The following is a 135,774-nucleotide window of genomic DNA, read 5'->3' on the forward strand; positions in this document are numbered from 1 at the left end:
ACATTAGAAAGATTTGTTGTTTACAAAGCCAAACACACCAAAATCAGGCATTAAGTCCTTTTGGAAAACAAACACTAATATTTTTGTAAGTAACCTCTGTGCATATAAGTACGCACATGAATATGCTCCCATCACAAGAAGCTCTGATCGTACCTGCTCTTTGAAAGCCAAGGTCTGTTGCTTCTGGACCACAAGGGAATTTTCTAAGGAGAAACACAGCTGGCTGCAGGAAAAGGGCATTCATGAGTCATATTAACCGCAAAATTGTTTCAGCTTGAGGGGGTTGGGGGCATGGAGGGGCCATTTCCTTGGGTGGGATATTAAAAAGAAAGATATTTGACCATTTTGTGGCAAGCATGGCTTGCCAGGGATGTTACCCAGTGAGGGCCTGAGGGCTGGTGTTCCTCTGACTGGCTCTCAGTCTCCCTGATTAAATGCTGCTCCCCACTGGCAGCTGCAACTGAAGCAATTATTTTCTCTTCATATTTTATCCTCAGACGTTGGCTTTTCAGTCTTACCATGTGTAGGCAACAGATGCTTCACTTTGCAGTGGAAAACATGTTTGGCAGATAGAGAGGTCAGCCTGGGAGAAAGAGCAGCTCCTTTTCCAGCCAGAGCCCTCAGGGAGCGTTTGGGGCAGGCTGGAGCCTTGGGTACCCGCCTTACGGGAAAGCCCGTGGACACTTGAACAGCAGAGCTGGATCTTGGTGGCACACACAAGTGAATGCCATCAGGCTGCCAGCGCAGCAGCTGTGGCCAGGGAGGCATGCTTTTGCCTCTCTGGTAGTAGTTGCGTGCTACAGTCCCCTCCCAACACATCCCCAGATACCTGGGTGTCCTGCGCTGTGCTTTTGCTGTCCCTCTCAGATCAGGAAGTGATGCAGATTCTGCTCCCTTCCTCTGCCAGGGGATTTCTGTTCATTTACATCAACTCCATAAACCATCTTTTGCTGATTCATTCCCACTGGAACCAAAGGGTTTAAGCCTCCCTCCTGCCTTTGCTTCCTCACCCGTCACCCTGTGGCAGCACGGCAATAATGAATGCACTGGAGACTGGGAGATGTTCCCACATTAGCAGAATGCAGGAGAAGGCTGGTGCAGGTTTATTTTGGCCAGCTGGGAAAGAAAAGCCTTGAGAACAACTTGGGGCTCAGTGTGTGCTTCCAGACAAGGGCATGTGCTGCACTATTGGCCCATCTTTGATATTCCACTTCCGTCATTGTCACAAAGAAGTAATCAATTAAAAATTAATACTCCAGCTCTGAGGTAGCAGTACTATTTCCTAGTAAGTTTCTTGCCAGCCACTGCAAGGCAGTAAATCTGATGTGACACGGTCATAAGAGGAAAAAAATTTAATTTCAACCTTTTTCTTACAAGGTCTATTCAAAATTCACCCCCATGCTTGCAGGAATTTCCGGGTGTAGGGAACCTTGCCCTTCCTTTTTAAGCAAGGTAAGGAGCAGTAGCAAGCAACAGCTAATTGTGATCTTTGGTGTGCTGAAGCCTTTTGCAGTGTTTGGCAACACTCTCATCATTAGAGACCCCTCTTTCCCCTGGGGTACCCAAACTTGTTCGTTACATCACCATCTACCCACCGCCTGACAAATACTTCTGTGTTAACTCCTGGCAGCCTTAGAAGGCTAAATCTGAAGTGAGAAAGGTCTCCTACCATGAGTTCCTTGTGGGACTTCCATTCAACCTCTCTCTAAAATTTCTTGCCCAGAACATTCATAACCCCTAACACAGAATTTCATTCCTTTATTTCTCCTCCCTAAGGTCTCATCCTTCCCACAGCAAAAGGATGCTGGATGCTGATATCTTCTTGCCCCAAAAACCTGGCATTAACAGCTAGAGTATGGTGTCTATTTCTCACTAACCCTGTACCTCCTCCAGCCTAGCCTTTGCAGTGCTCAGGCTGAGTTACTCACCTGCTGCCGCCCCGGTGACTCAATGCTCAGCATCCTTAGGCCATTTGCTAGGTACAAGTAGCCTGTTCAAAGTAGGGCAGCAGTCAAAAGAAACAAATACTGACTTGTCCATTGTGAGCTGGAAAGTGTAATAATAACCAATAAAGTCCCTCTGCTCCCTAGCCTAAAAATCTCTGCTTTTTGGATTAACTCCTAGCTACTCAGGCTCCTTGCCTTCATCCCTTTAATGTTTAACACAAAATATTAAAGCAGAAAACAATGCCCTCAGGTCTTTTTCAGGAAGCACTATGAAGTAAAGTATAGCATAATCTGCCTCTTTATCTTTTCTCCAAGGGAATCTTTTCTCTCCATCCCTCATAAACCTTCCTGGTAAACTGGTACTGTTGATTATCGCCTGCTCTCCCTTGGACTGGCTTTGCCATTTTCTTCCCTTTAATTCTGCTTTTGCCATGGCCTTTTTGCTCCGAGGTTCAGACCACAAACTCCTCACAACAAACAAAACACCTGCAGAGTGCTTCAGTTTTGGACTGGGCACACTGTGTGCAATCTGTCTCTGCAGAGAAGCGCTAGAGACCTTCACTCAGCTCCAACCTCCGGACAGAGGGTGAGACGAGAGAGGAGGAACCACAGGTGGGGAGAGACCTGACCCTTGTACAAGTGTGAACTCCCTCATCCAACAACAGCGTGGGCTCCTCGTGGTGTTGCTGGCCTCTGCCTGTGTCCGACAACCCCAGAAGAAACCAGTTCCCATTTTACACTGCAAAGCTGAAAGCAAAGACGACCAAGGGCACAGCGAGCATCCAGCCTCCCAAGCGACAGCTGGGCTGCGGCACGGCAGCACACGGAGCCCAGACCCCCCATCTCTCAGCCCTCTGCCTAAACCACAGGGCTATTAAGCTAATAGGCATTAGTGTATGATTTTTCCCACAGGAGCATTTATTTCCTTGTGTGGTTAACAGCTCTGTCTTGTATTTCTCGCTGCCATTGCTGTGTTGGCATTCTGCAAACCTCCTTATTTGCTGTTCTTTGCCCTTGTCTCTTGGGTTCCTGTCTGCACTGGATTGAGGTAGACTAAGGCATATTTCATGTTGCCTGCTGTAGTAATGATGTTTGCTATGAGAGAAAGGATTTGATCAAGGAGGAGGAGGGAGGGGGGATTTAGAAGGAGAAAAGCAGTGAAAGAAACATGAAGGAAAAGCAACTCAAGCAGAGACAACAGATTGAAAATGTTGATTTGACATCTGATGCTTCGGAGATATTCTTGGCCATGTCTACTAAACAGGAGCCTTTGTGCTCCCTTTCTAGCAGCAGCAGGAGCAGCAAAGCAGTGGAGACTCGTGCTGCAGACAGTTAACAGAATCTCTCATCGTCCAAAAAAGCAAGTGCTGTCCCTGCTCTGAGGGATAAAATGCCCTGTCTGTATTTTTAGAGTTCATAAATCCTAGAAAACTGCGTTTGGCTCCATTTTACACATTGCTACTTCTCCTTATTCTTTGTGCTTTGCCTTTTCTTATTTCAAGCCAAAGCATCTCCAAAGCCTTGGCAAAATATCACTGCTGTTTCATGCTTAGGGAAAGCGAGCACAGGAACAGGAAGCGAATTTTCTCTCCAATGGAGCTGTTTCCCCTTGGGCAACACTAAGTTTGACTCCACATAGCCATAGCGTTGCAGAAAACAGATCTGGAAACAAGTGGAGATGGTCATCTACCACCAGCTCTACCTGAGCACTGCTGACCCTCTGCTTTACAAGCAGGATGATTAACCCCCTTCTGGCTCAGGGTTATTACTTGACTGCACAAACAGCAGATCCAAAGCACAACAAGGGGTAAGGAAATTGCGAGGGAAGCCTCCGGCTGGACAAGGAGCAGAAGTCACGATTTAAAAGCCAGCTAACTGCCCCGGGCATTGCCAAAGCTCAGGGGAAGCCCCAGCGCTGCCTAGAACAAACTGAGACTCTTTTCTTCCCAAACCAACAAAGCTTCAAGGGTATTTCAGGCCTTAAATCTGCCACTGCACCAGGATGGGATGTTACCTCTGAGGCTGGAATAACCCTGAGCAATGCATTACAGCGAGGAAGCACACAGCTGTGTCTACGCACTCGCTTACACACCGTGCCACACGCGCGAGAGGACCCCTTCCTACCAGGGCTCCTGAAATTCCCCACCACAAAGTTGACAGGCACTGTAAATGGAGGGGACTTGGGATTTACAATTCATCTATAGATATATAAATGTATTTCTACATCTCTTAATACATCCTGAGGGCTGCCTTATTTCCATCTGGGAGCCTCTGGACAAATACATGTGCTGTTAAGCACATGGGCCACAGGCTCCACATAAAAAGCACAGAGCATGCACACAGCAGATCTGCTGTTCAGGGGAAAGGTAACTGCACAGCATAAGTACCTTAAGTCAGACTAAACTGGAAGTATAGGTAAAATAAGGGAAATTCTATGTGATGCCCCACTATCTTCATCTCTATTTGTACAACCTTATCTAATTAGGTAGGTACGTTATATTAGATAAATGGATTTCATAGACAGTAAATTGCACAGGCAAATAAATGAAACATATTGAGCATCCAGGATTTGCATCTGTAGATCAGTTGCTTGAAGTTTCTCAAACACATGAAACACTGTCTATTGCACCCAGGAGACAGGTCAGTGCCGAGAGCACACGTAGAATAGCAACCAGCACACCACAAGCTTGCGTCCGTACCAGAGACTTTGTGCCTCTGCTACCTCCCAGCCAGGTGACGTCAAGACAAAGTGCTGTCCTTCCAAGGCTACACTTTCCTTTGGGACTTAGCACTGTTACTGATCAATGGCGTGTCATTTTACATTGCTTCTTTCTGATGCTTCCTACAGAGGCTACACATTTTTTCCTTCTCACAGTTGTAGCAGAAATGTGTGTTTGGCACATGTAGTCACTCGAAACGCAGAGAACAGAAATAACCTTCTCTTCCTACAGGGCAGTGATTTAATACTGGCAGATGTGACCCCCAACCTAGCTTTGCCATAAAGCCACGTGAATTCCAACACAGCGTGACTGCAGAGGCCTTACTGAACAGGGACTTCTTCAGCGTGCCCTTAATTAAACCCGGCGTGGTGGGACACAGATTTCTGCAGTTTGTATCTGTGTGTTTTTTGTGTGAAGCCCCTGATGCTCACTCTGGGGATGCAACTCCCTGCGCGTAAGCAAGAAAAAGGAATCAGCCCAGAGAAGGGTTCAAATCACAAGGCAGCACTGCCACCCTGAGCTATTCCTGCAGATATGCAGACCAGCAAGGCAGAGCAAGAAGTTGAGCTGCATAAGGCAACAAGACGTTTGCATTGCCTGGTTTAGGCAGCAGCTCCTGTAGCCATGAAGAAAGCTCTCGAACTTCTGGCTTCAGCAAGTTCCTTTCCTCTCTGCATCACCTTTGGGTTACACCACAGAAGCCACAGATGGTGTGGGACCCCAGGAACGACACTCCAGTCCCTGTGTACTTGTAGCAGCATGATTGTACTCAATGCTCCCAGCCTGGCTACTCGCAATTTGCAGACTCTCAGACATCTGTGTTGGTGGAGTGGGTTGTTCTGGAGACCTGAGCAGGGGATCATGCCCCTCTACCTATACCCTACTCGTTCAAAGTCATCCCAACACCACACATCCAGCACCCACGCAGCTGATCTGCCTTCTGAGGGTACTTGTGTATGGCTGATATCTCCTGTGTGGGGACTTGCATGAGATTTCAGCTCAATATCAACTGTGTTGGTCTTATATCAGGTGGCTGAACCGGAGTGTAAACTGGAATATTAGAAGTCACCCTTCTCACATGATACCTACAGGGCTGAAGGGAAAATAGGTCTAAATTGGCTTAGATCTGGATGGTCCTGACATGCCTAACTTCTGCTTTGGTCATGTGTCCACAAAGTTAGTAGGACTGCTCTCCTGCCCTGTGTGAATGCATGTATTTGAAAAGAGTGTGGAAGTATCATCTGAACATGGGAAACTTCAATCTTCCTTTAGGCTCATGGGAAAACTCTAACCGTTTCTGTCCACACATGGTGCAGTTCAGGTCCCCACACTTAACCCAGTCCACCTTGCTGGTGCCATCTATGTCTGAGCTAGCTGTCCCAAAATTCACCTTCAGTCAACAGGGACAACTTTATCTGGTTAGGCATCTACCACCAGACAAAATGTATTGTAACCTATCAGTGGTTTTACTCTCGCCTCCTTGGCACTGGACTGCTAGCTTAGCTGTAGACATCTTCTACAACAAGTTACCAAAGTGGAATGGATGCATCTCCTTCCTAATGTCCAGGTAATCTGTCAACCAGACATCGCACCCATATCTACACTGTCTACATAAAAGCCCGTCAGGTGTCAGCTGTAACACCAGTCCATCAGTCCAGGCTCCCTGGCTGTTCTGCATAGACAGAAAGCCAAGAGGAAATTCGACAGAGCCATTGCTGAACCTCCCAGCCTTCCTCAAGGGGATCAACTCTGCAGTTCCCAAAAAAAAAAAAAAAAAAAAAAGCAACATGAAATGTTCAAGGGAAAGAGACTTTGCGGAACACCGTGACATAAAGGTCCTTATCCATACCTCGGCATTTATCTACAAGCTATGGCTGTGTCTCAGCCTTGACTGTAAGACCTCCTCTCCCTCCCCACAGCATGCTGTTCCTCTTCTGCCAGGGCCACCCTTCATGCACCTTTCCCTGCTCACAACCTGCCTCCTGCAACTTCCCCAGGGTTGAGAGGCCATGCTGCTCCCAGGACATCAGGCCACCTCCCGGGGACTATTTCGCATGCTTCCTCACAGGGCCTGAGCCTTTTCAAAGGAAGAAATACGCCCTTGCACCAGCGTGTCAGTAACACACACAGGTTCCCTGAAGGGTGGTTTATGGAGACACCCTGTCTGCAATCTCATGTGCAACACTCAGCACACTGGCTTTTAGGCTGAATTCAGGAGGAAAAAGAATTATATTCTTCATAATGCACAGGTCACTGCCATAAATCCATCCTTCTGTAAGTGCCTGGTGATCAGCTCCTTCGCTGCCTTTCAGCATGGCCATAACCAGTCCTCTGACATTCACTCACTGTGGGGTGTTGCAAATGGACTACTTTGGTCCAGCTGCCCAGGCACTTTACACCATCGAAATTTGTTTTGTCACAGAGTCCGTTCAGGGGAAACGGTGCCGTGCTGCAAAGCAACTCTTTTGTACCCCTGTAAAACCATATAAATCTACCAGTCTCACTGCCAGGAGCGACTACAAACAGGCTGAGGGACTTCTGTGGGAAGCCAGGGCTATTAAGCGCTACTGACTGGACTTTAAAACACAGGGCGCTTGCTGGTTCTTTTAAACTCCGTGCTAATGACTGTAATACACACTCCCCAGCTCCTCTTCTCTCTCCCCTTTTCATTTCAAAAGGTGGCCTCGTCTTTTACTTTTTGCTGAAAAACCCACCCAGCTGTCATTATCCCTCTGCCGTTCTCCATCTGACAACAGGACCACACTCCTGGGTGCAATCCAGCCTCAGACGAGAAAGCTTTTATCCTCTGAGGAGCAGGCAACACAACTCGCTTCCCCTTAGTAAGAAAGCAGAAAAGAAATTACAAAGGTGGCAGCTGCAGGACTTTACCCTCATTACAGAGCTCTTTTCCCCAGCTGAGACAAGGCCTGTTAGCATTCCTCCATCCCATCCCACCCCATCCAATGGACCGGTGATGCCTGTAAGACAATTTCCAGCCACAGTATGAGGCTGGATGTGGGGAGCATACCTCTTTCTGGGGCTCCACAGCCTCCCTCCTGCTCCTATTTCCACCCCCACCCCACACACAAAGCTGGGCTGAGACACTGCAGAGCTGAGATTTGTGTGAGATGTTTCTGCTGAAGGAAGGCAACTGCAACATGGTGGCGGCAGCAGCAGGATCATAGCACAAGCCCCAAATGCTTCAGCAGCAAGTCCTACGTGAGCTGCAGAGGAACTATTTGCAAGCAAGGACTCACCCCTGTCAAAGCCCAGCTCCCGAGCCAGCTGCAACCCTGACTGTAGCAGGAGGAGCCCAAGATCTGAGTGTCATAAGGAAGAATTAAGTCTGAAAGAAGCCAGAAGCAGAGGGCACTGCTTGTTCTCCATTTCTGACAGCCAAAGATGGCCTGTAACCTCATATCTGAAAACGCAAAGTCATACAGTGCTGTCTCTGGTAAGACTGAAAGGCATTTTAGCCCTTCTGCAATGGCATTTACAAGAAAGACATGTTTCTTCCAGACAGTCCCAGAAGGAGGATGAACCCCTAGGAGACACACATCAGCCTAGCATGATACTGGGCTTTTTGTGACAGGTTTCCTGCTGAGAAAACATGAAAAATATTACTGCTGAGGATGAGAAGCCCATCTCCTCCCATGTGAAGCCCATGACTACTGCCCAACACCAGCCAGCAGAGAGAGAACAACCATCGCCCTCAGCCCGCAACTGGCACCTACATGAGAAGGTGCCAGCACAGGGAACACCACGTCTGCTTTGATGTAAAACCCTGGAATGCCATGGTGAGAGATGCCACATGCAGCCACTCCCTATGCTGGGCTGAGGTGTGGGTACGTTGCCTTCAAGGGCAGGTTTTGCTCGGGTGAAACGGCTCCTTAGGCTGCTGCCTGCCCAGTCGGGCTGAGCCCAGGCATGGGGCTGGGCTTCACCCGCAGGCCAGGGGAACGGGGCAGACGTAAAATCTTCTGTAACAAAAACACATATTTTGTCCAAACATTTAAAGGAGACCAATGTGTTACTAACTCTTGATGAAAACTGGATACAGTGGCCATCAAAACCTTTTCAGGGACTAAGACCAGGGATGAGAGACCTCTAAACCAGCCTCAACTTCTGTGTTCTCAAGAGCTTGGGCCTCCATGACCTTCTGCAATCATACAGCAAGTCCAGGGCAGGGCAAAGACCAAAGACAGCTCTCCTGAAGCCTGCTCCAGATGAACCTGCTTTTCTAACCCGTCTATCCTTCATAAGACATGACCTCTAATATTCCAAAGGCTTCTAATCCAAATCCCTTTTCAATGGCAAGGACATCAAATTATACATTTATCTGGTTTACTCTACCTTGGCATTTGGTATTTCTGTAGCTGCCAGCTCTCCATGACACAGGGCATGCTACCAGCATTTCTTCTTCCAAATAGGACTTTCCAGAAGCGTCTCAGCAGCTCCGACACCAAAACGCCCCTGAATTCAGCAAGATTTCGGCACAGAGTCTTCTCAAGCATTGTCAGTCCCCGCAGGCACTTATCTGAATCTTTCAGCACCTTTGAAAATCCAGCCCAAACATCGCGCTGTAGCCTCCCACTAGGATGTCAGAATCGTTTCACAATCGGCACGAAAACCCAGCAGCCTCCGTGCAATTATCCAGCTGACAGCTGCTTCCACTACAGCAGCGCTAACATTTGTATGAGTGAGTATCAAAGTGGGACAGCTTTGGTACATCAGCACAGGAATGTTTGGCCAGACGACGACGAAGCAGCCTATCAAAGCTGGTGCACGTAACAGCACAGATAACAGAAGGTAGTTTCCAAGTACAACACAATGTGTTCATTCACTCTTTTTTCCCCTCCTGTTTTCTTTGCCTTTTTTTCTTCTTTTTTTCTTTTTTCCACCCAAGCAACTGCCTAGTGACTGTCTCGGACCTGAAGGCGGGCAAACAGGTGGTGCTCTAGGACTGCCATCACTGTGAGACACCCCATGGCTGTCAGCAGCCGTGGTGTGTGGCAAAGGCTGGCCCCGGCTCCCCTGCTGAAATTCGCTCTATTTGCAACTGTTGTGCCAATGTGTCCCTTCACCTTTAGCCACGGAGAGCATAATTTTGCTTTCTACAGGTCAAGATCTTTCTGCTCAGCAAGCGGGATGGCTGGCACCAGACCTGAACATAAAATCAACTCAGTTTTTAAAACTAGGCTGAGCTCTGTCCTTCCTCTAAGGCCAGCAATGGCTTGTTGAAGCACCCGTGTCCCTGGTCATACAGACCAAGATGTGAAAACTGCTTGGATGTAAAACAAACAGTACTATGCCAAGGCCTAGGGAGGGTAGAAGCAGGAATGACTTTAGTGCTTTATGTGCATGGTATATTACAGGGACACACACACAGAGAAAGCGTTTCAGTTGCTAAAGGCTCCACACAGAATGATGCAGCCATGACAGCTAATACCTTAGGAGGTTGTGTCTTCTTCAGACTACGCTCAGTCCCTTCAGTGGCAGCACCATTTATACATGCACGCACTCATTTTTATTAATTGGTGGTACTGGAAGAACCATTCCTCTCCTTGTGCAAGTGCTTTGATGGAACCTAAATGAGGCCTTGTAGGAGTTAAAGAGCACCAGAACAGCAGAAAGTTCAAGTGGGAATGAAGAAAGTCATTACAGATTTAACCAGCTGTGTAAAACCCCCAAAGCTTAGAATTAAAAGCTTTTAAAAAGCCTTGGCTGGACTCACTGAGTTGTCAAAATTTAAAGGCAGAATTATTCCAAAGGAGATGTTAACCAGACCTTTAACTCAATGATGGAGAAAAAAGTGGGGCAGTAGAGGATTTTAAAAAATAAGAGAAAAATCCAAAAATCCCTTCAAAGCCACTGATAGACTTGGGCTGGTCAAGCTACTGATAGCAGTACTTCTTAGTGGCTGTAAATCCCACGCTTCATCTGCAGTGGGGAGCATGAGGAAAATGCACAACTGGAAATTGTAGGGGAAGTTGCTGCGAAAGGCTGGAGTGTGCTGGGTCACTCACAGTCCCCATCTGAGCCGCTCACCTCCGTGGGCTTGCAGCCACCGCGCCCGACGCCACGGTCCTGTGAGATCTTTAATTCAGCGCCCCAAGGCAGCAGCGGACACTCCAGGCTGGGAAGGTCTGCCTGGGATTCGTGCTTCCTACGCTGCATCCACGGCAGGAGTCACAGCGACCAGCGGGACAGGTGCTGGTTGTGACTCTGAACAGTGGCTTTTGTCACTTTCCCCTGCTATTTCATGTTCTTTAACCTAATAGATATAAGGACTACTGCATTTCAAGGCTGGGTACTTCCTTCTCAAGATTCAGAAACAGGGGTCAGAGAGAAACAGAGGTACAGACAGCCCCACTTTTAACACCTGAAAATTCTCCATAGGAAACACTCTTTTGGGTATCCTGATTCATATTGAAAAGCTTGGAGTTTAGCCTTTTCTTTTTCTAGCTACTTTAATATGATCACATACAATTGAGCAGACAATTGCACTTTCTTTCCCCTTGGGTTTCTTAATGCACCCCAAGCCCCATAGGATTCCCTCCTGCTGATGAAGGTGAAAATGGTGCAAGCCTGGGGCTCTTCTGCTGAGGAGTGCTCCTTTCACCAGTCAAACAGAGCTGGCCCACACTCCTCCAGCTGCGCCACCTTATGTCAAAAATGTTGATTTAACAGAATCATAAAATTTTGTAGAACTTCACTATCTTTGCTGAGAATAGCTGCAGTAAAAATGTTATGGTCTAATGTTTTGGGTTTGATAGTACAGTTTTCGCTTCCACAATAGCATGACGTAATCAAAATCAGGAAACAGATGTTTATAATAAAAGGGAAAAGTTGAAACAGGAAAATACAGAACTTAAGAGTTTGGTGTTTGGCAGAATGATATTTTGCATCAGCTCATTGAAACTGAATTTTAACTTTTCACCTCAATTTGCTTTTAAGGCAAGTTTGGAATTCCCAGGCTAGCCCACAAGTAGCAAATCAAACTTTTGTGTCAACTCCAGTCCACGTTCATCCCTGCACCTTGATCATCCAGAATTTGATTAGGGCAATAATGGCAGAGGAAGACACTGTTTTTTGCTTTTGCCAAAACTTCCAGTGTTAACAGGCAATTTCAGTGCAATGAGAAAGCTGCGATTGCTGCAAAGGGACTTGGAAAACACACACCGAGCTCTCCGAGTCTGCTGCTATGGACTCTTCATGTAGCTCCATTTCTTTGGATTGTAACTAACCCTGTTGCAGTTCCCATGAGAAGCCCAGATAAGATAATACTGCTTATAAAGGGCTTAGGCGTCAAAATGAATCACGACCAAGTAACAGGCCACAGGAATGGCACCTGAAGGGAGCAAGCCAACAACACCATCTAGTTTCAGGCAGAGAAGACCTTCCTGGCTGTCTCTCACACGCATCAGGAAACCATTTGTTTATACATTATTATTATTTGTGATAAATGGAGTGTGCTGTAAACCCAAGGCCGGAAGAAGCTGTGCAGCTGGAATAAGATGCTCCTCAGATGGCTGCTCTGGGGAGGCTGAAATGTTTTTGCAGAGCTAATTGCCTCATAAATTGGTTTTATTCTCCCGGCTGAGGCTAATGTCTTCTTTTAAAGTTAATAAAAAGAACTCAATTTGCTGATTGTTCTGGACTGGCACTAGCAAAAGAGCTGCTCAGGGACTCCGGAGGGGCCCAGACAATTCCTCAAAGCCATTGCAGCTTGGATGCTAAGTGGTGACGAGCAAGGTGTTCCCTGCCTGCTATTTAATCCACTTTCCAGTGATGCTGTCATGCTGGGTGCCTTGGGTACCCCATAAATGTCTGAAGGGGAGCGATTACAGTTGACAGCCTCCTGCAGCAGACCCCAGGGCTTGGGGACTGAGAGAACAGGGCAGACGCTTATGCCAAAAAGAGCACTTCTTCAGCAGGCATGATATGAGCTAGTGTCACAGCAGTGCTCAGAACCCAGCCTAGCCTCACGCAGCTTGGTGCGCAGCATCATGGCCTGCACGTACCCACCCATGTCACAGGTCAGTGCCATCAGCTAACTAGCACAACACTTCAGTTAAAAGTGCATCCTTCCAGAGATCAAAGCATGAGCAACTCTGCAACGGTTTGTCAAATGGGGTCCGTAGAGTTACGTATAAAACTGATGCTCATTGACAAGACCCCTTGCACAGGCAGGTACTGTGGCCTGTCCCATCAGCCCCAGCTCTCACCCATGGCCAGAGCCTGCAAGCAAGAGAAAGAGCACCAGCACGTGCTTTTTCACCCTGGCCAGGTGAGCTACGAGCCATTTCCAGCTGCTGATCCTTACCCCGGCAACCCCTCACAACAAACTCCCTGCCTTTCTAGCCGGGAAGAAAATAAACCCTTTACCCAACACATACCTGAATGAAACTCCCAGTGACACAGCACGAACCAGATTTAACAGTCTGTGAACCTCCTTTTGACTTGTTTTCAATATCTCTTCTTTTCTGGTGAACAAACCTACCTTCACTGGGGGGGAAAACAGTGCCAAAAGCGTCTGTCACATTGGTGCTCTAAGCAATAGCATGAACTGGTTCAGGGTGAGGTCATCTTCTGAGGGGACACCGGGTCAATCACCAGCACGGCCACAGATTCACAAAGATTTCACCCAAATGCCAGTGTGGACAGTAAAGAACAGTGGTTAACTGTGAAGTTAACCTTAAGTTATCTTAAGTGGTTATGGTAGTACATTAACAGCAGGATAGATTGGTTCACTGATGGGACAGGAAAGCTTTCAACAGGCATCTGCCAGACTCCCAGCACTGCAAACTCTGGGTGCCTTTATGCAGGGATGCCATGCAGAGTCATTCGTATGACACTAAACTTGCCAGTGACCTGTTAGCAGAATGTCTATGGGGCCAGAAAGATCTGGAGGCAAAGGCAAGAGCATCAAACCCACCATGTGCTCTTGCCGGAGCAGTGGCTGGATGCTCCAAGCAATCAATGCAGCACTCGTACATCAGCTGCAACCACCACACACAGGGGAGCTCTTCGATAATCTGAGCTAATCAACAAGGTGTCAAACCTACAGCTTCTTATATGGACACAAATTTCGCTAGAGTTAAGCAGGGACTGACTCAGGGAAGAAAATCTGAGCAGACATCCAGTGAGACTGCTTAAAACCTGGGCCCCTCAGCCCCCCTGGGCATTGAAAGGATCAAGTCCTCTCCTAGTGCTGAGTACAGGGAATTTGGCTTTGATACTGAGCTTGATTAAACAGAAATATGAAGTAAGAAAGAAAGGCTAATTAGATAGAAATGCAGAGTTACAGGATACGAATGCTGATTAACCTAATAATAGACAATAATGCTGTTAAAGGGAGTTAAATGGTTTGTTTAACGGATGGAATGATCTATAGTACATAATATATAAAGTACTTAACAGTAAACATTTAATTACCAACTTCAGCTGCATTTTTCTTCACTGTGTGCAGGAAAAGTGTTTCATAAAAGAGTTACTGGATGGGCATAATTTACATTCCTGCAAAAACATCTGTCTCATATGGGAAAGAGCAACAATGATTCGCAGACACAGCAGAAAGCCTGAGACCCCATGAGCAACACTGGGAGCTGCCAGATAGGGGAGGCAAAAGCAAAATAAAATACCTGTCCTCCTGAAGTGGCACATCACTGCCTCTATGCAACGGGACGTACAGCCTTCTCATGGGACAGAGAGCTTGGGAGGCAGAAGATGAGCACAAGGCTTCACGAGACAGCTCCAGGAGCAACTTGTAGAGGATTTAGGAAGGCGGCCACTTGGCACAGGGGAGCAAAGCCAGCCTCTGGTGTGGGTTATGGGGAAAGGTCTTAGAGGGCTGAAAGCATCTCTGGCTAATGCGATCCTTCACATGAGCAGCAAGAGTGAATCCATGGCCTGGCCACTGTAACACCCTGCCCCCAGGATGGATGCTCTCAGCTTGAGCTTTTCCCAGGTTTCCTTACAGAGCACAGAAGTTTTGCATACAGAAGGCCTTTGTTAGAAACTTGGGATGTTTCGTACTGAGGTAAGGCACTTACAGATTTCACGAGTGCCTCCGTGTGGCTGCATCGCTGCACTCCCAACCACAGCATCACCTTCCACAGCAAATACAGCACATTCTGCTACATCACTAGCCAGCTCTCTCCTGGCAGCCTCCAGTAGAGATGTACAGTGGCAGTCCTGGACGTCAGAGAAGGGAAGTCACTCCAGGAGGCCTCATTCGATGCCAAAGGCTCACACAGGTTTCTGAATTGGAGATCGGAGAATTGGTGGTCTGCGGCACAGGGCTTTCCAAACACGCTTGACTTCTGCCATAATAGCCAATGCTGTGGCAGTCACAGAAGGTGCCCGAAAGGGGAACAAGATCCCCTTCAGAACACAGGACAGCATGCTTGCATTCCTCCTCTTACTGGCACAGCATCAGCCCCAGTCCCATCACATTCGTTTCACACCTTGGGCTGTGTCACGCTGACCAAATGATGCGAATGCGTTCAATTTAATTTTAATACCTTGCGCTGCTGCTAGAGCTCTCCTGTCTGCTGCCCTACCACAAAGGGGCAGCCGGGACCGCAGCAATGACCTGCACCCAGTGGAGCTCAGCCCTCTGCTTGGCAGGGTCACCCGTGGAGCAGATAATTTCATCCCACTTTTAGATTTCAAAACACAGTCTTGCCTCTGTGTCTTTGTTACTGCACAGCTCTGCCACCCCACCCCATGCCTGATGCAGCATAGGTAGCACCTGAATTTCTACGTATTAATTCACTACAAAATGCTGAGACAAGCAGAGTGCATGTGAAGAGGGCACACTCCCAAATGCAGGCAAGACACGGGATAACGCCACTGCTAGGAGAAGAAAAGCTGATATTAGACTTTCCCCCTGCCAGAGAGCTGGGTACCTGGCTCTGATAACTAGCAAGGCCCCTTACAGCTCTGTTCCCCCAGACTCTGAAAAAACAATCTCACCAAACACCCATCAGCAGTGCATCAAAACAGCTTGCAAATTCTGCCCATTGCTCCTGGCAGAGGGCTGCACCTTGCCCAGTGAGAAGAGATGCCTACTCCATTACCTGCACCACGGGGCCAAGGAGAGCAGGCTGGCCATTAACTGCCTGTGATGAGTTAATTAACCATGAGCACTTGCTGAATTCCTGTTCCTGCACCGTTATTAATGGCTCTGTGTATTGGGCCATGCGGCAGACGGGCAGCAGAGGCTCCTCCACCTGCTGAAGCAACAATCCTGCTCTGCAAAGGGCACCAGCTTCACCCAGCTGGTAAACAGGAGAAATTGCCGAGAGCTGCCCCAAACAACCATCTTCTCCTCCTTGGGGCTGCAGAGTGACTCCCAGCTCCACTCTGGGGCTCAAACCCCCTGCCACAGGGTCTTCCGGGCGGCTTGGGCTGCCCATCAAAGGACAGCCCTGGTGCCACCTTCTCCCTTCACACAGAGATGCTGTGGAGCGACTGACACCAGCCAGTTCCAGCCCCCTGCACCACGTAACACCCCGGCTGCCACCTTGCCCGCTCCCAGGCACCCCAGCCTTGCCTAGTGCCACATGTGCCCCCTCCATCTGCAGAGGCTTCCTTCTCCAGCTGTGGTCCCAGAGCAAAGCCCAGCTCTCCCCGCAGCACAGGGAAGGCTCTCAGGGCCAGACCCAGGGGCCCGTGAGCCTGTTTCTGCTCCAAATGCAATGCCAGGGCTCACGTGGCCACAGCCTGCACATGGCCAACGAGCCCAAGTGCCACTTGTTTGGAGCAAGAAGACATCACTGGGAATGAATTATGCAGCTGAGCAGAGGCGGCTGACAATGAATTATGCACACTGCTCCCCCCCCCCCCGGCCACCTTCTCCCCTCCTTTGTTTTCTTTATAATTCTGGGTGGCAAGAATGAAACCGCGTGAGGAACAGCAAGCAGAAGGCATGCACAGACCCACCACACCTAAAGGTTTCACTCCCGCCCTGCCAGCTCCCAGCCCCAGCTCAGCCTGGCAGGAGCCATCACGCTAAGCAGAGGCAGAGCCCAAATCACCAAGCGCAGCAATCGTTTCAGAGGCACAATCTGCCTCTCCCCCTCCCTCCACCGCAAGATTTCATCCAGGTCCATCCCAGTGCCACAGAGGTGAGAGGCTAAGAGGCACTAAACCCTCCGGGCCATCTGGAAACGGAGTAACCATTCAAGCAGAGCCTGGCCAGCTCCCCGCACAGGAGGCTTGCACACCCGCATGCTGAGTGAAGGACTCTGGCAGCCCATTCATCAAAGTGCTAATTGGCACCGATTTGCATCAGCTCATGTTCCAACCTTTGGCCAGCACTTGCTATTTACACACCGTGTCCGTCTGGAGCTGCGCCGAGCCTGTCTGGAATGAGGCATTTGAGGGAGCAGCCCCAAAATAGTCAGCTACGAACCATGCATTCCTCTAATCCTGTCCCTCACAGGTCCCAGGTCACTCTGGTTGAAGGGCAGAAACACCCCCTTTCTACAGGTGAAGAAAATGCCCTGTGAAAGAGCAGAACCCAAAGCCAGCCTGGAAACTACGAGCTCACCCAGGTGTGCCAACAGGCCAAAGGGACCTGGGAGATGTTTGGCCAGAGTGGGGTAGGGTGCCCATGCAGTGTCACACTCCCATCAACAACCTTGCCTTAGAGGATGAAGATCGCATCACCTGGGGGTTAGTAGCTGTTAAAAAGCAAAAGGTATCAAATCCTTCCATTCATTGCATACATTTGGTGTCAGGTCCTCACAATAGACCAGACCAGAGATGGCTGCTAGAAGAGCTTATTCTGCTGTTGTACTCATTCAGAGAAGGACCAGCATCGCCCTCTCCACCCCACGTGTTTGTAAGAACTCCCAGTGTTAATGGTGTCTAGACAAACCAAGCCTCTTTGAAGCCACTCACCTCTTTGAGGAGTCCTGAATTGTTTCAGCTTCTTAATATAAAGGCAAGAAAAAAAATACGAGCAAGAAAGAAAAACTGACACTGGATTTCGGATGACACAAATTATATTTCTGAACATCGCCAAGAAACAAAATGGGACAAATCCATCTAGTACTTGTCACTGAAACTGGGCGTCACAGCTCTGAATACAATGGGAATTGTTCAGCTTTGTTTAAACAAAAATTAAAATAATTAAAAAAACACTCAAAACCCAAACATTTTTCAGGTCATTGCAGTTAAACTCTAGAGTCTGAATTAACAGAAGCAAAAGAGATTGCCAATACATTGCCAAAGTCTTTGCCATTTGATTCAGTTAAAGAGAAGCAATAAGCCCAGGACCGCATCTGGCAAGTCTGAAGTAGGGACCATCTACATGAAAGGCAGACTAGCAACAGGATTAGCAGAAGACACTGTAAAAACAGGTGAAGGAGTTATAGCCATAAGACACATCAGAGTACAAGTTCATACGGACCAGTCTTCACAGGTGGAGCTTCTCCATTGAGTTTCATACACAAAATTTCTGAAATGGCCTTCTAATTGTCCGCCCCCACGTGTCAGCTACAGACCCCAGGCTTCGCAAGGGCTGGTGGCACAATCCAGCTCTGGGCACCACGCAGGACCCCTTTCCGTCAGGCGTTTGCTACCCAGAAACGTCTAAACCAGAGCACGCAAGCAGAGATGTGTCTGCATCAGTGCCAGGGGCGACAGTACCTGTGTGGCAAGGAACAGCTTCCCTCAGGCAGCTCAGAGAAGAAAAGCTGTTGCTTGTTTTCCTGATACTAGCATGATCAAGTTGCACTGTGTAGGATTTGCCAATGGACATGTTTGTGCACCTTCTAGCTTTGCATTTCAGGCTAGTGGGAAGTACCCTATGCTACCATCATCCCCAAGGAGCATGGGAGAGGCTGGGAAGGAGGAGGAGCTGGAGAGCAGGGCCAGATGCTGAAAGACACAGAGGCTACTGGAATCAGAGGCCGCTGTGTTAGAAGCACACAGGACTTGGCTGTGGAAGATCAGTGGCTCTTCCTACAAAGGGCTGAGACACTCTGAAGGTGTCCTTTGCAGGAAAGACACCTGTTATATTGACCATGCACATCTTGATCACTCGCATTTTATTTTCAGCCCTAAACAAAGAGGTTCTGGACCTCCTTGGAACCAAGCGGTGCAGCAGTCCTCGCATCAACCCAAAATGAAAAAGACACTGTATCCTCCCCCAGCATCTCCTCAGCCTTGGGCCTTTTCCTTTTAAGAGGCTGTCACAAAACTTAACTGAGCTGACATCCAATTCCAGGCAGAATATGTAGCCCTTGCACCCACTCCAGGTCATAAAAGAGACACCCCTTCAACTTGGGGGTGTTTGCTTTGGCCACGGTCTTTGGATGGTGGGACAGGAAAAGGTTCTGCAGCTGTGGACAAAGCTTCCAGGATTGTGGCAAACAGACCAAAGCAGGACTGGCTCTGAGCAGCTGGAATGAAGCCTGCACAACCCCTTTCCGTGCATCTCCTTCATGGCCAAAAAACACCAAGGTGGTAAAAGCAGAGAGCTGAGAAATGCCCACGGAAAGCAGCACAGAGGATGCAGGAGTCTCGCCTGGAACAACACATTCATCTCTACCCTAGGACCTCTCCCTAATTCTATTCAACAAAGATATATTACTGACATTGCTAAGACAGAAAAAAAAGGGAGAAAAACCAATGCCTTATTTCTTTCTTATCAGTTGGGCAAATGGTAATTCCCACTGCACAATGGGATTAGGCTCAAATTGGAGCAGCATCATAAATCTGTAGTCATAAATCTGTGACCAAACTGAGACCGATAGAGCAAGAATGTCTTTCTAAGCCAGGCTACAAAATCAGTCAATGGCACAGGATGAGAGATGCTTTTATTGTTCACCCAGTAAAACAATCAAGTGGAAGATTATTAGATGGGGAAACAGCAGCTTTGCCAGGCCCGATACCAGGTAACCCCTGAAATGGGTCCCGTGTACCTGTCAGTGGAGCAGAACTGGGCAACAGGCTTCTTTGGGCTCGCTTCAGTAGATAATGTTTAGGGTTAACTGAAACCAGTCATCAGATTAAGAGAAACAGGCAAAGGCAAAAAGTCTATTAACATTAAAACATTTTCTTTCGCCATTTTCAGTACAGAAGGTTTCACATTTTTGCTTCAAAGCGACTTGTTGCAGCCCAAGTCATAATGTTTTTTAAAAAGTGAAAAAGCAACCCTACAAATGAATGCTTCGTTTTGGTTTGAAAGGATATTTTTTAATATTTGACCTTTCCCTTTTTCATTCCACTAAGAAAATGAAGAAAAAAAATGGTCTTGGGTCACCCATACAACTTCAGGTCACCCTCACAACTTGTTTCCCCAGATTTTTCAGTTCAGCCCGCAAACTGAAAAACCACTGTGGGCACAGCCTACTAGGGAGTTTACTGCCCCTCTTTCTCTTGGAATCAGTCCTAAGCCAAAGGAAACGGGAAGCTCATTTCACCAGGTAATACCAGCCAGAACCAAGGTATTTAGCAGATGTAAAAATACTGAAAATGGGGGGAGTTCGGGCTGTTTACAATGGGCTGAACATGATCTCGGAGATAAAAGATCTCCTAGCTCCGAAACTCACTGCCACCTACAAGCTTCCTGCTATGCCATCCTACTCTCATATAAGGCAATTTATAAACTGTGGGTTCGATCCTGCATTTTCAGGATCTGGCCGAGATGTGCTGACACCACTTATTTGCAAGCAATGCAAGACGCAGGTAATTCACCCTGCCTGCAAGGGGGTCTGGGGGCGGGGGGGAAGCAAACGGAGAGAGAGGCGACATCCTCCCCACTAGCAATACTTGAGCATCACTCACGTGACCTGAAAACAACATCCCTTTTTTTGCAGAGCATTACCACTTCTGCAGGGACAATACAGTACTGGATAGTTGCTTTGCAAGCTCAATAAAAAGAAAAGGCCTTACGAGAATCTTTGTTGGGACAGTCATCTGGTTCAAACACAGCAGAAGACAACAACAGCAAAAAAACCCCACAATAAATTAGGTATCAGCACAGCTTTCTAAATGCTCTAGAACAATTACTTGCAAGACAAAAAAAATCACAGCTCTGGTATTTCGAATCTCGTCTTCCTTAAAAAAACAATAATCCACAGGTTTTGCATAAAAATAAACATTTTAAGCTGACAGCATTATGTTAATTGGATCAACCCGTTTTTAATATATATTTCTATGTATATTTAAATGTATATTTTTTCTATGAATATTCTTTAAAGCATTATGGGAGTCACAAATGCATAAAAATAGATATTTTGGAAAAAGAGTAATAATAAAGACAACCTTGGTGACAAAGAAAAAAAAAATCAACAGGGTAGTATTCTAAAGAAACAGCTCACCATACCATAACTTGCAGAGTCCAGTCCTTCTGTAGTGTGAGCAGTTACTCCTTAATACTATTGGGTTTTGTAACAGTGATGTAAAATATAAATTGCTGCATGTTTATTTAAAAAAAATAAAGGAGAAGGGATTTGGGTATATAGAACAGATTTTGATGTCTGTTACATCACTGTAAATAACTAGCACAGATCATCTCCCAAGTTGAAAGCAGGAGGTACGCCAGCAATTCCTGCATTTATTACAATACATTTCCTAATCAAAATCTGATCTGTCCCTCTGAATAAAAATTCCTAAAAAAAAAACCCAAGCAACACTTTTGCCCTACAATGTTTTTTCTGTTGTCCTAAAAATAATCAAAACAGATCGGAAAAGGTGGGATTTTCAGTAGTGTGTGTCAGCATCCCGTGCACCTTTGACAAAAGCCAGCTCCTAACAGTTAGTCCTGTTACAGCAGGAGGTGACCTCACTGTTAAAAATCCCTTCAAGGCCAAAAGATCGTGGCGGGGGGGAGCCAAAAAAACTGGTAATAGCCCGACCTGCTTGCCAGCTGCATCAGTATTCAACTAAAGTTTAAAGTACCTTTGTGGGACTTTAGAGTCTTGAAGGGTCAGACCGGTTTATTTTAACAAGTGTAACAGCCTTGTCATCTGCTTGTTCAAACTAAAAAACAAAACTCAAAAACAAGCAGAAGCAAATGAAAGGTATAGGAAAGGTCTGAGCATCGGTATTAGACTGCAGAGTGTCTTCTTGACACTGACACTTTGATATTCTTGCCCTCCTTTCTAATGTATTAAAATATCATGAAGTCATGCAGCCATTTTGAATGAGTATTTTAAGAGTCCAGTTTTCGTAGATGTTAACTTGATCACCAGCACAGCACTGGAGAAAGCTGATCTAACAATATTTCACTTACAGAACTCTTCAAAGGAAACTAAGAAATACAATTCCACAAATAACAATGCCAATTAAAAACACAGAAAGCAAATTAGTTTTCCTCAGTGTTCTTTCTTCACAAATTATTTCAGAAAAAATTCTTTCTTCCCTTACCTCTTTCTTTAAAAGCAAATTTTCTACCAGCCGAATTTTAGAACTATCTTCCACCTACATGAATTTAAGCTTTTCTGAAACTGCCTACAGGCTTTTGTGGGCAAAGGATTCCTTCTCCTAACTTGCAGAGCCATGCAAATGGCATCTGCTTGTTTTGTCTTGTTTCTCCCCTTGAATTTGTCCATTCCCCTTAGCACTTCACAGGCCAATACTACTGCAAGAATTTAGGTGTCTGCATTTGAAAGAACTTTGGACTGAGCACAGCTTCACACATTTCGTCTTCTCCATGCCCTTTCCATGTAGTTTCTTCTGTCTTTACAAGTAGAAAAATCACAGTTTGTGTAACATTGTTTTAAAGGAAAAAAGTACACACACACACACGTTGTATTGGTGAACACTATACACTAAATATTTTTTTCAACAGCATAACAGAAAGTTTGGCCTACTGTAGGTTGAACATGTAGGGAAGGCTGAATTTTTACGGTTGCCATGCAAGCCACCTTCAGGACAACACAGATGAACCCACCCAAGAGCAAATGCAGCTTCTACTCTCAAGCCCTGCCTTTCCAGGGATCAGACTGACATCTCGCCAATTCAGTTTATGCAGTATTTAGAGAACCACACTGAGTTGCTTCTGCATCAGTCCTCTAAATTCAAATGCTGTTAAAACCAAAGGGGGAAGAGGGTATTTGTCTTGCCTCATTATTATTAATACGCATATACTTTGATAACACTTTGAATTTCAATTTACTTCTGAAACCTTGCCCTTTGAGAAGAACACACCCTTTAAGTTGACTTTTTTTCAGGCTTCTGTTCCTTTCTCTTTTCTTTTCATTTTGCTGTTCTTTTTCAATTATCTACCAGAAAACTTGCTTTCTTCCAGCAGAAATGCGGCTGGTGGGCTTGGGCTTTCACTGCACTCGCTCTGTGAAATTCTCTGGGAAAACCCCTCGGCATTGGTCAAGTTCCTTATGCTGGATCCAGTCAGACTCCTTCACGCCCATCAGCCATCCTTCATCCTGGAGGAGAAGACAGAGATCAGATGCTGAGGGATAGATGTGACTGGGGATTTTTCTTACAAAGTGGAGGCCAAGGAGGTGTGTCAAGGCATTATCAAAGCCATGCTCGTATTTGGCTTGGAGACAATCCAGGAAGAGGATGGGGCAAACGAAGTGCTTTCATTGCTTTTTAAATAGGGAGAAGGCTACTTTCCACTGGAGTCAATACCAAAACTCCTATCTGACCCAGAGTGTCTAGAGACAGTGAAATTGTAAACAATTAGGAACTATAATAGAAGCATGTCATAATTTACACCCACCAAAGTCAGACAAATTATGCCAAAGAAAGTCTCTGGAGCTACAGGATGGGAATCACCTATCTCTCCTTTCACAGTCTAAACGCGAGGGGTCTAGCACCCTCCATAGTCATAAAAGAGACAGGCACCTCCACAGTGCAATTCATCCCATTTGCCTTGGGCACAGGTCTTTGGAAAGGATGAATAACTCCCCAGAGGTGCTCACCCCTGCTCCAGTCAGGACACCAGGAGCATTAGCATTTTAGAGAGGTGCTACAGGAAAAATGAGTCTTGTTTGCTATGCTGAAGTTCTTGGTCTGCGAGAACTGGGAGCCGAGAAGCTCAACCCGTCTTCCCAAAACCCAGCAGTTTGCTGGGCTTGATGCAAAGTGAGGCTGGCAAAAATCCCAAACTCTTGCTACACACGATGCAAGACAAGGTCTCTCACAAGGGTCCTCCCTAGCCACCAAACCTATACATCTATAAACAGGAATGGATTTTCACTGAGGCAAATGGAGTCCTGCCTGGTAGAACCTGCTCAGGAGGACAACAAGTCTTCCCACCCTCTGCCCACAGGGTGTCTAGCATCAGTATTTCTGCTCCATCCAAAGCACGGAGGGAGATGAGATATTCTAGGTGGGAAGGCTGCATGGCTTGCAGCCCAGGTGTGCAACAACCCTTTTCTCTGCATGCCTTGGCGCTGCTACCATGGAAGCACCCCTTCAGCATGCAAATATACTCACTCACGTGAGTCATTTGCAGTGGGACAGCCTATGGGTTAAGACTGCAGCATGAGGCAAGAGAGCTGCCTCCACACTCAACAGCCTGCTCTGCATCCACTCCTCCTGGCAAAGCATGCAGACTCACTTAGAGGCGTGTTATCACATTCAACTACATAACTTGCCAGGGCAGAAGAGCTCAGGAATCCACATGCTCTAAGCTGTGGGGAAACGGGGCATGCGTGTGTGTGGTTCACACAGCTGTTCTGACACTGCTGCTTTCCTGGAACTGGCAGGAGTTACCTGGGTATGTACCCAAGGCCAAGCAATGCTTCCCTTGAAACACGTTCTTTGAAACTGCACCTGCACAGTGCAGGAGTGATGCAGCCCTCGCTGGGGGTGATCACAGAATCACAGAATATTCGGGGTTGAAAGGGACCTCTGTGGGTCATCTAGTCCAACCCCCCTGCCGAAGCAGGGTCACCTACAGCAGGCTGCACAGGACCTTGTCCAGGCAGGTCTTGAATATCTCCAGAGAAGGAGACTCTACAACCTCCCTGGGCAACCTGTTCCAAGGGATGTCAGAAACAACAAGAAGGGCTTCAACTACATCAGTAGCAAAAGGAAGACTAGGGACAATGTGGGGCCGCTGCTGAATGAGATTGGTGTCTTGGTGACTGAGGATGCAGAGAAGGAAAAGGGTGATCCATGGAGCACATACCGCTTTCTGCTGCCATTTTGCAGCTTCTGCCCTCTGGTCCTGTTTTCTGAACATTTCATGTGGCAGTAGCTCAGACGAGCCATTGCATCCGAGTCCCCCGCTCCTCACAGGCTGTGCTGGGTGCCTGCGGGCTCAGCCAGCCCTCACCGCTGCCTGAGACTTGAGCATTCTGAGGACGTCATGGGAATGGCACGAGACGGGAGCCCATCTGCAGCAGCCAGCTGCAGGGGCTGTGGAAGGACTGACACGCCATAAATCAGGAAGACAAATGACTAGGCGGAAGACACTGGGCCCAAGTGTCTGGAAGGCAGCTTCCATGGAGCTCACAGCACGGCAAGCACAAAAGCTCATCCATTTGCACAAAGCGTCTGTGCCATACAGCATGCACCACCCCTGCTGCATCCTGCTACGAAGGGTCTCCTCAGCTGTAGGGATTAGACACGAGGACTCAGACTGACCCTTGCCAATTCTGAACTACGTCACTCGAAGTGCCAGCTTAGAAGTGCTACTGCCCTCAACGCCGCCTTCTGTCAAGATGATGAATCCAGGCCTGGCTGATGCACCTACAAACCGCCACCTAAGCTGCAAGATGGGGACATGGATTACAGTCTACTGTCCTAAGCTTCCTCCACTCACGTGCACCGTTCATGCACATGTTAACTGCCAGCATTTTCTGTCTGGGTATGGTCAAGGTTAGAGAAATGAGATGTAGCACAGGATACACTGTACGAGGGTTAGAGGGCTTCAGTGCAGCTACAGCATCATGTTAGCAACACTCAGAGCTCACCCTCTGCAGCTTGGAGAGTCTCGAGTTCATGGCTGTTGCACCCACATCCAGCTAGAGTGCAAACATAGGGCATTGAAAAACTCTGCTCCACAAATGCCATCTCCTACCACAGAAACTAGGGGAGCTGCCACTTCTTTCCCATCCAGAAAGCCTTCCAAGAAGAAATGCTCACAAATGCTTGTGCAAGGCAGTCCCACTCAGTGAAGAGTCTTGACTCCAGAAGGAATCACTGCCTCTTCCCCATACAACCCTTCCCCCAAGAGCACCTAGCTCTGCAGGAGCTGTCGGCACATTATAGCTCCCATTTCACAAGCAGCAGCAAGGTCTACCTCCGTAATTCACAAAGCCAACAGCTGAGCCACAAAGAGGATCCACATCTTCTGTGGCCAGTGAACTACATCACCTTCTCTTTACCCCTTGTGGAATCCAGATCTTGTCTGGGCTTGGCCAAAGCCAAAGCAGTGGTGACTACTGAATCAATTGGAGAACTCCCTTTTCCAAACAAAAACCTGGAGACATGAGCATGAATTTTATAAAATCACCACCTCTTTCAGCCAAAGTAGTAAAACTGCTGCAGACATTATGAGCTGGAAGCCCTCAAACACAGCAAGTGAGAAGAATTTACTCAAGGCTTCTAGAAATAGCTCAGATTAAAGAACACTGCCAATTAAATTCAGGTTGGAGATGGACAGTAAGACTGTTCTCTGAGGCTGAGCAACCTGCTCCAGCCTTTGGTTCCGCTGCCATCTCCCGACCAAACACTGTCTTTTGGAAACAGCCATTGCTATGCTGAAGCGCAAGATATCATCCACGGCAAACTGCTGTCTCAGAGCTCCAGCATTTCTCAGAGGGGGAGAACACACCATCATAAGCTGTGGGTCACTCGTGCCAGTGCCACAGTCTGCACTCCAGTGGTCACAGGGAATGTGCATCAAGTTTAGGAGCAGTGAAGAGGCGAAGTATGGGCTCTGTTGGGCTCCCTAATCAAGGAAGCCATTGTACTGGCTCAAATGCCCTGATAGGGATAGGAAGCCACTGCTATTTCACATGCTTTATGCAGGATAATGTCTCCACTTCCCAGTCACAAGCAGAGTCCTCCCCTCTGTTGCAGGAAGCCAATCTCAAGCTCAAGGACAACCGGCTGTCCCGCCAGCTCCCAGCCACAAATTGATGGCTCTGCATCCAGCCAGCCGACTGTTAGTGGAGGAAGAAGCAGCTCTGGAAATTCCCTTGGCTCCTCCCAGCCCAGGCTCACACCATCTTCCCCACTCACCTGCTCCTCAGGGTTCTCAAATGGAATCACAAGCACCACGTCCCCGGCTTTCAGCTGCAGCTCGTCGCTGTCAGTGGCCGTGTAATCATGCATGGCCTGGACCTATGGGGAGAGGCGAGGAGAGCTTGGGTGAGGCCAGCCTTCTCTCTCAGCTCTGTAATGGGTGACAAGGCTTTCTGCTTCATTGATCCGCTGGATGATTCAGGTTGGAAGGCACCTTTGAAGGCCATCTGATCCAATCTGCTGCTCGAGGCAGGGCAAGCTTGGATCACAAATGCCACATCTACAGGAATAACCATCTCCCTTAATCTACCAGCTACATGCTTGTTCATACAGCCTGGCACGCAGCTCACCCTTGCCACAGGGGCATCCTGGTGAGTCTCATTCAACTTGCTACGCACCAGCACCTCCCCATCCTTCCTTAGGAGGGCTGAATCCCCATGGAAAGAGCCTAAAAACCTCACAGGGCAGAAGTCACCTGTACTCACTCGAACAGTGCTCTGTACTGTTTCTGCAGCTGGACTGCCAGATTATTAGAGATTACAGCCTCCCATCTCTGTCACAGCAAGCAGGGAGAGGAAATGTAGGGAAGAGCATCAGTTTGGATCTTCAGGTGATTGTATCCTGCCATGTTTTCTCTTTGGTATTCAGCCTAATTCCAACCAACATCTGTGTTACAGCTTTTCTACTTCAAACCACAGCTCTCCACTTCGAGCACTACTGTCTACAATGCTGCCTGTAGCGAGTGTAAATGTGATGAGCCTCCTATTGTTCTTCATGGTTTTGTCATTCTTCTGCTTTTGTTAGAAGTCCCACGAGAAAAAAAAAAATGATGCATGGACATGACTAAAGCAGAAGAAAAGCATTCCTGTGGTAGGAGACTGTCATTTCTCACTTTCAGGGCATGATGCATCTGTGCTGTCTTGCTACCACATTCCATTATGCACTTTAAATTTGTGGCCTCGCCTAGCCCAGAATCACTCCTCCTCCCACACCTTTGAAACAAGCTGGGAGTGATCTTTGGTGTATTCAGACTACCCACTAGACTTCCTTGTCTAATCCTGTATTTTTCCCTGTTCATCCTGACTTTCCAATTTCCCCACAAAGTCCTCCATCCTTACTGGTGTTTCCAACTCTTCCTCATTTGCCACTTGCAACGTTTAACCTTTCCAGTTTGGAGCATAACTTCTTATTTACTATCCAGGATCTGTGACTGGCACTACCACACCACCAGAGATAGAAATAACTGCAGCAGAGAGAAGGAGGAGTTTCCCTGTACAGCACAGCCAAATGTTAAGACACCAATACTCTTACACAGCCCTGTGAAGCACCTGGAATTGCATGAAGCTGGGCTGCTGGAGATGAAGGTGTATCTCTCCTTCAACTTCCTTTCTCCCTTTCAATGTGGCATAGCCCATGGCCATGCTGAGCTGAAGTAGTTAGTTCATTATACAAAAAAGTCACCAGGAACTTGGTGCCCCGCCACCACACACTCACCTTGAACAGAAATCCTGGGGGCATATCAGCTCTTTCAGAAGAAGCCCCTCCTTCCACAGTGCCATTGACGGTAGCAGGGAAAGTTTCCACAACAACAGCAGGCAGAGAGCTCTGGTAGGCAGCAGCAGCCAGGGAAGGAGAAAAAGCCATTGAGAAAAGAGAATCCAAAACTGCAGCTCCAGGTCCACCCTGGAGGATCCACATCCCAACCCTACCCATGGCTTCAGCAGGTTTTCCCAGCACACCAGTGACAACACCACCCCAATGGACAGCAGCGGCAGCAGTGAGAAGGCAGGAGAGGCGACCGCTGTCATCCTTTGCTTAAGGCTACAGAAGGGCAGAGAAGATTGAGTTTTTCTGGGACCATAATGACTGGCATTTCCCATTCGTTGCGGTCATGACGCAGTTCTTGTAGAGCCATCATGGAACAGACAACTCAAATGCAACAGCCTATAGGAACCACGCAGCTATGAGATCGGACCTACTCCAGCCCCCTAAAAAAAGTTGCAGTGTCAGGGAAAAAAATAAGAACCATGGATATTCAGGAGACACGGGCAGAGCCCGAGCACAGGGCAGGTAAAGTGAACAACAAGCAAGGAGGAATCCAGCAGACAACGCAAGCTTAGTGCAGCTTGGGGCGTGGGCTGGCTTCACAACAAGGGTGATGGGACAGTTCTTTGTGTGGATCTTCCAGCAGAGCTTCTCCCTAAGCATTACACAGATAAAATGTAACAGAAGTCTGGCCTCCGATTCAGAGCATTGGAACCGCTGGGGTGGCAGGGACTGTTTTTTGCAAGCAGTTACACATCTCTTCCCAGCCCAGCCTCCCACATCTGCTGTATGACAAAGGGATGTGATGGAGAAAAGGGACTGCTGTCTCTCAAGGTGCTTACCGATCCTGAATCAGCATCGCTTTTAGATGCTTCAGCTCCACCTGCTGCTTCTGATCCAGCTGCTTCAGCTCCTGCATGGGCTGCTTCTGCAGGCTGCAATACAAAAGTCATCCAGGTCGAGAGTTATGCTCATTACAGCTACACATGTGTGCAGAAAAGTGCGGCTCAGCCTGTCCAAGTGCTCTATGCTGTTGACTGCTGCCATCTGCTGACAAATAGGTGAGAAGCCTCAGGGTCTTGCTAGGTTTGTGCCTCCCTCTTGCTCTGCAACCCAGTGCCATCACAGTAAAGCCTGCACTCCCTCACTCCAGCCACGCAGCAGGCAATACGCCAGAGGAAGTCAATGAAAAGCCAGAACTCCTGTGCGACTCTTTCTTTTCATGATCTAAATTGCAGACCTGCTTTACACACGCACAGTATCTATTATTACATACAGATCGCCCACTTGTATGTGAATACAAGTCTGCTGGCATGCCAAGGGACAAGGATCTCTCAGTAGGGTACTTCCAAGGGTCAACCATCAAGGAATATTTAAGCCTTTGCTTACTCCCAGAAAGAGAAGAGCGTGGTAATAATGTGTCCAGAAATGGAACTTAGTCTGGACCCAGCACCTACATGACATCAGCACTGAATCAAACTGAACTGAAAACTGTGCTAACTTCCATCCAATTTGATTTTGGATAGGCCCAAAGAGTCACGGATTTGGATCCTGTTGTGAATATTCTATTAGTAACAACTTGCTATGAATATTCCGCATGGTGCGTGCACACATTTGTGTTGGTGGAGATGGGAGTTTCTAATGCACAAAAGCTGCCACAACCACCAAGAATATTCCGCATCATCTACAAATCACTGCCTGGCAGAGACTGCTCCAGGAAGCCTGCAGACAGGAGGTTCTGTGCACAACAAAAGACCAACCAAACACCCAGCAGTTCAAGTTTTTATTCTCCCTTGCCTGAAGTCAGGCTACCTCTGTTTTAACACAAAATTAAAGATATTCATTTGCCCCCCCTGAAACTGCAGCAACACAGAGAGCAAGTTGGATCTGACAGCATCAATGCTGCAGATCAGCCCCTTGGGAGAATGACCAGGCAGCACCCAGGAAGACTCCTGGCAAGAACCTCAGGGATCTAATTTGTGGCCTGAGTGTCTAAATGGCCAGTCTATATCCATTTGTTCTCTATACCAGATAGCACATGGGTGTCTCTGCAGAATCTAACCAGATACCCACTTCATATTTCCACGATAGAGATTGCTGTACAGAGACTTTCCATTTTTAACATATGTAAATAACCCAGGTTTTGCATGCCTACATTCCTGATACCTTTGGTAAACACATGTACCTCTTAACACAACCACGTTCAAAACACGGCATTGTCCAGATTTCTCAATGTCACAGCTCTCATTAGCCCCAACCCTCCAAAAGCCCAGTGTAAAGCAGTGACCATGGTAACCCTCCACACCCGTGTAGCTACTAGCCATGCACTGGCACAATGCTCCAAGTCGTTCTTTAATAACAGCAGCAATAAAAAAGAAATAGATCCCTGATTTAATAAAAAGCCATTACTTCACCTTCAGCTGCTCCAATGCTGCCATTGAACAGAGGCTTTCCTCTCCTGTCACATCCTTCCTCATGTCTCCCCATCACCATGTCCACAGGCCTGTACTGCCAAAGGATATTACAAGCAGCAGAGCAGCTCCCATCCTGCAGAGGATTCCCACAGCAGCTTTCATAAATGTATGCATACAAAAGGCTTCAAAAGCTTCTCCTCTTTAACTAGATTTACTCCCAGGTTGCTTTTCATTTGGATTCAGTGAAACTGGAACAGATGCTAGCCCAACTCTACCTGGCCAAGCACAGTTTTTATGAGGACAAGTGAAAAGGAGCTCAACATGAGTTCCTTATTAAAAAGCAGCTAATTTTAAATACCAGTATTTAATAACCAGAGAAACTGAATCTAAATTAATCCCATGGATTTCAAAGGGCATTTTCATGTCAGCTACTTATTTTTCTATTTTATATACCTGTGGGCATCTCAAGGCCTATAAAAGCATTTACAGTCATGGAAAGATACTATAGTGAAAAATGGAAGACTTGCTCACTGCTGTTGCCATGTTTGAAAACTTTGCTTATTCCAACAGCAGCATCACACACACCGAATGCAAGAAGTTTCCTAGTCTGCAGAACAAAGCAAGTTCTGCTGCATCCAAGTTTCTGTGCAGTTGTTAACCTCACGGCATATAGGACTACATAACCACTCAACAAGTCTCCTCTCATCAATAGCCGAGAACAACATTAGAGCGAAAACACTTCAGAAGACCTGAAGAGCATACTGTGTATGGTGTGCCAAGGTGAGAATTGGCATGGTAAGAACATCTTGTCCAGCAGCATTCCCTGGTTGACTGAACTGTCCTTTGAATGAAATCAGTTTCCAGGATGAGAAAAATGGCCCAAAACACCTTTCACACCACAGACTGTAAGCACTGCTCTGACACAGTCATACCTCAACCCTGCCCGTCCACTTGAAAGGCACAAGATCTTCCCTTGCAAAAACACAGACTTGTCTTTCTTACTCAGACAGACAGACAATGCACATACAGGGGAACGACAGACGTTAAACACTGATGGCCGATAAAACACACAAAGGAAGCACCTTCTTCAACCTGACCCAAGCTCATGTGAAGGAGAGTACTGGCCACAGCGAGCCCTTGGGCCAGGCTCTCAGCAAGGGTTAAGTCATGTCCTCCCAAGCACTGACTCTACATGGTGATCTGTCCCTTGAGAATGGCACAGCTGGCAGGACTCAATTCCCTAGCATAAGCCAAGGACATTGCTTACATCTACACCATGGGATATAGCCAGCTCAAGCAACAGGCTTAAGTACCCAAACCAAGCGTTTTCTGTCCACACTATTGGCTGTTTGTCCAGAGGGGCTCAAAAGTAGTTGTGCTTGAAATATCTCCTAACAGGCTTATCTTCAGCAATGTGAGACCTTCCCAGGCCCAACATATCTAGAGGGCACAAATGAGGATCTGGCTTTGGTTCAGACGCAGAGCATGCATAAGCTGGTCTCCTTTGTCAGCAAGCTCCAAAGCTGAGGTTGAGGCAGACACCAGCTAAGTCTTGGGCCTACATTTAACTTTTAGTGTAGACACAGGCTAAGCTATTTCACACCAACCTTTCTGGCAACAATGGTCAAACAAACAGCAACACCACAGATAATTCCAAATGTGTATGTATACCCAATGGTACAGGCAGTAAGGACGAGGGGCAGCTGAGACATTAATGCATCGCACACAAGAATAAGACGATGTAGAGAGTTTACGAAATACTGGGGAGTGGAGGGTTAGGATGATGCCACAGCGGGACTAAGCTTGAGGAGAACATCACAGCATCATGTCAAAGGAAAGGTAAGTGAGTTAGCAGGGAATGGCAATAGGATAGTGTGCTGGTGGAAACATCAGTTTTAGAGTGCTAGACCTTGACTTGCAAACATGTGGCTGCCCCTGGGGCTTCACAGAAGGTGCTAAAGTGTGTTTAGCAGCGCACGGAGCAACTTTGTTTTGGGGTGTGCAGAAAGGAAAAGCAGCGAGGGAAAGCAGACAGGTATGCACATGGAGCTGGCACTGGCACATGCACAGTACATGATGAGAGACAAAAGCCATATGAAGTTCTTACCTCCCATAAATCCCAAGGTAAAGACTAAGCATGTCAAAGAGCAACAAAAATAAAACATGTTTATACGTGATTATTTCAGTGAGTACAAACGTCACAGACACTGATCAGACTGAAGCAGACACACACATTCAACACTGCTTATCTTTGCATGTTTTCAAAAATATTTTTTTACTACCTGAATTTATACACCACTCCCCACCACATAGCCAAATCTAAGTACCAAGGCATTTGAGTAAGGGTTTTTTCCACCTCTGGTATGAAGGGAGACAGCCAAGCCACATTCAGTTACTAGTGGCAGACCGCTTAGCCAGAAAAAACAAAACTCATGAGTTTGTGGTCCATCCGGGTTAAATATGCTCCCACATATCCACACCCAACAGAGTTAGCATGATTTCAGAACAAGACTTCAATTGGTGTCTTTAGATCAGTAGTGAAGTATCTTAATCTCTCTGTCATAGTGCCCGCTGTATAGGAAATAAATTTGACCGATTTGAAAACTGGGTGGTTTTGGCTAGGTTTTTTACTGTGCTATCATTAGAAAGTATTGATTTCAGACTCTTAACGACTTCTGAAGTTAATAAATTCATTAGAATATGAAATATGCTATTGCTGAGCAGTTTTGGAAAATCCACTCAATGTAATATTTGTTGCTTGCTGGAAGGGTAACAAATAATTCCATTTTAAGTCAAATTTATACTTGTATCTTATGTCAGTATATCAAATTATCCAAGTTATAACTGGTGATTCAGAAAAAAAAAATCCCAGTAAGTAATTAAAAAAAGTTTATCCTAGCATGCAGCTTGTTCCGCCAGGCAAGCAGACATGAAAGGCGTATCTGCCCACCTATAGTTCCATAAAGTGGTAGCTTGCCATACTGGTGTGTGTCAAACTATGATAATAATTAGCATTTTACAGATATAGTATTTTAATTTAGAAAAATCAAATGTGTAATGTTTGATCTCTCTTCTTAGAGAGGTCTTACCACTACAAAAATCTGCATCATACAGGCCTACTTGATATGATGATACTGGAGAATTACTGTAAACATCCCAGTTATGTTTATTACAAATTTTAATGGCAACCACAGGCAAAATATAACCATTTCATGCATATGAAATGGAAAGTCTGAGGACAACCATCAAATTCAGGATGCACTTCACAGCCTCCAGCCATTTAGACACAAAATGAAGTGCGTTCCACTGCCTCTGACAGTGGACAGGACCAGGTACAGACCAGAATCGGGCATCTTCCATTTCCATACCGCACTGCGCAGCACTATGCTCAGGGAGGAAGCTTCTCCTTAGCTATGAACAGAGGCTATGTTATACCTATAAAAAGATGGGCTTCTTATCACTTGAATAAATGTCTGCAGTTTTATTCACCTTAAGTAACTGCAGATTACCAGAGTGTCTGTTCATTAAAAACCCCTTTGAGAGCAACTTACAGCTGGAGCACAGAACTGAGGGTGAATCCCCATCCACAGAGTAACAGTTTAAACCCATATAGCATACAGCAGATGCTAGTCTAGGGAGGGACATACATCAAGTTGAACGAGTTGTCAATCAGTAGATCATCAGAGCAAAGCACAAGCATCCCACCAACACCGAGCGCCAGACTGTGGCTAGGCTAATAGCCACTTGATTCTCACTGGACTTACACATCCAGCAGAGAAGACTGAGGTACCCATCTGCAAGGCACAGGTCTGGGCACCCAGCCTCGCCACCCACAGCTCAGGTCCACACTGTCATTCACGTGGGTGCAGGTCGCACCACACTTGGCAACAAGTCAGTCATGAAGGGAGAAGGAATGGTGAACCAACCTGGGAGGCGGGTGTGGGGGTCTTCCCCACAGTGGCATCTGGTTTAATGGGATCAAAATCCAGATCCAACAGGCTGGCTCCCTCCTGGAAGGGCCCAGGGGCATCAAACTTGGCAGCAGTGAGGAAGAAAAGCAGTACGAGCATTAGACACACACATGTGCGCACACAGTAGAGGGACGGTATGTGCTAGCCAGGCTAAGGCTGCAAGCGCAGAAGATGTGGTGGCAATGCAAACATCTGATGTGACTCCGGACTGCTCGGTGCCCATAATCACAGGCAGTTCACATGGGTGCTACTGTAAACCAAACCTGGGCCTTCTCCACAGGACTCATTCATCTTTCCACCTGGCCAAATGAGCTGACATGGCTTAAGCACCTGACCTGCTATGGTCAAAAGGATCACTGCCACTGACAACTCAGGATTTCTTATCTATTTACCTCCATTCCCCATAGCTCACCCAGCTGCCTCTGTACTGACAGCCCAGAACAGACTCCCTCAGCCACATAAAGAGGAGCTGCCATCCATACAACTACTCTCAGGAACAGAGATCCAGGCAGAAAACCACCCAAACTGCTGGAAGGCAAGTCTGAGAAACCTCTGAGCTAACTCCCAAACCGCCTAATTCCACCATGCCTTCTGAGATGGAAACACCGAATATGGCAGCCCATCCTAGCGAAGGGATTTGACATTTCAAAAATGCTGTTTTCAATGGTGTCCGTTTCTGGACATCCCAGAAACACGCACATACTAGTCTTTAACAAAGCATAAATTTGAGAGGCTTTGCTACTCTCTTCAAAGTCAGCAGAATAACTCCCTTGACTAACACTCTAGCTAAAGACAGTGATGGCACATTCACTGCTCACCATTAGTAAAACAGCCACTACAATGGACATGAGTCATTAGCATTCAAAACTGAACTACCACTTTTGGTTTTTAGATTTAACCTAGCTGCTACAAGACACTCCTTTCTACTCAGCTTTAGAGAAAGCTGCTCTCTCCAGGAAGCCCAGGAAGGTTTGCCCCTTTCCACTGATCTCCCAGCTCACTGGCCCTACTGCTTCAGCTACCTTTCCAACACCACACAAAGTCTGGCAGGTTGGTCTCCACAGTTATATCATAGCCCCATAATGGAAAAACTCCTGGAAAATAGCAAGAGACTGTATTTAAGAGAAAATCCTCTGAATACAACCCACACCATTTTCACCTCCTCTAGTTTCCTCTTATTCCAATTCTCTTACAAATTTTTCTCCCCGCTGTGAACATCTCTTTTTGAGATCCACAGGGATGAGGACAAGGAACCAACCTCTCCCATCTTACAATAGTAAACCCTGACCAGTATGCAAAAAATCAGCCAACATTCTACTATGCTCCTCCAACACATTCAGGTCACCCATCAGAGAGGCTCCAATCCCAATCTTTAGTTTTGTTTGGTAGTGAGACAGCAATGGCTCCCGTCATGGAATAATCTTACCTGCCATTCACGACTTGCATGCAAGGGCTAGCATCCCTTGCCTTTAACCAGATCTCCCACAAGACAGCTCACTGGAGCTATGACATCTGACAGGGATGGCCTGGCAACACGCTGAACGCTAGTGGCTGGTGGGTGAAGGTTGTTCTGGCAATCAGAGTCCTCCCTCAAAACTCCCATCTGATTGAAAGTCACAGCAGATCCCATCCCGGGTCGGAGCACTTATCAGGTGCAGAAGAGTATCTCTGACTAAGGGCTGGTGGTCACATGGAAATACATGATACAAACCATGGGGCAGAGCTGTCCATTACGATACAGGAGAAGGAAGCACAGAAAATGATCGAGACTTGCTCAGCTGCCTGTGGTCCCCACCTTCCAACACTGCTGTCAAATCATCTCTCTGCTCTGCAAGATTTATCTATTGCAATGTAAAATCTGACATGGACCTCCTTCCCTCCCCACCCCACCTCTGCTCTTCAGCAGCTGGGTAGAAGGTGGAAAACCACAGGCAATGCAGCAGCATGATGCAAGGAAAAGTTAGGGAATGACTCACAGATGAGCACTGATAGAGACATTATTTGTGCTTTAACAAGCATTTAGGAAAAAAAATTTAAAAATGTATATATATCCATATATATATATAAAAAAAAAAAAGAGTAGATGCAGGTATCTCATGATACAGCCAGAAATCTGGTCAGGCTCCTATACACATAAGGACTGCCATCATCTAGATCCAACACAGAATTCCCCACCTGGGCATCCTCTCTTGCAGTAACATAAATCGAAAGGAAATTGAAGAGGAAAATATGTAATTTTAAAATGTTTTTCCTTTTTCAGGGCTTCAAAAAGTGCCACATGACAAGACAGAAATATTCTTATGTGAACTTCTGGCAGGTGAAGAGTGACAGACTGTGTCAGCAGTCCTGAATTCACAGCAGGTACAGTCCTGCCCATCTAAACTGGAGGCACCTATTCTCTGCAGAGAACTTCATGCAATTCCTGTTGGCCTTTCCTGCACAGGTGCTGGCTTCAAACCACAAAGCCCATGTGTGAAGGGCATAGAGAACATGAAACTGCCTCCTCCCAGAACCGGCACAGATGCCAGTGTCTGCACTTGGTGATGTACAAGCACAGGAAACACATGCTTCATCCACACCCACGATCAGTGGCTCTGGAGAGAGCACATCATGGGATACGAGGGGAACCATAATCCATGTGTACTGCTGCTGAACAAATACAGTGATTACTTTCTGGCATCTTCACCATTTGCATTTCTCCTGCTTCTTCCATGAATGAAAGCTCTCAAAGGGCAATATGTTAGTCAAAGCTGCCTTCTAGCCACCCTCCCCTCTAAGTTAGCCTCCTGTCTAACCCTTTGCCTTCTGCAGTCCAATGCTGAGGTTGCCTTCCTCCTCCACCTGACCAGGTTTCATGGCTTGACAACTCCAAAGAGAAGAAAAGTCAAAAGGAAAAGTTCAGAGGCAGACAAATATAAGGCAGGGCATAGCAGCTAACCTGCGAAGGGGTTGTCACACTTATCTCAGGGACAAAATTGTCATCAAACAGACTGATGATGTTCTCCTGCTTGATCTCCTTGGAGGGGGTGACTTTTGGAGGCGGAGGCACCGGAGGCCCTTTCCTCAACTGCATGCAAGTGAGCACACGGCCACAGCACAGACGGCGACACCCAAAAAAACCAGAGACAGGAATCAGGTTAGCCACAAAAACTGAAGGTGGGGAAAATCACAACCACAGGCACAGAGCAGGGTCCAATCAACTCCATCTGAAGAGAAAGGGAGGGAGGGTGAAGGTCCAAATTGAAACTAAAACAACTAACAACCACACGCCTCCACAGAAGGTTTGGCATCATTAGTTACACTTCAGCCGTGGGCAAGTTTCCCTCTGCAGAGGAGAAGCGTAACATAATTAATATGCATTGACAGGACATGCATACATCATTAAAGCATGTGCAACCTTCAAAAGAACCACTGGGAAGGGAGCAGATCAATTACTGAGAACACGATTCAACAGACCAGGCCAGCTCTGCCTCTCTGCCATACTTACCATACCTAAGGGAATGAGAGATCAGACTCAGTCTGTCCTGCTATGGGTAGGTGACCACGAGGACAGACTCTGATCTGCCCAGTACTGGTTCCCTGATGCAGTGGTTATCAGTGTACTGTAAGAAAGGTCTGAAGGAGCTCTTGATGGCGTCTTACTACCACTTAGCTTTAGGCAAGAACAATTCAAACTTCTGAGAAGCCGTGATTGCTGTGGGCCAAACCCTGCTCTCAATTCCACCACTGAACATTGACACTAACGGAAGTCCTGTTTCCCAAATGGAGAACTCAGAGAACGCATAACAAAGTCTGACCCTGTAACTCTAACCCATCCTAAGACCCACGATCCTGCTAGAAGACTCAGCCTGACACTGCATCCACAGCCCCATGGGAAGCTGTGGTAGACCCTCCCTAGATCAACCCATCCACATCCTTTTCACATTTTCCTGTGCCCAAGGCTCAATGATAATTTCTAGATCAAATCAGACTTTGAGGAGTTGCTGCTGTGTTGGAACAAAGCAGCCATACGAGCTCCCCACATTGCAGCAACGCTCAGTAATGACAATACTTTCCATTTACAGTGATGTTTTACAGTTACTTGATCATCCCATCATATCTAGCACCCCAAGGCAGCAACACTCAGAGACTGACTACAGGCACCCAATGTATCAGTGCCAGGCCCAGACCTGAAACACAGCAACCCCCGACTCCTAGTTCTGTGTTCACACTCCTCCAGCATATAACCGAGCTCTACAAGGCACTTCTCCAGATTGCTAAGGATATGCCTAGTTTTCTACTAGGTTAACCTACTTTAGAGAGTGTGAGCATGCAAACACACATTTTCCAATGAATAGCTGGCTAAGGGAAATAATGCAAGTAGTGTGCTCACTTCCGACTTTTCACTGTTTACAGAAAGTGGTGTGTCCATATCCCCTCAGAACAATCCTCTCCTGAAATTCCCCTGCTTGCCAGTTGCAAGAAGGGACCAGAAATTTCAGGGGAAAGCTATTCTCAGAACAGACCCACCATCTGCAGAAAAGGGAAGCTCCAATCACAAACTCTAAAGTCAAAAAGATCCCATCTCTTCTGCTATTTATTTCTCTGAAATAGTCAGTCTCCTTTCTTCCAATGTATTAGTGTCTTGGAGACCACCACTTCCAGTGTCCAGCACTACCTCCACCACCAGTCTGAAACTACATTTCAGAGACAACAGGATTGCATATTGATCTTGGTTTATACCTGGAAATTCATCAAGCACAAATAACTTTGCCACCTAGAATAAAATAAACCCTCTAAAATCCTTCCGCTGACTTGGATCCCACAAAGCTTCACCTGTCTAAATTCAACGTAGCTGCACTGATTCCAAAAGTGTCATTACAGTGTTTCAGTGGTGTAACTGAGAGCAAAAATCTGACCTTTGAAATTTCACAGACCCCTGAAGTCCTATGTCATCATCAAATTCTTCAGTGCAGAGAGCTGATAGCAGTCACTCCTTCCAAAAGACAGAAATAAGCTATTTTCAAGAATTAAAGGTTTCAAAAATTAAAGGACAGTAAAAGAGCTAATTTTTTGGCATAGGGGGCAGTTCAAAATTTAGTTCATATTTATTTGGTCTCTCTTGTTTTGCTGTCTTTCTCTCCACAGCCTTTGTTTATTATTTGCATTAATATTTCAGACAGGACGAGGCCAGGGAATTGTACTTGCTTGTTGCTTTTTGCTCCATCCTCAGCCCGAGGATGAGGCTCCCAGCCTCCCTACGAGGGCCCTAGCACAAATCACTTACCCATAGGTCAGAAGTAATGACACCTGTGAAGATTTCAGTATTAAAAGTCGAGCAGTGCTGAGCAGCAGACACTTGGGTTTTCCAGCAGGCTGGCAACCTGACACACGCTTAGTTTCTAGACTTCATCCCCACAGACACCCGGCTTGGCTCGGAGTACGAAACCCCTGTCCTTGCCTTCCCTCGCTCTGGAGCCAGCTCCGTCTCCACGTGCCTAGCGTGAATTTGGAGGGGAGCTCTTACTCTTCACTGTAGTGAGCCACGGGAGAATGAAATAAAGAGAGATTTGGAACAGGCTACCAGCCGGCGGCAGCATTGGCTGCAAATACCACCTCAGCAGTGCCTGGGGCCCATCTGAGGTTCCAGCCAGGGCTGCCACAGCATGCTCTGCTTGCTCGACAAGGGATGCCCCAGCCCCACTCCTGCGGGTGGAAAGGCAGCAAGTGAAGGAGAAAGCACTCGCAGGCTGGCAAAAACAAGGCTGATGTGTGCTATCTAAAGGAAAGGGAAGAAGTCAAATGCAGCAAGACAAGTGAACAGCTCAATAAGTCTATATGATTTGTTGTTCCAAATTTCAATCAAGTTCTGACAATCTCTGAAGAAAGAGGAAGGTAGTGCTGGATGCGCTGTCCTTCTCCCCGATACACATACCCTACTCAAGGTCCTGGCCAGGGTGGTGGCAAAGCCGCTCTAGGTTGTGCAGCGCTGAGCAATGCAGAGACCCTGGAGAAGTCCTGAAAAGGCACTGCTAGGCATACACACATCTTGCAGGGTTGGAAAATACCCTTTTGCCAATGTACAAACATCCTCTTTTTGTCCCTAGATAGCCCTGAAAATCAAAAATGCAGTGGAGGGAAAAATATTCTGAGAGGCTATCCAGAAACAGGAGACAGCCTACACCCCAGGCCTGGAGTTGGAATCACACTGCTACGTACGACAACAGCAAGGAAGTGCTGGGTTGCACCCCTATCCTTTCAGAAGCAATAGGTTTTCTCTTACCAGTTTGGCCAGAACCCCTCTCAGCTTTAGTTCTTCCTGGGAGACTCCTGCCTGGTGTCCCACTTACTGAAATGCAAGGATTGGCACCAGACATAAGTTTGGCCTAGTTACTACTTTTCTCTACTAAGCTTTTCCTCCACTCAGCAATAGAGGGATGGGAAAAGGAAGTAAATATTGTATTTTCCTTCAATCCCGATGTAAAACATATCATACAACATGCTGAGTAGCAGGAGCTACATCTGCTATTTTAAACTTGCCACTGGGTATCACCTGTGTAAGGAATGGACTACATATAATGGACAATCTTCTTCCTGGTACTGACCTAATTTTTTCATAGCAGAAGAATATAATGCCCTTACTTTTAGCATAATCTTTTATCTTGGGCTTGAAGTACAACATCATGCTAAGCACAGATGTTCTCCTTATCAATATTAAACTTTTCTTCTTTGAACCTTCCTCAGTTACAGAAGTTCTTGAGAAGAAACTGGACCACTGAATTCCACAGATAAATTCAAATGTAAAGAACAAAATTCCTCGCCTACCTACAACTCCATCCTCCCTGGATCTTCTCGGCCATCCTAGTGGATAGCAAAATGTATCACTGGCCTTCCCCCTGTAAAGTTATTCAGAGACAGCTTAGTTCTTCCCTATATGATATGGAGATCACCAATGAGCAACATGCATTCTCAGGAACCAGTGAAGGAGAACAACCACCATTTCATATTCTCTGTGCTCACTAGAACGAAGAGGTCCAAAAAAAGCAACAAATGGATGTCTGACTCACAGAACTTGTGCCATCAGCTGTCATACTGCAAAGACACGGTCAATGTCATGGGGACACTACCTGAGATGGTGACTTTGGGATGCTTGCCCCAGGCGCTTCCAAAGTGGACGGTTCCAGCTCATGGTTGACAGTCTTGGTCTCAGGGCTGGTGATGGGAGATCCATCTGGTGGAGGTGAGGGGCTTTTATTTGCTTTCGCTGGGGTGCTGTCACTGAAGAAGTGGAGAGAGAAAGGGAGAGAGAGGGAAAGAGAAAGAGAGAGAAGAGAAGTCTGAGCAAGGCCTAGAAGGAGTTGTGCTAACCAGCACAGATCAGTGGCCTTCGCTGCCCAGACATGTGAGGAAGACATATGAAGCCTCCACAAGCTTCCGAGAAGCATCTTTGCTGAGTGACTTGCAGTCCAACACACTGCAACAGCATTACTGTGCAGCAGGCTACTCACTATACTCCTACTGCATAGATATACCTTGCCTCAGACACAGAAAAACAAAACCAAAAACACAACCAGGAGTCCTTAGTTCTGCTAGATTCTAACATAAGTGTCTGACTAAGTCACAGTCTTTTAATACTTGGGAAACAGATTGGGGAAGGAGTTCTGTGTAGCTCATTTAGTTTTAATTTCTATAGATAAGAATTTTTCTGCATGGTAGTGTACTGACACCTGCATGGGTTATGACCAATACATTTGCAACACCTGAACTAAGGCTGTAATTATAGAATACATATTCCTCTACATGGTAAAAACTGGCTAAGCTGGAAGAGGGGCAGAATAGCCAGAGGTTTCACAGATCATTCCATACAGAAAAGAAACAGAGATTCTGGCTACTAATAAAAGAGTTCTCTATTATGGAAAGCCTCTCCAGCCTCGTTTTCAATGATGAACCCCTTCTGCCCTTGCCTTTCCAGTTGGTCCTTATTCCAGGACTGCTTCTGACACAGTCAAGAGGGAATTCAGGGAATTAAGATGCAAGAAATATGCCAATGGCATTTGTTTGTTCACCACTTGGCCAGATTTGGACAGATTTTTCAAAGGAATGGCAAGAGGCACACGCCTTTCCCTAAGACCATGCCCTGGCCAAGTGTCAAGTCTGTGCTTCAACGTACAGAATCACAAGAGATTTAGTAAAAAGCTGGTTACCAGAGAATTTCAACAGGGATAAAGGTAAAACCATTTTCCCAGCCTAATTCTCAGGAACAGCTGAATAATCTTGGCTGAAATTCAGCTCCCCAAAAAAGCAACTAATCAATTTATTTCAAGTCATGCCGAAGCACAGACACTGGTAGGGGATATTTTAGCAGAAGTAGTTACAGTCTGGCAAAGTTATACACAGCTGAAACCAGACTGTTACAGGATATTGCAAAAGGGCTGTGCAATCTCATCTACTGGGAGTGATATTTGTCTCCACTTACAAAGTTGCAGTTCTTGCAAAGTTAAAGGCCTTGGGAGAAGGCTGAAAGGAACAGATTTTTCTTACAACTTGAGACAATAAATCCTGGCAGAGCCAGGATTAGAGCAATGCAGACTTGATTCTGCAGGAACATCAACTCAATTATTTCTTAGCTCTGTCCCAAGAGAGCCCAGAGCTCCAGACATGTACGTCCACTCACACTTGGATGCCCAAGGCGTGGTGGTCATTGGCTAGCATGCAAGATGGCCTCATTCCTGAACGCTCTTGAGAGTAGGGACACAGCAAGAGGAGGCAGGGACAGCAGCACATTTCACTAGACCTCCCCTTCCAAGCAAGCATCTCCCCCTACTCAGCATTCCAGCTTTCAAGCTCCCCATCCCATTCTCTCTTCATTCACTTTGCCTTTACCTATTCCTCCCAGTTTCTCCCCAGCTCCACACCCCACACACGCATTTCCCCACGGAGCACTTGTTCGCAGGTCCACATGCAGGTCAGATGTTTCTGATGACACCAATGCCAGCAGAACACCAACACGATGCAACAAACCCAATGACATTCTCTGCCAGCAGCTCTCAGAGGCACACACGCCAAGGGAAAGAGAGGGAAAGGAAGAGGAAAAAGGGAAGACGAGGGACTAAAGAACATGTATGCCATCCCCTGCAGCTCTTCAATTTGACTGGACATGCCTACAGTGTCCTTCCTCAGAGGTCCTCAGAAATCACTTCAAAACAGCAAGTTGTGTGGAGGATTCTGCGAAATTGACAAGGCGTGCTACAGATTAAAAGTAGTAACAGAAGGTGAAGGCAAGGAAGTCCTGCGCCAAATGGGAGTCACCAGGGAACAGCAGATGACGACAGAAAATGTCCTCTGGTGCTAGAGTTTGGGGGAAAAAGCCATTAACATGATATCTTCCCCTACAGTTCAAAGCACTTTGGAGAAAGTGGGGGACACTGATCTACAGCCAGACTGCCCAGAGTCCTCAAACACCCAGACTGCACCGGGAATATGGGCACTACTGGCTATCAGCTGGCCCACCAACACAAGGGTAGGCTTTTCCTTCTAGAGACCTGAGAAGGCCATGTCTCCCATCGAGAAAGGAGTTCAGGCTTATTTTCTAATGGCCATGAAACAGCTTTTTAGTGCCTTATTTCTGGTGCTTGGCAGTGACTTAATTTGGGGATATACTGGCAAAAGGCTCCTACACGAGAAGCAGCCCAATTTCGTCCCTTGTCCTACAAGGGCCAAGAGGGCCCCGCACTAAAGCCTTCATTAAGTCACTACTATTTACAGCTTGTTTGGTGTGTTGGCTGATCCCCCTAGGAAAATGCCAGTGCTAATTTTGGCTGAACATCTCCCAGCCCCCAGAGTGGCACCTTCATTCCTGCCCTTGCTGCTTTGCACGCATTTAGCCAGTGCAACCGGCATCCAGCGAGCTTGTCACCAGGATCCTCTGTCCTTCGTGGGTCCCTAGGAGCACACAGAGCAAAGTCCTGTCTCCAGACTGACTGCTTGCTCCGGGAAACATAGGGAAAATCAAGAGCCTGGGGACCGTCCCCACTGACCAAATGCAAGTACCACAGCAAAAGTAAATTGAAACAAGGTCATTGCTCTCTCTTTTTCCTTCCCATGAGCAACTGGAAAGCGATGTCAAATCCAGGAATATCAGGCAGGGAAGTGAAGGGGGTGTCAACTTTCTCCTGCAAATAGAAAGCTGGGAATGGGGTCTAACGCAGTCACTGCAGCTGAAGGGAAAGCCAAAATCCCCCAGCCTCTTAGTGCTGCTGAGCTCCCAGACCCCTCATGGGGCTGCCTCCTCTGTTCTGGAAGAGCAGAGTAACATCTGCAGACAGGGTTCCCATGTGCTTGCAACAGTCCTTCGTTAGAGGATGAAACCTACTTTCCAATACGGTAAAAACAGACCAGCCACCTCCTGCCCAGTTTAAGTTCAAAAGAAAAAACGGGTGGCATCTCAGCTAAGGCTCAGACAGGGCCTCTTAGCCAAAACTAATTTATTTTTTAGCACCCAAGCAGGCTGAAGAATTATTTAAAAAAAAAAAAAAAGGGGCAGTAGAAAGGAGGAAGCAGTACCTACATATCCAAATATACAGCAGCACAAACGTGCATTCTTGTGCAGATCAAAGAGTAGCGGAGCCCCAGGCCCTCCTTCCCTGCACCAGGGGTGGCACATTTCTCTGACTCCAGCAGCTGCTCTGACAGCACAGCCCAGGTCAGGCACCTTAACTGCTGGGCCAGTTCGACTTTATCAGGGCAGAGCAGGAGGACATTGTGGCTAGAGCTCACTGAGATGAGATTTACTGCTTCTCCCTCTGTTGTAGCATCCCTCCATTCTCAGTGACTGGAAATACTAGACCTCCTGCCTGGTGCAGGTACAACGCTGGTCCAACCAAGGACAGAGATACATCCAGAGATGTATTCCTGGGAATCCTTCTCTTCCTACAGTAGGAAACCTCAGAATAGTAACAATACAAGACATTCCTTCACTACTTTTCATTTAAAGATATTAAAAACAAGATTTGCCAATCAGCTTCCCTTCTCTACCCTCTAACCTCCCACTTTGTAAAGGATGCACAGCAGAGAAAGAGAAGGGTTGTGTGACTTGCCCTAATCATTGGGAAGTCAAGATCAGAAAAAGCAAGGACCTCAGTCCACTTGCTTTTATTGCTAGCAGGACATCATCTTGATAATCATATTTTTTTCTTCCTATAAGGACCCCATGCAGGGAGTACCAACACAAAGACTAAGAAAAACAAAAAAAACTAAACGAAGTTTCCATGTCATTATGCAGCAATTCCAACTATGCTCCAGAGCACATTCTTGTCAGAGTCCTTGACCTTGGACACGGTAACTCTAGGCACTATAGCAACCCAGTTATTCAATGCCATCACTGTCTTGAAAGGCAAGATGCTGATATTAGTCTTTGTACAAGATAACAGGCTTCCTTTTCCTTCAGCCCTGCACAAAAATTTTATATGGATGCAGCAAGATAGTGAGGATCCTCAAGAACAGAGCAAGTAAGGAGCAAAGCTGGAAGTGTCCTTCTCCCACCTCATCATCCTCCCAACTGCAACAGGATGGGACTTCTGAGTGTGAAAAACCTGTCTCACGGTCGTCCCTGGCCAGGCAGGGAATGACTATGCAGCATTTCAGACCTGTTCAAAAGGGCAAGCCTCACTAGGTAAAACTAGCTGTCGTTAATAACCAAAATTGCCCATATTTCCCACAGAAAACCCAGCACTGCACTTTTAGTCACACAAAAACAACTGAACAGACAATGCCTGAGACTTCACACCGCCTTCTTTAACAGGAAAAGCAGCAAGGATTCAAACCAGGCACACAAGCAGTTAATGGGATTATCCAGACACAGAGATATCTCAGCAGGACCCAGCAGGCCATGAACACATCATATCATGCAAAGGACCCCTCTCCCATCACAGGGTTAACACGTGCCAGGCTGTTAAGAGTCCAGCAACAGCCTCTCCAATTTTAGGAACTAAATTAAACACTTATCGAAACACTGCTCTCCGTACCGGTACCTGCTCATCTTTTTCCTCAGCCTGGCGAACAGTTTAGTTTTCTTTCTGTTGAGGATGGCACGCAAATCATTTTCGTTACAGGATGGCACAGTCAAACCACGGAGGAAGAGTTAAGCACCCACTCACTTGGTGCCACAAAACCTCACTATAATCAAGACAAGATCTCTCCCCTCTCTCTCTCTCACACACACAGTCAGATACACATACACACAGACACAGTACATACTTCCCTTGGTTCCTAGAAAGCTGTGGCCTGCTTTGGAGAGGGCAGTAGAGGGCTTTTTGTGCCTGTCAAAGATCCACGTATGTGAGCAAATTACTGTTTTCCCTGCTCTTTGGAACATGGGGCCAGGGTGCACATGAAGAATAATGAAAAGGAAACTGTATAGACCTGCAGAGAACTGTAAGTGTCCTTTTTTCATGGGTAATCACAGCTTCTCACTCTCCTCTCTAAATACTGCTACATGAGAAATAAAGTCCCCATTCTCCTTTACTTACACTATCTGTGTGCAGCTTTACACGTGGAACCTCATCATCAGATTTCCTGCTTCAGTTTGCCCAATCACAGGATAATGTAGGATAATGCTACAGATCTCCCAGGTCTTCGAGGCATCTGAGCCCTGAATGTTCAAACCCTCTCAGAAACAAGTCCCAAACACATGTCTGAGGCTCCCAGAAACACGTCAGCTGCTCTGTGCACTACACGGCCAGCATCAGATTCATCAGCCACAGCAGAATTTCTGTAGGGCCTCGCACAAATGCTGTGATGATGTGCACAGATAATTGCCTCTCTTATCACCCCTCCTCATTCATTTCCTGCCATTGTATCCATCTCCAGTCCCCCTCCCAGAAGAGAAGGGTTAGGGAAGCATCTGCTCCTGCTGCAGACCACAGTAAGCAATCGGATCAGCGAGGGCTATTTCCCCCTGCACGCTCTCGCTCCACCCTGCGCCACAGTGAGAGGCCAGACGTGCAGGTGAGAGAAGTGCCTCACAGCATTTCCTGGTCACTGCAAAATGTATTTAACTCCCCCAACACGCAGCTGCTACGTCCTCCTATAACACCCTGCTCCACTGCGCTCAGGAGGAAGAGAGTCGCTCTGGAGCGGGTCTGGCATCCCAGCTGAGATGCAAGGACTCAGGGATGAAGCAGCAGCACTCCAATTGCTACGCTCTGTGTGAGCTCCTTTTCGGTTTTTAGGGCCATGTCGTCTCGTAGCCAGCTAAAGAGCACAGAACTGCAGCCGAGACACTGACACTCTTGCAGCCCCAGGTGAAGCCAGCAGTTTGTGGGGGCAGGAATCATGAGGACAGGTAATTTATTCACTGGAAGCTCTTTCAGGCCAGAAACTTCATGCCACAACAACAGCAAACATGTCTAGTCCAGGCTGTCACTACAGCCTGCTATCAATTCCTTGAGGAAGAACGGAATGAGGAGGAAGCAGCTGGACAAAGCAATGGCTACAACCTTTCTGTCCCATTACCTCATCCTCTTCCAAGGACCCTGGAGAATGCTACTATCAGAGATAGCACGGCACGTGGCAGCAAGAGGAGGGGCACCAGGGCCTCCTCACAATGCTTCAGGTCTCTTTGGGTTGTGATGATCAACAGACATGATGTGCTAACTTGGGAAGAAGATATTGTTTTCACAAGAAGCATTCCTACTAGCATCTTGGAAATTTGCTGTTAGCAATCCAATATTCAGAGGCCAAATTGAGCTCCAACATCCTCTTTCTTTAGAGCTGGCAAACACCAGACACACTGCTGGAACAAGACATACAAGCCATCTATGCATGACTGCAAGAGGAGGTTAAACTGGGAGGAGAGACAAGGGAGCACAGAGGTCTCAACAGCTGATCTAGCCCTTCCAGATCACACTCAGACCACAGCTCACCCTTACTTCATGCTGACTTCACCTCCCTCCATCAATACACCAGTTGAGGACTCAGGCTGTGCTCCTGCTCACCCGACACGTGGGATTAGCAGCAGCTGGAAGCCAGAGCCCATCCAGTGCCTCATCACTCACACATCTGGACGAGAGCCAAACAGTCCCATCCAGAGCCCGACCTCTCCCTCCCCTCTCAGTGCGAGAGAATGTGCAGACTTGCATTTAACCATAAAGGACTGGACCTAGCTGAGGAAAGAAAGCTAAAGGCCTGGAGGACACTCACTCCTTGCATACGTGCAGACTGGAAGTGCTCTGAGCTCTGGAGGCCTCATTAGTGAGGCTGCAACTATTTCCACAACACACACAGGAGAAATGCACCTCAGCTGCGTACACAGGAGGGGCACAAGACTTTGGCAAACGGGTGGTTCCAAGTTTGAGGGGACAAAAAGGAGGCTAGGGAAACAAGTGGGCTCTTGGTGCTCAAGCTCACAAGCTACAGGTACATGGTGGAAGCTTTTGAGGGAGAGAACAGAACAGGTGCTGGACAACTGGACCCAGAAGGAAGGGTAGCTCGGTATTACATGTCAGTGCATGGAATTCAACTTTAAAACAGCAGAGCTGAGAGTCATTTGCCTAAATATGAGCACCTAGTGAAAGTTTAGGCCTCCAGATAAGGTAAGAGGTATCACATTGCGTCACTCAGCCCCAACTGCAATCTTGGGCATGCTCTAGGGAGTCTCAGGAGGGCAATGGCTGGCTATACGCAGCTAGTCAAACCACCCCCCAACTGACAACACGGAGGTTTCAATACCCCTGGTAGAGACATCCCTTTCCCTCCTCCCCTGCTGATGGAAAGACACTACCCCGACAGTTACTGACCTGGGCTGTGCTTTAACGGGGAAGGCATTGCCTGAGTACTGCTTGTCTAGACCCAGCAGGACATCATGGAGGTTTTGGTTCAACTGCAAAATACAAAAACAAAAGAAAGAAAAAGAGTGAGAAAAGAGCCCAACTGCCAGAAGGGAGTCTGGGCTGGCCTGCACAGATGACCAAACCCAGGCTTGTGCCCAGACATGTGCACGTACTCAGCTATCCCAAGAGAGGATGGCCTTACATCTGTTTCCACTCTTCCATGCGGTACAAAATGCTAGAGCACTCAAACTATTGAAGAGCTGCTGGCACCTCGTGGGAATGCTCTGTCTCCCTTACACATCACCCTCTATGCTTCTCTATCACCTACCCCCACCGGCGTGTGGCCAGGTACCATTGCAGAAGCAGGCACAGTGTTTACTTCAGGGTCTATGTGCTAGAACTGAAGCTTCACTCTGGATTTGTAGCCAAAGCTGTTCCTCAGACCTACTTATGAAGCCTGGGAGATGGCATTTCAACTGTGGAGCCAAAGGCAGCTGGACTTCCAGTCAACAACAAGCCTTGACTTCACAGGCTGCCTGGGCCAACTAGGTTTGGGCAGGACCTGGGTATCTTTGCAGAAATGCACTACTAGGGGTTAAACTCTCCTAGGCACCAACTGAAGGCTGCAATATTCACTCCAGACACTCCTCTTCTGAAACAGCCAATTCATAAACAAGATGAAATGCCACATTTATCACTAGTAGGAGGAGGGATCCAATGAAATCAATGTTGGAAGCATCGTGCCGGCAACACCAGCAGTTAATTTGATGCTATAGCAGTAATAAGAAACAGATGGTTCTTAAGGAACAAAGCAAAAGCCCTGCTCTCATACAAGACTCCTCAGGAAAGAAAAATCCAATACGTGATACAAGAGAATTCCTGTCTAACAAGCATCTTTCCTATGTTTTGCTGAATGTAAGTTAACAGCAACGAACTGATAATTATAACTATCCTCCCTATTCTTAACAATCAGTTCATCCCTCGGTGGAGAGAAGCAGGCTATTAATTGGAAAGGTCCCCATGAAGTGTCAGCAGGGCTCAGAACTGATGCATTACACCAAGGCAGAGGGCCCCCGACTGCTGGGAATTGAAGGACTATAATGTTGCTTGTTGCTTAGCAGCTGTCTTGTTGTCAGGAAGACATTGGGGAGGGGAGGGAATACAAGAGTTTTCCAGCTGGGCTCTCAGTCACTCATCAAGATTAGTGCAACATTTATAGGGCATGCAGCACTGCAGAGCAGTATACAGAACTAAGGAATTCAAGACTTCTCTAGCTTTTAAATGAAAGAATAAGAACATGTTTGTAAACAAATGTGGCAATGGGGGGCTTTCCCACAGACTGAGATCTCTGATGGGTGCTGGCACTCAGTACCAGGATCCAGCCTGCCACCACCACCAGGTTACAACACCACTTACTGCTGCGATTCTCAACTCGTGGCCCATGCAAGGGCCACGCTAAGCACTCACACGCCTTCTGTTGGGTCACAGGGCAGGAAAGAAGCCAGAGCAGAGAGGTACTGTTGGGAAGTAGCAGCAAGAGATAGGCCTCAAAGTGGCTTCTCTTCCCTCTGTGGATCTGCAAATGAAGCCTGCCAAGTGACACAAACTCCCCACTGCTGCATGGCCCTGTGGTCTCTTTCCTGTGCTCCATCCCTTCACGTTACTATCTCAGACAGCCCTTCTCTCAAGTGGCTCAGAAAAACCTAACGGTTAACATTTTCCTCTGACGTGTGGCAAATGCTCTGTTTTCTCCAGTTCTTTTTAGTTTGTTTTTTGGGGAGATTGGTTCTGTTTTGTGTTGTTTTTTCATTTGTTTTGGCTTTTTTTGTTTGTGGGTTTTATTTTGTTGGTTTTTGTGGTGGTTTTTTTTTGGTTTTTTGGTTTTTTGTTTTTGTTTTTTTTTTTTAATAACAGCGAGGAAAGAGTGTATGAGTAGGATAGGCTGCTTAGTTGCCTTACCTTGCTCATTTCTTTATGGAAGTTCTCTTCTAGGCCTGCTATACTCTGGAACGTGTTGACGTAGAAACCAACACGACTGCCAAATGAAAAATAAGACAGAAGAACTTAATGGATACAATGTTTTCCCCAAAAGCTTTCAGTTCCATCCCTTCTGCTACCTCCCACCTACCACTCCCATTCAAACTCAACTATGTAGATCTGGCACATGCTGGAAGAGAAGGACAGCAGAGAAGTGTGAAGGGGGTGACAGAGCAAAGGCCAGGTATGGGGCAAACATGTCCAAGGTGAGGAGGTGGCCAGGTGGGAAAGGATCTGAATTTGTGCTGGTTAAAGGGAGAGCGAGGTGCAGGGTGGAGAGGGAAGAAAAAAAAGGGAAGAATGAAAGAGAGCCAGTGGTAGGATGACGGAAAGGAAAAGGATAGAGGCTGTGACAGGTGGAGTGTGGGGAGAGCTGGGGGAACTGGCAGGAGGACAGATATTAATTCACTCTGAAGTCCCTAAGCACCAGCACCAGGTGAAGCAAAAAAGCATGAACTGTTGGCTTCAGGTGCAGAAGAGTAAGACAGCACAGGCTAGGCACAGAGAGCAACAGGAAAGCAGAAAGATCAGCTGGATAGCAGGAGCCCGTGAAAAACCTGTGGCACCTCAAAATCCCAGCAGCTGCTGCCTCACCCCTTCCTCTAGCCAGCCTGCCTGCTGCCTCAGAGCACTGCACCAGCACCCAGCTGGAGGAGCAACAGCAGAAGGGAGATGCTCTCCAAGGCCAGCAGCATCACCCTTCTGCACATGGAACCACCCAGATGCCTGTGTCCCTCCCTCCCAGCTCCTTCCTCACCTGGGCCCACACACTGATTTGAGCAGAGCGTCCCAACCCAGGCTGGGAGGAAAGCGGAGTGATGGCAGACATCAGCACTTTCCTGCCCTGCTGCTGCCCACTCTTTCCATTCCCCACAGACCAGCACTGCCAACCCAGATATGATCACTGCATTTAAAAATAAGTAACTGGGACACTCCTAGACTCTTCTAGGAGGATTTTGCCTGCTTTCCGCTGTGCCCTCCCCATAGACCAGCTTCTACTGCCTTCCAGTTCATCCTCCAAGCTAACGTTGGTCTGTTTCTTCTTCTCCCTTTTCAACACCATATCACCACCGGTATGGCAAGTCCATGGCGTCTCAAACCTTCCTGTTCTCTCAGGCCATTTTCCCCTGCCCAGGCCATGTTTTGTTAAATGGCGCACAAGACATTTACAACCACTAGATCCTCACTGGGTCCTGTGTCGCATAGCCAGGAGCATATTTTGGGACAAGAGAAGGCAGCCACGCCAGGATCCTTCCCTCACCTTTGTTTACCCAACTGCCCAAACCTGAAAGTGGCATTCAAAGCAGAGCAACCTGCTCTCTCATTCTCCCTCTTGTCTTGTACCTGCTGCTTCACCACGTGATCATAACCTTGCATGGTGAGATGCAGCAATCAAGGCATCACCTCTTGGCTCTCTCCAACCCTGCTGACTGTGTAAACCCCTCCGACATCTCACCTTCTCTTAATCAGTCAGCTGACATACTCAGCTGCAGATGTTCCTCCCAGACAGCCAGCTCCATGCCCAAAATCCTAGTGACCCAGCCTGCTCTGTCTGCTGTCCACAGGCAAGCTGGGCAGAGTTGGTGGGGCAAAGGGATTAATTAGATAAAGCATAGAAACAGTTTCTCTTTGTGGTAAAATGGAGTTTTTCCATGAGGATCATGAAGCAAAGGACAGAAAGCCAAAGGTGAACCTGGCTGGAGGGAATCCCAGGACAGACTTTGAGATCATCCAGAGAACAAGAGCAAAAACCCAGCCCCAGCTACAGGGAACAGTGACACAAGAGCTTAGGTCTTCACTTACTTCCAACCAGCCCTTGGGAAAACTTCCAGCACTCACCTATTCCATAGAGAAGGCAGCTCTTCCTGCAGATCAACATTCATCTCTTCAAACACCTTCTGAGCCTTTACTAACTCTTCTTCAGCCTTAATAACAGAGAAGGGAGATTGTCAGTTCCAGTGCAGAGAAGTACTCTGGAAGGGCTGGGACAGCTCTGACTGACTTCCTTGGGAGACCAGCTAAAATTCTGGGATGGAGAATACCCCATCCCAAATGAGTCTCCCAAGAATCAGGGTTGCACCACAGGTGACCTGAAGTACCTTCAGCTTGCATGTAGTTACTCTCAGGTTTTCTTTCAATGTTTGGATACTCAGAAAGTAATTCAAACATCCACTAATGTGTTTTAAGTTCTACAAGTTTCTGTGGCTTCAAAAACCTAAATGGAGCTGGTCAGGCAGTTCAGCCTCCAGCTCAGATACAGATGAAGATAATATTGACCCCAGCCCCTTGTCAGGTCTCTGAAAAGACTTCAAATCCATCACAAATAGCCTTGAAGAGTCCTCCCTCGTGGGGACTCTCTCTGCTCAGGTAAGGTCATGCCAAAGCCCCATCTCTTCTGAGGAACAGAGGAGGTCTGCATCCATGGCTGATACAGTGCTCTCGCAGAGCTGACCGGAGAAGCAAGGAAGGGTATGCAAAGCATGAGTCGTGCCAGTGGCAGGTCAAGCTGGAGTGCTGGAGTAGCACCTCTCAGTTTCAGCAGTCTCACATACTCTCATCGGTGAGGATCCAACACAAGAGTGATCCCTGGCTGGCTGTTGGCCACCAACACCAAAGGAATTACGCTTTGTACAGGCCCTCTTTCTCCCAGTTGAGCCTTTAAATTTGATCAGTTCATGTGAATTGGACACTGACAGATCCCAACACTGATACATGAATTCTGCTGGGTTTCAGTGACAAAAAGGATGATCCTGGTTTCTGTTGCTGACAGCGGACACCAGCAACAAGCACATTCCCCTTCCCATATTTGTCCTAGGTCACTTCTTCCTTTTTTCAGTGCCCTAACTCAAAACTCAATGCTTGCTAATTAAAACATTTCTATTCTGTAATTTGCAACAGCACAGCATTTTCCCATAACCCCATGCAGTGGGATGCAGGATGGCAAATCCCTGCATGAGCAACTTGACACATTCTAACAGGAAGGTCAGCATCAGTGCCTGCTTACCTGTGTGACAGCAGCAGGAATGCCACACCACCACAGTGCTCTGCCAAGAGCCTGCAATTCACTGGGGAACTGGATCTCTCTATGAGCCTGTAGTCAGATTCCCAACCCTTGTACGACATGAAGTTTTTATCTTCTTTGTGCCAGATTAAAGAAATCCAGCCTACTGCTCCATAGTGATAGGTATATGCAAAGACAGGATTGATGGGAGAAAGGACTTAAAATATTTTTCGGTTCAGAGTCCTGTTCCTCAGTGTTGTGTAGAATTCTTACACTCTCCATTTCTCTCCTGACTTTTGAGCTAGCCACAGAAGCTCCTATTTTCCAGCTAGCTCCACCTTTCAGAGGGTTGCTCACAGCTGCCAAAGGCAAGGCCAAGATTTTGTACTCAAGATCAGGAGAGAAAGTTTCCCTCAAAGACACACCTGGGAGGTATTCAAAAAGTTAAGCAGACCTTGTAAGGAACAGGCAGGGGAAGAAGGGGCCATGATGCTTCCACCCAGAAACCCTTGTATTTTGCTGCTACACTCACTGAAAAACCCAACATTTCGAGAGAGTTAGTACAAAACAAACAAAAAGCCCATTTAAATAAGAGGCAGAGTTTATGCTGAATCACAGACAATGGTTAAAGACTCACTCTGCCTTAGAATCCCTCTGTGAATGAATGTTTCTAATGTAACCATTTTAAGGGGAGAAAAAAAAATCCCAGTCCATCCTTTGGCTTTAGCTTATTCTAATTTCCAAACTAGACTGGAAGCAGAGACAACCCAAGCGATGGGATAGCTGGGAGATGAGGCACCACTGAATGCTGTTAGTTTTTCAGATACAGTGAATATTAAACAACAGTCTTTCCCTCTCTTGTTTACCTGTTCAGAAGGTCAAAGAACCTAAAAAGCAACATATGAATATTGTGACATCCCGAGGCAAAGGCAACCTCAGCAACAGGCAACGTTCACTCTAGAGTAGCTGTAGGCATCAGGGATACATCCAGTGCCTGTGGCTCAGCCAGGGCTCTCAGTCCCAGGTACAGCATTGAATTAATTCTTCAGTCCTTTGACAGCCCAGGGATCTTCTCACCAGTCAGATTTATTTGGCTTGGAAGCAGGGCTCCTGACACTGAGTAGCCCTGACTGCTTCCAGCCGGAGCCGAAGGCAGACATCAACTTGGTCTTGAGCCCTGCTACAAGAAAAGCCGGCTCAGGTAGTACAGTGCAGAAAAGGGGGAAGACACAGGTTTCAGGGCAGAGCCCACTGCTACCATATCCATGCACTTTCTACTTAAGCAATCATCCTTGCCAACCTGACAGAGGACATAATGCCTAGGTCCATGAAATGTGATCACAGATAATTATTCCTCTCCTCTCCCTGCCTGAAAGGGGGAAGATTTGAGCAAGGAGCTAGACAACACAGATGCCTTCCCAACCTTCCCCCCAGCCAAGGCTCCGAGTGCCAGGCACAACCAGCTCAGCTGTGGGAGGGGAGCAGTTATTCCCCATGACGTTTCCTACCATCACACACCCCAGCACTCACAAACATCTGGCAACATCCAGCCTGGTGCTTTTGGGCAATCTGGTGACCACTTCTCTTCAAGCACTATGCTGTGAACTGTGGTAGCTACACACTGCTCAGTAAATGGTTTCAACATCCCTGAGGCAGGGGTGAGGAACTGAGCTAGGCAGCCCACCCAGCTCAAGCCCCAGCCCCTCTGAAGAGCAGCACGGCCCTGGACTCCACTCGCTGGCTTTCTCCTACAGACAGAGATATCGCTCTGTTATCCCTGCAGCGCCAAGGATGGTGCTTTTTAGTCTGCATTCGGCTTTTCAGGGGAGCTGATGAAAAAGGCAAGAATTTGTTGTTCTAAGCCATCTTCCCATTTGTTGCCAAAAGGGCAGTCACCAAAATTTGTAACTGAGAGTGTGTAATAGCAAACGCCCCAGGAGACTACACAGAACCCCCCACACCGTATTTTTTCTGTTGGTGTCTGCTAAAGGCCTAAAAAGCCAGCAGTTTGCACACTGGAGGGAGGGATTTGGTTTTACAGTAGAAATAATAGGTTTTGCTGACCCCATTTTTGCCTGGAGGTTGTAAAAATATCAGGCAAGAAGAGACAGCAACACAGCTGCTGGTAAAGTGAAGGAACTTTTTTTTTGTTAGGCTTAACATTCTGAAGCTCTTCAATAAATGCAGTGTCATCATCCTTCTTGCTTTTATCAAGAGCTTAATGAGATTAGGGTTGTCAGTAGCACCTTCAGCCTTGAAGTTATGTAAACAGAAAAACTTTTGTCCTGCCTGCTCGTGTTTGTGAAAAGCTGGAAAACCTACTGGTTCAGAATACAAACTAATCTTGAGGTGTTTTTTTTCATTAGTCCCCTATCAAAATAAAAATTTTAAAAAGCCCAAAGACTTGCATAAGTAGAAACAAAAAATTAAGGTTAGCAATAATATTATTTAGTTCAGGAATGGTTGAGGAAAATCTTCAAGGAAGACTTAGCTTGATTTGAAAACATCTGGGGTGACTGAAAATACTAAGGTCACTTACAGGAGGTTAACACCCCCAGGACACAGCGAGTGGAGAGATTACATATACACCCTTGTCACCTGCTGCTTTAGGGCAAAGCCACCCAGTACAGCAGAATGATCGCTCGACCCTGGGCAGACTGCCTAAGATCAGAGTGCAGTGGACGAGGGAGCACTCATAGGTACTGTTTCCCTCAGCAGTCTGCAGGCAGTGGTGTTACTCGCAGTCACCCAGCCTGTCTGAGAAGAAAAATGCCTGAGAGCTGATTTATTTATTTATGGCTTGAAAAACATCTCGTACCTGCTTTCTGGTCCTCCACAAATACCACCAGCCAGCCAGACCAGTCAAGGCCCACAGCCATGGAGGTGGTTCCCAGCCCACAGAGGCACAGGGAAAGCCCCCGGCAGCCAGCCAAATGTCCCTCTCCCTACTCTCCAGAATAAACACATATTTATGTTCACTCCCTTTACTACGCATCTGCAGCAGCACTGCTAACAGCTGTTCTCTCCCCAGGCTTTACTGACACTGTGATCTAGGCTTTTCCCTGATCCACAGCCGTAACCTGAGTGTGGAAAGCCCAGGTGCTTTATAAGGCAAGAGCAATTTAGTGTTTCTCAACTGCAATTCATTCACTGACAAGGAATGTGAAAATGTGGAGGAGGGTTTGAATGCGTACAGATGAGCTCACCAGGAACTGGTGAGCCAGTGACTGGCCCTCTCCCAGTCCGGGTAATGATTTACTATCCCTTGCCCACTGAAAGCATTTTGTTCTCACTGACTGTTTTCTGTCACCTCCCTCTTATCCCTTAAGGAGCTCCAAGGTAAGTACCATGGGAGATTTCATCAGGAAGTCATACTTCTCCTGTGCAAGCAGGACTGAAATTCTTAGTCTCTGCAGTTTCTCTGAGCTGCTCTCATGTCCCTCAAGATGCTGCAACCTAAATGTTCAGCCAAGTTCTGCCACATGACGCAACCATGACCTCAACCTGGAGCTGTTCAAATACATTACACTGGGTGCAAGTTCCCTGGTCTGGGCCCACCTCTTCTCCTGTGCAGACTGAACCTGTCTGTACACCTGGAAACAGCTCACTTAGACCACAAGAGCCAGGATAGTGCCCATTCTGGAAACTTGGATTTTATCATGGGAGAATGTTGCAGCTTAACTCATTAGCCACAGAAATTGCTTCTGAAGTGATGTGGTTTTTTCTGGCTTTCCTCAACAGCAGAAATGCAGAAGCCAATTTTTTTCAATGTTTCCTCTTTTTTTTTATTTTTTGAAACAGCAACAATAAAAATTGACTGCTTCTCTTAGAAGAAAAAGAAAGGAATAACTGAAGAAAATACACTACACCATCCTCTGCCTTGGCCTTATTCCATAGCCTTTCTTTAACCACATTTCATTTTAGGGGGAGAAAGCAATAGCCCAGTATTAACAGACCTGATTAGAAACCAATAGGGCAGGCGCAGATTCATTCATGGGTCAGCAATTTTCATGTGTCCATCGTAGCTCACGAACATCAAGGACACTTAGCAGAGGGGACTAGAGTGAACGTTGCCTAGACATTAGTTGCATGGTACAATCCAGAGCCCAAAATAGCGCATGCAGGGTTAGAGCCAGGTAGATCAGCAGTCACCTGATTTCGGAGCAGATTAGTTTGCGCAACGAGGTGAGCTTGTAGCTTCCCTTGACACCACTGAGGCGCGGCTTTCTCAAGCAGCGAAACAGGCTGGGGGGAGGGAGCATGTTTGAGTGAAAAAAAGAAAAAAAAGAAAGAACAAGAGAGACACAAACATATATCTTCTAGGACAAAAAAAAATAAAATTACAACAGACAGTGTATTTAGAAGCTGGACCAAACCAGTATCACCAAGGTGAGAGAAAAAACAAACATCTCGGGACGGATCAGTTATGAATCCTTTGAAGCATGCCAAGTTTAGCAGTAATTAACGCTCCAGTGTGGGCTGGGATACTGCAGACCAGCCAGGCAGCTGTAAAGAGCAACAGATATAGTTGTTAGTGACCCAGCACACAGACAACCCTACTCCAAGTCATGGCTGTGAAGCGAGAGCTCCTTAAAGAGAGGTCAGGATTAATTAACCACCATAATTATTTGCATGCAACAGCTGAAAGTCCACCGTGCTTTATTTTAATGGCAGGTTGTGAGTTTTGCAATAAGTGGAGGAGTCCTGAGCGTGAAGAGAACATCCATATGTTAGAGAAGAAAAAAAAGAAGAGACCACACAGCTCCAAAAAGTATTCACATCACTGTTCGTGCTACTACACTGTGAAACTTCAACTCCAGTCAGTTCCCATTTGCTGTGTCATAAACAAGATTTCTCTTTCCTAGGGGCCTGACATCATATTCCAAAGTACCTTACACTAGAACAACCCTACTTCAAAGGTCACATGAGTAAAGCTACAGTCACAGGAACGGCAAGATGAACGCCCTACACCAGCCTACTGCACGCTGAGCCCAGGCTGCTGCCCACAGCCCTGCAGAGATGTGAGACGGCTGGGCTGCGAAACCTGTCCGTCTGCCAAGGACATGCGCACAGAACTTTCGGGGACTCACTGCACCCATCTTAACAGGATCAGGACAGCGCGGTGTGTCCAGTATTATCCCGTGCATGAGCTTATGGCCTGAAGCACAGAGGGTGGAAAGATCTGATCCAGTGCACATTTTGGCTAAAGAGAAGAGTCCAATCAAGAGAGACTTGCACAGGCTGAATCAGGAACAGTGCACCAACTCCTAAATCTCAACGTTTCACTCTTCAAACTGTACTGTTCTTCATATTTGTAACAAAAGAGCAAGAAACTATCCCTTCTTAACTATGTCTTACATGAGTATTTGGGGCAACACAAGCACGTGCAGCAATGACAAAGAAGGGCAGCCTCTTTGGTGCAGATCACCAGGTACCAACCCAAGTAGATGAAAAACCGCTTCCACTGCAGCAAAGATCCCACAGGCACACACCAATAATCATACCATGCCCCAGGGATATTCTGCTCTTACCTCCAAACACAGAGAAGCACTGTTTTGAACAGAAGGCATGACCAGCTGGGCCTCATGCCTTGCATACAGAACCGAGACTTGCCTTGCCATGCAGCGACACCTGAGCCATCGATCTCTCCCTTGTCTGTCAAGGTTAATCATAGTGCATGCACTGGGCGAGCAGATGACTGATGACTTGCAGCTTAAAAATAGAAGTACTGTCAGTTGGCCATTAAATGCAGATCTTTCACCCAGAGGAGAGATGTATCTTAAATTTCTTCCATGCAGGAGACACTAGCATCTCTCACATAGCCTGTATTTCCCCCTACCAGAGACAACTCCAAGCAAAGGATGACAACTCTTCTCAGCCTGGAAAAGAGATACAGATCCAGGCTCTTTCTTTCCTGCACTGCTTCTAGCCTGAAGAGTCCTGATGTGCCATGACCAGCATTCAAGAGAATTAAAGATGTCTCCCCAGCCATAGACTATTCTGTTGTACCAAGTCATGTCCTATGGACTGAAGCACGGGGGTTCAAACCCACTCAGGGTACGGGAGTAATCCACAGCTTATTTTCTGGGCAGGTGTTCGAACCATGAGCCTCCTCTAGAGCAAGGTTAGCACTATCACATTTCTTCAGCTTCATTTAAAAGAAAATCTAAGTTTCATTTTTAATGATGTTCATTTTAATTAAAAAAAAATCCTGCACTTGCGTGTTGGGCATGCTCTGGAGTTAATCCCAGATCAAACTTTTCACAGACGTGAAAGAAACCAGACCCTGACAAGAGAAAACTCTTGTTTTCCTGATGTCAGCCATATTTATTGTCCAGTAATTGTGACCAACAGACAACAGAACACAGTCATCATGTGTGTATGAGGTGCATATCCACTAATGAACTTGTAATTCACATGTCTAAGGGTCTCTGTCTTCAAATATCAGAGGACTTCACAAACACAACCAAACTCAAGCAACACTCAAACACTTACTCTCACCACTGCTATAAGATGGGAGACAGAGTCCCAGGAAGCAGACAAACTGGCAGATTTTGCTGTGGCACTTGCAGGGCTTTGCTCCCCCCAGAAGCACAGTGGCATTCCTCACAGGGGTTACTGGTCCTGCAGTGTCTGAGGAAATGCATGCTCAGGCCTTGGCCACCAAGAGATGCTCACTAATGATGGTGAGTCTGAACCAACACAGAGACCATCCTGTTTTCTAGAACTAAACAAATACGAAGGAAACATCTAGCCAAGCTTCACCAGCTCACAACACCTCTTTGGAAAAAAAAAAAAAAACACACACAAAATAAAACACACCAAACATACCCAATGAAGAAGTAGAGGCACACCCAAAAACTGCTCAGTAGGCAAATGCAGACATCATGAAAGGACGGCTGCACATCCCTCTGCTTGCTTTACCTTTGCGATTTTGGTTTCGTCCTTCTTCTTTGCAGTTTGCAGGGCTTCAAAATGGTGTCTGGCACTGTCGTAATCCACAAGCTTCCTTCCTCGCTTCGCTATACGAGACTAAGAAAGATAGAGAAAAGAGATGTTACTATCTTCCCCAGCAGCCAAAACACCAAAGCCTCTCAAGCACACCCCTACTCCTCTTCACCCAGCTTCCAGAGCACCCCATGCTCTGCCCACACATGGACACCTGCTGGATGCTCCACACAGGCTGCCCAGAGAGGTGGCCCTGGGAGGAACTAGTGACAACCACCGTTCTCGAGGGAGCTCCTCATGAGGGGTGCAGACCCAGCCAGGGAAAGCAAAGGGATCCAACCAACAACAGGCCCCACCGCTGGATAACATTAATGTTTCCAGAACCATAGCCCTGGTGCTTCCTACGCCTCCACATGTGCCTGCATCCTACAGGCACCTGTTTCATCATCTTGAGGGCCCCCAGAGGGCTGCAGCCAGACTCTAACCAGCTCACAGACCTAGTTCGTGTGGAAGCTCAGAAGATTAAGTTCAACAAAAGAAGGCATTTCTGTTGCCAGCACAGCAAAAACAGCCATCCACATGCTCAGGATACGCCTAGGACAGCATTTTGGACCCTGCAACAGGAGATGCAGGCAGAGGTGACTGTAGCCACAGTCTATTGTAAACAGCTATTAAGCAAGAGAAGTGCGAGTGAAAACCTGTAGCACCATGTCACTAACAGGCAAGACATACTGAAGCTGTAACAAACATGAGGAAGGATCCAACTGTGTACCAGACTTGTGTTCAGGGACAGAGTCCCGACAGGTCCATGGGTGAGAATCCAGAATAGACTGAGTCCAGCCTGTGGCCTGATCCTCTATTCTTCCTCTTCATCCGAGGTGCCTCAGGCTCTCTCCCCCAGGAGAGATTCACCTTGGCAAGGCTCAGCCCCATGGGATTAGGAACCATCCAACCACCCCCTTAGACCCTCACCCCCATGCTCTCTGCAAACACCCCAGGCTATCTGAGTTGGAGCACAGGTCTTCCCAGGCTGACCTAGCACCACCCCAGCTTGGCGAGCCCAGTCCAGCACCAGTGATCATCAGTCTAGAGACAGGCTGGAGAACTGGAGTGACAAGGCACGGCAAGGAGCCAGGAGGGTTTCTAATTCACCACAGCACCTGGGGAAATCGAAAGTGCAAGATAAAGAATCAGCACTAGGATTTACTTGCAAAAGCAAAATCCCCCCTCCACTGCACTTGGCAGGGAGATGTGGTCTCCTCTCCCCAGACTCCTGCAGATAAGTTGCAAAACCACACTCAGGGCTGATGTTTCTGCCAGACCAGCTGGGACCAATTCACACATCTCCTACACATGCTCCTCTGCGCTTCCAGCAAACACTGGTGCAGCTTGTGTGAGTCACAGCAGATCTGCAGGATCTCAGCCACACGCACACCCAAGCTGATCTCAAAGTGCTCAGCTCACTCCAGGAGAGGAATCACGAAGAAGCAGAGCCACCTTACTGTTGGGGTCACCAGAAGACACCTCCCCAACATCACGCTGCCAGCCAGGCATGGAGGCAGGATGTCAGAGTTTGATTCAGTGTCCCCCATCTCTCAGCAAGGTCACTCCTGCCCTTTTTTGCAGCCCCCAATTTTCTGCATACACACACGTTTCTTCTAGAGCACATGGAAATGCTGCATTGTACAAATACAATGAGAGACCTCCTGGAGAAACCACCGATCACACAACTGCCTGTGACAGCAGTAATGGGACTTAGCCCAGCCCTGGAAGGCTGCAGGGTTGCTTCCTTGTACGACTCCAGGATAGCTGCAGCTACCCACCACTATCTGATGGCAAAAGCTGAACTCCAGAGTTTATTACTTTGCAAGAAATCCACCTTAACTTAAGCCTCCTTTAAAAACAAGCAAAACCCCAAACCACCACCAAACACACACACACCCCTCTTATAGATATTTGGTTTTAAATGTAGTAGAAACAGGGTACCTGTTTTCAGTACAAGACAGAACATTATCAATTCCACAGCTATTCAGAACTTGGGTTATGGTTTAGCTTCTCTGGGCTCACTGCAGAGACCTGTATTCTTTATTGCGCGCTCTGCAACCCCAACTGAAAACTCACTCAGAAATATTATAGATCATGCAAGAGTCCCCCCCCAAGAAGCTATAGATAGTGAACTGCAAAGAAAGGATAAAGTACTTTTTACACTTTTGTTTTTCAAGTCAGAGAAGACAGAGAGGCTTCATTCACCTCTCCCCACTCAACATTTAAAAATTATTCCCTTTAACTTATAAAAATTCCTTACTAATGAATGTGAACACATAGCATTCCTGCTGTGGATCCCATCTGAAGTTCAAAAAATTCAAGGGAATTTTTCCAGCCCCTCAAGTGAAGATTTCAGAATACGTTAGAATTTAACAAAAAATAATGCATGCATTATCTAACTCATCACACACTTGAATTACTGAGCCGTTTAAAAAAAACAAGCCTTCATATAACTAAATTAAAACCATCTTTTCCTCCATAAATCATCTTTTCATTATCATAGTAATGCCAGAATTCCAGGAAAAGCAGAAAATCTGCTTTTGTGGATAAGACAAACCAGAAAACTATTACTACAACAACCAAAAACAACCGAAACATTCTGTAAATTACGTAAGACTCTAGGTTTTTTTGCCTGCCATCCTCAGCAACTCTAATTCCTTATGTGAAGCCAAACTACACTTTTGCACAACCATAGTAAACTTCAACAACATTACTTGTAAGAGTATCTACCAGTCAAAGAAATCAGACTTGATCAGAGCACTTCTCAGTGCTCTGGGGTAAGGAGCATGAAACATTCAGCTGAACTACCAGTAACAACATATTGACCCTTTTAAATTCATACCACTGAAAGTCCATTTTAAACAAATAGCTAACTCTGTGAAATACATCCATATCTTATTGTAGGAACCAACAAAAATGAGTATTTGCCTTTCAGGAAGGGAATCGGAGGTGAGCAGTGCTCTCTTTAAAGCATTAAACTGTGCACAAAATTGCTTTAATTTCCCATTTTCTAGAGCACAACCCAAAGACTGAGAAAGGGACACTAGTAATAAGACACCTCAGTGGCCCATTTGGAAGACAGAAAGGATCCATGTGAGCTCAGTGCCTAGCACCTTGAGTTTTGGCAGAATTTGGTTGGTCCCAATCTCGTGCTCCTTTTAAAATCCCATTAAACCTCAGTTGGACCCCAGCAGAATTAAGAAATCCCACAGATACTATGCATGGAAGAAACGTGATACACTGAGGTGACCCAGTGCACAGCGACCAAGCTAGTGAAATGCTATTTGGACTGAAGCAGTGCAGAAGTCTGAGCCTACAGCAAGCCTGAAATAAAACCTTCTGCTTAGGAAGCCACGCAGGAGGCTCTGCACTGCTAACTGAGGCACATGGCATCACACCATGGGGAGTGATCAGCTCTGCAGCCTTGAGCGGGTGGAAAGCAACAGCAAGCCTTGCCGCCTTCCCCCACTTCAGACTTCCAGGGACAGAAGAGGCTGGAAAAAATGAAGCAAAACCAAGGAGCCCCAGAAGTTAAGGACACTGCTGTTCAGGGCTCATTCTACAAGCCTGTGACCTGCCCCCCTTCCACACAGCACGATCCTCCTGGAGCAACAAATATTGACAAACGCTTTAACAGACATGTGGTGGGGAAAGGGTTGTTTTCACTGGGAAGAAGCCAAGCTGATATTTCCCATATGGTGATATCATTACTAGCGCTTTCATATGGTGAAGACATTTCCTGCATAGCCTTCTCAAAACGAACAGAGAGTAGATAACACGGGGCGGGGAGGGAAAGGACATCATTCAAACCTAGGTCCTTGGGTATTATTTCCCCAAACAAGACACCTGTCCAGCATTCCCCTGCTCTGCAAAAAGCTGGTTATATGCACAGGAGGACTTCATGGAACTTGGGGAACAGAAATCTGCCTTCCGTTCCAGCCTCTACCTACAAAGCACATTCGCCACCTACTTGCTCAATACTTTGTACTTACAAGGAAGTTAAAAAACCTAAAGAACTGAAAAGAGACTGAGAGCTTGTGAGTTATTGCTGACACTGCCCTCCTGCACTGCGATACAGAAGCACATTATATGGACCCTCCTGTTTCACACTTACGTTCTCTCCAACGTCTTTCACCTGGATTCTTCACTCTCATTTCAAGCCCAAAAGAAGAACATAACATTTTCACATGACCCAGAGCTGCAAAGATCTTGGCTACTCTAAAAGAAGAGCTTGCAACAGCACAGCACACGCATCCTCTTAAAGATGGTGATGCAAGAAACTGATTCTTATGAGATTTCATCTTCTGTGACTCTCTAGATGAAAAGGTTTAAAGAGATTCTTACTTTAATATCTGGAAATTGGCCAAGGTACGTATCCATGGTCAGAAGTGCCTGATCCACCAGCTTCTGATGGAAATCCGTCCAGAGGAGATCATTGTTCTGAAAAACAAAAGCAATGAGCTAACTATTAAGAACACAGTGCTCTGCGTTTCTGTTTTTCTCCATGTGTGCTACAGTCAACAATTTCAGACCCCCAGAGCTCTTTAAGAGCTAGTCATTTCTCTGGAAAAAGCAAGGAGGAGAGAAATTAGTCGAAAAAGAGAGGTCACACCAGAAACGCAGAAACAGAGGAAAGCCTGATGCTGCTACATTCAGGTGACCTCTCCAAGGACACAGCGCCCTTCGTGAACCTTCCTGTGAGGGCCTGTCCTTCCCCGCACAGTGCTAGCCCAAGTCCATACAACGGCAGGGAAGATGAAGGTCCAGCTGGCTTTACCTCCCTCTCCCAGCAGCCACAAAAATGAGGCACCTGACACAGCCAGGCACCATTTTCTGCTTTTCATAATACAGCTTTCTGAAGGATAACAAACAATAACCGAAAGCTATTCTAGCAGTCTTCAGCCCTCACAGCACCCACCTCCACAGCCCAATGGAGGTCACATCCAAGGCTTGCACCCTAACCTCTGCACACTTTATCCTTGATATTATCTCACACACAGTAACTTCTCATCAACACCTTGACAAAAATTGCCCTCCCCCCGTGTTTTTCCACTTGAACAAAATGTTTGGGATAAAATATTTAGGAAAAACGCCCACTTTATGTGGGAATTTTTTTTTTTTTTTGGCAGGAATAGCACTTTTCTCCTGCCTGTGTTTTCCTGAAAGAGCGAAATATAAACAAAGGCATTAAAGCAGGTGGGGTAGAGGGCTGGAAATATTCCTGCAGACCCACAGAGTAGCTACAGTTAATTCTCAAGACTCATGCTCCTTTTGACCCTTCTGACAGGACAGTCTCCCAGGAGACACCGCAGTGGCTCTGGAACAAACAAGTCCAACAGAGAAGGTGAAGCCAAACCAGTTGAATTACAACTCCATTATCTACTGCAACAGCACTTCCTAATGGAAAGTTTCCATGTTAATGCAAGAATTGACCTTGAAATGTTCAGGATGCATTTGATTTATCTGCTTTGAAGTCAGTATTTCCTGGGCGAGATATAGATGTTATTTCAGGTGAGATTTTCTGCACGGGAAAGCAGAGGAAGGGAAGAATTCCCCTCCTGCTCGCCTCTCTACTCCTTCCCCACCGCTCCAGTGCCATAGACAGCGGCAGATAGGCCCAGTCCTGCAGCCTCGTGGCAGATGGATCCACAGAGCTGAACTGCCACAGCAGAAGGGCCGAGCCAGAGAGCACCTGCCTCCAGGTGGGCCCACTGCATGCACACACCAAGAGGGTTCCAAGCTGTCCAATGGCAGGCTGTGCCCCAAGCTCCACAGAAGACACCTGGGCAGGTTGGACAGGCATCGCCCCACCAAGGGATGAGAAGAACAGCAGACTGGGGTGACTCATGGTGTCACCATCACTGGTGGCAACCAATATACGACAGCTGGTGGTAGTGCTGTGAGTGGGAGGTTGTTGCAGCCACACAATGGCTGCCCTGACCATGCTTTGGCTACAGATTTAGCCTCCCCTTTCTCTTGCACAGAGCATAAGCAACACATCCAGTTGACCGTGCTGACTTCTCTTTTGGCATCCTCTGCCCCTGTTTGACCACTGTTGGGGAAACTAATTGCTTGTTGGCATAAGCATACAGCTCTGTGTAGCATTCAAGCATCTGGGGACAGCGTCGCAAATGAAATTCAGGCCACAGCCCTTCTGCTTTCCCTTCTTCCCAATGCTGAGTTTGTCTCTCCAGTTCTTCTGCAAAGTCTTATGCCTGTAGAAACGTGGTGCACTGACACAGCTTCCAAAGCTCATCTCCACTGACAGACCAAGCCAGGTGACCCCACATCTTGGACAAAGTCTTACCTCTGCTATTTTATTTGTATCATCTCTCCCAGGCCAATCTGGCTCATAAACTTCCTGCAAACACTCTGTCAGCTTCTTGGAGGCCTCGTGCATGGCTAGGAAAGAAGAGGGAGCTGCTTCAGAAAGAACGAAATAGTGTCTTCCTTACAGTTTAACCTTCATCGTGAGCAATGCAGACACAGGAGGGTTATAACAAATGCTAAGTTCTTCCTTACAGAACGTCTGACCCTTGATAACAAAGATGGAGAGTAACCAGGGGGAGAAAGGAACAGAGGATGCAGTCACGTCAGAACTTTTGTGTTCGTCCTCCTCTAGCAGAAAGTGTGAGAGTCTATCACTAAGACAGCACCACCTGCCTGGCATCAAAGCACAACCCCATTCCATCCCAGCTGGTCCTGAAGGATTCTGAAAGATCCCCCCACCCAGACAAGGCTGACCTTTCCTACAACTCACACCTGATGAAACACCAGGAAGGGGATGGGTGCAGAAACCTCACCATGAAGGTAAGCACTACAGGGGAAACAACCCTCTGCTTGCACAGACCTTACCTTTTACAGAAGCCAAGTAAGTTCGGAGGTCCTTCTGCAGCCTTGTGCCTTCAGACTGTGAACATAAGGAGAAGACCATCAGTTATTGTCTCAAATAAAAAGAGTGTAAGAAGGAGTCATCAGGCACTTCTAATTAAAGAAAAATGATCTTGCAGATGGGCTACATGCCAGCCCTGTGACCACATGAAACAAATTTTAACAGGGAGACCACACAGCCCTCTGACTTAGTAAACCCCCAGCCAGTGACCTGCAGGCATGTTTGCCCAACAATACCACCAAGGTACCAAGTAACTTCACATGCGTCAAGCTGTGATTTGCTCTTCCCAGCCGAACCAGCTTTAGTGTTTTGATTTCATACAAACAACTATAGAGGGCCCTAAGGGCAACAATTAGTTTACAAGCCTGGGGCTAGTGGGTCTACGCAACAAATGTAACTGAAGGGAGTCTGTATGATATAGAAGATAGATACAATTGATTTATTTTGTACTGGTTTGGAAGCAGTTCAGCTCACCACTTTTTCCTGCCACACTGCAAACCAAAACTCCAGCACAAAGTGGGTACAAGGGACCTCTGGCCTGCCCAAACATACTGTCTAAACTGTCCCTGCAAATACAGATTTTATGTTTTTCTTTATCTCCTCACCGTGGAGGTGGCCTGCCAGCAGCAGATCTCACTCACTAGGCAACAAAGGATTAAAACCAGAAGCTGGGCTGAGTTTTGCCAGTCTGAGCCTTCAGATGTGCTGCTTTCAGCTGTGTCAAGAACCCAGATTAGAAAGGGTCACTGATATTCTTATAACGAAGTTGGTTCAGACACACACACACATGCACCCCCCATACAACTGCTCTCCTGCACCAGGATAAGTATAGACTCAACCTCACCCACCCCCTCTACCTTGCCATGGGTCATTGACAGTAGGGCAAAGCAGACAGGGAAATACTCCCAAATCCAGACCGTGGCATTATACAGACAGCAACAAAAGAAAGAGCAAGGCTTGAGAAGTTGACCAGCACCACCACAGAGCACGTCAAAGCAAGAGAAGGAGTGAACACTGAGGACACCTGTGCAGTCAGCCTCTGGAGTATGCGAGAATCACTGAAAAAGTCTGAGGTGCAAAGTGACCTCAGTTACATACGGGTTTCCCTTACCTGTGGGATCTCACTGGATCCTCACTACCCCCTAAAGTAGCTGTAAAAGCAAGAATGCAGGAAAGCAACAACTACACCTCACACCTTCCTCATAGCCTGCTGCCATTTCTTCTCTTTTTTCCCAGGCTGTGTCTCATTTGGGGGGGGGGTGGGGGGGTGGGCCAGCATAATGAATTTTGACAGCTGAAGACAACTCCAGAGAAAGGGAGCTCACAGGACATCTGACAGCTGCCTCAGAGCTACCAGGTTCAAAAGCAGATGTTTCCCATCAGCCCTCCCGACCACTCAGGCATCTCTTGCCTCAACCCAGCTCCTGCTGTGATCCCTTGTGCTCTCAGCGCAGCTGTGCTCTCTAAGAAGAGGCTAAATCTGCCCAGCTGTTGAAGTGGCAGTGCTAGCATAGCTTTGTGGAGAAATCCATCTGCTTCCAACACCACAGCCCAATTTGTTTTCCTTGCCTGGAAAGTTCTGGGTGAGTTCACATTTGTTCTTATCCTACTGCCATCAACAAAGGAAACAAGGGATGGGAAAGAGCTGGCCACTTTTATAAAAGAAAGTCAGACTCCTAGTCTGGAGAAGCATTGGGAACTGCCCCAAAGAGTACAAGAGGAAAGGAATACTGACCACATCTGCTGCAAGAGTCCTAGGAGTTCTTAAAACACAGAGAAAACATGTGTAGAGCTTTTTGCTGGCTTAAGGTGAATGTCGAAACCTGAGCAGATACGACCTTCCTAGCAGTGCAATCAGAAACGACCAAGGGAGAGGTGCCAGAGTCAAAGCACACACAGAGAGAACCATCCAGAGGCCAAGCTGACAAGCAGCAGTTCAGTCAAGCTGTAATATGTCTTTGCTTGAGCCCGATGCAGGAAGCACGAAAGGCTTAGAGGAAAGCAGTGCTGTCTGCCTAGATTTGGTCCATGCTGGAAATTACAGACTGGAACTGGCAAGATCAGATGTCAGAATACAAGAGCAAATGGCACAGAAGTTACCATGCAAAATCTCTCAGATAAATACATTATCATTCTGCAGCTGTATCATTTTTAAAAATGCCTAAATTTGAACAGACGACTTTGAGGTTACCAGAAAATAATCAGCAAGGAAAGGTCCTCTGTAGACCTTACCCACCACACACTTGGGCACTGCAATGTCTAGAACTGTAACTCTCAAAATTATAGCATCTAAAAATCAGAAACCGCCTCTAAAATAGTGCCCATATTTGCCTGAGTCCTGTTAAAGCAGCACATGACCGAACCCACTCTCAAGAACTCAAAGCCTCAATACACAGTCCCAAAGTCACAAGGACAAAAGGATCCTCTGAGAAGCACACCAGCATCACAATTAAACCTCGGATCAAGATTTTCAGACAGACCATCTGAAAAAGTCAGGGCCCAAATACTGGAGTGTGCAATTGCAGCAATGCACAGCCAGCCTTCTGTGTTCTCTAGGCACCCTCAACACCACTGGTCTTGCCACGATGTGCAGTCAGCCAATACACAGTGCTGCATCCTGCAACTGGAGTGATCCTTCTTAGCCACCCCTTGCTGCTGTTTAGAAGTCAGAGTTACAGCTGATCTCCGTGACTACAGGGTTACCTAAGCCGCTCAAATGTACCAAGCCTGCCAGGGAGAGCAAGTGGACTTTCCAGCCTGTAAGATCTGCAGGCAGAAAGATTTTCAAAGAGGCCCAGGTTCAGAGTTTTGCGATGAATTCCATTTCCCCAGCTCCCCTGTGCACCTGGAGTTCCCATCCAAGTCCATCTGGCATTTCCATTGCTTTAACCTCCTGCCCACCAGTAAAGCAGCTCCCTCACTTGCTACAATGGTTTCTCATTATTATTTTAAGCATTAATGCTTTCCCAAGAAACTCTGGCAACTGCCTGCCCTCTGTGCATGCAGCACCTGCTGTCTTCCAGCAGGCTACAGCGAGCTGTCAAGTACAGCCACAGTTCTGCATAAACACCCCTCGCAACACAGTTTGACACTGTCAAATACTGGACAGAACAGAAGCTTTCAACACCCTTGTGTGCACATTTAGAAGATGCTTCCTAAACTCAAAGGTAAAAAAAGTAGGAAAGAGTTACACTAGAATCTGGAAAATTAATCCACTTCCCAGTTATCAAAGAGCAGTAGGTTTAAGGGTGTGCAGAGAGAAGTTAGAAGTACGACTGAATCCAAAGATGTTAAAAAAACATCTAATAGCATAGTAATTTTTAAAATGCAAGAACTTAAAAAAAAGAAATAGTGTATATGTAAGAGAGCGCAACAAAACTCTACAAAAGGAAAGTAAAACCAGGACAAAAATTGAAGATCAGTGCTGACCCTGAACCCCATATTCATTTCTCATCCCTGCACTAACAACTGACTTAAAACCTTTGCACAGGGACAATGCCACTGTGTCTTGACACAAGAGTGGCCAGAATAAGTTGCTCCACTCAAACACACAAGTGTCTCCTTGTTTGAGCAGATTTTGCCATAACTGCAATCACGGTGCAATTCAACCCCGTGAGCCTGTAACACACCCAGGTATAACATGAAGGACAGTATGTACAGAAAATGCATGTTTAAAAATAGAAGCGCTATGCTCGGGAGGCTGGAAGAGCACTTTCTCCAAAGATCTAATGAACCACCTATTACTTATAGCTCTGTTAAATTAACACAAAAGATTGGTGTGCTTTCTTTTTGTGCTTTCTTGTTTTCTTGGGCTGTTGTTGTTCACAACACCATTTACTGAGCACCAGTTAAGTATGTGATTTTCCATAGAGCTGTTGCTTGGTAGTAGACAAGTTTCCTAAAACCCTTTTTTCCCCAGTCTACAAAAGAAATCAGCAAGTTTGCTGATGACACAAAACTGGGAGGAGTAGTGGATACACTAGCAGGCTGTGCTGCCATTCAGCATGACCTGGACAGGCTGGAGAGTTGGGCACAGAGGAACCTGATGAAGTTCAACAAGGGCAAATGCAGGGTCCTGCACCTGGGGAGGAACAACCCCATGCATCAGTACAGGCTTGGGGCAGACCTGCTGGAGAGCAGCTCTGTGGAGAGGGACCTGGGTGTCCTGGTGGACAACAGGTTGACCATGAGCCAGCAGTGTGCCCTGGTTGCCAAGAAGGCCAATGGCATCCTGGGGTGTATCAAGAGGAGTGTGGCCAGTAGGTTGAGGGAGGTTCTCCTTCCCCTCTACACTGCCCTGGTGAGGCCTCATCTGGAGTACTCTGTCCAGTTTTGGCCTCCCCACTTCAAGAAAGATGAGGAACTACTGGAGAGAGTCCAGCAGAGGGCTACGAGGATGATGAGGGGACTGGAACATCTCTCCTATGAGGAGAGGCTGAGGGAGCTGGGCTTGTTCAGCCTGAAGAAGAGAAGGCTGCGAGGGGGCCTAATAAATCCTTATAAATATCAGGAAGATGGGGCCAGACTTTTCAGTGGTGCCCAGCGACAGGACAAGGGGCAACAGGCACAAATTGAAGCACAGGAAGTTCCATCTGAACATGAGGAAGAACTTCTTCCCTCTGAGGGTGACGGAGCCCTGGAACAGGTTGCCCAGGGAGGTTGTGGAGTCTCCTTCTCTGGAGATATTCAAGACCAGCCTGGACAAGGTCCTGTGCAGCCTGCTGTAGGTGATGCTGCTTCGGCAGGGGGTTTGGACTAGATGACCCACAGAGGTCCCTTCCAGTCCCAAACATTCTGCGATTCTGAAATTCTTTCACTCTAACATTAGGCTGTGACCCCTACTTTATCTAACCTCTTTGGTTTAGCAGTTCCCATGGGAAGGATTTTTATTATCAACAGGGATAATGATAATAAAACATAATAAAACCCCTCTACACCTGAGAGGGACAGGTGATGTCCTGTTCCAGACTTGATTAATATAGGGCTGGAAAAGCAGACTGTGGAGTCATAAAGGGGTGGGGGGAAAGCACTGAAACAACAGCACCCAGTAAGCTCCCACTCAGTAAAACTTCAGAGCTGTCAAGACACAGGCAAGCTATTAAAATTGGTTTTCTACATAGGTCTGAAATGGAAACCGCTGGGTGTAAAGGGTTCTTGCCCAGACAGAAAGCCTCTCTGAGCTACTGATAGTTACGGTCCGCAGCCAAACCTGCACTGCAAGAGCAAAGACGACTTAAGTCCACGCTGCCTGCCCTGCATGCTGAGCCTGTGCCGCACGCCATGGGGTACAGGCAGAGGTGGATGCAGCCCGCTCCAGCAGCAGCTTGTCTCACACATGTGGTGAGAAACATTGCAAACCAACCCAGAACCTCCACACGAGCGACAGCTCATGAATGGTATCGAAACCCAGCCGCTCTGCCAGGCGGAAGCGCAGCGTGGTGCCCGGCGTAAGGGCTGCCACCACCCTCCCACTCTGCCACCCCGGTAAGTGTCTCGCACGCAGGGGCAGGGAAGGCAAAGCCTAGCACCTCGCGGGCAGGGGCTCTGGTACACCCCTGTAGCCAGCCTCTCGCCCCCAGCTCTGCGAGGATAATTTCCAGGACAGACCTGTGTCCAGGGCCTGAACACAGGCAATATGGGGGGAAAAGGGAAGGAGGGGGGAGCCTCCAAGGGAACTTTTTGGGAGGTTAATCACCAAAGATGATCCATCTTGAGGGAGTAACATGGGGACCAGGTGTGCTGTTTGCCAGGCCTCCAGGAGACACAGGCAAGCCCTGTATCCCTGCAGAAGCATGTTCACATCCAGCTCATGGGTCATGCAGCAGATCCATCTGTTTGAGGTAAAAAGCTCCTACCATTTAGAGACTTCAGAGTGATGCTCTTCTACGAGCCCGAACAGACAGAGAGCTGGGAAGCACGAATGTCTTCCCTTATGTCCACTCAGCCACCATTTGAGAGCGCCACAGGATGCTTTGGTTGAAAATTACTAAGTGATTTTCAGACCTGCTCTGCATTCATCAACAGCCCATGCATGGGAACATGTGTCAGCATGGCCCAACAGTCATTAGAGTCAGAGGAGCCTCTAATCAAGCTGCAAACAAGGCCATTGCCTGGTCACACCCCAGCCAGTTTCACAGGAGAGGTGTTCTGTCACCAGCCTGTAGCAAAAGATCAGCTTTCCTCCAGATTTACATTTCCCACTGGAGCAGATTTCGTAAGGAAAGGCCATAGAAATCTCACATATAGGTATACTGCACACACATATAAAAATAAAAATGAGTGTGCATATATACATATGTAGTTGAAGTTTTTTCCCTAGTCTGGTTGGCATCATAACAACTCCTCAGCCTCGGATATACTAACAGTCCAGCTAACTCACATTTGTTGTTTACCCTGTAAAATGGGCAGTATTTACGCTTATTTTAGCAATACCAAAACTGAGGGCCAAAGCAAAACTAACAGACCCCAAGAAGCAAATGCAGAGCAGCCTCCAGCTCCTTTGATATTTGGATAACTTAGTTCACAGTCTGTCCCTGCAAGACAGGAAAAGAAATTCAGCTGCAAGGGGTACAGAGGCAGTGCTTCTTTAACAGGCTTCTCAGTGCACCACCGGAATTCATAGCTTTGGAAATTGAAAAGCCATCCCAGACAATCAAATGAAAAAGTTTAGATTTGTGTTTTTCGGTATTTCTCCTTTAAAATGTTATTTCCTGATTGCCTACACTTAAAAATGGTACAGAAAAGTCACACCTGGTAATGTCATGTCATCAGAAAGAAGCCAAACTGTATTCCTCTGTGTACAGGAGAATATCACTGGTGGACACGCTATAGAGATGTTGCATGAACTTCTGGAGCAACATCTACTACCACTGCCAAAAGAATGAGCATTAGTCTCCAGGAATCTGCAGTCAGCTCCAGTTAGACACAAGTCAAAGTCAGACTGAAAGATTTTCATTGTATTCAGCTGTGGCAAATCCCTCCTCAGCTGGTTTTGCAACACACAACCACATCTGCTGAGTCTTAACAGACACAATGCAGCTGTCACTAACAGCTCCAGAAAAAGGTCCTAAACATGTCAGGGCACAAAGGGGCTAAAAGGCTTCTTCAGCACCACCTGAGCTTTGGCATGGCCTGCACGTCCTGCCATGGACCAGAAACACCTCCTCTAACACCAAGCACCACGGTGCAAATCCCCTGGGGTAACTGATGTTCTCCCCTCCTCTGTGTGGCTGAAAGCTCCAGATAGAAAACCCACACCCAGTTCAAGAACTAACCCGGCTGCTGTTTAAATAGGAGGGTGAGGGGAAATTGCTGCACTGTTAAAATATTTTTGTGCGCTGAAATACAGGGATGAAGCAGACATGGGAAAGAATGACGACTCAGGCCTGACACAGTGATTTTGCAGGGATGGGGAGGAAGACAGACTGAGATCTGAGTCACAGAAGGATGTTCTCTTTTCACTATTCACTTTCTTTGTCTCTTTTCCCCTCTGCTGAGCTTAGGAAATGGAATCTCCCTCATTCGGTTTTATTTTTGATTTCTAATCTCTTTCCCACCCTATCACACAATGCTGTTCTTATGTCTCTGCTTCCAGCCCAGAAAGAAAAACCACACTACAAAGCAGCTACTAACTGAAAAAAGTGTTCTGGCTGAGCTATTTATTTTCCTAAACTTGAGTCTAGAATAAGTATTACTTTTCAGCATACGCTCTCACTGACTCTATGGTAGGGACACTGGAAGACACAGTGTAATTTCTCGTAAGTGAACAGCTATGAGTTGTGGGTCATTTCAACAGGCCTATGGCATCGTTTAATTTAACGGGCTTTAATTACATATTGCAGCAGATGACTGGAAGCTAATACTGAAACCCAGGGTGTAATTACATATCGCCAATTATCTTACCAGCTGTTTGTTGAAGTTCTGCACACACTGTTCAAACTGCTCATCTTTTGTTTCATCTGCTTTCCCAAGCTTCTGAAGAACCTGCAGAAAGAGAGGAGAAAGACAGGAGACTTCAAACACAGATACAGCAAAGCAAACAGTTGCAAGTTTCTGCTTGTGAGGCTGAGGGAAGCAAAGTCAAAAAGTCTCCATTACTCTTGCACTCAGAATTTCTGGAATATTTCTCAGCCCTGTCATAGTTTGAAAAACGACTTACAGACGAATCAGGATGAACTCAGACTTCTTATACTTCGCTGTACCAAAGAACACAACTGAGGTTTGTCCTTCACTGGTCTAATGCTTTTTGCAGGCACGGCAATAGCAACCCAGTCATTTATCTCCTGGATCAGCCAGAAACACACCACATCTCTGATCTGCCTTGTGCTGTGTGGTTACACTTGCCCTGATCTAACACTAATCTCTGGTCCAGACAGGGTGGGGTTTTTTTTGCTCCCAGAACAGCTGGACTGCCCTCAAACACAAAGCCATGCAGAGACCTCCTTGGAGAGAGAAGGTGGCTGGAGCAGTGAAAGTCCCACCTTCTTTCCACTTTTTCTCACTATGCACATGCTTGGAAGGAGCTGGCTGTGGAGAGCAACTGGGGACCTGAGACTGAGTGTCATGGAGATTCATGGTGTAAATGTCATGTCTGAGTGTCAGCAGCCAGACCTGTTCCCCTCACCACCTCCCTGCACAGCAGGGTTCCCTGCAGCCTGTAAAAAAAAAAAATCCTTATCAGACCACTTCCCTTATCACACTTCTCTCAATGGTCTCTCCATGCAGCTAAGTGGATCGCTCTCAGGCTTTGAACAAAGCATTTCATTTTCTGGACAGGAAGGTGGGTCCATCACAAGAGGGCTGAGCAAACCGCAGCTGTGGAGTAGGGCAGCAGGTATTTGTCATGCCCAAAGCAACCCCAGCAGCAGGAGACAAGGATGTAAACTATAGCTGGTTAAGCTTCGTTACAGCATCTTTGTTAATCAAAAGTAAAACCTGATTGTGCCAAAAAACAGCCTCCTCTCGCAGGGCCATAAAAACACAGAAAACCTCACCCAGTCCTCAGTCACAGGAGGTTCTGGGGAGCCAGAGGTAGGCTAGAAAGGGTGCTGAGGGAACACCTCGAAAAGCAAGGGAGCCGGGGCTGGGAAGAGCATGACTGCCCAAGAGGCAGAAAGCACTGGAAAAATCAACATCTCCTTGCCCTGCTGAGCGCAGCAGGCCTTTAGCCACAGGTCTCAGCCACCTTGTTCAGCCCCTCTTGGGTAGAAGAGGGTCAAGATGGAAAAACAGGTGCATGTTACTGCCACCTCTACAGGAAGGCTACCAGCAAGTGTCCCCAGACCAGTCGCTCTGAGAAACTGTCAGGTAGCCATGACAGTCACCCAAATCAGCCTCTCCAGCTCCCTTTGCTACCCGCAGATCTTCTCAGAGAATGTGAAGAGAATTTTTCCCCTGCAAGGCAGGGATCAGACTTTCATGTTTGGTCCCCAAAATCACATTGACAAGGTCCATGCAACAGGATGTAGAATAGAGTATTTTCAGCTCAAAGGGACCCACAATGACCATATAGTCCAACTGCCAACGCATCTACTGGCTCACTCTCACCTTTTTACATAGCCAAGGTGGAAGACATTTGTGTTATGTCTACTTGGCTAATCTCAGTTCCCCTCTGCCCCATATAGGCACGCATATTCCCAGCTCACCCCGACTGCAATAACTGACTCTAGTGGTAGACACGATAAATCAGTGCAGTCATTCAGCACCCGGCTCATAAATCCCCTTATTTAAGCTGGGACTGAACTTCTAGGGGAGAAATCACTGTTTTTCATTCTCCTTCTGTTCAGCTGCCTCTCTTCACCTCCAGGAATAATTGCTAAGGTATTCCAGTGTCAGCAAGATGCGGAAAAGGACACATACAGATGAAGACTGCCCTATTTGTGACCAAGAGCTGAACCAAAAAGCCTCCAGAGCTAGAAGCACAGCTTTCTACACCTCAAGCGACAGCAGCAAACACTGCAGCTACAAGTGCCTAAGGTGCTTGGTAAACCTGACTATGCAGCAGGACATAGAGACCACAAATACTCCCTTCTCCCTCTCAAACCCTTGGCACAGAAGAGCTTGTTGCAGAGCAGCAGAAGCAACACTGGTTGGACAGGCAAGAGTCCTGTACACCAGCCACCGGTGCCTGCTTTGTTGATCTGCTCCAGTGAAGGGGAATGCATGCCACAGCAATGCTACTGTTGAGGCTACTCATTTCTCCACCATGCCAGCAGGAGAGAAGGACTCAGTACAGCCTCATCTTTCTCATCAGGTGCTACGGTGAACCTCTTCCAGAAAGGATGCCACTCAAAGCTCAAAGGCCCTGTGGTCAGCTGTACTCCCCATGGCTACTAGATCTACAGAGCATGGATGTCCCACCTGCTGGGTGACTTCCTGGATAACGATACAGTACACAAGCTGCAAATTCCAAGGCAGAATGATGTTCCCAGCGTGTAGATCAGTAGAATTGTTGGGGATACAAAGGTCCTTTTTATGGGGCAATGCATCTGTCTGGCTAGTCAGGAGATGCAATGCTTTCAGGCCTGGAGGGGAGGGAAGGAGACCGTTTAACTGGGAGGAATCTGGAGTATGTTGTCAAAGGTTTAGAGTGGCCTCAATGCTTCACGGTGTAAAACACTGAGCAGCACCCACAGACTATTCATTGTGGTGGCCCCGTGCCTGCTTCCCACACGTGCAAGAAGTTCCTCTATTCCACTGCTCCTTGGCAAACATGCACACCGAGTCTGGGGTCATCTGGCCAGCTGGGAAGATCTTACTCCACCATGCTGAGGTGCTCTGCACAGGTCCTGCAAAATGCTAGGCACTGGAAAGGGCTCTAACTCACAGCCTGCCTCTATGGAAAAAATTCCTGCTGCAACAGCGGATGCTCAGCTGAGGAGCAGCTCTGAATCCGGGGGGAGGGAGTAACAAGAAACCCTGCATTTTTCCACAGTGGTGACATGGGGCAGGTGAAACAGAGGACCCTGGAACACCAGCAGAGGAACAAGGCAAGGAAAGCAAAACCAGTTACAAGAGAGAGCCTGTGAGAAGCGAATCCCTGGCTACACCAAAAAAACTGCTCTTGCTTCCTACACTCTTCCCCCACCTGTAGGCAAAGGCTTGTGCCCCACACCTGCTGCCCTGAGAGGACGGCCCCAGCCCCACAGCCCACTCTGATGCCTTCATTGCTTGCTGTGACACAGCAGAGAGCAAACAGCCCTGGGCTGCAGCAGGGCAGGGGTTATCTCCTCTTATCACTCTCCCTCAAAATCACACCTGCCCCACAGAAACAGCCCAGAGGTCAAACCCTAAAGCTGGCTGGAGCAGCGTACAGCAATGGCTCCACAAGGCTGGCCAGCAAGCCTGCTCCCAGCTCTCCCATCATAGCAACGTGCATGCTAGCTGTACTAACAAATCCCTCCGGACCCCCTAAACCAGCAAGGGACAGAGCAGATGGCCCTGGGCATGCTGCTGGCTGCAGGCATGTCTGTGCTCGCTGCCGATAACCCTGAGCTCGCAGCACAACTCCCCTCCCTGGGCTGGTACGTGCCGTCATAGGTCAGGCTATTCCGGGTGAGCCGCGGCTGCTCCCTCCCTTCCCCTGCGATGGGCTTTAATCCTCCAGCCCACTGCAAAGCCAGATAAAGTTCGGATGGAAACTTCAGGCTCTTTGATAGCTATTAATGGAGTAGATTTACCAGGGCAGGAGTCAGGACCCTGCCGTGGCTCCCAGATCTCAGGGCAGATCAGAGATGGTGTGATCTGTCAGCTGCTGTCTGGAGGCAAACCACACCAGGCAGCAGGCATGGATCCGGCATTTGGAAGATTAAGAAGCAACCATGGCTGGGCTCCTTGGTCTGCCCTTGACCTGAGAAGTCCTGGCCCCGCATAAGGACAGGGACCATTTCAAGAGGGTGCCAGCTAGAGTGAAGAATACTTTGCACGAATCCCACAAAACACCTTGTGGAATGGATTTCAGAGAGGGGTCCAGCATTGCTGTGGGTCCAAGTCTTGGCTCACTCTGGATTCACTACAACGGGATGGGGTTATCCCAGCCAGCGTTTTTGGCCTCAGGCACCAGACATATCTGGACACTTAAATACCATTTTCAAGTGTTGCTCAGAAACCAGGTCTCTTCCAACAATTGGCTAAGTATAAAGGTGCTGGCTGTGCCTTTCTCAAACTAGAACCACACCTGATCAACTGCTGCGGCATCTCCAGAGCCAGATTCCACCCATGGAGCCCCAGTTTTCCCTCCATTCAAATAAAAGCAATGAGGAAAAAGGAGATTCAGCATTTGACTGAAGTTTTAAATGCACTTTAAGATCCTAGGAGGCAAGATGCTATTAACAAATAAGCAAATGATCACATTCCTCTCATATCATTGATGTATTTGTAACTTGCTGTTGCAGGCAGAACTATTAGCAGTAAGCTTTGAATTGATCTACTTTGAGAAGTGAGATAACACAGAAGTGATGGAGAAATCTGAAAATCCTCTGTATTGGAGACCTGGCATTCTGCTGGAAACAGTCAGAGAAGTAAAGGCATGAAATAGCCTTTAAAAACAGCAACTTTTCCCAGCAAAATGGAAAGTTTGCTTAGGGAAATCTAAGCTGCAGGTGTTTCTCAAAAGCAAGGCTGTAAGATTCAGAGGGTGACTGAACATTACCTAAACACCACGGTTTTGAAGCACTCAAAATGAAGCATCTAACCTGGCTGCAGTTCACCCTCTTTTTTCCAGGTGTATGGGAAGAAGCATTCCCAAAGGACAAACCCCTGCACTGCTTAGCACAGCGTCTCGCATGCTCTGCTTTGAGCACTGGGCATGAAGGAAATGGAAATCTGGAGATCAGCCCTGTGACCACCAAACTCTCTGATGTACAGCAGCAACCACAATTAAGGACAAACACTTGCAGCAGCCAGCATCAAGCAGCAGTACCAGACCATCCAAAATGCAGTTCTGTTTTGCTCTAAAAAGAAACTGTAACAGATTCATCTTTACGCTTTCTAATAGAGAAATATACGCCATCTGCTTAATACATCCACAGTTGTCACTTGGCACCTTCCTTCACTCTCTTCTGAAATACCAATGCCACAACTAAAACCCAAGTACTCTCAGCAAACACCTGCAGACCCATTATGTGAACCAGTAACCTAATAAAGCTCTGCTTTTCATAGCACATGGGTCACCCAGGCCAAAGTCCAGTCTAGAGAATGCAGCTGATGAGTCGGAAGGCAAAAAATAAATGCAGCTTGTGGATCCCAGACAGAGCTAAACCTGCACCTGAAACACCTGAAATTAGGGTGGTCCGGCCCTGACGAAGGGAGAGTCATTAAGCCCACAGCCCAAGCAGATACAACTAGAGCCCTGCGGGTCCCCACCTTACTCCCCACTGTGTCAGAGCAGGGGCTGTGGTTACATCTTCCTGATGCTGGCCTAATGCTCCTAAATCACTCCAACTCCTGACCTTTCCACCCCTCGGAAATGACACCTCTGACTTTCACTGGATTTGCTGACTCCAGTGCATTATCTCCAACTACCAACTGGGCACAGAGCCAGTAATTACTGTGACTAATTTTGAATTGCACAAATTGGCATGTGCCATTGGGTCAACTAGCAACAGAACAAATAAATCTTTGATCTCAGGCCGCTGTCTATCCTTCCATGGAAGACATTATACTTGGAAAAGGGGGAGAGAAAATAGTGTCCAAGTGAGACAGAAAGCACAAAGCCACATAACTTAATAAGGTACAAACAAAGGAAGTTTCATAAGCTTGAAGTTTGGTTTCTTCTCTGCCCAAATGAAATGTGACTTGCTCAACGAAGCAGATTTGTGCTCATGGAATAATTCAGTTTTTGCACTCAGACTCAGGAGAAAAGCAAGAGCAGCAGCAGGAGTCCTGCTCCCCCTCCAACCCTCTCTGGGAGCAGGGCGTGTCCTTCTGCCCTCCACGCCTGCCCCTAGGCTGGTTTTGGGGACTGCCTGGCTTCCTCATGCAAGCCTGGCACAATTAAGTCTTTCTTTGAAACAACTGGACAAAGGAGGATGGGGGTGGAGAGGAAGAAACTCCAAACATATTAACGTTTCATTTTAAATTGAGAAAATTATTCCCATGCTGAGGAACCAGCAAGACCCTTAATCACTGGAAGATGGGAAAGGGCAATGTCGCACTTGGCACGGATAGAGCAGTTCTTGTTCGCTTCTTACTTGCTGACAAGGTTCAATAGATCCTGCAAAGACAGAGCTAACCACTGGGCTAAGAGCTGGGAAATCAGGGTTCAATACTGCATTTTGTTAGAGGCTTCCTGAATGACCTGGAAAATTCATGTCCAATGTCACATCCATCTAGCTGTAGAGAGGAGTGTTTGTTCTGCACGACACAGTCACCAGATTTATCCCCAGCATCCCCAGCTGGCAAATGGGAAAGAGAGGGACAGAGAGATGAGATGACCAGTTTTGCATGCTCAGCTCGAGACACATTGAGTTTGACTTCTACAGGCATCCCTCTAAGGTATGTGAGAGTCTGCATGCTGAGCCATATTCTAAAACCCCATCTGACTGGGAAAAACCCAAACAACTAAGAATATAATTTTTTGGTCACATTGCAGTGTTGAAGTCTCAGAACTTCCCCCAAAATAGCAGTGAGGAATTGAAATTATTAGAATAAATTACATAGAGATCCTTTGCTAATGAAAGACTTTTTTAAAAAGTTAGATAAGCATCTCAAGTGTGACTTAAGTCAGACAGATCCCACTTCACATAGGGGATGGACCTTGGAAGGCCCTTCCAAAGCTAGTCTTCCCAAATCCTGCAGATGACAGAAACAAAAGGTCAATCACTTTGTCTCTGAAAAAATACCCTCTCCAAAAAGACCTCGCTCCTTCCTCCATACCACAGTCGGAAGTGTAACATACATCCAAGGGTGACGAGATAATAACGCACATATAGCCTATCAAAGAAACACGTCACTGCCACCTTCCCTATACGGCACTATACCACAAAGTTTCTGTAGGAGCAAGTGTCATCTTGCATTGCCTTGAAGGCTCAACTCAAGTATCTGCTTCTGACAGCTACTACAGAGCAACCTCACCATGACCTGCACCTTCAGGACACACCTCTTGAGTTTAACGTGATTCAGTGTGGTCACACTGGGTTGTCTTACAAGGTTCATCCTGCTCCATCACTCTGTAGTCAACAGGGAAAACGCAGGAGCTCCACTTTCTCATTCTGCATTACCTTCTGGAGATATCTGCTGCTCCATAATGGACTCAGGAGGAGATCACGACAACAAGTTTCACCAGGCTGAAATTAGCATTTTAAGAATATGCCCTTGTTTCTGATCGTGCCAGGTGCAAGACAACATGCAGAAATAAGCACAGCAGGTGCTGGACTTTTTTCAAGTCTGGTGGCTTGGAACGATGGTCAGCTTATCCTTAAGGCTGAGTCATAAGTGGTGAGTAATATCCTCAAGAAGGGAGTATACAAAGGACCTGCCCCACTTTTGAAGCCGCATGTTGCACCATAGTCATCCAAGAATGCCTGCTCTATTTCAGCATTTTCCTTTGAACACCCTGTGCTGCAGATTCCCCTTTTTCAACAAAGCATAAGAGCAGCACTGTCTGGCTGCAGCAGATTCTTCCACAGCAGTTTCCAGCCTCAACCCAAACTCAGAAGCCCTCCTTGAAGCAACTGCAGGGTACGAGCCTGTAGTGATGGCCCTATGGGGACAAGCTACTCCTAATTACACCATGTGCTTCACCCAAAACCTCACGCAAATGGAAGTTGCCATGCTCAGCTTCTCCCCACGGCCAAAGCAGCTAGTGTCCACCACAAATGGATGCAAAGGCTTAGCTAGCTGCTGCACTGAAACATCTCAAAACCAGAAATGTTCAAGAACATGTTAATCGATACTACTATACTACTTCAGGGAGGACATGACTTTCATATTTGCATTCTCTGTTCTGTAAAAGTACTAACGTTATTTCACGATATTCACTATGAAGACTAACTGGAGCAAGCTTGGGACATCTTTCACTCTTAAGAAGCTTCCTCCTGTGCTTGACTCCCTTTGGGGACACTTCTCAAGTTACAGGCTGTCGAACAAGGGATTCCCATCACTCATAGTACTGGTTATCACATAGTACATCATTATACTTAGCACACCGTTACCAAGTGTCCTAAGACCAAAGGTAAACACAAGCAGAAGAACTGGGTCTAACTCTCAGACGTGTTCAGCCCGGGACAGCCAGCAAGAGGAGGCACTAGGCTCTGGGTACTTAGCCCTGCACATTTGGTTGGTCTCACACGTCCACCCTACAGTCTAAAGATAAGGAATGGCACTGGGGCACAACAGACAGGCAGCAAAATTGCAACGTGTGCCCAGTTCTAGGGACTCGCGTTCTTCCCACGCTACCTCTATGGATCTAGCAGATCTCAGGCTGTTCCTGCACCTGAAGCTCAAGAAGCTGGCTCCTATGCTGTGCTAGGAGAACTGCTGTCTTTCATTGCAAGTCAGAATTGCCAGACCCATGGGTAGAGTCCTGTGCCCAAGATAAAGCCCTCTTGAACACGGGGCCAGAACCCTAGTTCATCTCCTGCACTAGGAAAAAGGCCAGCATGACTGTCACTACACAGGTTACCTCTTCCTCTGCTTCTATTACTCCCTGCATCTGCAATAGTATCTGCTGACCCCACTCCCTGTCTCAGCAAGACCAACATCTCTGAGGACCAGCATAGAGAGCCTCTTTGTTTCTGGAGCAGAACCTGCAGCAGGTTCCCCTGCGGCCCATTCCCACCCTACTGACAGCACTCAGTTCTTCCTGAGGGAGGAACTAAGCACTTCGCTTTCAATTTCCACCCTGTGATCACATCACTTTTCTGAATTGGGCTATGACGTTTCCCTGCCTTAATGTCACTCACTCTGGGAAGCCTTCAATACCAGGATTCGTTAACACTGTCTTTAACTATCATATATTGTCAACAAGTAAACTAAAGGAAGAAATTAGGAAGGAAAGAAAAGGAGCAGCACAACAGGACAGGCTAAAAGCTGGCACAAACTTCTTTGCAAAATCCCTCCCCTCTTAGAGGAAGGAGTCTGTTGAGGACCACAACCTCCTGAGCAGAGCATTGTCCCCAAAAAGTTGAAACTTCCTTATCCAGAGAGGCAAGTATGACTTCAGAGGATGGAGAGAATAATTTTGCCAGCCTCATTCTGCTTCCTGCTCCTTCAAGTCTGGAGAGTAATTTCAGAAACCCCACTCTTGGATACTTCTTCAGGTTGGAGGTTTCTCCTTCACCACCAAAATTCACAACATTCTGCCCATGTAGCCTGTCCACATGTTGTGTACAGGACACGCAGCATTTTTTTGCAAGCTCAAGTCACATTGTTCTGACAGCAAAGTGCAACTGCTCCAAACATCACAGATAGGAGCTGAGGTTCTGCATGCAGGCACTCTCCTCCCCTTTCTCAAGGCACAATCCTGTATGCCAGAAGAGTTAGTCACTGCCCACGTTGCTCAAGTATCCTAAACCTGAGTATGTTCACACATGTATATTTCTGTATAATTCACCAAGACTTTAGGACCCCAGCCAATCTGAACCGCTGTAGGCAGCTGCTAACAGAAGATACTGGAGAAGAGACAGTCCAGAGACCTGTAGTAACTCAATCACACACACACTATCATACAAATTTAGTCTGTCCACAGACTATACCACCTGCACTGAAGGACTCTCAGCATTTATTAAATTTTATGAATTCAGGAAAGGCTACGCAAACTGTTATGGAAGGCAAAACCATAATATTCCAGCATGCTATACACAGCAATTCCAACTTCACATCCAAACTGTTTCTATTTATTTATTTTACCCAGCTACTCTACAGATTTCAGAAAGACAAATCCTCCAAAAGAAGGCAGAACCAGGCAAATCTTCATGATCTAGAAATAACCAACCACATATTGAAAGCCGTAAGTGAAAGTCCTACTGAGAAACCTGAAGTCTCCAGAAGTCTCCAGTCCCTGAGTGTCTTAATTCCACCCCCCCAACCCTCCCCTACCCCCACCCCCCTTTCCTTAGTAAGTCCAGGAACTCCAGCCTACTTCTTACGGGAAGCCTGTGAGCCCACTTGCCTATCTATATCTGTGCACTGGGAATCAACTGTCCATGGTTCATGCAGCTAAAAGTAAAAGTAAGTCACGGCCGCAACTCGCACTTTAGCTAGTAGTCACTAGAGAACTTGGCTTTTGTCAGGAATTAGGTGGTTCCAAAATAGCTGCCTGCTGACCGATTTCCACAATGCTCTCCTCTCCCAGGCATAGGTAGGAGCACTCCTTTGTTTCTCTAATCCACCACACTGCGTGGAGCACTCCAAGAGTCTCAAGCCAACAATTTCTATCTCTTCTTTCTCCGTAAACTTCTTGTTTACAGCAGGAGCATTTCTCAGGCTACTACAAGACAGTCCTTTTTATCCTCCCATCTATGACTATAGAAGTATCGAATGCGATCTGACAAGCATTACGCAAGCAGGCAGGAAACCAAGGTCAAACCTGTCACCCACCCGTCCCGCCTCAGCAGCCAACTGCTCCCTGCAACAGCCCTGCAGCTTCCTGCTGCTGCTTTAGCAACAGTTCTGCAGCACACATTAGAAGCATCTGATTTGTGAAAGCATGCACAATGTACAGAGGCTTCTGATACTTGCCTTTATTACAATAAACACAGATTAAAGGAGCAGTGTACTGTTTGGTATTTTGGGAATATATTTTTGCTTTGATGCAAAAAAGACCATTTACTGATCTAGACCTCTTCTTTTCAGTACCAAGTTCAGGAACCCAAATTAACAGACAGCTTATTCTATACCTCTTGTATAGGATTCAGAGCGTGCTGACATCCAGGTAGTTTCACAAGTGCAATACAGACACCCAGCCAGCACAGAGACGCTTTAAAAATAGCTTTCATATAGTCTTTTACTTTATTCCAAAGGCTCACTGCTCCTTCCCATGCATCTGGGCTACAATATCTAGATCTCAGCAAGTTTAATGGGTTGATTCTTGGCTTTCCACAAAACAGTAGTGGGACATGTTCTGCAAATCAGAGTTCTGAAACCAAAAGGCACAGGAAGTACCGTGCAGCTAATCTGTACTGATTCCAGCCCACACAGACTCTTTAAGGAAAGAGATAAAGATGACATTCAAACATACACAAAGTCCAGGAGCTCAATCTATTTTTTGTGTGATCAGCTTTGGCAAAAAGTCTATAAATAGCAAGATCTTTGAAGAAAGAGGCAAAATCTATATGTACTCCCTTGCTTTTACTCCAGATAGCACTTTAAGCAAAAAAAAACCCAAACTTGTTCATAGTACTTTTAAATGGATCCAGCTGAGTTCTAAGAGGGGGATCAGGAGACATAAAATCAAAGAAACAGAAAAACAATACAACACCAAAACCCCTGAAACCCCAAACTCAGATCTTCCCAATATCCTTGGGATATATTTAAAAACTACACCACAAGCACCTAAAATTCACCTAATTTCACCTAAAATATTAAAGTAGTTTTTCTTTTTAAAAAGAAAAAAGTCAAATAGAATTGCTCTGCTAGCAGCAGTACATCCAGTATTGTTTATTAGCTGTTCTACAAAAAGTCCAAAACACATTTGCAAGGACTGTTAAAACTGGCAATGTGGAAGCCTTCTTTTATGAGAGACCCTACAGTAACACCCTCTCCGTGGCCAACAGTGAAAAGACGTTCCTGTCAAATCAGCAGGTTTTTTTAAGTTATATGACCGGTCCCCAGATTTTCTTCAGAGTTTCAGAACAGGCTGGCAAGCACAAGCCCTCTCCTTCTAACAACTACTGTGAACACTTCCACATCAGGCTGGTTTGCTCTATTAGCTACTAGCAAGATAGACACTGAACCCGGAGATCTTTAGAGGGGATGTACCATGGAAGGACTAAGCCAGGACCACCTGGCTGGCCTGGCAGGAAATCCTTCTATTGCTCCAAAGGTGAGATCTGGAATGCTTCACCCTCTTCTCCCAAAGCCACAAATTAAAGGTGAAGGGCACAAGGACACCTGACATGCCCATATCAGGTACACTACAGATGACACATTGCTCAATATCATCGTTTGTGGAGAGCAGGGCCCTTTCACGTTTCACCACCCCGCCTACATCAGGCACGGTTGTACCAGCAGCATGGAAGGGGATGCTGCCCCCACACTGCCAGTCGCAGATGTGTTCCCACAGCAGGTGATGACATGAGGAGTTCAGCTGCACCCTCTTCCCAGCTATCACGACTATGTCCTCTACACGGTGCTGTGCAGACCTCTAAAGTATCTTTTTCTCATGTGGCAGAAGACGTAAGGGCCAGCCCAGAAAGCCCAGCTCAGCTGATACCACCACCACAGAGCAGAAAGGGTGCTGTGCTGAAGCTCTGTCACACTTGCATTGGACAACGCAGTTTCATGACCGTCTGTATCTGCAAATTTGGCATGTGAAGAGGCTCCTCAGGGTGCTTTTTTTTTTCTTTTAAAAAAAGGTAGGTGGGGTAGAAGAGAGGGCTCCTTCACAGCACTAAGTCTGCTAAATCCTTAAACTGGGTATAGGACACAGCAATTCAACAAAAGTAGTTTTTCATGCTTATCCTCTCTCAAACCTTCATATCGAGATCACTCAGCCAAGGCAAAACATTAAGTGCTCCTAATTATCAACTCAGCCGTTTGTCCTTCACGCAGTTTCCAGTTCTCAGATAACCAGATCCGATTCGAGCTCAGCAGCTTTTATTTTTGATGGCAGTCTCAGAGCTCAGTTACCAGCCCTGGACAAGAAGGCTCTTTGCTCAGCTCCAGGCTGGGTGTCGACAGATGCTGAATATATGACAAACAAGTGGATACGAGCTGTCACTCCCAAAGGAGAAGGAAAAGGCACACTAAGGAAATTTGGTCACTATAAATCAGTTGGAGGGGGGTCTGTTAGAAGACTTCAGACTGCTTTTACTCCTGCTATGGATCATACATTCATCAACATCAAAAACAGGGCCATGAAAAAATACACGAGTGATCATTAAAAAAATGCTGCAAAAGATCTCAAGAGCAGCACTAGGGAGGTACATGGCTACTGTCAAATGGCTCAGGAAATCTCTTTAACCTGATGGGGTGTGGAAAGTAAAAAAGTCTCCCATCTCTTCTTCCTCCAAAGGCGGCAGTACCAGTCTACAACTCATATCTCTATAGGTATGACATGGAATACCTAGGGATTTTGGTACTACCCCATAATTAGCTACGGAAATAATAAGATTCATCAGATCAGCAAGAGCTGTGCACCTTTCATCCACAGAAGTATTGATGGTCCAACTCCTCCCTCTCACTGCACCTGCACACCATGTCCAGCAGCTCCCAAGCGCAGGCAGCCAGGATTGCTGACTGCAGCCCAGTGCAGCTGCAAGCTGGGTCTGCTTTGCCTCACCACTCCTTGTAGGCGACCTCAAGGCAAGAGGCCCTTCTTGTTCCACATCTGTCTGATTACAGTGGGATCCCAACCCTTCAGAACTGCTGCAGTACTAACACACTACCGCACTAACAAGAATGAATCTGGACCAAGTATCCGGCTTAGCAAAGGGCAGAAGGGTTGCAAAGCACATGGAACTGAAAATCCCCAAGTCTTCTGCAGACGAAAGACGCAGCTCACTCAACAAATATCAACTGACAGCGTAAAACACTGCTAGCACAGCTTACATAAGTGTAGTTCTGCAAACTTTAAGAGCAGGGAGTGAGGGAAGTGGAAACAAAAGGGAAAAGGAATGGTGAAGGAAAACCCCTTCTGGCAAGTCTTTTCCCACCCGTCACAGGTAATCTACTGTTCCTGACAAGGAACTCGGAAGCAAGGTAAGGTAGATGCAAAGACATGTGGACTGCTGCGCTGATTGTACATCTGCGCCTCCATTTTAGATGAAAAATGGGCCAAAACCAGGAGCTTTCCTTCTTTATAATGGATGGCTGAAACCACTTTTTTAAATGCTAGCATTGTTCTGAAATGGGCTCAGCTAGTGTACACAGATGGCCTCTCCGCCTAAGTAACTCTTCTTAGCACCATCTGAAGTCACAAGCAAACTCTCCAGAAACACGTGGCAAATACGTTGTTCACGATGTTCACAAAGAGTCGAGTTCCACCAGCTTTCACAGTCCTTTTCATTGTAATACTAGGGGAACAAAGATGCAAATCCTTCATGGATGTAGTGGAGGGTACAGCATCTAGCCCTCAGGGCCAAGTCTAAAAAGCAGTTCTTTATTTGGGTTGTATGACCTGCTGCCAGACCAGGCCTTGGAGAAGACAGTAACTGCAGAAAGTCATGTTCCTGAAAGAACACAGGCTTACCAAAGGTCTATAATGGGAGACAAAACCATTCCCCTTTCCGTCATTCATCTGAAATCGGCTTCTTAGTGATAGTGACCAAAAGCTGTTCCTACTCAACCACTGCTTAACAGAATAAAGTCATGCATAAGCTCAAGACACCTCTTGCTCATCCATCACTGGACAAGAATCCGCTTCTCATTCACACTGTGCTTCAGCATTACGTGCTTGAGGATTGACCGGGACGGCGACGGGCTTCCCCGACGCTGCCCATCCTCCAAGGCAGGGCTGAGAAGCACCTTGCCAGCTCTGTTCTCCCGGGCTTGTCTGCTGTGAGAGGGAAGAGGATTCTTCTGTTGCAGGAGGGTTGATTAACAGGAGCAGCTTTTGAAAGAGTAACACAGATGCATGGCAAGAAGTAAAGTCTCAGCAGTCAGCTAAGATCACATGCTATTTCCAGATGGCTTATGGACATACACCCACAATACATGTCATTAGCTCTGCACAGGTGGGGCTAAGGCTACCAGCCAATCCCAAGCGCAGCTTACCCCAAAAAACCCTGTCAAACAGGCAGCTCATAGTTATGAATATTTACCAGATATTTCACAAGAGCAAACCAAGAGTGCCAAAGTAGGTAATAACGCTCCAACACTCCAATAGCTTGAACAGGGATCCATAGCAAGTAGACCACGAAAATCCATGCAGGTTGAATGCCATCCTCATTCTTTCAGCCATGGTTTTAAATTCCTGTTCCATTTTCATTTACAGAAGCCCTCTTCTGCTTTTTTACCTTATTAAATGCACACACGCAGACAAACACAAAAATCACCATCTAAACTTAGACTGGAGAAGTTAGCTCTGCCGTAAATGTCACCAGTTTAAGCCATGGCTGGGAGGAGAGCAAGTTTGTGTCACTGTCAGTCAAACGTCAGGCAGAGACATATTGCTGTACCAAACACCATTGTCAGCTGTCTCCTCCAAAGCAAATGCAGGGTCTATTCTCAGAGCCTGCCAGCCCTCGCTGCGGCCATTAATAACCACGGGAACTGTCAGCAACCTGCCGCTCTCCCAAGGCCCCGCTCCACACGCCACCACTCGGTGTCACAGCCTCACTCGGAGAGGCTCGACACTGTAAGTGGACCTGCGTTACTCATGGTAAACGGAAACATTTTGTAGATGAAGCGATGCACACAGGAGCGGACCAAACAACTGCAACCTATGGCGGAGTGGGAGGGAGGCAGCCTCACGCCTTTCAGCTCTCGAAAGGGCTCCCCAGGAACAAAAGGCTCTTTGGGAAATGGATTCTCGGAGATTTGGGAGCAAACCCCATAGCTTTTGGCCAAGTGATTCCAGGTTTGTGACAGCACTTGCAGGAAAAACCTGGCCCATCTCACACCTTTCTCTACATCTCAGACGTGAAAAGTTGTAGAGAAGGGGATGTCTTGTTACACACTATGGAGTTTAAACTTTTCAATACACCTTTTAAGGCAGAGCAGAAATAGTCTCTAAAATAAAAGTAAGGTAACTGAAAAGCAGATGCGATTTTGGCTTTCTGCATGGAGCAAAGTCAGGCAGTAGCTAATGGAGAGGAACACATGCCACATGCTGTTCCCTGGGCACGCATGTCACTGCAATTCTGTCCACCAGTGCCTGAGCACTCCTTGCCCACCCCACTAATAATCACCTTTCTGTTTATCCAGTATTTGAAGACCATCCACTAAAAGCACCTGCTATCTACAGACAGCACAGCCATCCCTCCAATCCTTCTCTGTCATCATATAAGACAGATACAAATATCAGCTAGAAGCACAAAGGTTGTTAAGAAGCCCCCAGCTACTCTTTCCTGGCCTCCCTCTGGTTCTATGATCTTCTTCACAATCCTCACACGCTTCTATCATACACCTGGTGTGCAGGAGGAATGCCACACTTGTAGGTTGTCCCCAGCTCCTGCAAAGAGCCAGGCACGCAGCTCTCATCCTTCCTGCACGGCTGACTTCACCGTTAGCGCATATCCAGAAGCGGTTCAAGGGGACTCTTGGAAATTCAGGGAACAGCGTCTGAGCTTCTCTGTTCCCTCCTGCAGCAGTTGTGCAAATCAAAGTCCTTTTTAAACCTTTTGAGCTGTTATGAAGCAGAAGAATAAACTTATCACAGCCAGATAATAAACAATAGAGGAGAAACGTAAAGTTGCAGAAGGGTAAGCTACCATGCCAGAATTTATTAACTCCAGTCAAAATTTCATTAACAAGCCAGCATCTGCACTTTTAAAATACAACTCCCTTTCCCATACCATCACACCACCTAATAAGCTACAGTCACCTGCTTATTCACACAGGTTAATGTTGCTCATTTAAAAAAAAACAAAAAAAACCACAACCAAAAAAACCCAAGATATTTGGTTCACTTCAACACAGGGAGAACTCCAGAACATTTTCACGATGACACATAAACTGATATTTGCAGGGTAGCTCTGATTTTATTCCTTTGACTGTGCCAGTTGTGTTATCTACAGGAAGGCTGAAGTGGAGACAAAATAAAGGTATTCTACTCTGAATCCTAGCCTGCTCCTACAACAGGAGCTGTGTCCTCCGTATTTGTGGCATAAAGGCCAGCCACGATCACAGAGGCAGTTCAGTGAAAGAGGAGGGTCCATGTAACATACACTCTTTATTTAGCACAGATTTTACTTTTAGTGGAGATTCACCTACTTAGTAACACTATGAAATTTAAGTCCTCATGCTGGAACAATCGCGAACAGCTAGCAACCAGTAAATACATGAGCGAAAGGAGCTCAAGAGAGTCAGAAAGGAGCTTGCCTTCCAGAGGAAATTCTGGTATAGCTTGCAGCTTCAGCTGCAATGTCCATTGCCCCCTCAATCCAGAAGCTCAGGCCACAGGGACACTCCTGGGTTCACTGCAGACCTAAGGAGAATCATAGAATCATTAAGGTTGGAAAAGACCTCCAAGACCATCAAGTCTAACCATCAACCCATCACCACCATGCCTTCTAAACCGTGTCCTGAAGTGCCACATCTACATGGTTTTTTGAACACCTCCAGGAATGGTGACTCCACCACTGCCCTGGGCATCCTGTTAAAGCACGACTTTCTCTCACACCAAAAACTTCAACAACAAAATTGTTTTCATGGGTTCTCTGTGGGAATAGTCAGCCTTCTGTTTAAAAAAAAAAAAAAAAAAACGACAAAAAAACACACACAAACACAACACCCCCCACCCCCTTCAATGTTTAGTTTTGATTAAAGTTAATAGCACCTACAGAAAACATTTGTCACCGAAGACCTGATTTTATCAGTTTTCAGCCCTTCTGTTATAATAATGAAAACACCTTCATACCAACTCAGTTACAGAAGATTAAAGACCACCTGACTTTTTCCATGAGTCATATGGTGCTAATCTTGTTATACAGGCTAACAATAAAATCAGATGTCTGTCCAGAGCCTAAAGGCCTTGCTGACCTTCTGTGGCTAAAGCACACTTCTTTAGCTAGCAGCACTCATCAGAAAAGGAAGGCCGGAACTACATCTCATTGCTTTTATCTCCTCTTGCCCAAGAGCTTGTTCGCAAAGGGTTACCAGGAGGCAGACGAGAGCAAGTCCAGGTAAACTCAGGCTTCTCTCTGGATCACACCAAGACTCTTTAATCACATCACTGCTGTTTAGTAGACGTCATGCCTATTCATCTGCACCACTGTGGGAAGTCCTCTCTATTACTCAATATGGGCCCTGAGACCACCACCAGAAGCATATCTTTACCTCCAGTGACTAAATCTGTCTTTGATGCTAGGATTTCAGTGTTTCACAAACTTCTTCTAGATTGCCTTTGCCACACCAAGAGCCAGTGCCTTGAAATTCCACCTTACATTGCTTAAGTCACATGGGTTTTAATTCGGCATGTGTATACCAGGACAAAGCAAATATTCAAGGTGGATCTGAGTGCTCCTAGCCAACTATCTGAGGTTATATAGGCTGTAAAGCGCCTTTGCTCTGCATTACAGGAGAAGATGTTTTCATGGCTACAGACCTTCATGATTTACCATGCCAAACAGATTGCTGTACATGATCTGCCCCACTGGCTGCTACAAAGCTGTCTCGCTGCAGATGAACCAACTTGTTGGACAACCCAAGAGCTGGCAGCATGCTTCCTGCCTAGGACACAGACCCAGGAGCTGCCAGCCATAAAACGTCTCCCAAAACTCTCAAGCACAGAAACAGCGCTTGAACTAAAGAAGCCCTTCCCATATCTAAGAGCATTCAACAGCCTCTTACATTTAATTTCATATTCAACATGTTAAAAACTGACATGCAACCAACACCTTGCACTACGCTTGATGACCAAGAAGGATTCCAGTACACAATCTACTTAAGCAGTCAGACTAAGGAGCCTGCTAATACACCTCCAGTCCTGGACACTCTACAGCAACATGGACACTTCTGTCCCAGCCACTCAGCAGGCCTTGCAGCCAGTTAGCCCCAAGAGGAAGGTGGCCAGACTCCTCCTCCGTTCAGCACTGGCTGTGCAGTGCTGCCGCACGACACGATGGCACTGCGGGGAAAACAAAGGCCTGACTGCATGCATTGGAACAAGAGCAAACAGCGTAATATACTTCCTACCTCATGTTTGATACTTTACAACCGTGTCCACTAACCAGTCAGGCTGTGCTCTGAGACCAGCTCATCTCCCGTACCGCAAAGCAGCTCACCACCACAGCGACAGGCACCAAGCTGTGACCTTGAGGTTGAGTCACCAGTGGAGCTGACGAAAGGCCAGCACTCCATCCAGCTCACTCCACCGCACAATCATCGCCACAAAGTTTAACGTGAAATCCAAACAGCAAGCAAGGAACAGACAAGCTTTTGTGCTGCTATCCAACCAGATACGCTTAAACACTTGGTTACAACTAACTGGGTGAGTTATCCATTTTAAAACCTGCCTCATTTAAACATTACCTGTCTGCAGACAGTCGTGTCCAACTTTAGGTAATAATCAGCCTCCCAAACAGCTTTCTGAAGAGCTTCGGCCTCTGGAACAGGGAGTACCGTGTTTGAATCTCTACTATAAAGTCAATGTTTTAAACTTTTTTATTCCAGATTATTATTATGCAAGTCACTTTGTCCTTCCTTGTTCCACACATGAAATACTGCAGGGACTTTTTCCACTTGCCCAGTTCCACGCAGTGGATTTGCTCCACTGTTAACTTGAGATTGACTTTTGTTCTGATATGGTCCCCCTTATCCTGGTGGTTCCCCATTCTGTTCCTGTTCTTGCTGCTGCAGTCTGGGAAGAGGCAGAACCAGCAAAAGAAGGGAACAAAGATTTCACTGACTAGAGTGATTTAAGGTTTTGTTCACCTACTCAGAAAACTAAATTCCTAGAGAATGAACCCTGCAGAGCAGAGTCCAGATCCCCGCTGAACACGAACAGGGAGGGCAGTGGTCAAACACATGCAATAAGGCAGAAACAGCATCTGATGATCTGGCACTGTAAGGAGCATCAGAAAGTTGCCACAGTTGACACATGGGAGTTGCTGTAGAAGTACTATTTCTCTGATTGCCCCTGAAAGCAATTACCAGTCAGGAGGCGAGATGAACTGAGACAGCCAGGAACACACAGGCATCAGCCAGGCAACCTCCACCACACATTGCCAAAAAGCGCCCTTCTCAGCGGAGACAAGGGGACCAACAAGGGGCATGCTTGGTGCAAAGCCACCTCCCCACTCTGGGAGCCAAATCCAAGCAGGCAATGTAGCTTTGCCCATGCTTGGGTGGGCACAGTGACAAGCTGTCATCAACGTACTGTGCTTCTACTGGTTCAACATAGCTTGGATGGGGGTCACAAGGTTTTAATAAAGCAAGTATCTCCAAGAATATAGAGGACACATGAAAGGTAGACTGCCAGCATTCACTTAACATCTCCACAGTGGAGAGAAAAGCCCACTCAGGTTTTAGACCACTGCCACAAACAAATCTGCTAGATCAGGTTCTGATCACCACATGACTGGACCAAGAGGATTCCAGATGCAGGACACCATGTTGGGAACCAAATAAATGTCCGAGCTCACTCTGCGACAGTCATGCCAGGTTTTGGGATGGTGGTTCAACCTTCTTCAGTTTGCAAATCTCAAAATGTTTACCCATGTGGGTAAAGACTCTCCAGACTTCTCCTGTACAGGCAAAGAAAAGCAAGCTCACTCGAGTGACACACAGCATCACGAGCTTTATGCCTGGACCAAGGAGGCCATACCAAACTGGAGAGTTTGGAAAGGAGGCCAAAAGCAGAGGTATTCCCCATGCACCAGCTTCAAGGCTGACACATGCCACTTTCACATCCTGCTCCACGACTGCCTTCACCCTGATCCCTGGCCGGCTCAGCACCCATGGCTCCACCAGGATCGCACCTCTGAGGCACCTCTGTCCAGGGAGCAGGCTATTCCACAAAGCTAATTCTGCCAAGAGTTCAAGCCATGCCCAGCCCTATATCCCAAATCCTCACGCCAATGAGAGGACAACACAGCTGACACTTCCATTGCTCTCTCCCTCCTTTTTAGCTGAACCTGGAGAGAGTCATTTAGGGGAGCGGAGGGGAGAAATATCTTGGGGAAAAAAAATTGGCAGTGGAAAGACAGGCTGCACATCCTTGAGATCGCCCTGCACGGTGAGTAACCAGATTCTGTATGTGCTACAGAAGCCATCAAGTGCTGCTGCTCCCAGCCTGATAACGTTCAGAGAATCGCCTGTAGCCCTGTCCAAGGGGAGGTAACCTACTGCTTCCACTGAGTCCTCATCAGCAGGTGACATGCCACCTCGAACAAAGGGAGGTGGGAGAAGCAGGCTGAAGGGAAGGAAAAGCTCGTATTTACCAGCCAACCTGCATGAATTGGAAGAAGAGCTCTGTGCTCTGAGAGCTGACCTCAAGATCCAGGCTCAGAGTAGGAGGGAAAAGGAGATGAAGTGGAAACAGAATCAGAGCCATATGCACAGATTTCAGCTTTTAAATTAAATTCCCTTTCAAAAGGGAGAAGGAGGCTGAGGACAACTCAAGCACATGCGGAGGGACTATAGGTGCCTGCCTACACATTACTATTTGCTTAGACTCTTAAACTGTAAACAGCACAGGGAGTTAATCAGACAGCAAGGCCAGAAGATACGGGGTTGAATTTACAGATCTGGTAATAAACATAACAGAACATTGTGTGATTTTCAGCACATGGTCTGCAGACTTCAAGGCCCATAAAGAAGAACCATGGAAACCAGGCTGTACATTTGGCATTTACAGATTTGGCCAAACCTCCAGAAAAGCAAATTAAGGTCCCATGGTTCATGAAGAAGTTTGAAGAGTCCTGCTCTAGTTCATCTAGAGCATAGATGAGACTTTTTTCACAAGGTATATTCCTCATTATGGTTTTAAGGGAGCCTCTCTCAATCCCACCAACACATTTGCAGACCACCCAGCTAAGGGGATAGAAAAAAGACTTCACCTTAGACACACCTCACTCTGTCAGGTCTAACCCCTCCAACAGGAGCCAGTACCCAGTGTGTCTGACAGAAGAACAAGCACCCAGTTAGAGTAACATCAGACAATCTGCTCCAATTATGAATAAAGACTTAAACCTGGAGTGAGTGGGGTAAAAAACAAAAGAACAGCAGCAATAAGTTTTCTTTCAAAAAACCTTATAAAGGTTTCTGTTTTCTATAATTCCCAGGTAGAAGTGGGGGAATTGAGTAACATCCCTTTCTTGATCCCTAAACACAGAACCATGCTGGGTCTGCCAATACAGCTGCCCAAACATGGCACATCCCAGTGACTCTGTCAATGGACAAGGGAAAAGCAACGGATGTGATCTATCCAGGCTTCTGTAAAACCTTTGACATGGCCCTTCACAACACCCTTCTGTCTAAATTGGGGAGATACAGATTTGATGGGTGGACCGTTCAGTGGATAAGGAATTGGTTGGAAGGTCACAGCCAGAGGGTAGTGGTCAATGGCTCAATGTCCGAATAGACACCAGTGACAAGTGGTGTCCCTTAGGGGTCTGTACTGGGACCGGTGCTGTTGAACATCTTCCTCAATGACAGCAAGATCGAGTGCACCCCCAGCAAGCTTGCAGATCACACCAAGCTGAGTGGTGCAGCTGACACATCAGAAGGACAGGACGCCATCCAGACATGGACCTCTTGGAGCAGGGCCAGAGGAGGCCACAAAAATGATCAGAGGGCTGGAACACCTCTCCCATGAGGAAAGGCTGAGAGAGTTGGGGATGTTCAGCCTGGAGAAGAGCAGGCTGAAGGGAGACCTTATTGCAGGCTTTCAGAACTTAAAAGTGGCATATGGGAAAGAGAGGGAAAATCTTTTCAACAAGGCCTGCTGTGACAGGACAAGGAGTAATGGTTTTAAACTAAGGGAGGGTAGATTTAGACTGGATATCAGGAAGAAATTTTTTACACTGAGGGTGGTGAAACACTGGAATGGGTTGCCCAGAGAGGCAGAAAAATCCCCATCCCTGGAAACATTCAAGGCCAGGTTGGACGAGGCTCTGAGCAACCTGGTCTAGTTGAAGATATCCCTGCTCACTGCAGGGGATTGGGCTAGATAACCTCTAAAGGTCCCTTCCAACCCAAAGCATTCTATGATTCTATGTTATACACCCAGTAAGGTTCCTGACCCAGCCACTAACCTTCACCTTCAGCAACACACATGTTGTGACTGCAGCAGACTGCTGCGAGCAGACAAAGCCTTCCCTCCCCCCCAGTACCGATGCCATCAGCGTCACGCGTGCTAACCCACACAGATGTCTTCCCACCACAGTCACATCAGCCTCCTGGGCAGCTCCTACATACTAATTTTGGCTTGGCATGACTGTAATAAAAATGAATCATGACAGCAACCAGCAAGTGTTCCACGGCTGCCGCTATCCACACCAATAGCTCAGGAAAACAAACACGGCATGTGCACACCACTCTGCCTTCCTTCCCATGAGGCAAGTGCCATCACCTAAATGCTTCTACTGTCACCTGTGAGGAAGGGGTGCAGGCACTGAGGCCACCGTCACCAGTTGCTGCAGCAACTGCCCAATTCCCCACCACACTGGATGATGTGACAGATACCTGCTGGGCATCTAAGATTAAACCTGAGCTTTTGAGATCTCATTGGCAAGGGCTCTGCCACCTCCCTTCCCCATCAGTCACGGACATGGAATCAAATCTCCCTGCTGGATCCTATCAGGTTTCATTTCCCCCTCCTTCAACAGCTCTGCGACCACAACAGAGCAGGGACAGGAACTGGAGTGCTCCCACCAAAGGGAACAGAAACCTGACGAGGGAGGAGAACTTCTTGCATCAGGTGGGTGTTCCCCCTGTTCATGCCTCCCATCCCAATCTGCTCCTCCAACTCCCCTCCCCAGCAACCACTGTACTTCAGTGATGTGCAGCCTGTAGACCTTCAAAAGTATTAAATGCTAGGACTGCCTGAACAAAGACAGGTTTAGAAAAAAAAAAACAACACACACAGCACACACACAACTGAGCTTTAGCTACATAAAGGATCTTTAACAGTGAAGATAGAAAAGAACAGGGAACAAAGTCTATTTGTTCCTATTGATTCACTGTTTGTTATCCACACCTGGCTATAAAGGGTCACGTTCACCCAATATTTAGCTTCCTCTTGTACAAACCTCAGCTGCCACTTTACTCACGCCTTTTCTCTCCTCCCTCTCCCAGAACACGACAACAGGAAGCACTCCCCATCCAGTGCCACAACACCAAGCCGAGGGACACGTGTGCCAGGAGGCAGCGAAATCACTGCGTGCTGTCTGGGGAAGAGGCAAGTGCCGGGAAGCACGTCCATGCGCCTGGCTGTGGCTCCCAACAAAATGAGCCCTTGTCCCCTGTGGCTTCCACAGCCGTGCCAGAATCAACAAGGAGCGATTCCAGTAGCGCTAGGAAACAGAATGGAGCAGGAAAGAATAGGCTGGGCTGCTCCTACCTTCTGTGCACCTCCAACTCGCAGTGAAGGGGCTGCACGTCGAAGGGACTGGGATCTCAAGAAGGGCACCATCCCAAAAACCTTCAGGCACTGGCTGGGAGATGTGGAAGGCATCTTCTGCAGACAGCTTCTATACACAAAGCATTCAAAAGTACTGCCACCTAATCACTTCAAGGCGAGAGATCTGACAGTCACAGTTTCCAGGGCGAAAGCTCTGCTCCAATTCATCTCCTGCTAGAAACAGCAGGACCTTCCTTTGAAGTACATTCTCCAGCACAGCTGGATAGAGCATCTCTTCCACCCTCATCTCCAGAACAGAACTATCCTGCTCCAAGATGAAAAGAAAATCTGCCTTGGACTGGACAATTCCCCAAAGCACAGAGGAGTCTTTGGAGAGGCCACAGTTTCCTGAATACTTAAAACTTCCCCAACGTGGCCACTGAAAAAAGTCTCATTTCCCACTCTCTCTCTCCTGCCTCTACATTCCTGTGTCCCCTCATGCTAACCCAAGCATGGCAGAGTGGCCATGTGCTGAACAGGACTGAAAAACAAACCTCAATTAAAAATAACAATACAGATAGGGTTGAAAGTAACCAACGGTTTCTGAAGTCCCAGTCTGGCTCACAAGGGGTGGAACCGATTTTCTCAGCAGCGGTGCCTACTTGCGTCCTCCTACAAAGTGTTGGGCCATTGTTTTCACCAAGTCACACTGACTGTGAGGGTGGATCTTTGGCTAAAGGACTAGATTCAGTGGCTGGGCAGTTTGAACAGAATGTGTCCCGTTTCTATCCATGAAGTCCCTGGAAAACATCAAGGTTTAGACTTGTCAAACTTGTATTTCAACAGAACTAAAAATTCACTCCCATTTCTAAAGAGGGAGAATCACAGCCAAGTCTTTTTCTATTTCAAGATAAGCTGGTGAAATCTGGTCTTGGCACTTCAGATTTTTTTTAAACTCTTAACTATACAAGGGAGATGTAGGTAAGTCAGCCACATTTTCAGACAAATTCAAATTCAAAGTGTTTTAGGAACTAGTTTATTTACTGAAAACTTTGGCTTCACTCACCAAGAGTCATTTCCAAACCTCAGTTTTTGCATACTTTTTGTAACGCTTCAAGGTTTCACCGAGATTCAAGCATTCAAAAAAAAACCAAAAAAGTGGGAATCTCCTGCTCTAAGCCACAGTGTGACCCAAAATGGAGAGAAATCCGTAATGGCAAAACTCCAAAGCACTTCTGTGTGCCCAGCTTCCATCTAGCTACACCACAGAACCAACATCCAGCTCTGGGACAGCCAAAACTGGTTGGATTGCGTACCAGAATGCATCAAATGATCCCAGGAAAACTCACCAGAAGGCAGAACTCAGAATCCAGAGGTTTCCCAGGCATCATGAACTCAATGTCATATCCACCACACGCCTTTCATTTAGGTATAGTAACTACCACGAGTAACAGGTCTTACTGAGCAGGAAATGCACACCCGAGTATCCAGGGTCCCTAATCCCATAAAACCACTCCAGAGCACAGGGACTACTGTCTATTGCCCACACCTATAATTAAACTTTTGGATGAGAAAAGAGCCAATGCACCTTCATCTGCTATTGCCTCAGTAATAACCACAGCTCTATTATTAAATGCAGCCTAGGATCAAAGAGGCAGCTGCATTTGGATTCTGGTCTGATTGCACAGCTGCCACAGGCAAAGGGATGGGAAGACGACGGGAAGAGAAAGAAAAATTACAGTACAAAGGATCTAGAACAACAACTAACTAGATATTACTGTGGAACAACATGGATCCTGAGAAAGAAGTCTTAGCTCGGAAGAGGAAGGGTTGCCTGTGTTTGGGCTGGTCCTAGAATTAAAGAACAGAAAATCCAAAGAGCGAGGAGTTGGATGTGACAGCTTAAGTTTTTCCAAGAGCAGGAAAATACAGCCGAAGCAGGGGCACTCCTCCCAACAACAAAAGGAGTTGGGAGCACAGCGACATGACCAGGCTCTGAGGGCTTCCCCTGGGCCTCACCGGGGAAGCCCTTCTCCTCGGTAGCTGTTATCTGACAAGGGCATCCAGGCCTCTAAGCAGGAGGCTTCCCGCCAAGCACAGCGACGGCTGGAGATTACTGGGGGGGATTGAAAGGAAGATGTGATTGGAAGAAGGAACTTCCATGATGTGCAGCTGATGCTATCATGAATTTAGGTGCTTTACAAAGCAGTTGAAAGGAGAGAAATGTATGCAGAATCAGAGCTGATCACCAGCACCTTGTGATGCACAAGTATCCAGCTACAGCTATTTTTCCACGTGCACCTGCTGGTGTGCGTGAAATGCTAGGACATCTTCCTCTGAAGCAAACAGAACCTTCTTCTGTACCAAAAGAAACAAGCACACCACACAAAAGCACTGGTACTGCCCCAGCGCACTGCCAGCACAAAACAAAACGCTTTCTTTCTCATCTCAGACTCCAGCGCAGGGATATAAATAAACCAAACACGCTTGCTGAAAGCAGGCAGCCTCCCTGTGCCGACCTTCACCACTGGAGACAACACAAACCTCATAAATTCCTGCTAGAGAGCAGGGCAGTCTTATCCACATTATAACAGCACTGTCAGGGGGAGAGCAGGCAATGTGCGGTGACCTGCTGCATGTATTCAAAGATTTTTTTGCACCCCAGTACAGAATCACTTCATTTCCACGTGCCAGAATGAGACCTCTAGAGAGCAAGTAACTTGCCTGCGGCTATACAAGGAGTCTGCAACAGTGGTAAGCAGCAACCCAAAATTACGTGTAGGTCAATACTGAACATTCTCCATTCCTTCTGTAAAACAAACTGCCACGGTTCCCTTCAAAACCAGGAAAAACTGCACTGAAAAACTGCCTTTGCCACAGATGCTCTCTTTGGTTTTGTATAAATCACAGTGCCTTTTCATATCCCTACCTTTCCTTTGTGCCACAGTGGGGCTAGTATTCTCACATAGCCCCTGAGGAGGCATGATAAGCATTGGGTGCATGAGTTCACAGCTCCTGAACATTATCCCTTAGCATTCCTGAGACTGTTGTGTTATCAGCACACACTTGCAAGATAAGGTTTCTGACACAGGCAAGCCCAGCTATTGCTGCAGGAGACAAAGACGTTGATCAGGTTCTTGGCTTTCTCAGCCTTCCAGGTTTCAAGAACCAGGTGATGGTTAAGGCAGGATCAAAAAATTCTATTTACTTTTGCAACCTCAAGTCAGCTTTGCACAGGATTAATCTCAGCCACACTTGGTATTTTCCTTCCGAAAAGCAAGGACACCAACTGCACAGTGAAAGCCAATCTAAAGGGTTCAAAAGAACATTCCCACATGGTAATTCTCTGACAAAGCGGGACTTAACTGCTTGAGAGACAAGATTGAAGCATACAGGATGCACAGACATTACTCTCAAGGTATACTAACACAGGGAAATATACAACAGTTTCTCCAAGCCTCTCTTTTTTGCCAGCCATGTGCTACTAGCTAGAACTAGTTCTGAAGCCCCAAGAAGTGAGTTGCATCAGCCCAGCACACCCCACCGACAAAGCAAAGGACAGGGGAACTGACTGATCTCACATCACCTCCTCCTCTTCTACCACCCGAAAGGCTCTCCCAGAGCAGCCGCAGCTGACTTCAGCAGAGAATATCCTGACTTGCACTTTTTTTTTCTTTATACAAATGGCAAAATCAATCCAAGCCATCGCTGACTGACACCTAGAAGAAACACTAGAGAATGACAGCAACAAACAGAAAGCAGATCAAGGGATTTCAGTAAAGAAGCAGTAGAGCCAGACAGCAAAGGCAGCAGAAAGCATTACATATGATTTTTTTCTCTCTCAGCCTATCGCCATGAAAACAGATTCTGTTTTCATGTGTCTTCCTCAAGCTTCCAGCCACTTCTTAACATCCCTGCTTACCTTGGCCATAGCTTCAGGATAATACACTAAAAACCTATACAGGTTGGTACATGAGCATGAGGTTAACAGAAGAGCCACCATTACTACCGGGAACAATATCCTATGATTAAAAATATCTTCAGAAGGTTACTACAGTCAGAAAATTAAGGAAGGCGGCAGCAGGAGTTAGAAATGAAGGAAGAATTTGTTCTTTCACCACACACACCCTTTTCCATTTTTTAGTCTTCATCATCCAGAGACTCTTTATGGGTGAGCACTTAAGAATGGCCCAAGAGCCTACACATCTTTCAGACCCCAGGTTTCCCTTCCACCGTTGTTTCACCACAGAAAAGATCTTAACTTGGAGTGGGTGGAAGAAACAGGAAGGCTTAGGTAATACTCACAGCCCAGCTCTGATAAGCAACCCTACCATAACAAACCAGAGCAACTGAACCATACACTTTGCCTGAACAGGGTTCCCCCCACTCCAGCTTTGAGAAAGGGACATCAGTCAAGTCTTTGACTTTATAATGTGCGAGAGTGCTGAGGTTTACATTAAGAAGACATGTCTTGGTGCCACAGATCCACTAGCAGCTCAAGGGGGAAGAGAGAAGGAAGCTCTGAAGGCAGCAGATTCTGAGCATGACAAATTCACCTCCAAAAACAAGTACTTTTTTCATCTGATAAGGAAAAAAAATGCTATGCTTTCTGTTCTCCACTCCATGAAACAAGGAATTAGCCTTCCCTTGAAGAGGACACCTGGTACCTCAGCTTCAGGAGACTGAAAACACAAGAATTGCTAATTTTTTTCTGGCCCCTACTCATTCTGGCTAAAAACACCCATCAATGCTTTTGACACCCTTCCACATCTACGGCATGACTGGCATCAGACCCACACCATCTCCGGGTCTGAAGAATGTGCTGCGGGGAGCCTCCCCCAGCATGCAGCAGCTGCCCCTCGGCCTCCTGCTGTCCATCGCTGGAGGCTGGCATGCAGGTGCTGCAGGCCCCCAAGGACTCTGCTTCCAAGACCTGCCACTCCACTGTCCCATCGCAATTTTCATCTACAGCCCCATTCATCACGGTGAACTTGAACTCACCCAGGAAACCACCCTGTATTGCTGTTGCTTCACTGGAGCAGGGGGGCACATGTATCCGTGTCTCCTGGGCTCCGAGGACAGACCGGTTAGCACTGCACACGCAGCCCCTGCCAAGAGTCTGTTCAATCAAGGGCAGGACTCGGTCCTAGCAAACATGTTCCAGGAAGACAAGGCAGACCATCACTCTCTAGGCATCTCTTTGGCAACCCCTTGCTTTACCCTCCTTCTAGAGTAGCACTTTTTTTAGGTAAAAAGTGACAGAAAGTCTTGTTTCCTCCTCTGGAAGCCCCATCCCAGCCCTCACCCTCTCCTGTTCTTCATCACCCAGAGCGCAGCTGGATCCCAGTCCCCTTCAGCTCTATAAAACACATTTGTTCCTTCCACACGATCAGATCTTCTCCTGCAACCAGGAGGTGATTTCCACCTGTTGTACAACTCCCAGCACACTGCTGTTCTCAGCCACTGGACACTGAAAGGTTTCTGATGGCCAGGTCATCCCTTCATTCCCTTCTGCCACATGGCCCCCCTCTGTCCACCACAGATGGGCAGCTCCCCACCAGCCCTGCCCGCTCATGGCTGGTACAGAGACCAGGCCGCTGTGCAACATCTAACTGCCCACCATTTGTGATCCCAGTGTCCCACCAGATAGGACTCTGCTCCTCTTACACCACAGGAGAGGGATGAAGCTAGAAAACACAGAGGTTTTAGAGCAATTCCAATTCAGCTGCCAGGATCTGGAGGGACAGAAAGATCTTTTATTTCTTCCACATTTTATTCCAGAAGACTTTCCTGAGTACCTCAAACACAACCACAACTCACCAGTGACAATTTTAATGAGCCAACTTCTCACACAAGCACCTTGCTATCTGCCTCCTCAAGCTCTTCAAGGAAGGACAGTCCCCCCAGACCTGCTTCTTTGGTTTACTTTTCACAAGCAGACTGCACTGTTCTGCATAACAAGTCTGCCAACTCAAATTCACCTCACAAGGACCTCTCCCTTCCTCCAGTTATCCGTCAACTCCCATTAATCTGCCCTCCTGGATAATCAGAGTAAAGCTCTTTAAGCATGTAACTACGACACAGCAAAGCCACTCTCTGGCTGCAAGCTGCATTAGAGGGCACGGGGACCCTGCAGGTAATGTAATTGGGAATATCACACTCCAGAGCCTCCGAATAGTCCATTTATGGAGTCAGCTCCCCAGAACAGGACATGAGCACTGCAGAAAGGGCACTTTTGCTGAAGGAGTCTCCTTGCACACCCAGGGATACCTGGCTGATAGCAACTCACTGCAGTCTTGAATCAAAGCATTCCCTCCCCCAAGCACCCTGGGCATTTTCTCACCTAATTTAAGCATGACTTTGGATGAATCATTCATCCCTGTGTGGAAGGCAATCATCTAGAGAAGTGCGAGCAGCATCATCTTCCCATCCTTCCCTGGTAAGTTGTTCAGGTCATTGGCATCCATACCATACTGCAGCTGTCACAGTCGCTACACTGGGATGCTGAGGGAGAAGCCACTCGGACATTTACCAAAATACAGGCTGCTTTTCTGAACGTTATCCATCCCCTGGCAGCACTCACCTCTGAGCAGGAACTGAAAAAGAGGCTTTGGCACCCGTTACAGGAGAAGCCACACTGGTACAACACGAACCAGTAAAAAACAAAAGCTGCTGCTAGCACCCATCAAATACTATGAAATTAAATTAAGGTGGCAAGGAGCTGCAACATCCTTTTGCTTTCTCTCTTGTCCCAGAATCAGTTAGATTTCACTAATCTGTGCAGCCGTAGCCTCACTCCTCATCCCCCTTTACGTGCAGTAAGTCACAGCCAGCCCACCAGGCGCACGAAGTGGCTGCGAGCAGGGGGGGCTTTTCCAGCCCGCCTGCCAGCCCAAGCTCTGAGATTTACTGTGAGTTCAGCCAGGAGTCTGGCAAACAAGGGTAAAGACACAAGTTTTTTCATTTGACAGTAACAACTGATTTTTGCTGCCACTTATGCTAAAAACAAAACGAAACAAAATGAAGTGGGGGTGATGGAAAAGCCTTACCTGTTAAGAAAGGGCACTAATATTCAGGATGTGATTACTTAAACACAGACAAAAATCCCGCAAGTGACTTTCAGAAATGACCAAGACGTACTGTGAACCTCTTTGAAACTGCTCTCACAACAACAAAAAAGGCCAGTACCAGTGAGAAACTGGCCCAACACCACAGCAACAAAAAGCCGGCCGTGGAAATAGGTAAATGAGTTGTTTGATTTAAACTGAAATCTGAGTAGAAGCAAAGATCTAGCTTAAAAATCTGTATTTGTCCTTTCAAAAGAAAATTCGTGCACCTTCTCTGTTTCCAATATGAGCCTTCAGAAGAACTGCTTTCCACAAGAAAACTGCCATACTGGCAGCTCAGGAAAACACACAGTACATCTCCAGTATGCAAGAGCTCTTTTCCTCAAGGTAATTCTACAGCATGTTTACAAAAACACAAACATAAATCCCCAGTTCTCTGGATGTTTTGCAAGCATTATCTCTCACCACCTTTGCACAAGGCAAATCAGTTAAGCAGAAAGGTTTTCTTACATACATAACCATGGGCTCATACCAACCACCTCCTCTCCTACAGAGAGACAAGTCAGTCTTGAGCTGGTGAACTGGCTGTGGCCTCCAACATGTACACAGCACTGACCCAAATCCTGACGTTCCAGGAATTTTTATACGAAGATTTTAGCCCCTTGACTGTTTTCAACATTTTACATTGTTTCTCCCTCCCCGTCCACACACAGGTTTTGCCATTTAACTTCTAGTATCGTTCAAGTCTTAATTAAGTCACAATTCAGCAGGAGTGGTGCTGTGACAGTATAGAAAAGCAGTGTCTCTTCTCACTGACATGATGTCAAAGCTTGGTCTCTGCATCCACATTACGCTATGCTCACACACTTGCACACAGTTCAGTGTCCATCTACCCCTAGGCCACCCAAGGACCTCCAAAACCAAGTTCCCTTCAAAGGCTCCTGCGACCTTAGCTGATTCAGCCTTGTTACACCTCTATTGCTCTAATTTCTTTAGGTAATTATGCATTATGCCTGCCCTGTACCACAGGTATAGCCCACATACGAAGCTTGTAGCATAAACTCAAGGTTCTTGGCTATAACCAACGGTATACAAGAAACTTAAGAGAATTATTTCTTGCTGCATACACCTACGTTCCCACTGCCTCACCCATCCCCAAACATCTGACACGTACATCATCTTCCCTTCTAGTCTAACTCACCGTGTTAAGTGGACTTCCCCCCCCTTCTATAAAGGCATGAGCTTTCCTTGCTTTATGAAAGTTTATTGGGAAAACATAGTGGGGTTTATTTATTTATCTTTTCCCTTGCTTGACAGATTTTAGCAGTCAAAAAGAAAGCATACCTATCTCCCTCTCCTACCCCTTACTCTTCAGCCCCCTATTTATCTTTAAGAACACTGACATGGGCTGCTTTTTCACCACCCAAGTTCTGAGAATAAAAACAAATCCTGGAAGACATCATTTAGACTTCACTTTCCATTTTTTCCTCATCTTTTTCATACCCTCCATTTGGGGGTTTCAGAGAGTCAAAATATAAAGGAAAGAAAATGTAAAATTAAGAACTTGGGTCTAGCCATGGGTCTAGCCAGGCTGAGCTGAGCAAGAGGCCATTGCCCCAGCTCAGGCACCACCCCACTGCCCTGTGGTCCTGCTGATTCAGCCATACCTGCATTGCATCGAACCAGGGCTTACTAACACTTTACCCTTACCTCAGAGCAGATCCTCTCTTGAGCACCCTAGATTGCTAGTCTTTCCCCTATCCCCATGCTTGCTGCTGCCCCCCTAGTTCCCCTATCCAGAACTTACTATTAATGCATCAATCTGTAAGGACAGGCTTGAAAGGAAAACAGATAAAGGAGCCCAAACTTTGGGTCACTAACGGGGCAGAAGCATGCAGAAAGGAGGAGAAAAGAAGCACCTGGAGATGACATCTCAGTGGTGGATGTGGTTTAAGAGTGATGTGGAACTGCTGCCGCAGCTGGAGTAGCTGGGTCAGCTCAAGTTGTTGGTCTAAGACAAGATTTTATCGAGAGGCAAGCAGATGGTGACTTGCACAAAGTGCTCCAGCAGAAGGCATGCAGAGCAGGAGACACGGCAGCAGGACAACCAGTCCGAAGCAGTGACTTCTTCCACCAGACCAAACCCAGAGCTGGAAGCAGGCATCCACCTCAAGAAGTGCAGATTAAGGATCTTAAGAGCTTAAGCCAGAGTTTTCGGACTTCAAATGATTCAGACTCGACATCTTAAGCGGGTGGCCTGATACCAGAGGTGCTGAAGACTCACGGCTTCACCAGAAGACACAAACTCTGTTAGGGTCATCTTGACCATTCAGCCTTGGTTTGTAGAATCTGGGGTGCACGAGCTGCACCCATCTGCCACTCCACCACATAGCTCCACCAGAGACAGAGCACTGAACACACAGCTGCTAGGCATGCTCGTACAACCATGCCCTGTGTGGCTGTATGCCTAATTCATAACTTTCCAGGCAATTTTTTCCCCACTTGGATTGCTGTTATTCAAAGCAGGCAGGTAAAAACACTGAGTTCCCCAGAGTTCCTGCTTTTTAGCAAACCAGAGACTGGGGAGAATATGTATCTACCAATACCCTGAAAAAAAAGAAGGAAATGTCAAACCGTCTCCAAGAAAGCAGGTAAATCTGCACCCTACCTTCCGTCTGCCCCAGCCTTAAGCGGATACCAAATCAGAGACCATAAAAAAAGTGGGCACAACTGTGGAGCTGGGTAGTAGCTACATCATAGCTCCGTAGATAAGGCCAAATGGCATCACTTAATTCAGCTGGCATCAATGTGACATTCCAGGCAACAGGACTTCAGCGACATCAATGTCTATTACTTGGGTAGGCATTTAACACAGCTTAATTAAACCCTATCTATAGCCAACAGTAACACTAGTAAGAGGAATAGATAGCATAAATAGTACTGTTTGCACAAATCCCCCTTCTCAAGTCCTCTGCCTCCTCCTCTGCACTCATTTTAAACACTGATATATTTGCAAGAAGTATTTTTATGCAGGCCATAATGCAAAATGAAGCAACCAAATTGGGACAAAACATAAAAGGTATTCGAGGTCATCCCTGAGCTGGAGAAAGAGATAAAGGAGCAGGTGTGTGCTAGGAGGGAGAGGGGCAGAGGAGCTCTTGTAAGGCAGAACAACGTGAGAAGGGACTCCGGAAGGGACAGGCTGGATGCCAAGCCCTTAAGAGGCAAGGAAAGCTCCTGTACAGGTTCACAACCACCCTGCTGAACAAGGATGGGAGTTTCTCAAATGCAGGACAGATCTGGAAGATGTAACATACATGATGGGGCGAAGGGAAAAGACATGGACGTTTGGATCAGCTGTTGGGATTCCCCTGATACAGAGGGCAGCAGCCACAAGGGATCAGATACAGGGGAGAGATTTAGGAACGGTGCCCTCCACGGCCAGGTTGGGTTGCAGAGTGTGGTTTGTCCCATCAAAGTGGGAACATATGGAGCAACACAGATGATCAGCTCTTGTTGGTTCTTCCCACGTGGCTTTTGAACAGCTCTTCTTCCTTTCCACCCGAGAGGACTGCCTCTACTTCAGAAGAGCTGAAGGATGAGTAGCAGCAAAATTGAGAACTAGGTTTGCTGGGCCAAGTTCTCCTGCTGTGAATGGGTATAATCCCACTGGCTTCTGTGCCAGAGTACTTGCTGAGAATCTGGGCCACGTTGACCTTGGAGAGGAAAAGCACCACAGCACGTTCCCCAAAGAGACCCTCAAAAACCAAGTCCTCAACTAGAGACTTGGGACTGACAGCTGACATTCCAGCTAAAACCACCCCAGCTCTACATCGATCACCTTCACCCAGCGTGGCAACACAGCTCTCGCCTACTGTACCCCCAGCCTCATCGTAAGGGCATCCAGCCCTGATAACGCACACTTCCTCTCCGAATTATGTTCACCAAGGGTTAGGGAACAAGGAGAGCAAAAGCCTCCAGCTTAGCAAAAAGTTCTAGTCTAGCAATTGACTCCTACACCCATTCACAGACAAGTCCCAGACCGTGAGCAGCTGTGTGTAGCACCCCACCACAGGGCTCCACGACCGACTGATCACATCACCCCTCTGGCTTTCTCTGACCCCCTCCACCCTCTCAGTCCCCGAACCCTCCCCTCCCAGCCCTGCACATACAGCTGCTCTTCCTCAAAGAAAGCCAACCTCTTTCTTATTTCTTCAGCTTGTGTATTTCATAAAAACATTCCTGCTCAAAAACAGCCCCACACCTTTGCCTACAAAGCCATCCTTAACAGACCTCTGCAAAAATATCTGAAAATCCTTTTAAATCTTCTGGAATACAGAATTTTACTGAAACAAATCAGAAGCATCTTAATTAACTGAGATTGTCCAACGTTTACACTGGAATTGTTTCAGGATAGGCAACGGCCTTTTTTGGTAATATAGAATACAATTGCACTGCAGATACTAACAAATAATCATACCATCTGTATGCACAATGAGGGAAACGGCATCGGAGTGGGCACATTCTTTCAATGGCTTATGTTTATTAACACACTGCTAGACCTGGCCTTTTGCAATGGCTGTTCAGTCTAAATAGACAGATGAGAAAAAAAATCCCTAGTATTCTCCTACTATAGCAGTCAGTTCAATACACAGAATAGTTACTTCACTCCTCCACCAAGGAACCCATACCTTAAGGTGTGTTTCACTGCAGAGCCCAAGTGTGTGTGTGTATATATATATATCTACATATATGGGTACTAGAAAGCTACAGGACCAGCATTTCTGGTTCATGTTAAGGAAAAAGATGCAGACACCAACTTCTTCAAATCTCAGTCTTCACACCTTACTGGGTATACGTTCACATCTGTCACTGGCACCATTCCAAATAAAGCCAACAGGATATAATTACTTCTTCACTCTGCAAGTACCTTCAAACTCAGCTCTGAGTTGGTTAAGTCACATGTTATTGTTTCTGGCCTGATAAAATGTGCAATCAAGCCAAGTACCATGAAGTCAAAAAAAAAAGCGTAAACACTTCTAGTTGTGTTTTTGAACACCGTAGTTACTGTAGGATTGAAGTTCCCTTTCCGTCCCTGCTGGCAAACAAGCATTGCAGTTCTGTAACACAGTTTCAAAGCAGAATGTTAGCTATTGTCCAGTGAAAAATGTTTGTACTTCAGCTGTATCAACTTCTAATCTCCCTCCTGAAAAGGAGACTTTGAAAAAAACTCAGAAACCAGTGCGGCTAGTTTAACAAACCAAGTTTAACAGAAAGTTCTAAACCTACTTAAAATACACAAACTAAACATGTTCAATGAAAAATGACCAAAAGATAAATAATTTTAGAACAGGTTCCCAGCCTCCTGAATCTGCATGTCAGATCCTTGCAGAGAGGTCACTACTCCAGATTTTGATACCTCTGTATCAAGAGATTAAATGCCACCGTGATTTTCCCAGAGGGATTAGCTGTTGTTAAGTACTCCTTTCCTCCTTATAGGTAAAGTTTGCACTTTCCATCCTGCCTGGCAGCCTATACTAAGAACAAACTGCCACCCAGACTTCTCCTTTCTTCTAAAGAAAAAGAGAAAAAGAAAGGCGACACTGTCTGGCTTTTATGACTCTCCTAACTGCACCCCCTCCGGAAATGCTGACTTCCAAAAACTTTAACCTGCCAGCCACAGGTCTGAGCGAAGTTTACTTCAGCACAGCCTAAACAGTAGAGAAATCTATGTTATACATGCGTACTTGCAAAGGTATGAGCAAACACAGTACCTGTTCCTCACGTCATAAAGCTGCTTCACGGTGATTCTGCGAGATCTCTGCCTAGGTCTGTGTAATGCCCCAAGCTCTGGCGTCCAAGCATTCCTCAACATTTAACTAACATCCAGACCTTTCCCAAACGCAAGTGCCCAACATAATCAAGAATAAACTTAAAAAAAAGGGGCAAAAAAATTGTTTAAATAACTGTACTACCTATTCAGGTTGGACAGTCTCTATTCTCATTTACCAGGGCTGTTCCTTCAGACCATAGAACTACACATCTACAGAGAGGTACTCTCTGAGTAGCAGCTAAGAAACAAAACGATGCAAGCAAGTTGGCATAATAAAAATGTAACCTGAAACAAACAAAAAGATTCATTAATGCTATTTTCTGCTAATAACTATATTTCCAATTATTCCTCTAGGACTGAGGGCCAGGACCTACCCCGCAGCACTTGCCAGCTTTGTGAAGATCAAGCAGCTTCAGAGGCTAGCAAAGCCAGGAGATGTTCCAAGGGAAACCTGAACTATCTGAGGTCCATCAGTCACTTGCATGCACCTGCTGAGAAAATGCCTGCCAAGATTTACTCATCCCTTGCACTGCTGCCAGAAGATCAAGCAATTCTGCAGAGGTTCCTCACTCCTATTCCAACAGTATCAAATGGACAACGAATACTATATTTAAAATTAATTTTAACTAGCAAGACAATGCAAAATACTTTCCTCTTTCCAACCCCTTCCCATGAGAGACACCCCCTTTTAGCCCAGCAGTGCGAATGTCAGAAGGGTGAAGGTTTGCTCACACTCACGCATTCAATATTACAGTTGTTGGAGAAAAGCAAGTATACAGTCCCTCCAGAGAAGGCCAAAACACGGGCTGATGTCAAAACGGACCTTCATGCACTATTCCACCTGGCAGCAGCTCTTTGAGGAGGCTTTATTTGTATTTTAATATTTGTTCCCATCTCATTGCTTTAAGGTGGAGAGTGCACAGTCTCCCAGTCAACACTAATACAGCCTCACGCACAGCAGAAGCAGCTGGTCTGCACACCCTGAATTTGCCAGCCCACTTAGGGAGCTGAGCTGAAGAATACAGGGCTACAAGTCTGTTCTGCTTGGGCAAATGGAGCCTGTCTTCATGATAATGTCAAGATGCCAGCACAGTGCTTGGGGAAGACAGCCTGACCCCTGCATGCCCACGTAGACAGCCAGAACTGTAAGCTGATCCTTGTGAAGCTGCAGAACTCGCAAAGCGAACAGCTCAGGTGTCCAGTCACTATCACAACAGTGGGGAAAAAATAGCCACTAGTACCTGTCAACTGAAGCTATCTGCCTCTTGTCACCCCAAAAGTTTCTAGAATCAGAGCGTTATGGCACATTTGGTCCCAAGCCACGAGGTCTTGCCTCTGTCCAAATTGCGATGAACAAAAGAAAACCTGCATTATTCCCAAAGACCCCAGCCCAGCTAGGAGCTGAACGCCTCAGGCTGCACACAGCTTTCCTCAACAGCTTGGCCAGCCACGCCATTTGCTAGTCATGTGCCAAGAGCATTCGTCACATTGCAAAAAAACATTTATGCCCAGAAACACAAAGCCTTGCTTCACAACCAGCACGCACGATGGAAGGAGAGGACACACAAGTTTGACAGCATCCGCCCAGCAGATGAGTTCTGCAACACTAACACTATCCTGCCTAGAGCCTCACCAGAAGTCTTCACTGAAAAGAGATCTTCCAGATCCTACTTCATGAGCCTGATCTCACAAGAACTGCACCAAAGGGGACTGGCTGTAAGACCAGAACTTCTGGGGAAGATAAAGCGACCAGGAATAGGGCTGGGCCTCTTCCAGTCAGAAAATTCACCCATCCATGACATTCTGCTTCTTAAAAGAAATCTGTTGCCAACACCCAGACAGAGAGGCACCTTCAGCAGGGCCCTGTAAGCACCCTGCCAATCAAACTGCTCTATGGGCAAGGAAACACGCGGAGCCCGGTTTCTTATTTCACCTCCTCCCTGCCCCATGCAGATTATCTGACACCCAGTAATACAGTCTGATCTCACACTGGAATCATCTGTACATTAGGGGCATTAATTCAGATCCCCCTCTTCTATCCAGTGCCTGTTTTGCAGCAAACTTGAGGCACAAAGTACCTTTGAGACTCTACAGTCACCTAAGCCCTGCCTTCTTGAGCAAGCAAACAGATATAAATTAAGAAGCCCTTTCTTTGTCTTCTGGGGAGTTCTCCAGGGGAAAAAAAAGTTTCATGCCAGATCAGCAAGACAACAACTCTCGTAGCTCTTCAGCTTTTTGTACTCCACTGGCACAACAAGGCAGATTGCACAGGGTAGGGTGGTTTGGTGGCAAAGCCAAGCAAAAACCATTGAGCTTTGAAGAGACAGAGGGATCCTGAAGGAAAACCATCAGGGACTCCCCTCCTCCCAAGTAGGCAGATGTGATACTTCCTTCTCAATAAGACAGCTTTCTGCATCTACCTTTTTTTTATATAAAGCCTCCCTGCCCGTCTGCAGAGGCTCTGCAGATCAGGCAGCCTCTGACAGCTGAACCCTGAAGACAGCTGTATTCAAATTTGGTTTAAGGTTCTCAACATGGTTCAAGAGGGCTGAGATTTCATTCCAGGTGTTATCAGGGGGGAAAAAAAGTCTTATCGGGGCAAACTCAAAATGCAAGCTATGCCTTCTGCAAACCCTGTTCCACCCAAGTCACAACCTCCTCACATACAGCAAGGGATTGCAAGGGGAAAGAAACAAAGCCTAAGGATCTGGGAAAGGACAAGATCCTTTCTGGACACAGTCTGTGCTGCTACAATTGTTACAGGAGACAAACTAAATGGAAAAAGCATTGGGACATCAGGCTGCAGCGGCCTGCCAGAAGCAGTCCTCCGCCTTCCTTCTCAGGGCCAGCGTCCTTGGTTGTTTCTCCTTGCGTGGCTGCAAATTCTTTAGCAAAGCCTTTGGTTTACTGCCATATAAATCTTTTTCTGCGCTGTAGCAGGCAGGAGACAAGGATCAGCGAGCCTGGCTACCAACAGCTCTGGTCATAGCAGGAATACAGCCCAGCCTCCTCGCACTGTGCAGCCCCAGGAGAGCAGAATTTTGCCCTGACAGCAGGCACAGTCAGGGAAACCTTGCGAACATAGGTGTGGGCAAACATCGGCGGAAACCAAGTAAGCCAAGAACAAAAAGCAGAAGCAACACCTCACAGCAACAAGCCCATGGCAGAGTCTACGACCCAAACAATACTCTCTAACACAAGGAAGTCTGGATGCCCAAACCAAACTTTGACAGGTCTTGGGAGCAAAGCCCTCCCCTCTGGTGAGGGACAGAGAAGGAGAAAAGGGGGATGGATGCCTTGGTTTGTTGGTACATCAGAGTGGAAACAAAAAAATATGACAGCCTATTCATGTCACAAAACACAGACCCCTCGTTTTACCCAGCTTTGCAACGAAAAGGGAGCAAGAGACCACCATTCCTATAGGACAGGAACTTCCCATACTCAGTTTAAGCCTAGAAAGGGAAAAATGAGTATATCCCTTTCCACTCTCCACATAAAAAAGCTCCCGAGGAAAAAAAACCTCTCTTTCTAATGTCAGCTTTACAGTTCATCTCCTCAGACGTGCCTAGTAATCTGTGCACAATTTAAATCCTCGGTCGGCACCCACACAGCCAATACTCCCCTTCCACTTTGAATCTCTGCCTAGTCTGCTGGAGGAAAGCAAAGAGCTTGATTCTGTGACGAGGGCCCTCACCGCCAGCCAAGGAGCAAAATCCCAACCCACCTGCTCCTCGAACTCAGCCCCCTCCCGGAACATCACGGAGGAGCTGCCCTCACACCAGGACTGCATCAAGTCCCCCAGACACCATCTCAGTTTGTTTGAAGCAGAAATGTTTGTGCATGTGCCGACCAACACATCCAGAAACAGGACACTCTTCGAGCAAAGTAAGAGATGTGGGAATTGGGAAGATTTTTTAAAATTTCAAAAGTATCAGATAAAAACTGATCGTATTGCAGAAATATAAATTTTAGCAGAGATGATGGATTACAGTCTTAAAGTAAAAAAACTTCAAATCCTTACTGGCAAAGTTTAAAAGAGTTTGCAAACACTAGGCTCTCTCCAAGATACCATGACATTGGAGGCATTACAATTTCACTCTATTTCAAGCAGTTTAGAATTATGAAAGGTTCAGAGCTCAATGCCTTGGCCTGAAAATCCTTCAGCTAACTACAGGAAGAAGAAAGCACAACTTCCAGCCTAAATCTCCTAATTGTCAGTTGCAAAGGATGATATATAAGTTAGCAACGTTTACACAGGTCCCTTCTGCTAGGTGGGTTTCTCTGGACAGAGGCATCCACCTATTTGATACATTTCACTGGACAATGGGAAGTTATCACCAAATATTGTACTTGAGGCTACCTTTGAAAACAGAGGGAGAGAGGTTAAAGGGTGCACAGCCCGTTTGCAAACAGCATAGTCAACCATTCTGCCCCATATTTCCTGCGGAATTGAGAAAGCGTCTTCCAAAAATAGCCAATAGTTTTGCTGAAAGGCTCAACACAAACAGCACTTCTGAAGGAATATCTTACATACTTTAAAATAATAGCCATCTCAGAAGGGAAGAAAGGATGTGTACAGTGTTTCAGTGTGAATTCTGCAATGAACAAAAAGACATCATTCTTTGCTTAACACAAGGCTTAAATTCACCAAGAAGGAAATTGCTGAAGTCAAAGACTCAGGGCTCAAGTTGGGAGGGAGATACCACTCTGAAGGGAAGAATTTTTATCCTAGATTCAAATCGAAAGAGGACATGTTAAAGGAACACTGTCAGCTTGTTTAAGCCTCAAATTATACTAGCCTCAAAAAGGAAATTTCAAACCCACTCAGCATCCCTTCACCAAAACCTAAAAAATTCTTACATGCTTGGTATGTTGTGTACCCAGATCTACCTCTGCACACTTCTGCTTACCTTTTCCTTTATTTTTTAAACACCTGGTCCTTACCTCCAGACATGTGGTTTACCCTTCCTGCTAAACACAGTATTACATATCATAGTTTAAAACAAAATACCACAAGACTAACACCAGCACACTGCCACAACCACCAGTGCCTTCCTCTTCACTTCATATTCAGCTGTAACTTCCCTCACGAGCTGAAAGCTCACATCCATGTGCTTGCCTCGGTGAAAGTCTGTCCCTTGGAGACAAGGGTAAAACACCCAACGCTCCACGACAGAGGAACTGTTCGAGACGAAGCTGCAGCAGTATGGAGGGGCCAGTCCGACGATGAAGCAAGCAATGTCGGCTTTTTTCTTTTTTGAGGGCCCAGAGAGAAAAGTTATTTCATTTGCATTAGGGAAACTAACAACAGCCAAAGGGCCTAGGATTTGTGTTATTAAGCAAGTGCTTGGGGTTGCGTTTTCCTTTTCTGCTTAGAGGGAAAAGGAGCTGTGCTTTTTTCCTGTGTAAAGAGACAAACAACTGATTTCAGATCGTGCAAACTACCTGCAATACACAGCTAAACTCTCCATTATTATTGTTGCTGCTGTTCCCACATCCCCAGTCACCACCAGGGAATAAGCAAGGAAGTGAACTGGATCTCCAGCCGAGAGGAACTGGTGGAAAACTCTCTCCCAAAGAAAAGAACCTGCGTGTGTTCAGATAAGAAGGCGGGGAAGGGCCTGGCAAGCCGCGCTTGGCTCTGGGCTCCTCCAGTAACTACAAGAACTTCATCAGCAGGCCAGAAGCTCAGCCTTTACCGCCCACCTTACTATTAACCACAAATATGGTTGCCATCTGGTGGCTAACACAGCATGAATTCAGCACCTGCGATGAGTCCAGGGTGGACCACAGACCAGGAGACAGCTCGCCTGTCCCGTCTCCTCCTGGAACCGCAGTCAGGAGAAAGCCACAGACGCGGCCATGCTCGCTCTCACGCGCGGAGCCAGGACCTTGCTGCTGCAGCCAGTTCCTCACTAGATCGGCTGCTAACTCGGGTGTTTTTCCCCATGCGGTCAGGCAGGTTCAAAGCACGCTTCCAAGTCTCCGTAAAGGAGCTCACACCAGTGGAATCAGCATCTGCAAAACCAGACCCAGCAGGTTTGGGCTGCCACTCCGACCCAGCAGCATTCTGCAACCGTGTCGGCAGTTGGAACAAGGCTCGGGCCAGCACCGCACCAAGCCCCGCTCCCCCAGGTCAAGCCCAGCCGCTCAGGGTAACTCCCCGGGAACAGGAGCAGCGGCGGGCAGAGCTGCTCGCCCACCCACCCTCGAAGATGCGCCAGTCCTTATTCAGTCAATGTCATCTCACAGCAAACCGCTGCAAACCAAGGCGAGCGTGCCCGAGATGGAAGCAGCTGATGGATGTCCCTGCGCAAGGCGCCCGGTAATCCCCAGGCAGAGCGGGCAGCTGGCGGCCGGCGCTGCGTGCCAGAGAGATGAGCACCAGCAGTACCCACCGCCTGTCCCCGGCACCTTCTGCGGGCACAGGGGCGGGCGGGGCAGCGAAAGGGCTCCCGGGACCCAAAAGCCAGCCCTCCTCCCTCGGCAGGGAACGGCACAATCCTGGAAGCCCGTAGGGCTTCGGCTTTACCACCAGCCCAAAAACCTGCAGCTGAAGGTCAGTAAAGCCAGCGGCGACTATCGCGCTGCGCCGACAGGAGATCCAGAAGCGCCCATCTCCTTTTCCTCACCGCCCTCCGGGTTACGCATTTAGCGCTACCGCAACATACGGCACCGGCTCGGAAACCGCCGCACCAAGCACAGCGCAAACACCACGGAGAGAAGGTCTCCTCCTGCTGAAGCCACAAGCCACCATATATTTAACACAACCGTGCGGTTGTCCTCCCCCCCGCCCCCCAGCTGAGCCCGATGCCATCTTTCCGCTCGCCCTCCGCCTGCAAAGCCCCGCAGCTGCGAAATTCTCCATTCTCGGGATGCAAAGCGGCCCGAAATCCGCAGGCAGCGAAGGCAGCTGCCAGGCACCCCCCCCCCCCCCAACCACCCTTCCCCGCCCCGGGGAGGGCAGGGGCTCCGTCGCACCCCCATCGCTGCTTTGGACAGGGGCGGCAACCCCGGTACCCGCATCCCCTCCCCCCCCAAATCCGGGGTCTCCCCTCTACCTTCTCCTGCGCCCGGGTCAGCTTCTTCTGGACGTTGCTGGCGATCTTCCCGGCGGTGACCCCCTTGCTGCCCAGCTCGGCCATCTTGCCTCCTGCTTTTAACGGGCGAGCGGCGGACGAGCGGACGAGGCAGGAAGGGGGGGAAAACCCGGCGGGAAGGCGATGGCCCCGGCCCCAGCCGCCTCCCGCCCGCCGCCTTTTAAAGGAACAGAGCGCTCCGCGCCGCCTTAAAGGGGCCGCGCGTCGGCTCGGGACGGGGCGGCGGTGGTGCGGGTCTTGTCCGTGATGCTGTTGCTGGCGGGGGGAAGAACTTTGGGGCGGGTGTTTGCCAGATTTGCTCCCCCCCCCCCGGCCCGGCTCCTCCGGGCCGGGGGGTGGAAATTTGGGAAGCAACACAAGGAGGGAGGTGGGATGGAGGGAGAGATCATAGAATGGTGAGGGTTGGAAGGACCTGAGAGATCATCTGGTTCCAACCCCCCTGCCATGAGCAGGGACATCTTCCACCAGACCAGGCTGCTCAGAGCTCCATCCAACCTGGCCTTGAACACTTCCAGGGAGGGGGCAGCCACAGCTTCTCTGGGCAACCTGTTCCAGTGTTTCACTGCCCTCATGGTGAAGAATTTCTTCCTAATACCTAATCTAAATCTGCCCTCTTTTAGTTTAGAGCCGTTCCCCCTTGTCCTGTCATTATACACCCTTGCGAAAAGTCCCTCTCCATCCTTCCTGTAGGCCCCTTCAGGTACTGGAAGGCTGCTATAAGGTCACCCCGGAGCCTTCTCCAGGTTGAACAGCCCCAACTCCCTCAGCCTGCCCTCACAGGAGAGGTGCTCCAGCCCTCTGATCCTCTTTGTGGCCTTCCTCTGAACCCGCTCCAACACATCCATGCCGAGGGGTGTCTCGGTGAAAAGGAGCTGTGCCTCCCACCCTGGCCATGAAGCCACCAACACTTAAAACCCAGCTAAATGAGGAGCGTTACCCAGAGGTGCTGGCTAATGGCTGTTTCGGTCTTGGTTAGTGGTCCCAGCTAGCGTGCTGTACAGGAACAAGGGATTAATCTGAAGGGATGGCACCAGTTTGCTGTTGTCTTTCATCCAAAATAGCATTCTTACTTCCTTGAAGAGATTTGTACCGTTAATTGTTGTCTCTGATCATCCGTGTTCCTAAATTTATACAACAAACGTATTTTTGAAATTATTCCTGGATCTTTGCAAACACAAAGTGAGCGATTCACATTCTTGCCGTGAGAGATTTTACATTCCTGACCTTAAAAGCAAGCTGAAATTTCAGAAGATTTCATCCTTTCGCATACCAGCCTATTACAGGACCCAGGTAAAGGCCTTCACCTTGTTACCTTGGCGACGTACATGTAGGCGAACTAACAGTTAAGAATAAGGTTATGATTTAAGGATAGTTACTAACTCACGAAAAAGTATCTGAATAGCAACCAGTGTTCCAGACAGGGAACATCTTATGTTTACAGACTTGCTCAACCAAGGACATACGTCCACTGTGAAACAAGCAGTTGGCAAGAAAACCAGAACTCTGGTGTCTTCAGATAACCATAAAAGGACAAAATGTCTAGGGGTATTCTCCCCCAGACAACCACCAGAGACCCTCTGAGACCCCCACGCAGACGTAGAAGACTCTGCTTGCTCAGCACAATCGATATGTATTACACAGGCAGAATAATTGTATTGGTTAGGTGGGGCTTTGTAACTTTTGTGTATAAATACCCGGTAAAGAATCCCAGGGGTGTGCTTGATTTGTGGAAATCTTCCACCTTGCACGTTGCGCAGAATGAGACAATGTCCCTTCTCTAAACATACATTGTGTGTTTCGGGAGTTATTTTCGGTTTCAGGCAACCACCTCTGCCCTGTCTCTTTGAAAACTGGAATAGTCAGTTGACCAGCTTGTCTCAGGGGAACATTGGGATGGCTAATTAGTTAATGCTTGTATAGAGCTTCGAATGTGCTGTAGTAGAAGCTTTTCACCCACTTTTGGATTTGTACAACAGTTTGGATTCAGCATGGCTGCACACGATGGTTGTTCCAGTTAGGAAGCAACGGTGACAGTGGAGTGAGGTGCTTTGTGCGTCTCCGCTGCGTGAGGCCTTGCAGTGATGGAGCGCTAACCAGAAGAAAACCAACCACAACTGCCCGGAGTGCTTTAGATGCCGAACTTCCCCTGAATTGCTGCTACCCCAGTCTGTATGGTATTATTCCTCAGCTGAGACTCAGCTGCTTTTCAGTGTCCTTGCTCCTGGCCCAAATATGCACCCTGCCCCTTGCCTGCCCTTGTCCCCCTTCGGTGAGGCTGGACTGCTGACTGCGTACACCACAGTTACGCCACCGCTTTCATTCCAGCAGGGCTTCGGTCGTGCTTTGCTAGGCCTGCTCTGCCAACACCTTCCGTTAAACGCTAGTCCTTTACAAGACAGGACAAAGTTCTGCTTCCTGCAGCGCCGGAAGCCACCCCAGCGCGGGGATTCACATCCCAATACTCGGCCCCGAAGCTTCCATCGGTTCCACGCACAGGGGCTCGGCTTCCCCCCAGGTGAGGGGGAAGCTTCCTTCCTCACCTGCTTCTGCACCCTCATCTTACTATTTTTTTTTTTGGGGGGGGGGGTCTTACCTCTGCTCTGTGCGCACACGTACCCAGCGCCGCATTGACCAAACGATGCTCTGCACAGTTTAGATGTTTAAGGAACTTGCCTTTGTTTAAAATGGAGACTTGCATCTCTTACACCTATTTTAATTGAAAGATGGTGCCAAAACCTACCTCTGTTCCAAGACAGTTTCACACAGTCTTTATTTTGCCAGATGAAGACTGCTATCTCCAGAGTTTCACACGCATAAGAAATAGTGCAGCACTCACTATTGCGATCTAAAGCAACAGAAAAATGTTGAAGGTGATTACTTGAGAGAGCTAGACCATATTTTTCATCTCATATTTCATTTATTATTTCCCATTCTGCTTCAGTACTATTTCTGTTCATTCAGAACATGGAATAAAAACAATTGTCTTGCCAGAGTCCTTAGAAACTGTGGGCAGAGAACCTGTCAACACCTCTTTGTGAGGCTTTCTGGGATGATAGTGCCTCTGCACTTCTTTCTTGTTATGACAATGCCTTTTTTTTTTTAATGACAAAAGCTCCATTCAGAAACCGGTTTAAATCTGTGCTGTACTTAGTAGACATACTATTCTTATTTAATAAAATACTTAGGCATCTGCTGCAGCTGTATACGAGAAAAGTGCAGCAACATAAGATGTATTCAGACTCGAGCGTGTGCATACCTGTGATGCCATGCTGCATTGCAAACTGCAATTTTATTCCATTCCTTTCTGGCTTTACATTTAGTATCCATTTTTCTGTGTGTTTTGCTGTAGATACACAATCATGTATTTGTCTCAAATGCATCCTTTTGCCCATAATTTCAGCCTTACTAGGTATTTTCATGTTACTTTTCTGGTCCAGTACCACCTATAGTTTTGCAGCATCTCACTGCTCAGTATCATGTGGAAACATGATTAATATCCCCTTTTCTTTGTCTCTTACTCCCATCTCCTCCTCCTTAGCTGAGATTTTAAGAGTGAAAGATGCACATGTGGTTAAACATTTGTAACATCACTTTTAAATGAGCAGATGTTTCGGGGTCGGAACACATTCCTCTCCACCCTACCTCATATGTTTGCTTCTCCTGCCTAGGTCTTTTCTGCAGTGAAACTGGTTTTGAAGAGATTTTTGTCTGATTACGTCCTTTCAGGCGAAAAGGGAATGACTGCAGCACATGAGCTGGAAAGAGAGTCTGTGGCAAACATCAGACAATGGTGAAACACACGTGGCCAGACGCGCACAGTCACCGCAATGAAAAACGATGACAAACTGAGTACGTTGTAAAAGCCGGGATTAACAGCAAGCATCCACCTCTCAGCGTGAGTCATTTCCCGGTTATTTCTGTGCTTGATTGGATCAGTGCCAAAGCTGGGAAGCATTCGCGGGGCTCCAGGTGTCTGGCAAAAGGCATTCCCCTAGCATGACCCAGCGAACGTCACCTGCTGCGAGTGGCTGTACGTTCAAACGAGCGCAGAAACCGTTTTAGCCAGGTGATAAATGCTGAAGGCAGTTGCTTTGTGGACAGCAGAGGTTTCAGTCTCACGTCTATCCACTATTGTTCTGATCTCAAGCTTACATTTAAAATGTAAATTTTAAATTTAAATTTTAAATTATTTACATTCTCAATGTAAATAATTTTGTATCTCGATAGGACCGCACATAGTAATAAACACGCAGGCTAGCAACTTAATGCTTATCTGCATTTGTGCTCTATGTCATTGTGAGGCGGCGCTGTCTCACCTTTCAGAAGCAATTAGTGACAGATTCTGCACAACTGGAGTTAAAAAAAATATAACGTGATGCTTACATCCATCCCCTGCAATGAAATTCGTCAGGTTCAAGATCTGCACAGTTGTCTCATTTATTGCAACACTCGACTGTAGGACACTTCATTTCACCTAACAGTAACCAGCTAAACATGTCTAGTCTAATCTAAACTGAGTCACCGAGGCTCCTTTTATAGTCAGAAGAGAGAGATCAGTACCTCCAAAGGGTGATAAACGGTAAAACAGCTTCTAGAAACGTCTCCCTCCCCCCTTAGCTACAGCTACAGAGGGAAATCGGATGGATAGCTGAGGTACCTAAAGCTAAGAAAACCAGGTAGGTTATGAACCCCCCCTGTAGTCCATCTCCCTGGTGACAGCATGAGTCCCTGACACAGCTCGTAGGGAAGAAGCAAGTCTGTCGACCACGAGAATACAAACGGACAGATTTCACACATACATACCCACCACTGCTTGCTTTCTGAGTTGATTAATGCTCTAGTCAGTAATGCCTCTGGTAAGTCTCAGCCCCGTAAGTGCATTTCAGTTCTCAGTCGTGTCATTAAAGAGCGATGAACTGCTCACCTGTTTACAATTAAACATATACTTAAGTGCTTGCTGGGTTGGAGGCTATTATTTTGTAGTTTAGGTACAATTTATTCCCTTCATTGCACAAATTGCTGTTACATGTCTCTCTTTTATTATTATTATTCCTGTTTTGCCAAGTTTGTCCATCTGGGAGCAGGATGTTTTCTTCATGATTCCAAATTTAAATTGGTATAAAATTTTATTTTTTAAAGAGTGATTTCAGACTATTTTTCTGACTTGAACCTTATAATTGTAGCCTGTGTGTTTAGAGCTACAAGCTGTGATGGTGTATCCTGCTGCTGGTGGTAAAATCTTTAGTGTATAATTCAATTCATTTAAATAAAACAATTTTAAAATTATCACAGTAGTGGTTTTTACCATTCATGGAACTAGATGTATGTTTTCTCTGTTCCAGTTACAGAGAAGATTAAAACCCATTAAAATGATTTTTGTTTCTTTTCAGCAGGTAGTTCTGATTTTAAGTTTCTAAATATTGTTTTTTTAAAATACTTAGTAGAGCTCGGTTAATTAAAGATGTTTATGGTAAATATACCATTACTGAATTCTTGAAATGTTTGTATTCATACTAAATAATATTACTTGCAATAAATTATTCCAAGAACTCTCAAACCCTTCTCCCCAAGTACTATTATAACGCAAGAGGGGTCTATTTCAATCACAATTTCTTGTTTGTATTCAAGGTTGAGGATCACATTTTAAACAACCCCAAAGCCTCTGGTTTGTTGGCTCCGTAGCCTTGCTCCGGCTCTAGCCATAACACTACAAGTCAGTTGGTCTGACTCAGTGCCAGCACCCTTCTCTTGCTTCAGTGATGTCAGTGGAAGGATTAATTTAAGACAGTAAATCCAACACCTTGAAAACAACAAATTACACAAAATATGTTATGTGGCAAAACCTAATCAAGTTCTGACTCCAACCTTGCTTGCCTTGAACAGCCTGCTCAATTTTGTCTTTCCATGGCAGATCATGCATTCTTCTGGGACAAGGTTCAGGAAGAGTTTGCGAAGGTGACTTCTATCTTCCCTTTTAACCTGATAACTTTTATCAAGGGTGATTTCACCATTATCTAGTTTGTCCTAGCATTCCTTTCTGACTGACTGTATTCTCCTGCAAACTCTCCCTTTGTTCTCCTACAGAAAGGCTCGGGGAAGGATTAGGAAACCTCCGGCCATAAAAATAAGAGACAAAAACCCCTGAATATGTGTTCTGCCCCTTAAAACAAAAAAAGCAAGATGAAACAACTTTGGTTTAAAAATAGTGTCCAGAAGGTGTTCTCTCCCACATCTCTCAAACTCACGACTTCTGTTGAATCTCTTCACTGTCTTGTTATGAGAAACATTAGGTGATACCCAAGTGACTCTTCCTGTGTCCCAAACACGAAAAAAAACCCTAATACCATAGGACAGGGAAGGCTCCAAAGCTGAGAGCTTTGCCAGTCTGATTCAGAAAGACTCACCCGCTCAGAAAGGGGGAGAGGCAGAAAATGAAATGACATTAAAACTTTGCCTTGTATCTCACTGAAGACTGTCCCTTGATTGCAAGCTTGCTTGAATTCTTGAGAATTATGTGGTGTTCCTGATATACCTTACAGGGACCTCAAAACTTTGACAGATTTTTCACAGAGTTTCAAAATTCAGAACAAATTTCTTTTCCATCCACATACCATTTGGGATGCTTGATTCAGCTGCACGTAGCTATTTTCCGGTTTTTGCCTGTGTGGATTTGGCCACCACAAAGTCATCTTAGGCTCCGAATTTGTGACAGATTAGCTACCCTTCACTAGTAGATGAAATGAGTAAAGAATGGGAATGGTCTGCAAGCTTTCCACAAATACAATTCCAAGAAACTTACCAAAATTTCTATGTGCCCAATCGTGTAGGAAAAGAAGGATTTGGCACAGATGAGATTTTTTTTTTAGTTTTTCATTATCATCAGTCAACAAGTGAGCAGGTAAGTCAATCACGTGCTTGCTTTGGAAACTATGCTGAGAATTGTGGAAGCCTTCTACTATTTATTAAGATATTTTAAAAATGGAAATTACAGACTTGTGGTTGTACAACACACACACCCCCCCCCCCATCAGACCACGTGGCCATCTCAGAACCAGCCGGCATTATATTCTGGGCTTTATTGCAAGAGCAGTGGGCTGGGACGACTCGGCACTTTACTCGTCTTAGTACAAGAGCAGTGAGTTGGGCCGGTCAGGCGGTCCCTGACCACACCCGGAACTCCAGCTGCCCAGATCCCACCTGCCTGGTAAATACCAGAACTGTGCAGTCTGGAAGCACTGGAATTGTGTAGTTGCTGTCAAGATACCAGAATTACCGCATACAGATTGTGACCAGGGTGGAAATTTCCTGATGCCTGAAGCCAATCATCTCACGACCCTGTAAGCAGCGGTACCAAGCGAGGCCCTTCGAGCTCTCCGGGACTGCAGCGAGCTGCGCCCAGCATCTCCCTCCAAGTGGGACGCCTTGCACAGCCCTCGAACTGTGAAGTTCGAAGCTACGGTTGCTGCTGGGCTGAACACAAGGGTCCCTCACTTCTTGAGGCTCAACATTTGTCTGCTGAGAAAAATCATTTGAAGTGAGTATTTCACTTCACTCGAGGGGAATTCTTAAAGGTACCCTTATATATGCACACTGTGTGTGTGTGTGTGTAAATCGATTCAAATCATAATGTCCTACTATTGTGATCGAGGTGATTTTTTTTTAATCACTTCATAAATGCTAAGTTAACCCATAATTAATTGCTGCTAAATTCTTGTGATTCTCTCTTTAACTGTGAACAAACCTTAAATCGCTGCTACGCATATCCTTCAGACATAAAATCATTGAAGTCTGAGGCTAAGTCTGGATCCAGCCGCACCTAAGCTCCTCGCTGAGAAGGAGTTTAGAAAGCAACGGGGTCTACTCCGAACCTTGTGACTCAGCAGGAGGGCCTCCCTCACCCCTTACTTCTTTCTTCAATCTCTGTATAAATCATTCTATCTCAACCCTACCTTGATTTTATATTCCACTCATTTAATAAGTAGTGGAGTGAACCTTGCCATCAAACTATGTTAAATCACATTTTACAATTTCCTATTAAAAATCACTTCTTGCAAATACCTTTGACAGCGATTCTTTAAGCGACCTAACGACTGATTCATAACAATACTCTGATAGATAGGCCAACTTATCCCCATATATAGCTATGGTAGAACACATGGCCCATCTGGTGGCATCACACAAAGGATACCATATCAACAGCACAAAACATCAGTGAAATTGAGAAAATATTGCCTATAAAACAAACCTCCACAAGGTTTCACACTGATGATAACCATACCAGGTAGACTTATGCAATGCTAACAGGTGCCCCAGTTGCGATGTCTTCCTCCTTGCTATCAATAGCGTCATTTCATTTCCTCGGTAACGAAATTCAGTGACTCATTCATTACACACTATTTACAAGAGCTATCTCACCTTCATTTACTGTAAGCTTATTATCACTTCAGATTTGTTCAGTTTTCAAAATTATCCAACTCTTTTGGTGTTTGGGATTTGATTTTTCAGAGAATGAGAATGGTAACTTTCCTGTTTGGGCAAGCGCAGTTTTCTGCACGTATTCAATCCACCATTACTATACAGTCTATTCTAATTAATAATTACTGACATTTAGAGCATTGTTTTCCTAGTTGTGGACCAGAACTAAACTGCAGAAAATACACCACAGACAAATGCAAAAATATTATTATTACGTATAACAGCTCAGCCATTTCCATCAGCTGGCTTTATCAGCTCTTAAAGAATTTCATAAAGATTCAGTGCCAAACAGTGAAGACTTCAAAAGAAGTAAAGATCCACAGTAAGTAATTTAAAAGTTAACTGTGCATCTTTACAAAACCCACTCTCGGACTCACTAGTTTTTATTAAAGGTAAATCAATACAAATGTCTGCATTTCTAGTCAAAAAATCCAATATAACAACAATCCTTCTGGATATTATAGAGACTTTAAGGAATTTTTCAAAGTATGGATGTGCTTTATTCTTGATACCATTATCTGGTGCACACCAAAGGTTTAATTTCTAGTGAAAAGAAAAGAACAGGCTCAAGAGAATTAAAGTGGATGTTTACTGTATGTAAAACTTCTTGCATTGGAATAATTTATATTATCTAGATGCCAGCTGCATCACTCAAATATTCCACCTTAAAAATAATGTGGGTCCATGTACTGTGATAGTACCCGCTTAGAAAACCAGGAATGAAGCACAAACCATTCTGAAAGAAAAGAGCAGATGATCCCATCAAAATGGTTTTTAAAGTGAACAGCTCTTTGCTATTCCAATCTGGATTCTTACCTAAGTTCTAAATACTGTACTTGATTGCCACAGCTACTTCACTGTTTCCAACTTGGTAAATTACCGGTTTTCTTTTATTCACAGACAAAAAATTTGATCCGTGATTGAAAATGGAATACTTTAGAGACATAGAATTGAGGGTCATCTAACTAGAACTGATGTATTGCTCTTCACAGATTATGTGACATTTTTACATGTCATTCAACGCTCTGACATCTTGAAGTGCCTGCCAAATTTAGCAGAAAACATTTACAGAGACTTAAAGAAAGCATCCTCGACGGTTTAATGAGTCACAGCCTTGTGTACACAGACATCAGGGTCATCAGCATGCTAGAAGGAGTAAACATAAATGTCAAGCTAAATTTCTGTTTGGTTTCCAAACTCTATTTTGAATCAAGGCAACTCTACCAGATAAACCAACCAAACACCTTAAATTGTGAAACTTTTTGTTAACATATCACTGTACACATGATGGAAATGCATGCTATTTCTACTACTTTACTCTGAGAGCCAAAGAACAAGTCTGGAAATGTTGTAGCATCTCAACGTCTTTACTAGGAATTTTGCAATACAGGATATTCTCTCAAAACCCCACCTTTTGGAAGCACACAAATAGGTTTCCAGGCAGGAAGAAAATGTCAAAATCTGAATCCCAAAAACTCAAAACCAAAGAAGAGCAGGGAGAATTAAGCCATGGCTTCTATGTTCTCATTTATTTGAAGGCATCCACGTTCATTTATTTCCCTGCATACTCTGATGACAGTGACATTGAGTCATAAGCTAAGGGAAGACATGAGACGTGATACTTCTCTCTTGAGTATGGCGGTAAAGATAAATTTATTTTCTGTATCGCAAAAATGTGCTGCTTGGAAAACAACAAGAGAACCTCCCACTCTTCCCCCGACTGCTCCTACTGTATTGAATAGGAGCAGTAAGCCCCTTCCCTCGCACGTGTGAGACGCCGGTCCCTTTACTGTGTGAAATCCTTAAATGCTTTGTTCTCCCCATTTACATCCCTTCGCACAGATTTCTCACAGCTATTGCAGGCACAGCCTCCTGCCTGAGGGTGGCAGGGCAGTGTGGTCACAATCAGCATCGCCTGCTTTGATATTGGGCAAAAACTTGACAAAAAACAGTACAGTGATGAGAAAGTGAAGAAAAAGTGGCACAAAATCCGGAGGCAGTCTCACATCTCCACACCCGGGCAGATGTTTCACAGAAGTTACTTGGTCCAAAGCAAGCACACGGTGCCAAACTAACTTCATTTAACCAGCTAATTCTGATAAACCAGATCAAACTTCTTGTGCACAAACCTGGGCTGAATGTGTCAACTAAACCTGGGCGCGTCTGTAGTAGAAGCTTGAGCCTCTAACACTTTAGCCAAAGGGAGAGAGTTTGGCTAGCTGGAAGTTTGCAGAGCTTCCCAAAGACCAGTCCCTACAAAGGAAGAAAGTTTCACGGGTTGCAATGCTTACAGCTACATTTCAGTCTAAATAACAAACTGAAAATAACCAGAAATATCCAAATACAGGTACTCCACATTCCATGAAGAAAAGGCTATGACATTTCCATTGCCTGTCACCATCGGGTACCTTTGAGTCAACAAAGGAACCTGCATGAAAATACATCAAATAAATTCTTGCTTGCAATGGGAACCTGGAACTGCGAAAGCAAGCTATAATTTCGAGCAGCTGCTAACATTCCCCTCCCCTTTCTCAAAAGGACATTTTTTAGATCCAGTAATTCCATCTTATATGCAAAGTGAGGAATGAAAGACAAACTGCTCGTTGCAAATATTTCAACAAAACATCAAAAAAATGTCCGTTGTAAAAAAAAAAAAAAAAGCAAAATCATAAACTCATCTAATTTCTCCTACTTTGTCTGTATGGCTTTTGCATTTACATTTTTTTTTCCCCCAGATACTATTTAGACCAGTGTTGTGATTTTAGAAATTTTGAATGTCTTATCACAAAAAGAAAAAAAAAGGAATTAAAATCTTTGTTATGATCTGATCTTTTCAAATACAAAGGATTTAGTTCTATATTCTAGCTTTGAGGATTTGGAAGAGACTACACCTCATCTACTCCTGCTTCACTGAGGTCATCAGCTTGCTTATAGCTCTAATACTGTTGTCACATTACTGTGAGCAATAGCAGACTTCATACCCACAAATAGATGTGAGAAAATAAGCCACTACATACTGTAGCTACTCATATTTAGCTTCCAGAGACTAGCAGCAAACAGAAACCCAAAAGGCAACTATGATAAAAGAGCAGTATTTTTGGTCTACATAACACCAGTGAGCTCCATCACAGAGAGACAAAGCAAACTGCCTGGACAAGAATAATCTTGCATAGCATTATCCTCTGGATGTATGTATGCTGACAGATCTTCTGAGATTCTAGATTTAAAAAAAAAAAAACAAAAAACAAAAGGAATATCCCTTCCTAGCATGCAAACACACTCCAGGTTTACCAGGACTTACATGGTAAACATTTGCAAGGCAAGCAAACCTGTATTCCCTAGACAGAGCAACAAATAGGTAGAAGTCAGTTGCAAATCCTGCCAATACTACATCTACTCATAGTCTCCTAGGGGTGTGATAATCCTAAAAACTATGCAGTTCTTTCCTACTGAAATTATATATTCCCATTCTATATAGGAAGCTTTTTTTAAGGCGGGGGAGAACAAGAAGTTTTGACCTTGCCATTAATTAAATGTTTCCTGGAGGTATGTAATTAATTATCCTATCCACAAATCTCACAGCAAACAAGTCGTCATCTTCTTATATAAATATCAGAAAAGATATATATAAACACACACAATTTTTGGTTTTATACCATATGGGATGGAACTGTGCCCTAGACATGTTTTGATAAAGCTAATCAGATCAGCAATGCTCTTTTTTAAAAAAACATTTTACAGGCTCCTGCTCATTGATATGGAAGGGTAGAGAGACAGTTCTTTGGACACAAGAAGTACGGGCTCCGCATTCTCCTGCAGTCAGAGGTTTCTGTCCATCCCGTAGGAATGTCCAGCTGATCACCACAAATATACTGAACCATTGCTGGTTTTCATACCTGTTTCTCTTGGCCTCTCGGTTACAAAAGCACTAATCACTAAAAACTCCAATCAGAATCACAGAAACCAACCAAGGAAAATATCTTCTAGTTAGCAGTTCTTACCCGTTTTTTGACTTGCCATCCTCTTAAAATATACTCCATAAAAACATTAAAGCATGATACCATAGACTTCCTTGTTTTAGCCCTTCTTCGTAAATCACTATGACATAAATAATGGATTCTCATTGCTGCCTGATCCTAAGGCTAAACATCACTCTTCCAGTCAAATTGTCCAACATTAGACTTCCAAGCGTTAGACGCCAAGTACATGTGGATAACCAATAAAAAATTGGAGGGTGCTTCCACTCGTTGCATCATTTTAAAGACATCTAAAAAAGAATGAGCTCTTTTCTCCTAACTTTTTCTGAACACTATGCAGTCAAAATACAAGTCATAAAAGTGAAGCGAAGGCCTAGGAAAGATTTTCTCCACTAAGTAGCCAATACAGTGGAAAAGCCTTAGGACCCAGACCTAACCCATCATTTGGGAAACACAACATTATTCCCCATCCACTACACATTTTTCTGTAATATAATTCATTTTTATTTTACCTGAATTGAACAATTGATATTTTATAGCTTCTTGTGACAGAAACTCATTAATAGACCACTATTTTCTGTGCCAGTAGAATGAGAAAAGTGCACTATTTGTAATTTTCTTGTACCCAAAAAACATGCATAAATTTCATTTGCTCTCTTCCTCTCCCATAGCATTAAGTGGTGAAATGCCAACATCAAAAAATAATTATAAGTGTACATAATACCACATTATACATCAACATAACTGCAGTACTACTCTTGCATTCCAATGTGGCCCAGTGTCATGACAGATGATTGAAACATCGTACTACTACACATTCGCCAGTCATGCCGTATCAGTCACGATGACCCAGCACCAGAAGGTGCAGCAAGCGGAATTCAACACACTGCAACTGTTTGCTGTGGGTCTAACATCTACAGCCTTGCAAACATAGAAACATCAGAGACATTCTCTTTGGTACAGCAGCGTGGCTGAATTGGATCTTTCCTGTGTTAGCTTAATCTCATATAGCCAATGAATGCGTAAATGTAGCCATTCCCTGCAGTCTCAGCTGGTGAGAAGGTGATTGATCAACTGCGTCATGATCTGAATTGGAAGGCTTTGCCAGCTGAGATTAGTGTCTCAGAGATCTGCAAAGCTGGGATTTTTTGCAACCACCTTTAAAAGACAATGTAGGATAGAAGTGAGACAAATGGCTGCCCACACTTTCTGGTGCTGATACCTATTTATATCGCAAAACTAAGCTGACTAGCAACTAGTACATGATTATTTCTTGGATTAATTTGGTGCCTTCATTCTGTTTGAAGTGAATTGTATACTGTTTCACACAACTCCATCTGAAAATAACTGGTGTTTGATGGAGTTATCATGATTACTATGCATTTATTGTCTATGAATTTGTGACAACAACATAAAAGAAGCATCTATCAATGTGATAATGAAATATTGATTGCCTTTTCAGTGGTATTTTAGATGAAGATTTTTAACCAAGCCTTTCCAGATATGTGTAACTAATTCCCCACATACCTTTTTGATTCTCTAATCATATAGAGTTAATGCTTCCCTTTTCCATCTGGGATGAGACTATCTCTGCAGTATTTGTGAATCTACAAGCAAATTCAAGTGGTTACCCGTATCTGCATAAAGGAGACAAGGACCTTCACAAGCTAAGCTACTGAGGGTAGAAGAGGCTTGTCTAAAGGCTTTTTAATCTTCTCTTTGTCTACATCTGCACTTGTAAACCAAGGTAAGCGCTAATTCAGTTAGAAAAACAAACAGCTGATAATCAATTGCCAAAAGGAACTGAGCTGCTAATGTAAACTTGGCTGAAATCTTATTATATTACCTAAGAACCTATTTGAGGATAGTTCTTACGCATCCCTTCTTACCAGCTTCCTTTAGACCCAGGTCAAAGATTTCTCTTCTATGATGAAGTAGCCCCTTTAACGTACATCACAGGTGTTTTACTTCATTGGACATCCTAGATTTTCCATCTTATAATTTCTTTCATCCTAAATGAACTGATTTTTTATTTAAGGCTAAATTGCTGTAATTGTGGATGTTTTAACATTGAAGTATTATACATTTCTCAATCAATGGTTCCTTTAGCGTGTTAGTCGTGTTCCCTGTCTATAGGTCTTTGATATTTCCCATAAACACTTCAAAAAACAATGGCCTTCATATGTTGCCATTCTTTCTGATTTTAAGAATATTAACATTCGCTATTGGGAAATGTATCACATGAAGCCATTTTTCAGACCACTTGTAACAGTTACTTGTTTCTGTATGGAGGGGTTTTTTATGTATGTCTTGTATGAAACACTTTCATGTGGGCACTGCTTTATCTCATAATACTGTCGTATTATACCTTTTTCAGTTTGTGTCCCAGCATCACTTTAAACTGTACAAATTGCTCACAAATGCTAATCTTCAGATAAATGATTAAGATAATCAGTATCGGGTCAGTGGGGTAATTGCCTATGTACAT

General features: G+C 46.4%; 1 protein-coding gene across 17 annotated transcripts; it reads right to left on the reverse strand.

Moving 5' to 3' along the window:
* Positions 1-17,664: 17,664 nt before the first annotated feature.
* On the reverse strand, positions 17,665-121,010 carry BIN1 (bridging integrator 1). Of its 17 annotated transcripts, XR_012765100.1 has the most exons (21): positions 120,796-121,010; positions 76,414-76,494; positions 68,475-68,529; positions 67,927-68,021; positions 65,964-66,059; positions 61,551-61,658; positions 58,779-58,871; positions 53,465-53,550; positions 51,548-51,623; positions 49,556-49,638; positions 46,784-46,834; positions 41,888-42,038; positions 37,720-37,848; positions 34,737-34,844; positions 32,918-32,941; positions 29,239-29,331; positions 28,346-28,456; positions 26,849-26,950; positions 25,576-25,626; positions 21,520-23,073; positions 17,665-21,486 (listed from the first exon to the last, which is right to left on the reverse strand). XR_012765100.1 is itself a non-coding variant. In XM_075431201.1 (20 exons), exons 1-20 carry the CDS (start codon positions 120,877-120,879, stop codon positions 22,966-22,968), a joined length of 1,785 nt encoding a protein of 594 aa, XP_075287316.1. In that variant the 5' UTR covers positions 120,880-121,010; the 3' UTR covers positions 17,665-22,965. The 17 variants fall into 17 exon arrangements, 16 of the variants coding, with proteins under 16 accessions (XP_075287316.1, XP_075287317.1, XP_075287323.1 ...); XM_075431201.1 differs by having other exon boundaries at positions 17,665-23,073; XM_075431202.1 differs by having other exon boundaries at positions 17,665-23,073; positions 46,790-46,834; positions 120,796-121,009.
* Positions 121,011-135,774: the final 14,764 nt, after the last annotated feature.

Source organism: Opisthocomus hoazin, chromosome 9 (assembly GCF_030867145.1).
Source record: "Opisthocomus hoazin isolate bOpiHoa1 chromosome 9, bOpiHoa1.hap1, whole genome shotgun sequence".
Lineage (NCBI taxonomy): Eukaryota > Metazoa > Chordata > Aves > Opisthocomiformes > Opisthocomidae > Opisthocomus > Opisthocomus hoazin.

What these genes read in the sequence shown, in the direction of transcription:
- BIN1 (XM_075431201.1), bottom strand. Translation starts at nt 120,879, where the DNA reads ATGGCCGAGCTGGGCAGCAAGGGGGTCACCGCCGGGAAGATCGCCAGC. An exon ending in GCCAATTTCCAGATATTAAA is followed by an intron (nt 61,659 to 65,963) that starts GTAAGAATCTCT and finishes TATCTTTCTTAG; the next exon opens with TCTCGTATAGCGAAGCGAGG. An exon ending in AAAAAGATGAGCAGGTACCG is followed by an intron (nt 42,039 to 46,783) that starts GTACGGAGAGCA and finishes CCACTTCTTCAG; the next exon opens with TGACAGCACCCCAGCGAAAG.